Source organism: Hemitrygon akajei, chromosome 11 (assembly GCF_048418815.1).
Source record: "Hemitrygon akajei chromosome 11, sHemAka1.3, whole genome shotgun sequence".
Classification (NCBI taxonomy): domain Eukaryota; kingdom Metazoa; phylum Chordata; class Chondrichthyes; order Myliobatiformes; family Dasyatidae; genus Hemitrygon; species Hemitrygon akajei.
Genome location: NC_133134.1, coordinates 167274869 through 167397165, shown reverse-complemented (window position 1 = coordinate 167397165; position 122297 = coordinate 167274869). Strand labels below are relative to the sequence as shown.

The 122297-nt window shown below is 42.5% G+C and overlaps 2 protein-coding genes and 1 long non-coding RNA gene across 4 annotated transcripts; 1 reads left to right on the top strand and 2 right to left on the bottom strand.

The window, feature by feature from the left end:
* Positions 1–4584: 4584 nt before the first annotated feature.
* On the bottom strand, positions 4585–25323 carry LOC140736253 (peptidyl-prolyl cis-trans isomerase FKBP1A-like). 2 transcript variants are annotated; one of them, XM_073062184.1, is made up of 5 exons: positions 25212–25323; positions 25067–25114; positions 20401–20513; positions 11989–12125; positions 4585–6520 (listed from the first exon to the last, which is right to left on the bottom strand). In XM_073062184.1, exons 1-4 carry the CDS (start codon positions 25246–25248, stop codon positions 11997–11999), a joined length of 327 nt encoding a protein of 108 aa, XP_072918285.1. In that variant the 5' UTR covers positions 25249–25323; the 3' UTR covers positions 4585–6520; positions 11989–11996. The 2 variants fall into 2 exon arrangements, with proteins under 2 accessions (XP_072918285.1, XP_072918284.1); XM_073062183.1 differs by having other exon boundaries at positions 4585–6516.
* A 121-nt stretch (positions 25324–25444) lies between these two features.
* Positions 25445–75876, top strand: LOC140736252 (uncharacterized). The gene is made up of 4 exons (XR_012100912.1): positions 25445–25568; positions 32367–32423; positions 56288–56438; positions 75667–75876. It is a non-coding gene; the product is annotated as an uncharacterized lncRNA (long non-coding RNA).
* Positions 63372–113107, bottom strand: asip1 (agouti signaling protein 1). Its single transcript, XM_073062182.1, has 4 exons — positions 112918–113107; positions 79956–80128; positions 78019–78089; positions 63372–63900 (listed from the first exon to the last, which is right to left on the bottom strand). Exons 2-4 carry the CDS (start codon positions 80110–80112, stop codon positions 63709–63711), a joined length of 420 nt encoding a protein of 139 aa, XP_072918283.1. The 5' UTR covers positions 80113–80128; positions 112918–113107; the 3' UTR covers positions 63372–63708.
* Between the last annotated feature and the right edge of the window lie 9190 nt (positions 113108–122297).

The window sequence follows — 122297 nt, the reverse complement described above, 5'->3', positions numbered from 1 at the left end:
ATCTCAGCAGGTCAGGAGCATTTTGGCCACTGGGCATTTCTGCTTTAATTTAATTTAATCCCCTGTAATTTATTCTGGGGGAAATTCAGAAGGATTGGGACGGGCGGGTTTCTAGCCTACTAAGGGTGGTTCTCCCTCCCTTAGTATAACCAGCATCTTGCAGAATTAACAAACGGATCAAGAGTTGGTCAGAATTCTGAGTTCCAAGGGGCATCTTAAAGGAGAGAGACGGACGATGTGAGGTTTATAAAGAAATCTCTTAGGTTGTAACGTCGGTCGGTCGAGTATTATCGATGTATTATCGAAGTGCGTATGTTACCATATACTGCCATGAGATTCATTTTCTGGCGGGTATTTACAGGAAAATAAAGAAATGCAATAGAATTTACGTAAAGCGATACATTAACAAAGACTGACAGGCAATCAAAGCACCCAAAAAAAAACAAATTGAACAAATAAAAAGTAAATGTAGAGTCCTTGAAAGTTAGTCTGTAGATTGGTAATCAGTTCAGCATCGTAGCAAGTGAAGTTATCCATGCTAGTTCAGGAGCCTGATGTTTGAATGGTTCCTGAACCTGCTGGTGTGGGACCTAAGGCTCCTACACCTCTTGCCCGATGGTATTAGCGAGAAAAGAACATGGTCGAATCGTTTATCAAACAGCTCAAACACTATTGATAAATTTGCGAATGACACAACTATTGTCGGCAGAATTTCAGATGGCGACAAGGAGGCGTATAGGAGCGAGATAGATCAGAAAAGTGTCGCAACAACCACCTTGCACTTAACGTCAGTAAGATCAAGGAATTGATGGTGGGCTTCGGGGGTCGAGGGAACACACCAGTTCTCATTGAGGAATCACCAGTGGAAAGGGTGAGCAGTTTCAAGTTCCTGGGTGTCAGCATCTCTGAACATTTATCCTGAGCACAGCATATGGATTACAATTACAAAGAAGGCAGAACAGTGATTATACTTCATTAGGAGTTTGAGGAGATTTGGCAACGACACTCGTTAATTTCTACAGATGTACTGTGGAGGATATTTCAGCTGGTCGTATCATGTCTGTTATGGAGCGGCCACTACACGGGATTGGAAAAAGCTGCAGAAAATTGTAAGCTCCTCCAGCTCCATCATGGAGACATCTTCAAAATACAATGCCTCAAAAAAGGCGGCATCCATTATTAGGGACCCCCATCACCCAGGACATGCCCTCTACTCATTGCTACTATCGAGGTGAAGGTAAAGGGGCCTGAAGATATACAACCAACGTTTCAGGAACAGTTCTTCCCCTCAGCTATCAGAATTCCGAATTGACAATGAACCCATGAACATTACCTCAATACATTTTTTGCTCTACTTATTTATTTTAGTATATATTTATTGTTGTTTATAGTTTTTATTATGTATTGCAATGTACTGCTGCTGCAATACAACACATTTCACGAGATATGACAGTGATATTAAACCCGATTCTGAAGAACAATGGGAGAAACACACACTGTCAAAGTAGTATATGTCTCATTTCTCTATTGTGGTACATCTAGGATGATCGATCACATAAAATAAATGCTCCTGTTTCTAAAGTGCTTAATTACTGCTAAGGGGTGTGAATGATCTTTATACAGTACAATTGTAGATCTTTAAGGAGTAAGACTATTTTGGAAAATAGAAATGAAAATAACACACACAGTCCCACTCATTATTTACTGAGTAATCCCTGTTTGCTGGTCACCCTTACAATTAAAAACACATTTCCAGCTTGAAACGAGTTCAATTCAGAAAACCAAATAAATTGAGCAAACTGGAGTTTTTTTTTTCTTATTTAGAGTGAAGGGGGATAAGAGGTTACCTAACAGAGATGTACAAGATGATGAGAGGCATAGATAGAGTGGACAGTCAGATACTATTTCCCAGGGTAGATGCAGTTAATAAGAGAGTGCATGATTTTTAGGTGACCAGATGCAAGTTTCTTACACTGAGAGATAGGTGCATGAAACGTCTTGCCAGGAGTGATGGTAGAGGCAGATACATTAGGGATATTTAAGAGACTTGGGAACATGGATGAAAGAAAAATGAAGAGCTATGTGGGAGGGAATGATTAGATTGATCTGAGAGTAGGTTAAAAGGTCAGCACAACATTGTAGGATGAAGGGCCTGTACTGCTCCATGCTCTATAGATGAAGTTACAAAATGAAACTTAAGGACCATAAACTACTCTTCACTAATTTGTAACATCTCTCATGAAAAGGTTTAGTGACATGGTCAATTATCAAACACCACATGCACTACTTGTGTCAGCCATCTTACTGTATGGGTTCTGACGATTAGGATCACCGATTTTTGAATTGAAGAAAAACTAGGCATGTATATAACTTCAACTCACACAAAATGCTGGTGGAACACAGCAGGCCAGGCAGCATCTATAGTGAGAAGCGCTGTCAACGTTTCGGGCCAAGATCCTTCGTCAAGACTGTGCTGACGAAGAGTCTCGGCCCGAAACGTTGACAGCGCTTCACTATAGATGCTGCCTGGCCTGCTGTGTTCCACCAGCATTTTGTGTGTGTGTTGATGTTTGAATTTCCAGCATCTACAGATTTCCTCGTGTTTGCATGTATATAACTGTCCTGAAGAAGGATCTCAGCCTGAAATGTTGTAGGTTTCTTCATTTCTATGGATGCTGCATGACCCTGAATGGGCGGGCTAAGCAAGTGATACTCATTGCCTAAGGATGACCTGCAGGCTAGTGGAGGGAAGGAATGCCTTACGGCTTTTTTGGTAGGTATGTATCTCCGCCTCACATCAACTATGTCAGTGATAACGCTGATTCTGGTTCTATTTGCACTTTCATTTTAGGGTGTTCCAAAGTAATGTAGAACCAAAATACTTTGGAGGAATACAAGCATAAGAGATCAACACACCCAAAGTGCTGGAGAAACTCAACTGGTCAGGTAGCACCTATGGAGGAAAATGTACAGCTGACGTTTTGGGCTGAGACCCTTCACTGTAAGTAGTGCCATTTATTTTGTTTATTGTCGTAATAATCCTAGATGTTCTTTATAAATATGCAAGTGCTTTACAATCTCATTTCATGCAGTCTGAGATATTTGCAGACTACCACTTCTATACGTCTCTTCCAAATGAGGTGTAGGGTGCTCCTTCCCTCCATTAGCCTATAGGTCACCCTTGGGAAAGGTGTAGAACCTGCTAGCCTCATCCCACTCCGATCAGGGCCACGTGAGGGCAAGGGTGAAGGTGATGGATGGTCGTATGAGCAGCTGGTGTATATCACAAGACCTGGGTGTGCAACCACTGACGCCTGGAAATCTCTGAAGAGTATTGATAATGGCTGGTGTCACCCATCTTGTAGAGACACTACCCAGAAAAAGGCAATGGCAAACCACTTCTGTAGAAAAAAATTGCCAAGAACAGTCATGGTGACATAAAGACCTTCATATGACACGACAACTTCTTCCCATTTTACTAGTAGCGTTCAAAACAACACAAATAATTGTATATCTTACACATGCCACAGTGATTTAAAATGGGTACATTTAGAGGAATCTGGATCCAAAATTCACTCAGTAGCGGAAAGTAGTAAGTAATGCAGCATTGGTAAAAATAGTAAGTCAATGTTTTAAATCAACAGGGTCCAGGAACCCAGGTTAACATGTATCAATGAAGTTACATTATTAAACATCACCAGAATGAGAAACCAGCTCTGGTCTTTGAACAATATCATAGAATTATGACCCAACTGAGATTGTGTCTTGGTATAATGTCAATTAAGAGACAGTGTAACATAATTGAACACTGCACTACATTCCACAGATTCAGATATATTGCATCCTACACTGCTTTCAAATTCCTCCAACAAATGAACAATAGAAATTGGACCTCAATATGCCTGTCTTGTATAATGATCCAATTACTGAACCAACTGATGAGCAGTGTCCTCTCATTGCTTGCTTGGATTTTAGTAATGTTTGGTGGATAGGTGAAACCAGAATCAAGTCTCCTGAAGATCTCCTGAAATTTGATTCTGTTGATTTGGTGAGATGTCAAGATCTACTCAATTTGGAGTTGGGAAAACCAAGATTGTTCACCAGTCTGCCCAGCAAACACCGGCAATTCATGATCCTGTAGGGCAAAACTGCTGGTAGTTGAAATATGGAGTTGTGCAGACATGTACCATGTACTGTGAGGCAGCCACATGGTTTGGCAGTTAGCATAATGCTTACAGTGCCATAGATCTTTATAAGATCCAGGTTCAATTGCTGCCGCTCTGTAAGAAGTTTGTTGTTCTCGCTGTGACTGTGTGGGTTCCCTGTCTGCGCTGGTTTCCTCTCACATTCCAAAGCCATACGGGTTCGGGTTAGTGAGTTGTAGACATGCTATGTTGGCATCAGAAGTGTGGCAACACTTGTGGGCTGCCCAGCACAATCCTCGCTGACTGGATTTGATGAGACAATGCATTTCACTGTATTTTTCAATGTACTAGTGACTCAAAAGCTTCACTTTTGAAAATGGCAAGAACCAAATTTACCCCAACTTCTTAAAAAAAACAGTAACATCATATACTGCTGGAATTGGTAGAAAGCATTTTTATTGTAAAAGCATTTTGGAATTACATTGAATTGATTAAAGGGCTACAGCGCAACAGAAGAATCACTAGCCACACTGAAGAGGGGATGACCAGCATAATTTGCTTGCACCTATTTAACTTGTTATGAAGAGATACACTGCTTATTCCATTAAAGGAAATGTGAAACAACAGAAAAACAGCAGTGAATCAGCTAGACCCTTCAGTCCCCATATAGACTGCACCAATCTTACATTAATGCCTTTATAAAACAATGTCTTCACATTTACATCAACTCCCACCAGATTCTACCCACTCACCCAACACCAGGAGTAATTATGGTATTCAATTAACATAACAACCTGCACACTTTCAGGAAGTGGGAACATAACAGAACACCTGGAGGAAATCCAGAGCAGTGGCTCTAGGAAAAGGGTCACTACCCCAACCAGAAACTGGAATGGCTCCAAAACAGGGTTAGTGCAAATACCCCACCATTAATAATGGGGAGACCCCATACAACAGTATAATTTACAGTTTCATAGTTCCTACATTATTAATAAAGACTGAGAGGTCTCTGAATAGTTGTCCTAAAACACTTCACGATTGTGATGATTCATGATTTCTGTAGTGCTACCATTGTATGTTCTCTTAGGGAACTGCCCAAGATGCAAATCATTTTTGTAAAGGTAGAGATGAATATCAGGCCCCCACCACATAACCAATGGTGTTAGTTATTCAGAACGAGCTGCTACATTTTGCCATGTTAAATGTTCCATAAAAGAAAAGCAGCATTCTCCGAATACGATACAGGTTATGGTGAAATGACAACATATAGAGAAAAATGTGAAGCAAAGTATTGGAATTAAAAACTTAGACAAACAATGGGACAACTTAAATTGATCTTTTTTCCTTACCCAGCCAAAATAAAGCCCACATTTCAGCTCGTATCAATTTTCTGCAAATCTTGGATAAATCATCAATACCAAGTGTTAAGATAGATGTGAACTTAAGCAACACATGTAAGCCATAAGCCAACCTTCTCTATTCAATTATGGGTTTAAAAATATGCAATCCACATGCCCTCGTTGTCACTGGATTTCAATACATCAATTCAAGAAGATCATCTTATGTGTGGGGTGTACAGGGAGGAGCTGCATATCTAGTGGAGGGGCTTGTCCAATTCATTCTGGGGCAGCTCACTCACCTTTGGTCCCCACCAGACACCCAGCTCTCATCTGTGGCTCCAAGTAGCAACAGTAGCCAAACCCTGGTACATCACTTCAACAGGCAGACTTAACCAGATGAGTGTAGACAGCGGGTTTCATACTCCGGCGAGATAGGGACATGCCTGTCTTAGCATGTGAAGTCAGCTCTGGCTGGTGAGATCTACAGTGAGATCCTACGGCCAGAAAGGCAGTTTCTTTTGAAGAGCAAAGGGCATTTCAAGGCACAGAAGACATCATGGTCATCTACTGCAACAAAGGAGTTTGAGACGACTACTTGTACAACTGCACCTGGACTTTAAAGGTCGAGAGAATGGAACTGCCACAGTGCAACAGCTTTTCCATTTTCAAAACTCTCCCACACAGGTTTCTGTCATCATTAGATACGATGGACAATTATCTTATGCTTTAACAATTGAATCTTAAAATGATTTGTTTTCCTTTCTACTTACAGGTTCTTTGATTCTTGACCAGACACAATTTAAGTCTTTTAGAAAGCAAAACATGATATATCAAAAGAAAGAGTTCAGTTTCAGATCACCAGATTTTGTTATAGTCCCAAAAGATAAATGATGTGATGAACAGCTTTTTGTTGATGTACAGCAGACTGTAGATGAAAAAAGTAAATGTATTGTTTTTTTGCTGGCTCCCACATTTTCAATGCACAATTTTCCAGGTTCTCCACGTTTCTGTGCCATAAGCAGGATTCAAACCTATCTCAAAAACAGAAACAGAAATCTGATTGTTGCACCTTTCTGTATAAAACACTATAGCATATGACCTAAATAGGTTGTAATGGCAGTATAGCGATTAGTGTGACACTATTACAGCTTGGAGCTGGAGTTTGGAGTTCAATTTAGAATAAAGATGAGGAGGTATTTCTTTAGCCAGAGAGTGGAGAAATCTGTGGAAATCATTGCCATGGGTGGATGTGGAGGCCAAATCCTCGGCTGTATTTAAGGTACAGGCTGATAGATTCTTGATTGGTTGGGGCATGAAGGGATATGGGGAGACGGCAGGAGATTGGGGCTGGGAGGGAAATAGATCAGCCATGATGAAATGGTGGAACAAACTTGATCGGACAAATGGCCTATTTCTGTTCCTATATCTTATAGTCTTAAGACAGATATATCAAAAGAAACAAGTTCGGGTTCAGATCATCAGATTTTGTTACTCTGTTGGTAAAAAATGAAATCAAATCATTAAAAAGAGGTGACACAGGGCTGGAAGGTGTTGAGTCATTGTGGATAGAGCTAAGGAACTGCAAACGTAAAAACACCTTGATGGGAGTTGTACACAGACCCCCAAACAGTAGTAAGGATGTGGCCTACAAATTACAATGGGAGATAGAAAATGCATGTCAAAAGCACAATAGTTATGAAGGATTTCAATAAGTAGCTAGATTGGGAAAAATCAGGTTGATGATTCCAAGAGGGGATATTTCTAGAGTGCATACCAAATGGCTTCTTAGCCCACTACAGGATCAGCTATTCTGGATTGGGTGTTGTCCAATGACCCAGAATTGATTACAGAGCTTAAGGGAAAAGAACCCTTAGGGGCAAGTGATCATAATATGATCAGATTCACCCTGTAATTTGAGAAGGAGAAGCTAAAGTCAGACAAATCAGTACTACAATGGAGTAAAGGGAATAACAGAGGCATGAGAGAGGAGTTGGCCAGAATTCATTGGAAAAGAACATTGGCAGGGATGATAGCACAGCAGCAATGGCTGGAATTTCTGGAAACAATTCGGAAGGCACAGGATATATACATCCCAAAGAGGAAGAAGGATTCTAAAAATGACATAACCGTGGCCAACAAGAAAACTCAAAGCCAAAGAGAGGGTATATAATAGAGCGAAAATTAGTGGGAAGAGGATTGGGAAGCATTTAAAAACCAACAGAAGGCAACTAAAAAAGTCACTAAGAAGGTAAAGATGGAATACAAATGTAAACCAGCCAGTATTATTAAAGAGGATACCAAATGTTTCTTCAGATACACAAAGTGTAAAAGAAACTCAGGAGTGGATATCAGGCCACTGGCAAACGATGCTGGAAAGGTAGTAATAGGGGACAATGAAATGGCAGATGAACTGAATTAATAATATGCATCAGTCTTCATTGCAGAAGACACCAGCAGTTTGGTGGAAGTTCCAGATGTCGGGGTCATGAGTGTGTGAGGTTACCATAACTAGAGAAAAGATTCTTCGGAAACTGAAAGGTCTGAAGACAGATAAGTCACCAGGACCAGATTCAACTCAGGGTTCTAAAAGAGATGGTTGAAGAGTTCATGGAGGCATTAATAATGACCTTGCAAGAATCACTAGATTCTGGAATGGTTCTGGAAAACTGCAAATGTCATTCCACTCTTCAAGAAAGGAGAGAGCGAGAAGAAAGGAAACTATAGGCCAGTTAGTCTGACCTCAGTGGCTGGGAAGATGTTGGAGTTGATTACTAAGGATGAGGTCTCGGGTACTTGGAGGCACATGATAAAATAGGCTGTAGTCAGCATGGTTTCCTCAAGGGAAGGTCTTGCCTGATAAATCTCTTGAAACAATAAAGAGAATCAGTTGAGGTTATGTACTTGGATTTTCAGAAGGCATTGAACAAGGTGCCATACGTGGCTGCTTAACAAGCTATGAGCCCATGGAAAGATCCTAGCATGGAAAAAGCGTGGCTGACTGGTAGGGAGCAAAGAGTGAGAATAAAAGGAGTCTTTTCTGGCTGGCTGCCGGTGACTAATGTTTGTGTTGGAACTGATTCTCTACATTATATGGCAATGATTTTGATGATGGAATTGATGTCTTTGTTGCAAAGTTTGCAGGTGAAATGAAGGTAGGTGGAGGGGCAAGTAGCTTTGAGGAAGTAGAGAGGCTACTGAACGACAAGACAGATTAGGAGCATGGGCAAAGAAAAGGCAGATGAAATAGTATTGGAAAATATATGGTCAAGCACTTTGGTAGAAGAAATGAAAGGGTTGACTATTTTCTAAATAAGACCGTAAGATATAGGAACAGAAGTAGGCCATTCAGCCCATCCAGTCTGCTCCGCTATGGGCTGATCCGATTCTTCCAGTCATCCCCACTCCCCTGCCTTCACTCCATACCCTTTGATGCCCTGGCTAATCAAGAACCTATCTATCTCTGCTCAAGTACAGCCAGTGACATGGCTGCCAAAGCCACTCGTGGCAACAAATTCCACAGATTTTCTACCCTCTGACTAAAGTAATTTCTCTGCAACTCTGTTCTAAATGGACGTCCTTCAATCTGGAAGTCGTGTCCTCTTGCCCTAGAATCCCCTACCATGGGAAATAACTTTGCCATGTCGAATCTGTTCAGACCTTTTAATATTCGGAATGTTTCTATGAGATCCCCCCCTCATTCTCCTGAACTCCAGGGAATACAGCCCAAAAGCTGCCAGACGTTCCTCATACAGTAACCCTTTCATTCCTGAAATCATTCTTGTGAATCTTCTCTGAACCCTCTCCAATGTCAGTATATCCTTTCTAAAATAAGGAGCCCAAAACTGCACACAATACTCCAAGTGTGGTCTCACAAGTACATTATACAGCCTCACCATTACATCCCTGCTCTTATATTAGAAACACAAAACTTAGAAAACCTACAGCACAATACAGGCCCTTCGGCCCACATAGCTGTGCCGAACGTGTCCTTACCTAGGGTTGCCCATAGCCCTCTATTTTTCTGATCTCCATGTACCTATCGAGGAGTCTCTTAAAAGACCCTATCGTATCCACCTCCATCTCCGTAGCTGGCAGCCCATTCCACACACTCACCACTCTCTAAGTAAAACACTTACCCATGACATCTCCTCTCTACCTACTTCTTGCCCTCTTGTGGCAGCCATTTCAGCCCTGGGAAAAAGCCAATGACTATCCACACAATCAATGCATCTCAGCATCTTATCAGGTCACCGCTCATCCTCTGTCACTCCAAACAGAAAAGGCCGAGTTCACTCAACTTCTCATGGGGCATGCTCCCCAATCCAGGCAACATCCTTATAAATCTCCTCTGCACCCTTTCTATGGTTTCCACATCCTTCCTGTAGTAAGGCGACAGTACTCCAAGTGGGGTCTGACCAAGGTCCTAAATAGCTGCAATATTACCCCTTGACTCCTAAACTCAATCCCTATTCTATACTTCTAGAATTGAATGCCAAACTTGCATCCACCTTCTTCACAACTGACTCAACCTGGAGGTTAACCTTTAGGGTATCCTGCACAAGAACTCCCAAGTCCCTTTGCATCTCTGCATTTTGAATTCTCCCCCCATCTAAATAACAGTCTGCCCATTTATTTCTTCCACCAAAGTGCATAACCATACACTTTCCATTCCCCCAACTATCTAAGTCTCTCTGCAGGCTCTCTGTTTCCTCAGCACTACCCGCTCCTCCACCTATCTTTGTATCATTGGCAAACTGAGCCACAAATCCATTAATACCTTAGTCCAAATCATTGACATACATCGTTAAAAGCAGGGGTCCCAACACCAATCCCTATGGAACTCCACTGGTAACCAGCAACTAGACAGAATAGGATCCCTTTATTCCCACTCTGTTTACTGCCGACCAGCCAATGCTCCACCCACTCTAGTATAATGATGATGACGGTGACTCAGGCCTGAGAGGCCAGCATTGGGCATTTTCATGCCTTGCCTTACAAGATAGATTGGTTGGCGTGCCACTCCACACAGATGTTTCGCAGTATTTTTCTTTATTTTACGAGGTCAAGTTGTGAGCTCAACACTCAACCTGGCACGGATGGAAAGCGTACTTGGGAACAGCCCAAGTGTATTCAAACCCAGGAACCTCCATTCCAGAGTCCGGCGCTGATGTCAATGCGCCACCAGCCAACCTCCACTACACTAGTAACTTCCCTGTAATTCCATGGGCTCTTATCTTGCTAAGCAGCCTCATGTGTGGCACCTTGTCAAAGGCCTTCTGAAAATCCAAGTACAGCCCATCTACTGCATCTCTTTTGTCTACCCTGCTTGTAATTTCCTCAAAGAACTGCAGTAGGTTGTCAGGCAAGATTTTCCTTTCAGGAAACCATGCTGGCTTTGGCCTATCTTGTCATGTGCCTCCTCATACTCCGTAATCTCATCCCTAACAATCGATTCCAACAACTTCCCAACCACTGATGTCAGGCTAACAGGTCTATAGTTTCCTTTCTGCTGCCTCCCACTCCTTCTTAAATGGAGAAAAAAATACAAAAAAAAGAGCCACAAAGGGACCTGGGAGTCCTTGTGCAGGATTCCCTAATTTGCAGGTTGAGTCCGTGGTGAAGGCGGCAAATGCAATGTTAGAATTCATTTCAAGAGGACTAAAATATAAAAGCAAGGATGTTGAGACCTTACTAAACACTGGTGAAGCCTCACTTGGAGTATTGAGAGCAGGTTTGGGCCCCTTACCCGAGGATGAGCTGAAACTGGAGAGGATTCAAAGGAAGTTCACAAAAATGATTCCAGGATTGAATGGCTTGTCATATGAAGAGTGTTCGATGGCTCTGGGCCTGTATTCACTGGAATTCAGAAGAATGAGGGGTGACCTCATTGAAAGCTATCAAATGGTGAAAGGCTTGAGAGAGTAGATGTGGAGAGGACGTTTCCTATGGTGAGACAGTCTAAGACCAGAGGATACAACCTCAGAATTGAGGGGTTCCTTTTAGAAAGAAGATGAGGAGGAATCTCTTTAGCCAGAGAGTGGGGAATCTGTGGAATTCTTTGCCACAGGCAGCTGTGGAAGCCAAGTGCTTATGTATATTTAAGGCAGAGGTCGATAGATTCTTGACTGGTCAGGGCATAAAAGGATATGGGAGAAGGCATGAGATTTGGACTGAGAGGAAAATTAGATCAGTCATGATGAAATGGCAGAGCAGATGCAATAGGCCAAATGGCCTAATTCTGCACCTATATCTTATGGTCATATAATTCTGGCGCCACCTGTAATAAGTTTGTATTTTTTTCTCACATGCCTGTGAATTTCCTCTGGGTACCAGTTAGTAGGTTTATTGATCATTGTGAACTGTCCTGTGATTAGGTTAGTATTAAATAGGTGGGTTGCTAGGTGGTGCAGCTGGTTGTACCAGGAGGGCTTGTTCTGTGCTGTATCTCTAAATAAACAATATTTTTGTCAGTGCTATCTGAAATACATTGCAAAGAGACTTACCAAGAGTTTCACTCAATTCCCAAGAGTTCCACATCAAACATCAAAGTAGCATTAGGTGGAATGACGCCAGGATGACCAGAAGCTCCATACGCATAGTCGGGAGTACAGGTAAGCTTTGCTCTCTGCCCAACACTCATCTCATAAAAGAGAGAGCACAAAGGAATAACTTATACAGTTACATACACCATTCTATGCCAACCCATCCCACTTTGAGTACTCAAACCCAGGATCCAAGAACAGAACTGTATTAGCCCAAGTCAAATCCCGTTTATTAAAAAAAAGGAACAGTTCACAAGAATTTCACATAAAGAAGATTTCACAAGAATTTCTGATAGGTATTGAGGCAGGTCAATGTTTAGATCAAAGTTACAGAGCTAACACCGTTTGGAATGGTGGCACCAATGCACAGGATTGGAAAAAGCTGCAGGGGGCTGTGAACTCTGCCAGCTGCATTATGGCCACCACTGAGGACATCTTCAAAGGTTGATGCCTCAAGAAGGCGGCACCATCATTAATGACCTTCACATCCAGGACATGCCCCCTCTCATTACTACCATTAAGGAGGTGGTAGAGGAGCTTCACTTAGTTATTACTTATTTTTTGTTTTCATTATGGTAACAGTCTTAATGTACTGCAGTTCTGCTGCTGCGAAATAACAAATTTCACGACATATGTCAGTGATAATAAACCTGATTCTAATAGTATTCATTTGATTTGTTAGATTAAAATTGATTTTTCATACACAGTGGCCACTTCACTAGGTACACCGTGGAACCTGGTGGGTATTCTGCTGATGCTGTAGCCCATCCACTTCAAGGTTTGAGATGCTCTTCACCACTGTTCTAACGTGCGATTATACAAGTTATCGTCGCCTTCCTTTCAATTTGAACCAGTCTGGCCATTCTCCACCGACCTCTCCCATCAACAAGGCACTTTTGCCCACAGAACTGTTTGTATGTTCGCCTCATGAACCGTGTGGGGCTCCTTCCACAGTCCAAAGTCATATTAGTTAGTAGATTAATTGGTCATTGTAAATTGTCCTGTGAATATGCTACGGGTAACTTTGGCAGCTTGTTGAGCTGGAAGGGTCTGTTCACACTGTGTCTCTAATTAAGAAAATTATATAAAACTGACTCTCACTGGATTTTTTAATTTTATTTTTTTTACACCAGTCTCTACAAACCCTAGAGATTAGTATAACATATAACCATATACCAATTACAGCACGGAAACAAGTCATCTTGGCCCTGCTAGTCCATGCCAAATGCTTACTCTCACCTAGTCCCACTGACCCGCACTCAGCTAATAACCCTCCATTCCTTTCCTGTCCATATACCTATCCAATTTTACTTTAAATGACAATACCGAACCTGCCTCTACCACTTCTACTGGAAGCTCGTTCCACACAGCTACCACTCTCTGAGTAAAGAAATTCCCCCTCGGGTTACCCTTAAACTTCTGCCCCCTAACTCTCAACTCATGTCCTCTTGTTTGAATCTCCCCTACTCTCAATGGAAAAAGCCTATCCACGTCGACTCTGTCTATGCCCCTCATAATTTTAAATACCTCTATCAAGTCCCCCCTCAACCTTCAATAAAGACCTAACTTGTTCAATCTTTCCCTGTAACTTAGGTGCTGAAACCCAGGTAACATTCTAGTAAATCTTCTCTGTACTCTCTCTATTTTGTTGACATTTTTCCTATAATTCGGTGACCAGAACTGTACACAATACTCCATATTCAGCCTTACCAATGCCATGTACAATTTTAACATTACATCCCAACTCCTATACTCAATGCTCTGATTTATAAAGACCAACATACCAAAAGCTTTCTTCACCACCTTATCCACATGAGATTCTACCTTCAGGGAACCATGCACCATTATGCCGAGATCACTCTGTTCTACTGCATTCTTCAATGCCCTACCATTTACCATGTATGTCCTATTTGGATTATTCCTACCAAAATGTAGCACCTCACATTTATCAGCATTAAACTCCATCTGCCATCATTTAGCCACTCTTCTAACTGGCCTAAATCTCTCTGCAAGCTTTGAAAACCTACTTCATTATCCACAATGCCACCTACCTTAGTATCATCTGCATACTTACTAATCCAATTTACCACCCCATCATCCAGATCATTAATGTATATGACAAACAACATTGGACCCTGTACGGATCCCTGAGGCACACCACTAGTCACCGGCCTCCAACCTGACAAACAGTTATCCAGCACTACTCTCTGGCATCTCCCATCCAGCCACCATTGAATCTATTTTACTACTTCAATATTAATACCTAACGATTGAACCTTCCTAACTAACCTTCTGTGCGGAACCTTGTCAAAGGCCTTACTAAAGTCCATATAGACAACATCCACTGCTTTACCCTCGTCAACTTTCCTCATAACCTCTTCAAAAAATTCAATAAGATTTGTCAAACATGACCTTCCACGCACAAATCCATGTTGACTGTTCCTAATCAGACCCTGCCTATCCAGATAATTATATATACCATCTCTAAGAATACTTTCCATTAATTTACCCACCACTGACATCAAACTGACAGGCCTATAATTGCGAGGTTTACTCTTAGAACCCTTTTTAAACAATGGAACCACATGAGCAATACGCCAATCCTCCGGCACCATTCCCGTTTCTAATGACATTTGAAATATTTCTGTCAGAGGCCCTGCTATTTCTACACTAACCTCCCTCAAGGTCCTAGGGAATATCCTGTCAGGACCCGGAGTTTTATCCACTTTTATATTCCTTAAAAGCGCCAGTACTTCCTCCTCTTTAATCATCATAGTTTCCATAACTTCCCTACTTGTTTCCCTTACCTTACACAATTCAATATCCTTCTCCTTAGTGCAATACCGAAGAAAAGAAATTGTTCAATATCTCCCCCATCTCTTTTGGCTCCACACATAGCTGTCCACTCTGATTCTCTAAAGTACTAATTTTATCCCTCACTATCCTTTTGCTATTAATATAACTGTAGAAACCCTTTGGATTTATTTTCACCTTACTTGCCAAAGCAACCTCGTATCTTCTTTTAGCTTTTCTAATTTCTTTCTTAAGATTCTTTTTACATTCTTTATATTCCTCGAGCACCTCATTTACTCCATGTTGCCTATATTTATTGTACAAACGGTAGATATCTTTTTCCAAACCAAGTTTCCAATATCCTTTGAAAACCATGGCTCTCTCAAACTTTTAACCTTTCCTTTCAACCTAACAGGAACATAAAAGATTCTGTACCCTCAAAATTTCACCTTTAAATGACCGCCATTTCTCTATTACATCCTTCCCATAAAACAAATTGTCCCAATCCACTCCTTCTAAATCCTTTCGCATCTCCTCAAAGTTAGCCTTTCTCCAATCAAAAATCTCAACCCTGGGTCCAGTCCTATCCTTCTCCATACTTATATTGAAACTAATGGCATTGTGATCACTGGACCCGAAGTACTCCCCAACACATACCTCCGTCACCTGACCTATTTCATTCCTTAACAGAATATCCAACACTGCCCCTTCTGTAGTCTGTACCTCTGTGCATTGCTGCAAAAAACTATCCTACACACATTTTACAAACTCCAAACCATCCATCCCTTTTACAGTATGGGCTTCCCAGTCTATGTGTGGAAAATTAAAATCTCCCATAATCACAACCCTGTGCTTACTACAAATATCTGCTATCTCCTTGCTAATTTGCTCCTCCAATTCTTGCTCCCCATTAAGTGGTCTATAATATACCCCTATAAATGTTACTACACCTTTCCCATTCCTCAATTCCACCCAAATAGCCTCCCTAGATGAACCCTCTAATCTATCCGGCCAGAGCACCGCTGTAATATTTTCTCTTGACAAGCAACGCAACACCTCCCCCTCTTGTCCCTCCGATTCTATCACACCTGAAGTAACGAAATCCAGGAATATTTAGTTGCCAATCACACCCCTCCTGCAACCATGTTTCACTAATAGCTACAACATCATATTTCCAGGTATCAATCCATGCTCTAAGCTCATCCACCTTTCTTACAATGCCCCTAGCATTAAAATAAATGCATTTAAGAAATTCTCCACCTCTTCCTCTCTGTTTATCTCTAACAGTACAAAAAACTTTACTGCCTTCTTTTTCTTCCTTCTCCCATACATCTGTTCCTACACTCTGGTTCCCCTCCCCCCTCATATCTAGTTTAAAGCCACTGGAGCCTCTCCAGCAAACCTACCTACAAGAATACTTGTCCCCCTCCAGTTCAGATGTAAACCATCCTGCCGGAACAGGTCCCACCTTCCCTGAAAACTGCCCAATTATCTATAAATCTGAAGCCCTCCTTCCTGCAGCATGTTACTATTTCTAAATACACCTGCATGTGGCACTGGTAGCAATCCTGAGATTGCTATCCTGGAGGTCCTGTCCTTTAACTTGGCACCTAGCTCCCTAAACTCACCTTTCAGGACCTCCTCACCCTTCCTATCCACGTCATTGGTCCCTAGATGGACCACGACATCCGGCTGCTCACCCTCCCTCTTGAGAATACTGAGAACTCGATCCGAGATATCGCGGACCCTGGCACCAGGGAGGCAACAGACCATCCGAGATTCTCGATCTCTTCCACAGAACCTCCTATCTGTCCCCCTAACTATCGAATCCCCTATCACTACTGCTCTCTACTGGTGTGCTTGAAAATCCCAGATCAGCAGTTTCTAATACTCAAATCACCCTGCTTGGCACCAGCAATCATTCCATGGTCAAAGTCATTCAGATCACATTTCTTTCCCATTCTGAGGTTTGGTCCAAACAACAACTAAACCTCTTGACCATATCTGAATGCTTTTATGCATTGAGTTGCAGCCACATGATTGGCTGATTAGATATTTGCAGTAATGAGGTGTACAGGTGTACCTAATAAAGTGGCCATTGAGTGTATTCTACCTCCTGGTGGCTAATAAAATTTCTATAATTTTTTTCTATTTAAAAAAATCAGCAATACATAGCAGGTATTATTGATTATTCAATTTGATATTTGGCCATCTACCCATAACTCCAAGTGCCCATTTATGTTCCATGTTTAAAATGAGGAGAAAACAAAGCAGGAAATTACAGGCCAGCTGCCTTCATAGCTATCATAATAAAGATGTCTGAAGCAGTAACAAAGTTATGAGAGCAAGGTACTTAGTTTTTATAAAAGGAAATGTTTGATGAAGAAATAGCATATACTATGCATTAAGGAAATACAGTAGGATGTACAATACTTAAATTTCTAAAAGGGATTTAATAAAGCCATAAGACATGGGAGCAGAATTGGGCCATTCAGCCCATCGAGTCTGCTCGTTCATTTGATCATGGCTAATTTATTATCCCTTTCAACCCTATTCTTCAGCCTTCTCCCCATAACTTTTGATGCCCTGACTAATCATAATGAATTAACAAGGCGTCACATCAAAGACATTGCCAGAAACATGCCCATGTCTGGTTTAATTAACACATTGACATGGATAGAAGGCTACTGGCAAAAAGGAAACAAGAGCATGCACAGATGGTACACTGGTTGACAAGATTTAAGGAGTGGTGTTACCAGGGTTACAATCTGTATAAATGACTTTGATGAAGGCACCAAAGGAAGGGTTACTAAATTTTCTGATGACAAAGAATGTAAACTTGTGGACATAACCTGACTATAAAAGGAGATAGATAGGTGAATAAAGTGAAGATCTGGAAAATGTGAAACCACCCATTTTAGAAGAATAATAAAAACAACAAAGAATGGGAAAGTTATGAGTTACAAAAAAAATGTTAGATTCTATTCTTTGCTGAAGAGTGGAAGAAATATACTTCTTCTGAACTACTCTCACTGCAGTCTGCAGCTTGTAATTTCCATTTAAATAATGAACATTTGAACTGTCTTGATAACTAGTGATTTTCTTCTGAAAGACTCGATGGACTTAACTCTCCAGCATGTAGGTACAGCATCTTTAAACAGATGAAGGTACATCGCCATTGTCAAAAGAGACCGAGGAGGGGAGAACTCCATGCCAGACTAAAACGAAGGGGTATGAAAATTCTTCTACCCAGTATCTTGTTAGCAAACAATGTACAGTCACTGGAGAACAAGACTGAGGACCTCAGGGCAAGATTGCTGTATTGCAAGGAAATGAGGGATTGCTGAGTTCTCTACTTCATCGAGATACTGCCAACTCAAGTCATGCCCAATTTGGCGATCACACCAGATGAATGCGCTGCCGATTCAGAAGGCAAAATATGAGGGTCTGTTTCATGGGAAACTCTTTGTGGTGCTTGGATGCAGTGGTCTTGTCACACTTGATCTTGCCCCGATCTGGAATACCTATTGATTAAAGGCTGACAGTTCTGCTTACTAAGAGAGATCTCCATAATCCTGACCGCAGTTTACATACTTACTCAGGGTACTGAGTGTCGCCATCAGCAAACAAGCAACATCCTCTCCAGACTCCTTTCAAATCATTAAAGATTTCAATCAAGATTGTTTGGAAAAAAATCTTTGCCCAATTATCATCAACATATCACCTGTAGCACCGGGAGTCCCAACATTCTTGACCACTACTATACTACCATATAGAATACCTACTGTTTGATCCCTGGACCATATCTTGGGAAACCTGATCACTTGGCTGACCTCCTCCTACCTGCATACAGAGGGTAAAGAGCAAGACTCCAGAGGCAAGGACAACAAAGAGGTGGTTGCAGGAGGAAGAGGAACAGTTAAGGGGTTGCTTCAAGTCATTGGACTGGGCCCTGCATTCAAGGACTCAGAGGATCTGAACAAATGAACCGCGGTTGTCACGGACTTCATAAAAGTCGCCATAGACATGTGCGTCCATAGAAAGTCATTCAGTCTTCCCCAACCAGAAGCCCTGGATGAACCATAAGATTTGCAATCTGCTAAGGATCAGATCAGTAACATTCAGGTCTGGCGATCAAGTAAGATACAAGAGGTCCAGGTATAATCACGGAAAAGCCATCTCACATGCGAAGAAGTAATCCCAGCCCAAACTTGAACCTTTGAAGGTTCAAGCAGTTGTAGCAGGGCCTGAATGCTATCACCTCCTACAAAGTGAACCCAAGTGACATAGGTGATAAGGTTTCACTCCCAATGCCTTTTATGTTTGCTTTGACCATGTCGCACCTTCACAAACTCACACAGCTCCTTATGACCCTGTGATTTCAGTCTCCTCAGAGGCTGACATGAGAGCATCCTTCATGAGGGTGAACTTACAGAGAGCAGCCAGCCCAGATGGGGTATTAGGTTGAGTACTAAAGGCCTGTGCTGATCAACTGGCTGGAGGGTTCATTGATATCTTTAACATGTTAACTTGGCGGTCTGAGGTACCTATCTGCTTCAATGACTATCATCCAAAAGCACTTACATCCACAGTGATGAAGTGCTTTGAGAGGTTGGTGATGAAACATATCAGCTCCTGTCTGAGAAGCAACTTGAATCCACTCGAATTTGCCTACCATCATAACAGGTCAACAGCGGATGCCATTTCATTGGCTCTTCACTCAATCCTGGAACATCCAGTGAAGATACACACATCAGGATGCTCTTCATGGACTACAACTTGGCATTCAATACAATCATCCGCTCAAAACTAATCAATAAGCTTCAAGAACTTGGCCTCAATACCTCTTTATGCAAATTGATCCTCAATTTCCTCACTTGAACAACCCAATCAATTTGGATTGACAACATCTACTCCACAATCACCATCAGCACAGGTGCACCACAAGGCCGTGTGCTTATCCCCTGCTCTATACTTATGACTGTGAGGCTAAGCACAACTCCAATGCCATATTTAAGTTTTCTAATGACACCACTGTCATTGGCCAAATCAAAGATGGTGATGAATCAGCATATAGGAGGGAGATTGAAAATCTGGCTAAGTGATGCCATAACAACCTCCCACTTAATGTCAGCAAGCCCAAGGAGCAAATGATTGACTTCAGGAGTAGGAAACCAGAGGTCCATGAACCAGTCCACATTGGAGGATCAGAAGTGGAGAGGGTCAGCAACTTAAAATTCCTCACTGTTATCATTTCAATGTCCTGGGTCCAGCATGCAAGGGTTATTTCAAACAAAGCATGGTAGTGCCTCTACTTTCTTAAGTAGCTTACAAAGTTTCAGCATGTCATCTAAAACTTTTGACAAACTTCTGTAGAAGTGCGGTGGAGAATATGGTTGCATCATGGCCTGGTATGGAAACACCAATGCCCTTGAACAGAAAAGCCTACAAAAAGTTGTGGATACAGCCCAGCCCATCACGGGTAAAGCCCACGCCACCATTGAACACAACTGGCTGATTAGATATTTGCACATCTTTAAGCAGGGTTCAGATAATTGAATTTAAGCTTTTTTTAAAAACCTGAGCTAATCCTTCATCCCATCCTCTGATGACCTCATTTTTACCGATCATAAATTTGAATGGCTTGTTTCGGTCGCGGGAAGAATCGAACTTTGTCCCATCCATCAGTGAACCTGTTGGTAATAACAAAATACAAGTGAAATCAATATATAAACATGATGGTAATGTAATACAAACTGTTTCAATTTAGACAACTATGACTTTGAGTCTGATCTCTTCCTGGGTATTCTGGACTACTTTAACCAAGAAACCTTGCTACAATTCACTGAAGAGTCCAGGCCCTTTGAACTGAAAGACCTTGCCTACAGTGAAAAAATTGGTTCTTTCACCTGCTTCCATCAGTTCTGATTATAGGCTTTGCGATAAAGTAGAACTGTTTCCACTTCTCATATTCATAAAAGTGCCAACGTAACAGGACAGCAGGAAAAACTCAAAAGATCAAGTGCAATGATATGTTGGTCTTTCAGCTGTAAAACTGAATTACTTTCAATTCAGATAAATCTCTGGTTGCGCCTGCATCCTCAATTTCATAGAACATAGAACAATACAGCACAGTACAGGCCCTTCAGCCCACAATGTTGTGCTGACCTTTAAACCCTGCCTCCCATATAACCCTCCACCTTAAATTCCTCCATATACCTGTCTAGTAGTCTCTTAAATTTCACTAGTGTATCTGCCTCCACCACTGAATTCCACGCACCAACCACTCTGAGTAAAAAACCTTCCTCTAATATCCCCCTTGAACTTTCCACCCCTTATCTCATGTCATGTCCTCTTGTATTGAGCAGTGGTGCCCTGGGGAAGAGATGCTGGCTGTCCATTCTATCTATTCGTTTTAATATCTTATATACCTTTATCATGTCTCCTCTCGTCCTCCTTCTCTCCAGAGAGTAAAGCCCTAGCTCCCTTAATCTCTGATCATAATGCATACTCTCTAAACCAGGCAGCATCCTGGTAAAACTCCTCTGTACCCTTTCCAATGCTTCCACATCCTTCCTATAGCGAGGCGACCAGAACTGGACACAGTACTCCAAGTGTGGCTTAACTAGAGTTTTATAGAGCTGCATCATTACCCCGCGACTCTTAAACTCTATCCCTTGACTTATGAAAGCTATCACTCCATAAGTTTTCTTAACTACCCTATCTACCTGTGAGGCAACTTTCAGGGATCTGTGGACATGTACCCCCAGATCCCTCTGCTCCTCCATACTCCCAAGTATCCTGCCATTTACTTTGTACTCTGCCTTGGAGTTTGTCCTTCCAAAGTGTACCACCTCACACTTCTCTGGGTTGAAGTTTGTCCCACCATTGAGGGAATCTTCAAATTGTGATGCCTCATAAAGGTTACATCCATCCCTAAAGATTCTCATCAACCAGGACATGCCCTCTTCTCATTGCTATCATCAGGGAGGAGGTACAGGAGCCTGAAGATACACACTCAATGTTTTAGGAACAGATTCTTCTCTTCCACCATCAGATTTCTGAACTGACAATGAACCCATGAACATTCCCTCATTTTTTTTTGCTCTATTTTTGCACAATTTAATTTATTAAAATATTTTCTTATTTTAATTTATAGTTTTTTTATTATAATTGCAGTGTACTGCTACTGCAAAACAATATTGTGACAGAAGCCAGTGATATTAAACCTGATTATGATTTTAAAATTACTAAATGCAAAAAAATGTCAATATACAAAAAATACAAATAAAAAAGGTTGAAGTTATGCACTCATGGCTAACCCAAGATATATCGTCCACCCTGAAGTGCTTTTCACAAGATGGTGGTTAAGGTATTTCCTCAATCTTGTGTTGTTTGAAGTTCCTGACATTTGCCTTAGCAACAATGAACAACGATACATTGCCAAGTCAGGGTAACATCCAACTTGGGGAATTTCTGGATGGTTGTACCTGCTGTTATTCCTTAACACTCCTGATTTATAATGAACATGGCGTGGAATATCCAAATCCCAACCTGAACTTTAAGCCACAGTCCTCTGTTAAAATTATAGATTGTTGATTTTGCAGGATTTGGTCAAAAACCATGAAAATTGAAACAATCAACGAGATTGGCTCCTGTCAGTGGTGCCAAGAACAATTGTGGCACAAATGCGACAGGCCACCTTGCAAACTGAGCATTAATACGTCCAGGTGCTTCATCCTACAAATTCTAAAATAATGAAGTAGTTCAAGGACTACTTTAGTAGCTTAGAAGTTGCAGGATGATAACAGTCAGTGAATATCCCCACTTCTGGCCTCACCATGGTAGCACAGTGGTTCACATGACACTATTATAGAGCACGCCAGAGTTGGAAGTTCAATTGCGGCGACCTCAATGAGGAGTTTGTGGAATGCTTGGGGTTTCCCCAAGGGCTCTGACTTCCTCCTACAGTCCAAAGGTGTACTGGTTAGTATGTTCATTGGTTATTGTAAATTGTCCCCAGAATAGGCTAGGGTCAAACCAGTGAGTTGCTGGCAATGCGGGGCGAAGGGTCTGTTTTGCACTGTATCTCTAAATAAACAAACAATGGAAAATGATTGTGTACAATGTCCTGTGTATCTTACTCAAAATGGCTTCTTTGGTTTGTTAAGAGTAGGAATGCTTCTTTGTCTGATAAGTGTTTCTTTCGCAGTTGTTTAGCTTTAGACTTGCTGATATGGGGATCGTATTCATTTGTTAACCAATGGGGAATGTTATTTTGTCCTGTGAGGCTGGGAACTTGGGGGGGGGGTTTCGCGGTCTTTTGAGGAGAGTCGAGAGGAAGACGCCGAGGAAGGTGCACGTGCACTGCACTGCTTGGTTGACCACCGGGGGTGGTCCCAGGTGCGAAGACGTGGAGGTCGGAGGCAAGCGACGAGGGGTCGAACGGTTCGATGGTTGAGCTCCAACGATGTGCACTAAACTGACTGAACTTTGATAAGTTGGCACCTTTTGTTTTTTTTCTTACCTTTCATATATATTGTATTGCCTAGTACTCTCTTAGTTTTAGTAAACTCTTTAAAGTGTATTTCATAACGGTATCTGGTGTGAATTTGATACTGTGTGCGGGCGCGAGGCATAAACTTGATTCTCACAGCACCTGCGGTTACGGGAGGTGGGGTTGGTGTGTGGCTGGATCTCCTTTTCCCCTAGACATATACCAGCCTGTTGGGTAAGTGTTACATTTGGATACAAGACACTGCCTTGAAGAGCTTCTGTAATGATAATTAAATGAAATTGTAGGCAGCAAAAACCTTGTGTTGGATACTGATTCAAACCTATGGAATTCTCCCACGAGTCATAAACACTCAAGTCCTGTCTTGATCACAAAGGCACACACCTGATGTTTCGGGATCAGTGCTGTTAATTACACTGAGATCAATGTAATGAAATCTCAAACTGGGATTGCAGGGAGTTCCTGCGGGAATACAAACTGAAAACTTTACCATCAGGGAGTCAATGGTATCACCACCCCCAAATCCACAAGACTATTTACACCTCCCTCAACCTCAGCGGTACCCTTCAGCTATCCTCTCTCATCCAGGGTATCCAAACGTCCATTGTCACTCCTCAGTGTTACACCACCTCACTTCACTGTCCTCACCTCATCTTCCCTCCCATCTCATGGCTATTTTCCATACCACCCCACTACCCCAGGGATCTCTATAGTTGGAATGCCCCGACCCAGGGACCATGACAACACCAACACCATGTCCAGGGGATTAGAGAGCTGTTCCCCCCTCCCAGGGATTAAACGGCCACTCCCCCCACAATCCCAGGGATTAAATAGCCGTTCCAACCCCCCCAATCCTGAGGATTAAACAGACGTATCCCACCCCCAAAATCCAATGGATTAGATGGCTGCCCCCCAAACCCAGGGATTTAACTGCTGTCCCTCCACTAAACAGCTGGCTATTCCCCCTGCCATCCCATGGATTAAACGGCTGGCTGTGCCCCCCCAATTTCAGGGATAAACGGCATTCTACCCCCCCTAAATCTCGGGGATTAAACAGATGTTCTCCCTCACAATCCTGGGGATTACACAGGTGTTCCACCCACCCTCTATCCCAGGGATCAAGCGGGCGTTCCGCTCCCCCAATCCCGGGGATCAAACGGGCGTTTCGCTCCCCCAATCCCGGGGATCAAACGGGCGTTTCGCTCCCCCAATCCCGGGGATCAAACGGGCATTCTCCCCCAATCCCAGGGATCAAACAGGCGTTCCCCCCATTCCTGGAAAATCAAACTGGGGTTCCACCCGCCAAGCCCGGGGATCAAACGGGTGTTCTCCTACAATTCCAGCGATCAAATGGGTGTTCTCCCCCAATCCCAGAAAATCAAACGGGGGTTTCACCCCTCCCAATCCCAGGGATCAAACGGGTGTTCCACCCCAATCCCAGGGATCAAACGGGTGTTCCACCCCAATTCCAGGGATCAAACGGATGTTCCCCCCAATCCCGGGGATCAGATTCCCCCCCAGTCTCGGGATTAAAAGGTTTCCCCCACACACAATCCCGGGGATTAAACGGCCATTTCCCCCTCCACAATCCCAGGGATTAAACGGCCATTTCCCCCTCCACAATCCCAGGGATTAAACGGCCGTTCTCCCCCCCCCCCAACAATCCCGGGGATTAAACGGCTGTTTCCCTCCACTTCCCACCTCTCCCCCGTCCACGCCACCTGCACTCACCCACATAGTGCACCACGCAGACTTGCCCCGCTTTGGGAAAGGTACGGCCTGGAAGAGAGAACAACAATCGCGGGTTAAACCAGCCGAGGGACCGACTCGGGGCTCTCTTAGCGACGGGGAATAAAACAACCACCGCCTTCCCTACCGTCGCCCGGGGTGATGGTCTCCAACTCAATGCCCATGGCAGCTCCGCTTCACCTCGCCCTGCACACCGTCCGCCCGGAACAGAGACACAGCGTGAGGGCGGGAACCAGGCACGCAAAGGGTGCGCCACGCGTGACCGCATTGACCAATCGGGGACCACCCGCCGGCGGATGCCGCACCAAATATGGGCAACAAGGCGGGGACCTGGCCTGGCGCGTTCGCCATTGGCCTGGATCGGGGAGGCCGATGGCCGCCGATCTGTTTACGAGCCGAAGTCTGAGGTAAAAGGCGGGCGGCTGGGCGGTGCCCCCGCTGCCCGTCCCAAGTTCAGTGGAGCCCCCGACACCGAGACGTTTAGGTTCGTTTGTTCCTGGCTTTGACGTTTGTAACGAAGCGTGTTGAATAGCCGCTATAGTTAGTTAAATAATAGCGGGCGACAAGGAGATGGCAGATGAACTACACGAGTATTTTGCATCTGTTTTCGCTGTGGAAGACACTAGCAGTGAGCCAGATGATGAAGGGTGTGAGGGAAGATCTCCCTCAATCTTTCAAGTTTGAATTAGATCATCTTTAAATATATAAAGAGTAGAAGAGACCTGAAGGTGGATATTGGACCGCAGGAAAATGATGCTGGAGTGATTTCAATGGCAGAGTTAAGAAAAGGCGGATGAATCAAAATCAGGTTTATTATCACCGGCATGTGGAGTGAAATTTGTTAACTTAGCAGCAGCAGTTCAATGCAATACATAATATAGAAGAAAAAAATAATAAATAAGTAAGTCTATTCCAGTATACATATATTAAATAGATTAAAATTCGTGCAAATAACCAGAAATATATTTAAAAAGTGAGGTCGTGTTCGAAGCTTCAATGTCCATTTAGGAATGGGATGGCAGAGGGGAAGAAGCTGTTACTGAATCGCTGAGTGTGTGTCTTCAGGCTCCTGTATCTCCTTCCTGACAGTGAGAAAAGGGCATGCCCTGGATGCTGGGCGTCCTGCCAGCTGATGCTGCCTTTTGTGTCTTCACTGTGAAAGTATGTCAGAAATTCAAGAGTGTCAGAGGGCAAAAATTGAGTGTAGTTACTATTACTAAGGTAGAGGGTTCCTAACTTTTTTTTAATGCCATGGACCAAGAGGGAACCCCTGAACTAAGGAAGAAGATGAAAGGTCTGAAGATGGGTACCTGACCAGGGTTCTGAAAGAGGTAGTTAGGATTGTGGAGGCATTAGTATTCCTTCAAGAATCATTAGATTCTGGAATGGTTCTGGAGGACTGGCTCTCCATTCTTTTAGAAGAGAGAGAGTCAAAGAAAGAAGGAAACTGCTCAGTTCTGGTTCTCAACTTGGCCTTTTCTCCTTGGGGTGGCGGAGGATGAGAGGTGACCTGACAGAGGTGTATATGATGATGAGAGGCATTGATCATGTGAATAGTCAGGGACTTCTTCCCCAGGGTTGAAATGGCTAGAATGAGAGGGCACAGTTTTAAGGTTCCTGGAACTAGGTTCAGAGGAGATGTCAGGGGTAAGTTTTTTTTTTACGCAGAGAGTGGTGAGTGCGTGGAATGGGCTGTTGGCGAGGGTGGTGGAGGCGGATATGTTAGGATCTTTTAATAGACTCCTGGATAGGTACATGGAGCTAAGAAAAGAGACAGCTATGGGTAACCTTAGGTAATTTCTAAGGTAAGGGCATGTTCGACATAGCATTGTGGGCCGAAGGGCCTGTATTGTGCTGTAGGTTTTCTATATTCTATGAAATTATAGGCCAATTAGTCTGACTTCAGTAGTTGGGAAGATGTTGGAGTCGATTGTTAAGGATGAGGTTTCAGGGTATTTGGAGGCACATGGTAAAATAGGCTGAAGACAGCATGATTTCCTTAAGGGAAAATCTTGCCTGAATAAACTGTTGGAATTCAGGGTACCACACATGAGGCTGCTTAGCAGGATAAGAGCCCCTGGTATTACAGGAACGAGACTAGCATGATACTAGAATATTGAATATTAATATTAAAGATACTAGAATATTGGCTAATTGGCAGGAGGCAAGGAGTGGGAATAAAAGGAGCCTTTTCTGATTAGTTGTCGGTGACTAGTGGTGTTTCACAGGGGTCAGTGTTGGGACCACCTTTTACATTGTATGTCAATGATTTGGATGATGGAATTAATGGCTTTGTGGCCAAGCTTGTGCACTACACAAAGACAGGTGATGGGCAGGTAGTGTTGAGGAAGCAGGAGGACTTAGACAGATTAAGAGAATGGGCAAAGAAGTAGCAGATGAATTACCATGTCAGGAAGTGTATAGTCATGCGCTTTGGTAGAAGGAACAGAAGCATAGACTATTTTCTAAATCAAAGGTTAATTTATTATCAAAGCATTTATCCATATACAGCGTGAAATTTATATTCTCCTGATAGCCATGAACACAAGAAAGAATATGAAAGTCATTTAGAGAGAAACATCAAACCCTCCCCCCCCCCATACAAAAAAGAGTGGCATCCCAATCACCAACTCCTTTCCCCAGAAACCATCTCCCCCACACAAAATGGAACTGGAACATCAACTCCCCCCCAAAAAAAAACTCTCTCCTGCATAACAGAACATCAACCCCCAAGCACCCTCACCTCCACAACAAAATGGAAAAGGAACGGGCAATAAAAACACAGAATATAAAACAATAAGTTTGAAATAGTCCACAGTAAACACAATATTTCAGTCTTGGAACCATGATACTATGCTTCAATATCACCAACATTCATCGGAAGAGAGGGACACCACATGAAGCAGAGAAGCCTACCTGCCTGCCACGGTGATAGGTTGCTCACAGAATCCTTCTCTGGCACTGATCACAAGGCAGGCAGTCAGCGCTGAAACTCTCCACATTTGCCTCGATGTCTCAATTTGCCCCGATGCTTTAATCAGCGATTAATGGCAAAATGGAGTCAAACGTCAGCTCACACCCATCTTGAAGTTTCTTCGCATTAATGCCGTCTGAGTATGTGCTTGCTTCCCAGAAAATTCTTGGAGACAGCAGAGTGCTGTATCATTCTAATGATATCCAAACAGTAAATTGCGGATTCTAACTCTTAACAGTCCCAGAAACACATCTGAGGTGAAAAACAGATGTAAAAGAAGTAAGAAGGATATTTTCATGAGCTATCTGGAAGCTGTGGACCGAGGGAGTGTTGTATACAGGCGCTATAGAACAGAAAACAATACAGCACAGTACAGGCCCTTCAGCCCACAATGCTGTGCCGACCCTTAAACCCTGCCTCCCATATAACCCTCCACCTTAAATTCCTCCATATACCTGTCTAGTAGTCTCTTAAACTTCACTAGTGTATCTGCCTCCACCACTGACTCAGGCAGTGTATTCCACACACCAACCACTCTCTGAGTAAAAAACCTTCCTCTAATATCCCCCTTGAACTTTCCACCCCTTACCTTAAAGCCATGTTTTCTTGTATTGAGTAGTGGTGCCCTGGGGAAGAGGCACTGGCTGTCCACTCTATCTATTCCTCTTAATATCTTGTATACCTCTTGTCATGTCTCCTCTCCAAAGAATAAAGTCCTAGCTCCCTTAATCTCTGATCATAATGCACACCCTCCAAACCAGGCAGCATTCTGGTAAATCGCCTCTGTACCCTTTCCAATGCTTCCACATCCTCCCCATAGTGAGGCGACCAGAACTGGACACAGTACTCCAAGTGTGGTCTAACTAGATGTTTATAGAGCTGCATCATTACCCCGCAACTCTTAAACTCTATCCCTCGACTTATGAAAGCTAACACTCCATAAACTTTCTTAACTACTCTATCTACCTGTGAGACAACTTTAAGGGATCTGTGGACATGTACCCCCAGATCCCTCTGCTCCTCCATACTCCCAAGTATCCTGCCATTTACTTTGTACTCTGCCTTGGAGTTTGTCCTTCCAAAGTGTATCACCTTACACTTCTCTGGGTTGAAGTTTGTCCCACCATTGAGGAAATCTTCAAATTGTGATGCCTCATAAAGGTTGCATCCCTCACTAAAGACTCCCATCAACCAGGACATGCCCTCTTCTCATTGCTATCATCAGGGAGGAGGTACAGGAGCCTGAAGATACACACTCAATGTTTTAGGAACAGATTCTTCTCCTCCACCATCAGATTTCTGAACTGACAATGAACCCATGAATGTTACCTCACATTTTTTTGCTCTATTTTTGCACAATTTAATTTATTAAAATATTTTTCTTAATTTATAGTTTTTTAATTATAATTGCAGTGTACTGCTACCGCAAAACAACAAATACTGTGACACAAGCCCAGTGATATTAAACCTGATTATGATCTTAAGTTACTGAACGCAAAAAAATGTCAATTTACAAATAATACAAATAAAAAGGTTGAAGTTATGCACTCATGGCTAACCCAAGATATATCGTCCACCCTGAAGTGCTTTTCACAAGATGGTGGTTAAGGTATTTCCTCAATCTTGTGTTTGAAGTTCCTGACATTTGCCTTAGCAACAATGAACAACGATACATTGCCAAGTCAGGGTAACATCCAACTTGGGGAATTTCTGGATGGTTGTACCTGCTGTTATTCCTTTACACTCCTGATTTATAATGAACATGGCATGGAATATTCAAATCCCAACCTGAACTTTAAGCCACAGTCCTCTGTTAAAATTATAGATTGTTGATTTTGCAGGATTTGGTCAAAAACCCTGAAAATTGAAACAATCAACGAGATTGGCTCCTGTCAGTGGTGCCAAGAACAATTGTGGCACAAATGTGACAGGCCACCTTGCAAACTGAGCATTAATACGTCGCCTCACCTCGTGGAGCAGCCTGGGGAATATTCCGTCAGGCCCCAGGGACCTATCTGTCCTGATGTATTTTAACAACTCCAACACCTCTTCTGCCTTAATATTAACATGCTCCAGAGCATCAACCTCACTCATATTGTCTTCAGGTTCCCTCTCATTGGTGAATACTGAAGAGAAGTATTCATTGAGGACCTCGCTTACATCCACAGCCTCCAGACACATCTTCCCACCTTTATCTCTAATCGGTCCTATCTTCACTCCTGTCAACCTTTTGTTCTTCACATAATTGAAGAATGCCTTGGGGTTTTTCTTTACTCTACTCACCAAGGCCTTCTCATGCCCCTTTCTTGCTCTCCTCAGCCCCTTCTTAAGCTCCTTTCTTGCTATCCTATATTCCTCAATAGACTTATCTGATCCTTACTTCCTAAGCCTTACATATGCTGCCTTCTTCCATCTGACTAGATTCTCTACCTCACTTGTCACCCATGGTTCCTTCACCCTACCATTCTTTATCTTCCTCACCGGGACAAATTTATCCCTAACATCCTGCAAGAGATCCCTAAACATCAACCACATGTCCATAGTACATTTCCCTGCAAAAACATCATCCCAATTCACATGCACAAGTTCTAGCCTTATAGCCTCATAATTTGCCTTTCCCCAATTAAAAAATTTCCTGTCCTCTCTGATTCTATCCTTTTCCATGATAATGTTAAAGGCCAGGGAGCGGTGGTCACTGTACCCCAGATGCTCACCCTCTGAGAGATCTGTGACCTGACCCGGTTCGTCACCCAATACTAGATCTAGTATGGCATTCCCCCTAGTCGGCCTGTCAACATACTGTGACAGGAATCCATCCTGGATGCACTTAACAAACTCTGCCCTGTCTAAACCATTGGAACTAATCAGGTGCCAATCAATATTAGGGAAGTTAAAGTCACCCATGATAACAACCCTGTTATTTTTTCACCTTTCCAAAATCTGCCTCCCAATCTGCTCCTCAGTATCTCTGCTGCTACCAGGGAGCCTATAGAATACTCCCAATAGAGTAACTGCTCCCTTCCTGTTCCTGACTTCTACCCATACTGACTCAAAAGAGGATCCTGCTACATTACCCACCCTTTCTGTAGCTGTAATAGTATCCCTGACCAGTAATGCCACCCCTCCTCCCCTTTCCCCCCTCTCTATCCCTTTTAAAGCACTGAAATCCAGGAATATTGAGAATCCTTCCTGTCCTGGTGCCAGCCAAGTCTCTGTAATGGCCACCACATCACAATTCCATGTATGTATCCAAGCTCTCAGTTCATCACCTTTGTTCCTGATGCTTCTTGCATTGAAGTACACACACTTTAACCCTTCTATCTTACGCCCTTTATTCTGTTTCTGTTTCCTCAAAGCCTCTTTATATGTTAGATCTGGCTTTACTCCATGTACTGTACTTGCAGCTCTTGCATGACCTTTAGCCTCCTCCACCTCACCATCTGCGCTAACACTCTGGTTCCCCTCCCCCTACAAATCTAGTTTAAACCCCCTGGAACAGCATTAGCTTGACCAGAACTGAAATGGGGAGAAAATTCAAGACTCTGAGGTTCAAAGGGATTTGGGAGTCATTGTGCAGGATTCCCTAAAGGTTAACTTGCAGATTGAGTCAGTGGTAAGGAAGGCAAATGTAATGTTAGCGTTCATTTTGAGAGGACTAGAATATAAACAAAGCTGTAGTGCTGAGGCTTTATAAGACACCAGTGAGGCTTCACTTGGAGTACTGTGAGCAGTTTGGGCCCCTTATCTAAGAAAGGATATGGTGACATGTGAGAGATTTCAAAGAAGATTAATGAAATTAATTCTGGAAGTGAAAGACTTATCATATGAGGAGTGTTTGATAGCTACTGACTGCAATCTGGAAGAACGAAGGCGGATCTATCTCATTGAAACCTAACGAATGTTGAAAGGCCTAGATAGAGAAGATATTTCCTATAGTGGGGGACATAGAACTAGAGGGCACAACCTCAGCATAGAGGGATGTCCATTTAGAATGGAAATGAGGGGGAATTTCTTTAGCCAGAGGTTGGTGAACCTATGGAATTCATTGCCACTGGTGGCTGTGGAGGCCAAGTAATTGGGTGTATTTAAGGTGGTGGTTGATAGATTCTTGATAAGTCAGGGATTGAAGGGTTACGGGTAGAAAGCAGGAGATTGGGGTTGAAAAGGAAATGGATCTGCCTTAATCAAATGGCAGAGCAGACTTGATGGGCTGAGTGGCTTAATTCTACTCCTATGTCTTATGGTCTTATTTCTCAATCTATAAGCCCCAATAATTATGGAGCCAACCTGCACTATGTTCTTTCATAGGTCAGCCATTTTATACCTGGAATCAGCATAGTGAAATCATTTTGCACCTCCTCCATTGTAAGTATATCTTTGCTTTAAATATGCTGATTAATACTAGATTAAATTATTCAAAGATTGTTTAATGTGATTTCCTGTACACACGTGTAAAGAAGAAAGAAATAATTGTTACTCTGGATCCAGTGCAGCACAAAAAATCAGAAGAGGTAAAAAATACAGTAATAATAAAAAAACACAATAATTAAAAATACATGAGTGAGGGCCTTCGTCAGTCAGATTTGGCCATGGACATTGTGTCCTAGCCATCTAGATACGCAAAGCCTGGGCAGTACGATATGGAGAACATGCTGTTGTCCAGGTAGCAAGCTCCCCCTCTCCAGGAATCTGATGAACCCAAAGAAATGGCAGAGGCCAATACAGTTTGGTACCAGCACCGTCGCAGGAGTTACCAGTCAGCATTGAACTGCCTTAGGGACCAGCTCTGGATTTTTCCCTCAAGGTTTACTTCTGAAGCCTTCCCCATGAGTAGGTATAGCTACAAAGCAGCAGAGGTTTGAGAACAGAGTTTTTCTTCTAGATGAGCTGCCAATCACAGCTGACAAGCTCCATCTGCCCAAAGCCACTGGCTTTATGGTGCCAGTAACCGAACTTTGCCCCCTCTCCTGTCAGTAGAAACAGTTCTGCCAGGCTTAGTAGCTAAGCCACATGTGACTTTAGAGGCTATTTGAGGCGCACACCAACGGGAGCATTTAACAGGTAGTGGAAGCTTGTCCCCATTACCACCCCCAGGTATAACAACGTTAAGTTAGTTTATATGCATTGATTGTACAGTATGTCCTTAAAGTGATGCTAGGCTGTACATAAGATGACTCTGACAGAGATCCTGCCTTTAAAAAATAATATCTCCTCCCCCACTCACCCACCCATCTCCTCACCTTGTCTCATCTATCACCAGCCAGTTTGTACTCCTTCCCCTCCCTCCATGATTTGAAAGCAAATCCAGCTATATAGTATTCTGCGTCCCTAAGAAGACAAAAATACTGCAGATTATTCCCGATTGTTATTTAATAACTCTGATTGGGCAGCATGTGTTGAAAGATTTGTGATTCAAGATTGTTTAATGGGATTTCCAGTACACAAGTGTAAAGGAGAATGAAATTGGATAATCATGTGATTGGATTTGATTGTAATGCCCATTGTAGTTAAAAAGCTGCATTCAATTTAGACTCAGTCCTGAAGAATGTAAACAAATTAATTTTATAAGGTGATTTAAGTAATTTCTCACACAATGTCTTTAAAGGAAAAGGATAACTAAATGAAAGAACCTCCAGACCAGGGGTTCCCAACCTGGGGTCCACAGACTCCTTGGTTAATGGTAAGGGTCCAAGGCACAAAAAGGTGGGAACCCCTGCTCCCCAGCATCGAGGACATCTTCAAATGGCGGTGCTTCAAGAAGGTGGCATCCTTCATTAAGGATCCCACCACCTGCAATATGCCCTCTTCTCATTGCTACCATCAGGGAGGAGGTTCAGGAGCCTGAAGACACATTCTCAATATTTTAGGAACAGCTTCTTCCCCTCTGCCATCAGATTTCTGAATGGTCCATGAACACTATTTCAGTATGTAGCTCTCTTTTAGCACTACTTATTTATTTTTCATATTTCTTATTGTAATATATAGTAATTCCTTCTTTCACTGTACTGCTGAATCAATACAGCAAAATTTCATGACATATGTCAGTGAAAATAAACCTGATTCTGATTCCAGTTTGTTTTTAATGCTGAGTACTGTCTTCCATAAACCTGTAATCACTGAAGACTAGCACAAGGTGGTGCAGCTAAACCACAAATATCCTATCAGTCAACTTGATATTGTTACATGAGATTAGACAAGCCACAGTTTGGAAAACCCTACAACAGTAATTATACTTGTGTGCGGTTTACTTATATTGACAGATATATTCATTTAGGTATAGAATGGTTAAAGAATCTTTGAAAGACACAAGAAACATCAGCAGCATGGGCAGAGAGCAGGAAAATGATATTGAGATGGAGCAGGGTTCCCAGCCTCTGGGCCTCCAGTCCCCGGGCTCCAGCCGTCAGTCTTCAACTTTCCGACTTCCGACTGACCCCTGGACTAGCTGGTAATAGGTCCTCAAATTCCAGGCTCGAAAAGGTAGTATTCTACCTTGTATTAAGAACTGGGGCCTGAATGTCTGTGGGGATGTCATGGGGTTTTCTTGCTTTCCTGCTGATAAAGCAGAAATGGATGGACCCTCAGGTAAAGGATTTCTTAGATCATCCACTGAATGGCCCTCTTACTCCCACAGACTTTTCAGGTATTTTCTACTTTGTATTAAGAACTAGGACCAGAATATCTATGAGGTTGTCATGTGGTTTTCTTGCTTTCCTGTTGTTGAAGGGAAAATTGATTGAACCTTTGGGCAAGGAGTTTTTTAGATATTCCACAGAATGGCTCTATCACTCCCCACGCAGAATTTTCAGGTGAGACTTTTAAACCCAGAAATCTCTATTGAAGGAACAAAGAAGAAGCTACTGGAGAAGTCAATGGGTCAGGCAGCACCTGTGGAGTGAAATGGCCAGTAAGATTGCAGCATTGGGATTGAAAGAATAGAGAGGATTTGGCTTGGATAAAGGGGTGAGGAGGAGGGTTGGGTCAAGACCTGCCAAGTAATAAATGAACCCAGGTGAGGATGGGTCGACTAGCAGATAGAGTCAAGCCGGGGGGAAGGAAAGGAGGGAGGGGTGGAGATAGCAACAGAGTCTGGGAGGTGATAAGTGGAAACAACAAAGGGCTGAGGATGATGAAATCTGATACAAAATCAAAAGTGAAGAGTTAAGGGAAGGATTTTGGGTAGATGGGAAGACTGGGAGGAGTGTGTGAGTGATGGGCAAATGGATAGATAGGGGAGGGAAAATAAATGTTCTCCAGTTTCAGAGTGATGTTCACCCCCCTGTCCCTTAGTCTCCTGATCTACTCAGTTTCTGTCAAACACACCCTTCTATTTATTTACTTATTTATTTGTATTTGCACAGTTTGTCTTCTTTTTACATTGTTTGTGTGTAGTTTTTCATTGATTCCTTTGCATTTCTTTGTTCTACTGTGAATGCATGCCGAGAAATGAATCTCAGGGTGATAATTTGATAATACATACTTTGATAATAAATTTAAGAGAAGTTACTTTAAACTTTGACTTATTCTCTCCATTGCTCCAATACCCCCATCACCCTCCACAATCTAGAACAGTACAGCATAGTGACAGGATTTAAGACCCACAATGTCTGTACCAAACACAGCAGCCAATTAAACTATAGCCCTGTTCTCTGCATATTCGTGTGTCATATTTAAAAGACTCTTAAGCACCACTATTTTATCTGCCTCTACCACTACTCTTGCACCCTCTTTAAGTGAACTACTACACTCTATGTACAAATTCTTGCCCTGTACATCTCCTTTAAACTTGCACCCTCATACCTTAAAATCTTGTAATATTATATTTGAATTTTTACTCTGGGAATCATTTAGTCATTGAGGCATAGAATACATAGGTACAGAAACAAGTCCTTCTGCCCATTTAGTCCATGTCAAAATGATCATCTGCCTAGTCCCATCGACCTGCACCTAGACCTTCCATATCCCTCCCATCCGTGTACCTATCCAAACTTCTCTTAAATGTTGAAATTGAGTTCACGTGCACCATTTGTGCTGGCAGCTCGTTCCACACTCTCACAGCCCTCTGAGCAAAGAAATTTTCCCTTATGTTCCCCTTAAGCATTTCACTTTTCACCCTTAACCCATGACCTCTAGTTGTAGTCCCACTCAACCTCAATGGAAAAAGCCTGCTTGCATTTAGCCTATCTGAACCCCTCATAATTTTGCATACCTCTATCAAATCTCCACTCAATCTTCTATGTTCCAAGGAATAAAGTCCTAACCTATTCAATCTTTCTTTATAGCTCAGGTCCTCCAGTCTTGGCAACATCCTTTTAAATTTTATCTGTATTCATTCAACCTTATTTACACCTTTCCTGTAGGTAGGTGACTAAAACAACACACAATACTCCAAATTAGGCCTCACCAATGTCTTAAACAACTTCAACATATCATCCCATCTCCTTTATTCAATACTTTGATTTATGAAAGCCAATGTGCCAAAAGCTTTCTTTTTGACCCTATTTACCTGTGCCACCACTTTCATAGAATTATGGATCTGTGTTCCCAGAACCTTTTAGCCTAGAGCACTCCTCAGTGCCCTACCATTCATTGTGTAAGGCCTACCCTTGTTGGTCCTAAGTGCAACACCTTGTGTTTCTCTGCATTAAATTCCATCTGCTGTTTTTCAACCTATTTTACCAGCTGGTCCACACTCCACTTCAAGCTCTGATATTCTTCCTCGCTGCCCACTACACCCCCAGTCTTGGTGTCATCCGCAAACTTGCTGATCCAGTTAACCACATTATCATCCAGATCAATGATACAAATGAAAGAAAACAACAAACCCAGCACCAATCCTGTGGCACTCCACTAATCACAGGTCTCCAGCCAGAGAGGCAACCATCTACAACCACTCTCTGGCTTCTCCCACAAAACCAATATCTAATCCGAATTACTACTTCATTTTTAATGCCAAGCGACTGAACCTTCCTGACCACCTTACATGTGGGACCTTGTCAAATGTCTTGTAGACATCATCCACTGCCTTGTCTTCATCAACTTTCCTGGTAACTTCCTTGAAAAGCTCTGTAAGATTGGATAGACAAGACCTACCACGCACAAAGCCAAGCTGACTATCCCTGATCAGTTCCTGATCATCCAAATACTTATATATCAAGTCCATAGAATAGCTACCAATAACTTTTCCACTACTGATGTCAAGCTCACTGGCCTATAATTTACTGGTTTATTTTTATAGCATTTCTTAAACAGTGGAACAACATTAACTTTTCACCAATCCTCCACTAAAGGTTATTTAGATATCTCCGCTAGGCCCCTGCAATTCTTGAATTTGCCTCCCACAGGGTCCAAGAGAACACTTGTCAGGCCCTGGGGATATATCCATCCTAATTTGCCTCAAGACAGCAAACATCTCCTCCTCTGTAATCTGTATAGAGTCCACGATGACGATGCTGTTTTGCCTCATCTCTATAGACTGTTTCCATCTCCTGCGTAAATACAGATGCAAAAAAATCAATTTAAGATCTCACCCATCTCTTTTGGTTCCATGCATAGATTATCATTCTGATCTTCCAGAGAACCAATTTTGTCCCTTACAGTCTTTTTTGCTGTTAACTTATTTGTAGAATCCCTTAAGATTCTCCTTCACCTTGTCTGCTAGGGCAACCTCAAGCTTTCTTTTGGCCCTCCTGATTTCTTTCTTAGGTGTTCTTTTGCATTTCTAATACTCCATAAGCACCTCATTTGTTCCTAACTACCTATACATGCTATGTACCTCCTTTTTTTTTTAACCAAGGCCTCAATATCTCTTGAAAACCAAGGTTCCCTAAACTTGTTATGTTTACCTTTTATTCTGACAGGCACGCACATGCTTTGTACTCTCAAATGTTCACTTTTGAATGCCTCCCTCTTACCAAGTACACCTTTGCCAGGAAACAGATGGTCCTAATTCATACTTGCCAGATCCTTTCTGATAACATCAAAATTGGCCTTTCTCCAATTTAGAAACTCAACCTCTGGACCAGACCTACTTCCATATTTACTTTCAAATGATAACATTATGATCACTAGATGTTCCCCTATACAAACTTCTGTCACCTGCCCTGTCTTATTCTCTTATTCAAGATTAAGTATTGAGATTTCTATGCACTGATTCGGGAAGCTTTCCTGAACACATTTGACAAACTCTATCCATCTGGTCCTTTTACAGCATGGAAGTCCCAGTCAATATGTGGAAGGTTAACATCACCTACTGTAACAACCTTATGTTTCTTGCAACAGTCTGCAATTTCTCTACAAATTTGATTTGTGCTTTGGTTAAGAAGACCAAGGTGCTAAAAGCTCTCTTTATGATCCTATCTACCTGTGATGCCATTTTCTAGGAATTATGGATCTGTATTCCCAGATCTCCCTATTCTGTCAGACTTCTCAGTTCCCTGTGTAAGTCCTACCCTGGTTTGTCCTCCCAAAGTGCAGCACCTCACATTTGTATTGCATATGGAGGCAGCAGTCGAGTGCTCCATATGCAGTACGTGGGAAGTCAGGGACAGCACAATTGTCCCTGATGACTACACCTGTAAAAGGTGCATCCAGCTGCAGCTCCTGACAAACCAAGTTAGGGAACTGGAGCTGGAGCTGGATGAACTTCGGATCATTTGTGAGGCAGAGGCAGAAATAGACAGGAGTTTCAAGGAGACAGTCACCCCTAAAGGTCAGGAGGCAGGTAGCTGGGTGACTATCAGGAGAGGGAAGGGGAATAGACAGAAAGAGCAGAGCACCCCTGTGGCCATTCCCATTAACAATAAGTATATTGTTTTGGATACTGTTGGTGCGGATGACCTGCCAGGGACAGGTTGTAGTGGCCGCGTCTCTGGCACCGAGACTGGACCCTCTGCTCAGAAAGGAAGGAGGGAAAAGAGGAGAGCAGTAGTGACGGGGGATTCAATAGTTAGGGGGACAGATAAGAGGTTCTGTGGGAGAGATCGAGAATCCTGGATGGTCTGTTGCCTACCTGGTGCTAGGGTCCACAATATCTCGGATAGAGTTCTCGGTATTCTCAGGAGGGAGGGTGAGCAGCCAGATGTCGTGGTCCATGTAGGGACCAATGATGTGGATAGGAAGGAGGAGGAGGTTCTGCAAAGAGAGTTTAGTGAGTTAGGTGCAAAGTTGAAGGACAGGACCTCCAGGGTTGCAATCTCAGGACTGCTACCCATGCCACGTGCTAGTGAGGCTAGAAATAGGAAGATAGTGCAGCTAAATATGTGGCTAAGGAGTTGGTCCAGGAGGGAGGGCTTCATGTTTCTGAACAATTGGGCTTTGTTCCAGGGAAGGTGGGACCTGGTCCGACGGGAAGGTTTGCACCTGAACTGGTGGGGGACTAACATCCTTGCAGGTAGATTTGCTAGTGCTGCTGCGGGGGGGGGGGGGGGGGGGTTTAAACTAGATTTGCAGGGGGAGGGGAACCAGAGTGTTAGAACAGATAGTGAGATGGAGGAGGATATAGGTCATTCAAGGACTGCATGTATAGACAGAAATCACAGGTTTGTACGTGATAGAAATCTATTTCAATGCAAGGAGTATTGTAGGTAAGGCAGATGAGCTTGGGGCATGGATTGGCACGTGGGATTACAACATTATTGCTATTAGTGAGACTTGGTTGCAGGAGGGGCAGGACTGGCAGCTTAATGTTCTGGGGTTCCATTGTTTCAGACGTGGTAGGGGGGAGGGATGAAAGGGGGAGGAGTGGCATTACTAGTCAGGGAAAACATCACAGCTGTGTGCTGACAGGACAGCCTGGAGGGCTTGTCTACAGAGGCCATATGGGTGGAGCTGAGGAACGGGAAAGGTGTGACCACATTAATAGGGTTGTATTATAGACCACCCAATAGTCAGAGAGAATTGGAGGAGCAAATCTGTAGTGAGATAGCAGACCGATGTAAGAAACAGAAAGTTGTAATAGTAAGGGATTTTAACTTTCCATGTATTGACTGGGACTCCCACACTGTGAAAGGGCTAGATGGCTTGGAGTTTGTCAAATGTGTTCAGGAAAGTTTTCTAAATCAATATATAGAGGTACCTACGAGAGAGGATGCAATACTTGATCTCCTCTTAGGGAACCAGACAGGTCAGGTGACAGAAGTATGTGTAGGCAAACATTTTGGGTTCAGTGACCATAATGTCATTAGTTTTAAGTTAATTATGGATAACGATAGGTCTGGTCCTTGAATTGAGGTTCTAAATTGGAGAAGGGCCAATTTTGTGGAAATGAGAAAGGATCTAGGAAGAGTGGATTGGGATAAGTTGTTTTCTGGCAAGGATGTGTTCAGTAAGTGGAAGGCCTTCAAAGGCGAAATTTTGAGAGTGCAGAGTTTGCATGTTCCTGCCGGGATTAAAGACAAAGTTAACAGGCATAGGGAACCTTGGTTTTCAAGGGATATCGGTGATCTAGTTAAGAAAAAGAGAGAGGTGTATAGTAGGTATAGGCAACAAGGGACAAATGAGGTACTTGAAGAGTATAGAAAATGTAAGAAAATATTAAAGAAGGAAATCAGGAAGGCAAAAAGAAGACATGAGGTTGCTTTGGCAGATAATGTGAAGGTAAACCCGAAGGCTTTCTATAAGTTAATTAAGAGTAAAAGGATAGTAAGGGACAAAATTGGTCCCCTAGAAGATCAGAGTGGTCGTCTATGTGTGGAGCCTCACGAGATGGGGAGATCCTAAACAGCTTTTTTGCATCAGTATTTACTCAGGAAACGGGCATAGTGTATATGGAAGGAAGGGAAACAAGCAGTAGTGTCATGGAACATATAGAGATTAAAGAGGAGAAGATGCTTGCTGCCTTACAGCGAATAAAGGTAGATAAATCCCCCGGGCCTGACATGATATTTCCTCGGACCTTGTGAGAGACTAGTGTAGAAATTGCAGGGGCCCTGACAGAAATATTTAAAATGTCCTTAGCCATGGGTGTGGTGCCGGGGGATTGGAGGGTAGCTCATGTTGTTCCGTTGTTTAAAAAAGGTTCCAAAAGTAAACCAGGTAATTACAGGCCAGTGAGCCTGACATCAGTAGTAGGTAAATTATTGGAAGGTGTTCTGAGAGATTGGATATGCAAGTATTTGAACAGCCAAAGGCTGATTAAAGATAGTCAGCATGGCTTTGTGCATGGTAGATCGTGTTTAATGAATATTGTAGAGTTTTTCGAGGAGGTTACCAAGAAAGTAGATGAAGGAAAGGCTGTGGATGTTGTCTACATGGACTTTAGTAAGGCTTTTGACAAGGTCCCACTTGGGTGGTTAGTTCAGAAGGTTCAGACACTAGGTATCCTTGGAGAGGTTGTAAACTGGATTCGAAATTGGCTGTGTGGGAGAAGACAGAGATGGTAGTGGATGATTGCTTCTCAGATTGGAGGCCTGTGACTAGTGGTGTGCCTCAGGGATCTGTGCTGGGATATTGTTGCTTGATGTCTATATCAATGATCTAGGTGATAACGTGGTAAATTGGATCAGCAAGTTTGCTGATGACACTAAGATGGACACTAAGATTGGAGACATTGTGGACAGCGAGGAAGGCTTTCAAAGCTTGCAGAGGGATCTGGACCAACTGGAAAAATGGGCCAGAAAATGACAGATGGAATTTAATGCAGACAAGTGTGAGGTGTTGCATTTTGGAAGGACAAATCAAGGTAGGACATACACAGTAAATGGTAGGGCACTGAGAAGTGTGGAGGAACAAAGGGATCTGGGAGTTCAGATACATAATTCCCTTAAAGTGGTGTCACAGGTAGACAGGGTTGCAAAGAAGGCTTTTGGCATCTTGGCATTCATAAATCCAAGTATTGCGTATAGGAGTTGGGATGTTATGGTGAGGTTGTATAAGACATTGGTGAGGCTAAATTTGGAGTACTGTGCGCAGTTCTGGTCACCTAACTATAGGAAGGATATCAGTAAGATTGAAAGAGTGCAGAGGAGATTTACTAGGATGTTGCAAGGTCTTCAGGAGTTGAGTTACAGGGAAAGATTGAGCAGGTTAGGGCTTTATTCCTTGGAGCATAGAAGAATGAGGGGGGATTTGATAGAGGTTTACAAAATTATGAGGATTATAGACAGTGTAAATGCGAGTAGGCTCTTTCCACTTAGATTAGGAGAGATAAATATGAGAGGATGTGGCTTTAGGGGGAAAGGTTTAGGGGGAACATTAGTGGGAACTTGTTCACTCAGAGAGTGGTGGGAGTGTGGAATGAGCTGCCATCTGACATGGTAATGTGGGCTCACTCTTAAGTTTTAAGAATAAATTGGATAGATACATGGATGGGAGAGGTCTGGAGGGTTTGACTGACTGGGTCTGACTGGGTGCACGTCAAAGGGACTAGCTGAATAAAGTTTTGGCACAGACTAGAAGGGCCGAATGGGCTGTTTTCTGTGCTATAGTGTTCTATGGTTCTATATGAGTTGCTTTGGGATTCAACATTAAAGTTATTTTGAAAATCATATGTACAAAGATTTTCAAATCAATTTGATTGAATGTTCATTTAATCAATGTTGGGTTGTCTACTAAAATGAAGTAAAAATAGTTGCTATTTAAGCTTTATATTCTTGTATCATACTTTATTATACCTTGAATGTTGTTGTTTTTGTTGCATGTGAAGAGGGTCAGCAACTTTAAGTTCCTCAGTGTTATCATTTCAGAGGACCTGTCCAGGGCCCAGCACATATGTGCAATTATGAAGTAAGGATGGCAGTGCCTCTTCTTCCTTAGGAGTTTGCAAAGATTTAGCAGGTCATTTAAAACATTGACAATTTCTATGGATGTGTAATGGAGTGTTTATTGACTGGCTACATCACAGCCTGGTATGGAAACACTGATGCTCTTGGACAGAAATCTTCCAAAGAGTAATGGATATAGCCCAATCCATCACAGATAAAACCCTCCCCACCATTGAGCACATCCACATGAAATGTTGTCATGAGAATGCAGTATCTATCATCAGGACCCTGCACCCAGGATATGCTCTCTTCTCATTGCTGCCATCAGGAAGAAGATGCAGGAGCCTCAGGACTCGCATTACCTTATTTAGGAATAGTTATTACCCCTCAACCATCAGACTCTTGAACTAAAGGAAATAATTTAATTCAGTTTCACTCACCCTATTATTGAAATGTTCCCACTACCTATGAACTCATTTTAAAGAACTCTTCATCTTATGTTCTTGATATTTATTGTTTATTATTTATTATTATTATTATTATTATTTTGTTTTTGTACAGTTTGTATCTTTTGCACACTGGTTGAATGACCAAGTTTGGTGTGGTCTTTCATAGATTCTATTATGGTTATTATTCTATTATGGATTTATTAAGTATGCCCGCAATAAAATGTATCTCAAGGTCGTATAGGGTGACATAAGATCATAAGACACAGAAGCAGAATTAAGCCATTTAGCCCATCAAGTCTGCTCCACCATTCCATCATGGCTGATCTTGGATCCCACTCAACCTCATACACCTGCCTTCTCGCCATATCTTTTGATGCCCTGAGCAATCAGGAAATGATCAACTTCCATTTTAAATATACCTAGGGCCTTGGCCTCTACTGCAATTTGTGGCAGAGCATTCACAGATTCACTACTCTCTGTCTAAAAAATATCCTTCTTACCTCTGTTCTAAAAGGTCATCTCTCAATTTTGAGATTGTGCCCTCTGGTTCAGGATACCCCCACCATAGGAAACATCCTCTCCACATCCAACTTGTCTAGTCCTTTCAACAATCTGTATGTTTTAATGAGATCTCCCCGCATTCTTCGAAATTCCAGTGAGTACAGGCCCAAAGCTGCCAAACACTCTTCATATGTTAATTCCTTCATTCCTGGAATCATCCTCGTGAACCTCCTCTGGACTCTCTCCCATGACAACACTTCCTCTCTGGGATATGGGGCCCAAAACAATTAACAATACTCCAAGTCTGGCCTGACTAGTGTCTTATAAAGCCTCAGCATTATCTCCTTGCTTTTATATTCTATTCCCCTTGAAATAAATGTCAACATTGCATTTGCCTTCTTTACCACAGACTCAACCTGTAAATTAACCTTCTGGGAGTCTTGCATGAGGACTCCTAAGTCCCTCTGCACCTCTGATGTCTGTATTTTCTCCCCATTTAGATAACAGTCTGTACTATTGTTCCTTTTACCAAAATGGATTATCATACATTTACCAACACTGTATTCCATCTGTGATTTTTTGCACGTTTTTCCAATTTGTCTAAGTCCTGCTGCAGTTGCATTATTTCTTCCACTCCATCTACCTTCACATCACACCACAAAGCCATCAATTCCATTATCTAAATCATTGACAAACAATGTGAAAGTAGTGGTCCCAATAATGATCCCTGAAGAACACCACTAGTCACTGGCAGCCAACCAGAAAAGGCCTCTTTTATTTCCACTCGCTGCCTCCTGCCGGTCAGCCATTCCTCCATCCATGCCAGTATCTTTCCTGTATCACCATAGGAATTTATCTTGTTAATCAGACTCATATGTGGCACCTTATCAAATGCCTTCTGAAAATCCAAGTAAAGGACATCCACTGCCTCTCCTTTGTTCATCCTGCTGGTTATTTCCTCAAAGAACACTAACAGGTTTGTCTGACAAGATTTCAGAAGCCATGCTGACTTTGATATATTTTATCATTAGTCTCCAAGTACCCTGAAACCTTATCCTTAATGATAGACTCCAACACTTTCCCAATCACTGAGGTTAGGCTAACTGGCCTATTTCCTTTCTTTGCCTTCCTCCCTTCTTAAAGAGTGGAGTGACATTTGCAATTTTCCAGTCCTCCGGGACCATGCCAGGATCAAGTGATTCTTGAAAGATCATGACCAATGCATCTGTTATCTCTCCAGCAGCCTCTCTCAGGACTCTGGGATGTTGTCCATCTGGTCCAGGTGACTTAAGACCTTTCACATTTTCCTTTGTAATTGCAATGGCACTCACTGCTGCTCCCTGATATTTATGGACTTCTGCCACACTGCTAGTGTCTTCCACAGTGAAGCCTGATGCAAAGTGCCCATTAAGTTCATCTGCCATTTCTTTGCCCCCCATTACTACCTCACTAACGTCATTTTCCAGTCATTTTCAACACTCACCTCCATTTTACTCTTTATATAACTGAAACTACTTTTAATATTCTGCTTTATATTATTGGCTAGTTTGTCCTTATATTTCATCTTTTCCCTTCTTATAGCTTTTTAGTTGCCTTTTGTTGGATTTTAAAACTTCCCAATCATCCAACTTCCCACTCAATTTTGCTACCTTATATGCCATTACCTTGGCTTTTATGCAGTCCTTAACTTCCTGTATCAGCTACAGTTGCCTACCCCGCCATTTGAGAACTTTTTCTTCTGTGACACATATCTATCCTGCACTTTGTGAACTATTCCCAGAAACTTCAGCCATCTTTGCTCTGCCTTCTTTCCTGCCAATATCCTCCTCCAATCCACTTGGGCAAGCTCCTCTCTCATGCCCCTGTAATTCCTTTTATTCCATTGCAATACTGATACGTGTGACTTATGCTTCTCCCTTTCAAATTTGCAGTATGAATTTGATCATATTATGATCACTGCCTCCTAAGGGTTCCATTATGTTAAGCTCCCAAATAGGTTCTGGTTTATTCCACAATACCCAATCTAAGATAGCCTTTCCCTGAGTAAACTCAAGCACAAGCTGCTCTAAAAAGCCATTTCATAGGCATTCAACAAATTCTCTCTCTTACATTTTGACACCAATCTGATTTTCCCATATTGAAGTCACCCATTGCAACTGTGATATTACCTTATTACATGTCTTTTCCAGCTCCCTTTGCATTCTCAATCTCACATTTTGGCTACTATTTGGAGGCCTATACTTAAGTCCCATAATGATGTTTTTTTACCCTTGCAGTTTCTTAACTCCACCCACAAAGTTTCAATATTCTCTGGCCCTGTGTTACCTCTTTCTAAAGATGTAATTCCATCTCTTACCAACACAGCCACACCACTGCCCATGCCTTCTTGCCTGTTCTTTCGATACATGTATGTATTTTGATGGAGAAGAGGGATGCTTATGTGAGGATGCTGTTCTTAGACTGCTGTTCAGCATTTAATACGTAATTCCTTCCAGGCGTGACAAGAAGCTCAGAGACCTCGGCCCTCATTCTGCCTTGTCTGGATCCTGGACTTCCTGTTAGATTGCCAGCAGGTGGTAAGAGTGGGCTCCCTCACCTCTGCCCCTCTGACCTTCAACACAGGTGCCCCTCTGGGTTGTATACTAAGCCCCCTCCTTTACTCTCTGTATACCCTTGACTGTGTCGCCACCCACAGCTCCAATCTGTTCTTTAAATTTGTTGACGACATCACACTGATTGGCCTAATCTCAGATAATAATGAAACAGTCTACAGTCTGTAGAGAGGAAGTCATCACCTTGACACAGTGTCGTCAAGAAAACAACCTCTCCCTCAATGTCACAAAAACAAAGGAGCTGGTTGTAGACTACAGGAGGAATGGAGACAGGCTAACCCCTATTGACATCAATGGATCTGGGGTTGCGAGGGTGGACAGCTTTAAGATTCTCGGCATGCACATCACCAAGGATATCACGTGGACTTTACATACTGGTTGTGTGATGAAAAAGTCCTCTTTCACCTCATACCATTGAGGAAGTTTGGTATGGGCCCCTAAAGAACTTTCTAAAGGGGCACAATTGAGAGCATCCTGATTGGCTGCATCACTGCCTGGTATGGGAACTGTACTTCCTTCAATCGCAGGACTCTGCAGAGAGTGGTGCAGACAGTCCAGTGCATCTGTACATGTGAACTTCCCACTATTCAGGACATTTACAAAGGCAGGTGGTAAAAGGCACCCAAAGGATCATTGGATACCTGAGTCACCCCAACCATAAACTGTTCCTGCTGCTACCTTCTGGGAAACAGTACTGCAGCATAAAAGCCAGGACCAACAGACTCTGGGACAGCTTCTTCCACCAGGCCATCAGACTGATTAATTCATGCTGAAGCAACTGTATTTCTATGTTATATTGACTATACTGTTTATTATAAGTTACTATAGTTGCACATTGTACATTTGAATGGAGATGTAACAACGATTTTTACTCCTCATGTATATGAAGGATGTAAGTAATAAAGTGAATTCAATTCAATTCAATACTTTGAGCTTTGAACTTGGAATTTGCACCCTGACCAACACACTGCAGCAAATTTCTAATACATGTAAATTTTGATGTTTTAAAATAAAGTTGATCATAATACCATAAGACATACAAGCAGAATCAGCTCATTGAGTCTGCTCCACCATTCAGACATGGCTGAATTTTTATTCCTCTCAACCCCATTCTTCTGCCTTCTCCCCATAGCTTTTAAAGTCCTTGAAGTTGATCACCTTCAGAAACAATTTTGAGTTAACCTGGATAACAAAAATGTAACCTACTTAAGCTCAAAATTGTTTCTGAAACAAAGCTAAAATAAAATGGTCAATGATGAAATGAAATAAAATTCTTAATACTTTAAAGAGGAAATGCAATTTCTTAAAACATACTTCCCTTTTTTGTAATTTATTTTTTATTGAAGTTCATCATCAAACAAACATTTCCATAAGATGTATTATCCATTCATACTCAAATATAATTATACCTCCTTCCTTCTCCCATTTTGTTTTAATGTATGAAGTCAAATGTGTTTTAAGATTTGATAAACCCTTATACATGCTTGAAATGATTCTGCTATCGTTATCTGAATTATATGCTTTTCTAAGTAGCACTATCAAACATGTACTTGCCTTGATTACATTTTAACCCTCCTATTAGCATACTGTCACATCTGTAAATACTGATAGAAGTCTTGTTTTTCTAATGTGTTTCTCTTTAAGCATTTCAAAACTGAACAGTGTTCCTTCTTTCATTATATTACAAAGAACTGTTATTCCTCTAGCTGTCCAGTCCTTAAATCTAGCATCCAGTTTATTCGGCGTAAAATCCAAGTCATATGAACACCATTTAAGAATTGCAATATCTCCCTCTAGTTTATATTCTTTTATAATAGTTTTTCATATTTTAAGAGTCCATTTCACGCATGGGTTATCAATAGTATTTATGTAACTTTGTAGTTTGTTATCAACCAAAATTGCCTGTATGGGGATGGAAAGTACTCTCTCTTCAATGTTTTTCCATTGAGTGTCATATGACAGGTTGCACCAGCATATCACAGCTCTCAACTGTGCTGCAAAATAATGATCTCTAAGAGAAGGTAGGCCCCATCCCCCCTTTTCCTTGGCTAATTGCAAAGTTTTAAGACAAACTCTAGGCCTTTTACCTTGCCATATATATCTTGATAACATTTTGTTCCATTCATTGAATTGACTTTGGTTAATCTCTATTGGTAGGGTCTGAAAGAGATATAATAGTCTGGGCAGTATATTCATTTTATTGGATTCAATCCTTGAACTGAGACAAAAAAAAAGAATTAGGTTCCATCTTGTTATATCTTCCTTAATTATATATATATATATATATATATATATATATATATATATATATATATATATATATATATATATAGGTGAATAATTGCATTCTAATAATTTTGCCAAATCTTTTGGCATAATGATGCCCAAATATTTGAAAGACTCTGTTTGCCATGCCCAGGGATATCTACTTTCAATTTCTCTTGGTGGGCTATAGTTATATGAAAGTAATTAGGTTTTAGCTATGTTGATCTTGTATTCTGATAATTGACCATATTGTTCAAAGGATTGCATCAATTTAGGTAGAGTATGTTGGTTGCCCTAGATAGATCAAAATGTCATCCAAGTAACAGGCCAATTTATGCTCTGTCCCTTTAATAGTAATTCCCCTGATATCTTCATTTTGTCTGATCTATTGAGCTAATGGTTCCAGATATAATGCGAAAAGTTATGCACATATGACCATGCACAGCCCTGTCTCATGCCCCTTTCTTGGGTAAGACAATTTGATAAATATCCATTGATTTTACTCCTAGAAGTAGGATTGTCATATAGTGCCTGTATACTTTTAATAAATTTGTCACGTAACCAAATCTATGTAAAACTATGTAAAGGAAATTCCAATTAACCAAATCAAATGCCTCTTCAGCGTCCACGCTTATCATCATTGCTTCAATTTTATTTTTTTGTATATGATCCATAATGTGAAGCGTCCTTTGTATATTGTCGTGTTTGGCGTTGTTGTATAAAACCTGTCTGATCATTATGCATCAGTATGGGTAGGAACTCTTCTAATCGTTTGGCCATGATGGAGGTAAATAATCTATAATCCACGTTAAGAGCAGACATTGGTCTAAATGATCCACATTCCATTTTATCCTTGCCTTCTTTCGGTATAGCTGAGATTATCGCATCCTTCCAGCTGGGTGGCATTTGCACCTTTTTTAGAGCCCAGTTCAGTGTGGGGAGTAAAACAGGAATTAACTCATTTTTAAATTCTTTATACCACTCTGCCGTATATCCATCTGATCCTGGTGACTTGCTTAATTTAAGTCTACTAATTACAGTTTTTAGTTCAGCTTCAGTTATGTCAGCAGTCATTGTTCCACTTTGTTCTTCGCTTAAAGTGGGTAACTCTAGAGAATTCAGGAAGGTGTCAATTTGAGTTATGCTTCCCCCTGGAACTTCGGAATATAGAGTTTTGTAAAACACTTCAAAAGCTTCTTGAATTTCATTTACGTAAACCTGAGGAAATCTGCAGATGCTGGAAATTCAAGCAACATACACAAAATGCTGGTGGAACGCAGCAGGCCAGGCAGCATCTATTGGAAGAAGCACTGTCGACGTTTTGGGCCGAGACCCTTCATCAGGACTAACTGAAAGAAAAGATAGTAAGAGTTCCACCAGCATTTTGTGTGAGTTTCATTTAGCTTTTTTAAAATCATTTTTGTTCTTGGATTCCTAATTCTATGAATTGTATTTTCTGCTATCCTTTTTTCAGTTTCCACGCCAGTATTTTCATAGATTTAGATCCACTTTCATAGTGTCTCTGCTTCAGAAACATCTAATTTTTCCTGATTTCTTGTGTAACCAAACTATTAATTTCATTCCTAATTTTTAAAATTTCCTCTAATGTAACCAGTGCCAAACTCAATTTGTGTTTTTTTAGTTCCTTTAGCTTATTTTGTAATTCCTCTAATGCTTTATTCCTTATTTTTTTCTTATATGAAGATATCACTATAATTTTCCCTCTTAAGACAGCCTTCAGAGTATCCCATGAAATGGGAAGTGAAACCTCTCCATTATCATTGAATTCTAAGTAAGGACCAATTTCTTTTTTAATTTGTTCCTTAAAATAGGGATCATTGAGTCGGCTTGAATTTAGTTTCTAAATAGTATTCTTTGGTTGTAGGTCAAAATCAACAGATAAATATATAGGTGCATGGTCACTTACATCTATTGTCCCAATTCCACAGGTGTTTATTTTGTCTTTATCTTTTCCAAATGTTATGAAATAGTCTATTCTTGTATATACAGAATGGGGGGCAGGATAATGAGTGTAATCCCTTCTGTCAGGGAAAAGGTCCCTCCATGTGTCAATTAGACCAACATCCTCAAAAAGTGTATTAACTTTCTTATGTAAAGACTTTGTTTGATAGGTTTTTCTATTGGAAGGGTCTAAGTTTGGTTGTAATTGTAAATTTAAGTCTCCCCCACATGTCAGGAGACCTTCTGTTTCCATTACCATAATATTAGTAATTTTCTGGAAGAAACTAATATTACTTCCTGGGGGTGCATATGTATTCAATAGAGTAACTGAGTTTCCGTCTATATTCCCCCTTAACAGAATATATCTGCCCTCTTTATCTGCCATTTCGAATACTTTTTCAAAATTTGGCTTGCTTGAGATGAGAATAGCAACTCCTCTCCTATGTCCTGATTTACATGAGGAGAAAAACAAATTAGTGAAGCCCATTCTCTTTAGTTTTCCATGCTCATTATCACTTAAGTGATTTTCCTGTAAATATACTACATGGGCTTGTTCTTTCTTCATTTTTGATAGAACTTTACTGTGTTTGATTGGATTTAACAGCCCATTGACATTAAAAGAAATGAATTTTACTTTGTCCTTAGCCATGTGTATTTATCTGTCAGTATCTCATTGAAATTAGTAGAATAAAACTTAATTGATCTACTCCCTGAATAAATAAAAACCAAAAAATGCGAACAAAAAGAAAGGTAACAAAGGTGTGATTCCATGGCTGAGGTCTCTAGTAGATGACCCTGGGTTGAGCTGGAGGAAACGTCTAGCCATGGGGGGTAGCCTCTCCTACCTCTGAGTTGAGGGTCCCCACTGCAGTACCCAGAAAAGTAAGTGAAGAAATCTATGTCCATTACTTAGAAAAGATTTCCCTGTGTATTCCTCCCATGTATATATTCTCAATTAAGTAGGGAAAAAGGAGTGAATGAATGAATAAAAAATAAAATAATTGAGTAATATAAAATCCATGTTGTAATATGTATTTCTTGAGATAAGTGTAGCACCGTCTATTTTTGCTTCTATTTAGTTTATCAACACTTTTGAAATTAGTCAGACCATATTGCTCTTCTGAAGGTGAGGGCTGTCTTCTGAAAACTCACAGTCTCTTCCTGATATTCTCCTCTGGCCCACTTCCTTTCTCGATTCTCTCACTATTTCCTAAGCAGAACAGGATAGCTGCTCAGCCAGGCTTTCCCTCCCTCGGTTTGATCTCGCTGACAGGCAAACCTCTGGCCTTCATGTCTGTAGTCACCTCTTCCACTGTCTGATACAGCCACGTCCCATCTTCAAAAAACACTCGCAGTTTAGCAGGATACAGAGTCTGGAAGTTAATCTTTCTTTGCTTTAATACTCACTTCAGAATATTCTTTACCTTTTTGCAGGATCACTGGGGGGTAATCTTGATCATCATATATTAATTTCCCATTTAAAAATACCTCCTTCTTTCCCCAGGTCTTGCGCAGAATCTGTGCTTTGGTTTTGTACTGAAGGAATCTAATCACTATTGATCATGGCTTATCTTCCCTATCTCCAGAAGGCCTCGGGATGAGTGCACAGTGTGCTCTCTCAGTGTTAAGTGCCATGGTCGGGGGAAGCTCCAGTGGTCCCATAGCAGTTTTTCTACAAATTTGGCCATAGACAACCCCTCCACTCCTTCGGGAACATTATATGTCCTGATATTCTTTTGTCGTGACCTTCCTTCTTGGTCGAATAATTTATTTTCTTGTTGATTTAACACTTTTATCATCTTACTTAGCATCCGTTCCACATTTTGAATGCGATCTTCCACCTCTTCAATTCGTGTCTCTGCCACCGCTATTTTTTGATTAACGTTGGTGAGCTCTGACTCAGTATCATTTTGTTGCTGTTTTATGTCTTTTTGGAATTCCCATATCTCTTTCAGAATTTTTATTAAATTTGCTGCTTTGTCTGAACGAGGCCCGGCGTCAGCCTCGCCACCACATGCACGTGTAGGAGAGCCGCTCATTGCTCCTCTCCTCATCCACAGGCTCCGCAGTGATGCTTTTTTTTGTCTCCATTCCTTTTCCCCATTTTCCCCCCTTACCAGTTCAGATGTTTTCAAGAAATCTTGTATTTGGAGGAATAATGGGGCAAAATAAACATTTTTCCGGAGGAGTTATTACTTTAGGCTGCCATTCTGGACGATGATGTCACTGGAACCTTAAAACATATTTTCAACATTCCTGAACTCACTTTGACAATAATATCATTACAGAATTGACTCCATGAGTTTAAAGAAAAGACTGAATTATAATATTTAGTAACGTAATACACTCTTAACATTATATTTTTTCAGCAAGCTTGGAATGTATTTTTTAAACAATAGAAAATACTTCGAGAAAGACGTCATGGGCATATGGATAGACAGTGGCCCAATGTATGTTTCCAACAATTTCTCGATTTACTTTAGTCCAGAAAGTTTTTAACTTCTTCAAGGTTTTTTCCAAATTTGTTTTGAAAATTAAAGAAAAGCTTCTTTGATTTTCGATCAAATTAACACCAGCTAACAATATTAAAGAAATTAATATTTTGCTATTTTTCACTTATTCATTCATGATGTGGATTGTACCTGAACTAAGGAGACAGTTAAGTCAACTATACTGCTATTCATAGAAGCCCATATGAGTTAGATGGGGTGTAAGTAGCTATGCTTTGAAGCCTCTATATGCTAGACGGGGTATAAATTAGCAGATTTCCTTTCTCTATGGTACTGGTCAATCAAATGAGTTTTTTAAAACAATTTGACAGTAATGTGGTTACAATGACAAGTTTGTTTAACATTCCAGGTATGTTTAATTACTAGAAGTTCCGAAGCTGAGTTTATTTATTTATTTATTTAGTGATACAGCGCTGAACAGGACAGGTCCTTCCAGCTCAGTGAGGGGCACTGCCCAGCAAACACTTATTTAACACTAATCCAAACACAGGACAATTTACAATGACCAATTAACCCACTAACTAATTCGTCTTTGGACTGTAGGAAGAAACCAGATCACCCGGAGGAAACCCATGCAGTCACGGGGAGAACGTACAAGCGTTGGAGTTGTTCTCAGAACTCCAGCTGTAATAGCAGAGCGCTAACCCCTACATTACTGTGGCACCCTGAGTGATAGAACTCAGATTTCTGTCCCTCACAGGCTGCAAGAACAGCAACTTAATCACCATTCTATCAAACCACTATGTCGTAAATCGCATTTTGTTATATCTTTAAAATCACTAGTCAGTAATCAAATACTGGAATTCTGGCTAATGTTCCTCTCTGAAGCCCAAGTAGCAAATACTTGGGCATCAGAGAGCAATAATTAACAGAGCAGAGACTGATCATTGCCTTTAGTTCAACCCTCTGAGCTATAATATTCAATGCTTTAGACACTTGGGAAGGTTATTGTCTTCTGAGTTGTCTGAAAATTAGTTATTTTAGAGTTCTTTAGATGTCAGGCTACTTTTACTGAGTCAAAGTTCAAAGTAAATTTATTATCTAAGTACGTATATATTACCATACTCTGCCCTAGGAATCATTTTTCTTGTTGGCATTCACAGTAGAACAGAGAAGTACAATAGAATCAGTGAAAAACTATGCACAGAGAATGACAAACAACCAATGTGCAAATAATAAATATGAGAATCTGAGAACCTGATTTGTAAAGTTATTTTTAAAGTGAATCTGTAGGCTGTGGAGTCAGTTCGGTGTTGAGGTGAGTGAAGTTATCCACACTGGTTCAGGAGCCTGATGGTTGTGGGGTAATAACTGTTCCTGAACCAAAGCTCCTCCACTGCCTGCCTAATGGTTCTAGCAAGAAGAGAGCAAGATCCAGATGGTGTGGGGTGGGGCGTGCAGGGTGGTGCTTGATGTCTTGTGGCAAACTCCTTGGAAATGTGCTTAAATAATTCAAAAACCCTAAAGATATTACTAATTGACATTTTGACAGATTTATACCTATTTGAACATTAAGAACATGTTAAGAATTTCATTTGCTTATTTATCAGCCTTTTAGTATTACCTTAATTGAATAAAATATTTTGCAATTTTGACAAAATTAAGTTGATTTAGTTTGGGTTCTCATTGTAATAGTATAAGTTAAAGAACAACTGGCATCAGCCTTTCATTTAAGCCAAGCTGCACACTCAGTTTTAGTTTTGAGTCACACCCTTCACCAGTTGGATTTTAGCTCAGAGGAAGCTGAGCACCAGTGCTGGTTTGTATCCAGACAGCGCTCAAGAAGGTTTGGAAAATTGTATTTGATCTCATGACATAAAAATTTTAACTGTAAAAGAATTACACACAGATGAGGAATAGCATGTGCAATAATTTATGTTTAATGTTTGTTGTAAAATCTATGTCCATATATCGACGACTAAAAATCAAAGCAAAGTTTTGAAACTGAGGTTTGAAAATTAAAATGCGTTAAAAACACCTGTCACATCTGTACAGGTATCAGCTAGAGATATTTTCCTGCTAAATTATGAGCCATATAAACAATAATTTATTTGTGTGGGAAGTTTTAACAATACAATCCATTGAAGTTGAAGTCCTATTGGCCAGAGTGATTTTTCTTACAGTTTATATGTCCAGTTGGAAACTAAGTTGGACCTATGGGTAACTGACGTGCATATCGGTCCAATCCAGAGAGAAGAAAGGATGCCAAAACTCATGGAGACCTGACATTGTTGCGCTATCAGCCTGGTGCCCTGGTACAATTGGCCATACTGATTCAGGCACAAATGCTTTCAGTGAAGTTTGAGATCGAGTAGTGGGAATCCCAGGATGATTATCAGATTATTTTTGTGGTAGATTTGAAATGTAACTACGCATGCTCCTGTTTGGATATACACTCAGTGGCCACTTTATTAAGTACCTCCTATACACCTCATTAATGCAAATATCTAATCAGCCAATCATGTGGCAGCAACTCAATGCATAAAAGCATGCAGACATGATCAAGAGGTTCAGTTGTTGTTCAGACCAAACATCAGAATGGGTAAGAAATGTGATCTAAGTAACTTTGATCCAGAGTGTTTGTTGGTGCCAGACAGGGTGTTTGAGTATCACAGAAATTGCTCATCGTCTGGGATTTTCATGCACAATAGTCTCTAGAGTTTACAGAGGATAATGCAAAAAACAAAACACATCCAGTGATTGGCAGTTCTGTGGGTGAAAACACCTTGTTAATGAGAGAGGTCAGAGGAGAATGGCCAGATTGGTTCAGACTGACAGGAAAGTGACAGTAACTCAAGTAGCCATGCACTACAACAGAGGTGTGCAAATGAGCACCTCTGAATGCACAACACATTGAAACTTGAAGTGCAAACACGAGGAAATCTGCAGATGCTGGAAATTCAAACAATAACAACACACAAAATGCTGGTAGAACACAGCAGGCTAGGCAGCATCTATAGGGAGAAGCGCTGTCGGCGTTTCGGGCCGAGACCCTTCGTCAGGACTAGCCGACAGCGCTTCTCCCTATAGATGCTGCCTGGCCTGCTGTGTTCTACCAGCATTTTGTGTGTGTTGAAGCTTGAAGTGCATATGTTACAGCTGCAGAAGACACACAGCTGCACTTCAGTACCTAATAAAGAGGCCAGTCAGTGTGTGTCTCTGTGTATGAAAACATTATGAAAATAACATAGTTTTGCAACATATTCATTTCAGATTTGATCCTTACAGGCTGGAGTTCAGAGTCCTGTCATCGGCTGGTCCGGGATCGATTCCAAAGATTGAAACTCGAAGGTGGATTGGGAATCAGGAAGTTGAAGCCAAATGACCAAAGACTGCAGTCCTGGGGCAGGAGGACTGTCCCTGTGTAGGAGGGATGGAGGTAGGGAAGGGGTTGGAGGACTGTCCATGTGTGTATGGGTGGGAGGGAGGAAAGAGATTGGAGGACTGCCCATGTGTGTGTGGGTGAGGTGGAGGAAAGAGGTCGGAGGATTGTTCATGTGTATCAGTGGGAAGTAGAGTGTAAACGGTTTGGTGTACTGTCCGGGTGTATGGTTGGGTCGGAGGGAGGAAAGGGGATGCAGGACTATCCATGTGTGTAGCTGAGAGGGAGGAAGGAGTGCGGTTGGATGAGTGTCTGTGTGTTTTAGTGACTGGGAGGGAGGAAAGGGGTTGGGGGACTGTCAGTGTGTAGGTGGGTGTGGGGGAGGAAAGGGGTTGGGGGGACTGTCAGTGTGTAGGTGGGTGTGGGGGAGGAATGGGGTTGGGGGACTGTCAGTGTGTGTAGGTGGGTGTGGGGGAGGAAAGGGGTTGGGGGACTGTCAGTGTGTGTAGGTGAGTGTGGGGGAGGAAAGGGGTTGGGGGGACTGTCTGTGTGTAGGTGGGTGTGGGAGAGGAAAGGGGTTGGGGGACTGTCAGTGTGTGTACATGGGTGTGGGGGACCATCTGTGTGTAGGTGGGTGTGGGGGAGGAAAGGGGTTGGGGGACTGTCAGTGTGTGTAGTGAGTGTGGGGGAGGAAAGGGGTTGGGGGGACTGTCAGTGTGTGTAGGTGAGTGTGGGGGAGGAAAGGGGTTGGGGGACTGTCAGTGTGTGTAGGTGAGTGTGGGGGAGGAAAGGGGTTGGGGGGACTGTCTGTGTGTAGGTGGGTGTGGGGGAGGAAAGGGGTTGGGGGACTGTCAGTGTGTGTACATGGGTGTGGGGGACCATCTGTGTGTAGGTGGGTGTGGGGGAGGAAAGGGGTTGGGGGACTGTCAGTGTGTGTACGTGGGTGTGGGGGACCATCTGTGTGTAGGTGGGTGTGGGGGAGGAAAGGGGTTGGGGGACTGTCAGTGTGTGTACGTGGGTGTGGGGGACCATCTGTGTGTAGGTGGGTGTGGGGGAGGAAAGGGGTTGGGGGACTGTCAGTGTGTGTACGTGGGTGTGGGGGACCATCTGTGTGTAGGTGGGTGTGGGGGAGGAAAGGGGTTGGGGGGACTGTCAGTGTGTAGGTGGGTGTGGGGGAGGAAAGGGGTTGGGGGACTGTCAGTGTGTGTAGGTGAGTGTGGGGGAGGAAAGGGGTTGGGGGGACTGTCTGTGTGTGTAGGTGGGTGTGGGGGAGGAAAGGGGTTGGGGGACTGTCAGTGTGTAGGTGGGTGTGGGGGAGGAAAGGGGTTGGGGGACTGTCAGTGTGTGTAGGTGGGTGTGGGGGAGGAAAGGGGTTGGGGGACTGTCTGTGTGTGTAGGTGGGTGTGGGGGAGGAAAGGGGTTGGGGGACTGTCAGTGTGTGTAGGTGAGTGTGGGGGAGGAAAGGGGTTGGGGGGACTGTCTGTGTGTAGGTGGGTGTGGGGGAGGAAAGGGGTTGGGGGACTGTCAGTGTGTGTACGTGGGTGTGGGGGACCATCTGTGTGTAGGTGGGTGTGGGGGAGGAAAGGGGTTGGGGGACTGTCAGTGTGTGTACATGGGTGTGGGGGACCATCTGTGTGTAGGTGGGTGTGGGGGAGGAAAGGGGTTGGGGGGACTGTCTGTGTGTAGGTGGGTGTGGGGGAGGAAAGGGGTTGGGGGACTGTCCGTGTGCGTAGGTGGGCATGATGGAGGAAAGGGGTTGGGGGACTGTCCGTGTGCGTAGGTGGGTGTGGGGGAGGAAAGGGGTTGGGGGACTGTCAGTGTGTAGGTGAGTGTGGGGGAGGAAAGGGGTTGGGGGACTGTCTGTGTGTAGGTGGGTGTGGGGGAGGAAAGGGGTTGGGGGACTGTCAGTGTGTGTAGGTGGGTGTGGGGGAGGAAAGGGGTTGGGGGACTGTCTGTGTGTGTAGGTGGGTGTGGGGGAGGAAGGGTTGGGGGACTGTCCGTGTGCGTAGGTGGGTGTGGGGGAGGAAAGGGGTTGGGGGACTGTCAGTGTGTGTAGGTGAGTGTGGGGGAGGAAAGGGGTTGGGGGGACTGTCTGTGTGTAGGTGGGTGTGGGGGAGGAAAGGGGTTGGGGGACTGTCCGTGTGTGTACATGGGTGTGGGGGACCATCTGTGTGTAGGTGGGTGTGGGGGAGGAAAGGGGTTGGGGGGACTGTCTGTGTGTAGGTGGGTGTGGGGGAGGAAAGGGGTTGGGGGACTGTCAGTGTGTGTAGGTGAGTGTGGGGGAGGAAAGGGGTTGGGGGGACTGTCTGTGTGTAGGTGGGTGTGGGGGAGGAAAGGGGTTGGGGGACTGTCCGTGTGTGTACATGGGTGTGGGGGACCATCTGTGTGTAGGTGGGTGTGGGGGAGGAAAGGGGTTGGGGGACTGTCCGTGTGTGTACATGGGTGTGGGGGACCATCTGTGTGTAGGTGGGTGTGAGGGAGGAAAGGGGTTGGGGGACTGTCCGTGTGCGTAGGTGGGTGTGGGGGAGGAAAGGGGTTGGGGGACTGTCAGTGTGTAGGTGAGTGTGGGGGAGGAAAGGGGTTGGGGGGACTGTCCGTGTGCGTAGGTGGGTGTGGGGGAGGAAAGGGGTTGGGGGACTGTCAGTGTGTAGGTGAGTGTGGGGGAGGAAAGGGGTTGGGGGGACTGTCTGTGTGTAGGTGGGTGTGGGGGAGGAAAGGGGTTGGGGGACTGTCCGTGTGCGTAGGTGGGTGTGGGGGAGGAAAGGGGTTGGGGGACTGTCAGTGTGTAAGTGAGTGTGGGGGAGGAAAGGGGTTGGGGGGACTGTCTGTGTGTAGGTGGGTGTGGGGGAGGAAAGGGGTTGGGGGACTGTCCGTGTGCGTAGGTGGGTGTGGGGGAGGAAAGGGGTTGGGGGACTGTCTGTGTGTGTAGGTGAGTGTGGGGGAGGAAAGGGGTTGGGGGGACTGTCTGTGTGTGTAGGTGAGTGTGGGGGAGGAAAGGGGTTGGGGGGACTGTCTGTGTGTGTAGGTGGGTGTGGGGGAGGAAAGGGGTTGGGGGGACTGTCTGTGTGTGTAGGTGGGTGTGGGGGAGGAAAGGGGTTGGGGGACTGTCTGTGTGTGTAGGTGGGTGTGGGGGAGGAAAGGGGTTGGGGGATTGTCAGTGTGTGTACGTACGTGGGTGTGGGGGAGGAAAGGGGTTGGGGGACTGTCCCTGTGTACGTGGGTGTGGGGGAGGAAAGGGGCTGGGGGACCGTCTGTGTGTAGGTGGGTGTGGGGGAGGAAAGGGGTTGGGGGATTGTCAGTGTGTGTACGTACGTGGGTGTGGGGGAGGAAAGGGGTTGGGGGACTGTCCCTGTGTACGTGGGTGTGGGGGAGGAAAGGGGCTGGGGGACCGTCTGTGTGTAGGTGGGTGTGGGGGAGGAAAGGGGTTGGGGGGACTGTCCATGTGTGTAGGTGGAAAGGGGTTTGTTTTGCAGGTTTTTGATTTGCTGTTTGTTGATTTCCATCATTCTGCCTCACTGAGCATCATGGGCCTGCGATGTTGGATTTGTAATGGGTTTCTGGGGTGGTGGTAGAGGCATATTCAGATTTGTTTATTTTCATTGAAATATACAGCGAAGTACGTTGTTTGTGTTAACATCAAGCACAGTCAAGTATGTGCTGGGGGCAGCCCACAAGTGTAGGCACACATTCTGGCCTTACTAATAGAATTGGAATTAACCTGCTACCCCTGAAATTGTGCTTAGTGTGTGGAGCCTCGGACTTGGTGCTGGCTATAGGCAGACAGATGCTGTTGTCATTTCTACTGTTAATTTTGGCCTGACTAATTGATGGATGCAAGCAGTCTAGCAGCAAGGCTATATTTTTGTTTTTGTTTTGTGAGATTTTATTTGAATTCTACTTGGGATCTGCCATCAAAAATTGCAGTGATTGATATTCTTCCTGATATGTTTTGGATAGCCTTAACTAACCCAGAGCAAAATACTAAGTTGGTGTAAGAAATCCCCAAGAGAAATATTAGGATTCATACTCATCATATCTGTGAGAAAACATCATCCTCTTTATGTGCTCTATTGTATGACATGGGCGATCATTGTCTTCGATCTGTCTTTAATCTGTTTACTGAACGAGTGATCGTTGCCTTGGGGAAGTCCCCTTTCAAGCTGTGACTCTATCCATGACCATGATTGTTTTTGACAAATTTTTACTAAGTTGTATTGAGGTTCAAAGTAAATTTATTATCAAAGTACATACAGTATATATCACCATATACTATCTTGAAATTCATTTTCTTACAGAAAAATAAAGAATTACAATAGAATTTATGAAAAACTATAAATAAAAAAGATTGACAAACAACCAATGTGCAAATGAGGACAAATCATGCAATTAATAAATAAAAAATAACATAAATAAGTAATACTGAAAAAGATAATCAAATAATACTAATATTTTAGGAGCATTTGTAAATCCTCATTGAGCGTTTAAGTGCAAATCATATGCTCAACAATTCAGGAACAGCTTCTTCCTCTCTGCATCAGAGTTCTGAATGGACATTGAACCCAAGAACAATACCTCACTATTTTTTTCTCTTTTTTGCGCTATTTATTTTAACACACACACACAAGATCTACCCAAGAAAGACAGCAGAAGGAGCCTGCACTTGAACATGAGGTGCTGGGTAGATCTTGATTAAAGGCACTGGGGTATCTGCACATTTCGGGCCAAATGTTCTTTGGTGGTAGTTTATTTATTATTTTCATACATAAGGAATTATATATAATTAAAAGAATAAAAACCTAATGACAGTTGAGGTTAAATATGTATAAATAAATAAACAGCATTAAAAAACAATGGTTTAAAGTGTTCACAGTGCAGTGCTGTGGCGGGAATAATAGATGGGGGGTGAGGAGGCTAAATAGTTTGGTTGATTAAATTAAGATTGTGTGAAGTTTTTGTTTAAATAGACCTATAGTGTTTTCCAAAAGGAAGCTTTTGGAAAAGGCAGTTATTTTGTAAAGCCTCCCAAACTTCAACCTCTATGACCTAACAGGGCAAGGGCATCTTCAGATGATGTGTACTTTGTTGGAACCAGTTCTGATTAGATACTTCTTCTGCTTTAAATAACATTCTCCTCATGGAAAAGAAACATTACAGAAACACCCAAATAAAATATGAGGTCTTTGATGATGATCTGTAAAGTTTACTTCAAATGATCTTAATCAGTACCAGAAGCATGATTTTTCTTCTGATTCAGTTATATCAGAATGCAAAACATATGTTGAATTTGTTTTTCTGATTACAGAATTACTTCATCTCATCCAGTTAGTCTTTCTCTGAAAATGGAACATGCTTTAATCAAAATTCATTCTCACTTTCAGTTGTTGAACCTGTAATAAAACAAACCACTCTGTCTCCCCTCTTACCTCTTTTCACCTGCCTATCACCTCCCCTTGGACTCTGCTCTTTTGCATTCTCTCATTGTCCACTCTCCTTTCCTCTGATTCCTCTTTCTTCAGTCCTTTTCCACTTATCACCTCCCTACTTCTTACTTTATCTCCCCATTCCCAACAACACCCATCTGGTGTCACCAATCACCTGCCAGCTTGTACACCTTCCCCTCCTCCACCTTCTTATTCTGGCTTCTTCCCCCTTCCTTCCAGTTCTGATGAAGGGCTTTAGCCCAAAATGTCAACAGTTTATTCCTTTCCATTGATGCTACTTGACCTGATGATTTCCTCCAGCATTGTGTGTATATTACTCTGAATTTTCAGCATCTGCAGGATTTCTCACATTTATGATTTTCAGGTAGAAGTTTGTTGCTTTTGAGACCCAGCAGTTTTAGCCTGCACAGTTCAAAACTGGTTTTGCCAATACAAAAAAAAAGTCAGGCTTTTGGGGAGTTGTAGGTAAAAGTTTGCTGCCTTCGGGAAGGAGGTTCAGGAGTCTCCGCTCCTGCACTATGAGGTTCAGCAACAGTTATTACACCTCAACCATCAGGCCCCTGAACCAGAGGAGATAACTTTACTCAATTTCACTTGCCCCACTGTTGAACTGTTCCCACAACCTATGGACTTACTTTCAAAGACTCCACAATTCATGTTCTCAGCATTTATTTATTTATTTGCACAGTTTGTCTTTTGCACATTGCTTGTTTGTCTGTCTTTGTATGTAGTTTTTCATTGATTCGATTGCATTTCTTTGTTCCAATGTGAATGCCTGAAAGAAAATGAATCTTAGGGTTGTATATTGTGACATATATGTACTTTGATAATAAACTTACTATAGATTTTGAAATTCATTTTGTTCTATGTTAATGAGAAAATTTCAAATGTCATCCACCCCACCCCACTCTCTCCATACTCACACCATCTTGTTGATTTTTTTTAAAGGCACCTTTTTTCAAGGTTCCTTAAGGCTGTTATAGCCAAAGGTAGTGAGGATAGGCTCCTACTGCCTATTAACTGATTCAATGACGTGCATCTCAAGTAGTCTCTGACAACCAAGTCCAGTTCCTAGCCTTCACACGTGGTTCAGCTGCTAGGCCCAGTGAACCATTTCTACCGACATGAGAACGATCAAAGGCATGTAACTGGTGCCTTAAAACCAGCCACTTTGGGTAGATGGGATTCGTCACAAATTGTTGGCAGCTCAACTCAGAGAAGGAAAACTCTGATCTCTAACCTCCATTACTTTGCGGCTATACCCTCTCTTGAGGGAGGAGTAAACCCTGAGGAGAAATCCAAAGCTGCAGTCCCTATGGCAATCCTATGTTGAATTCAATGCTGACTGCGACTGTATCGGTTCCTGACGTTCCTTTGGATTCATCAGCTGCATGGAGAAATGGAGTTTGCTGGATGGGCAACAGCTTGCTCTCCATATGGTAATACCCTGGCTTACGTATTATGTCGATAGCTTGGACATAATGTCCATTGTCGACCCCGACCAATGAAGAGCCTGATGATCTTTCTTCAAAATAAAGCATTAAGCAAATCTGTTTGCAAATTTATTGTGTATTCAAGAAAGTCACAAGAAAACTCACCATTGCAGATGAAAGTGATGAAAATATCCTCTGCACACATTCCTCCATGCCTCAGTCTTTAGTTAAATAATACTTTAGCGAACTTCTAATGCCCTACAACTAGCTTATATCAAAGATTGGTGCAAGTCCTATAAGAATTAATTGGTAGATTGTAGAATAATTCTTAATTGGAATCTACTGGTACCCTTAAAATTAAATGCAACAATAACTACAGTGAAGGCATGCATATTATACAGTATACTTCTAAAATTTTTGAAACCTTGTGTTAATTATACATATGTTCACCACCTATGTTCTGTCCATGCATTTGGAATTCAGCTTCCGGCAGTAGCAGATGGTATTGAAGAAACGACAGTGGCAGAAGGCACAGGGATTGCAACATGGTGGAGAAGGTGGAAGGCACACTCCCCAGAGCTGCACACAGTGCCCATTGTACCGTCTTAGTTTCTTGATCTTAGGACCCACTGGAATTCTATTGTCCTGCATTGAGGAAATGAAAAAAAAAATGCTGAGAAGATTATGGTCCAATCACTTTAGTAAATGTTATTTAGAAAAGGCCATCATTTCATTATTGATATGTACTCTCTTCCTAACTAACCATCACCTTTCAACTTCTGAAACTGGGTGAATAACTTCAATTGCCTCAACACTGAGCTGATTCTACAACATACAGCCTCACTATCGAGGACTCTACAACTTCTAGGTATTAATTGTTAATCAATCAATTAATTAATTAATTAATTTTAACAGATTGAACATCTCTTATGCAAAATGGCTGGAAGTGTTTTGGATTTCAGACTTTAGAATATTTGCATCTATATAATGAAATAGCTTGGGGATGGGACCCAATTCTAAACACAAAATCCATTCATATTACATATACAGTACTGTGCAAAGGTCTCAGGCATGTAATATATAACTAGGGTGCCTAAGACTTTTGCACAGTACTGTATTTGCCAACATGAAGCAGAGAGCAAGTTTGTAAATCTAGCGGGAGCAAAGGATGTTGGGAATGGCAAGGATGGAGTGCCATGGGAGGGGTGCAGGAGAGGTACAGGAGGGGTGTGGGAGGGGCGCAGGAGAGGTGGCAGAGAAGGAGTGCCAGGGGCAGGGAGTGCCAGAGATGTAGACGCATCCAGCTTTGAGACACCAGGCAATGTCATTTAGTTCCAAACAGTTGGTTTATTGACCATTACAGAATGTCTGTGTGGTGCTTCACGCTCCTTCTCCTTTTCCCAAGCTTGATTCCCTTCTCCCTACCTCCTTCCCATTCTCAGTCCACAATAGACACCCATATAAGAATCAGGTTTTTCATCACCAACATGTCATGAAATTTGTTTTTTTTTTTGTTGAGGTAGCAGTGCAGTGTAATACATAAAATTACTACTAGCTATATACAGTGCCTATAAAAAGTTTTCATCCCCTTGGAAGTTTTCATATTTTATTGTTTGCAAATATTGAATCACAGTGGATTTAATTTGGCTTTTTTGACGCTGATCAATAGAAAAGACTCTTGTGTCAAAGTGAAAACAAATTTCTACAAATTGGTCTAGATTTATTTTGATTATTAAACACAAAATAATTGATGGCATAATTACTCACAACCTTCAGTATTCAGTAGATGCACCTTTGGCAGCAATTACAGCCTTGAGTCTGTGTGGATTGGTCTCTATCAGCTTTGCATATCTGGACTCTACAATTTTTTCTCATTCTTCTTTACGAAACTGCTCAAGCTCTGTCAGATTGCATGGGAATTGTGAGTAGACAGTCTTTTTCAAGTCCAGCCACAAATTCTCAATTGAATTGAGGTCTGGGCTCTGACTTGTCCTCTCCAGGACATTAACTTGGGTGTTTTCCAGCTGAATGGCTTATGTAACTTTGGCTTTATGCTTGGGGTCATCGTCTTGCTGGAAAACAATTCTTCTCTCAAGTCACAGTTCTCTTGCAGACTGCATCAGGTTTTCCTCCAGGACTTCCTTGTATTTTGCTGCATTAATTATATCCTCTACATTCACAAGCCTTCCAGGGCCTGCTGCAATGAAGCATCTCCACAGACTGATGCAGCCACCACCATGCTTCACCAGTGATGGTGTATTTTTGATGATGTGTAGTGTCTGACTTATGCTAAACATAGCGTTCAGTCTGATGGTGTTACAAGGACATGGCGGTGGAACAAACCCAAGTGCTGAACATGGGTGCGGAGGCCGAGTAGGGAGGCATTATGGTCGTAGCAAGCACAGAATTGGTGCCAAGGGAGTCTTTACTCAGAGTCTTGGTTTTAGTGGAGAATTCAGGAACGATGCTAGACTTAGAACTGATAGTCCTAAGAACCATGGAACGAGATTGCTCGTACATGAGTCAACCAACGAACTGGCAACTCCTTGTTGTGGTCACAGGATTTTTATACTGTATTTGCTGATGGAAAGTAGGTGTTTGTAGTTAGTGGAACCTGTGAATGATTGGGAACTAAATGAGGTGATTGAGGCCCAATTCCTGAGGAGAATAGCCAGGTGGGCGATTGCCAGAAGGGACCGTGACAGATGGTCAGAAAAGCTTAATTTTGGTTTCATCAGACCATAAAACCTTCTTCCAACTGACTTCAGAGTTCCCCACATTCCTTCTGGCAATCTCTAGCTCAGCTTTCATTTGAGGTTTTTTTTCAACAGTGGCTTTTCTTTTTCTCTCTCCCATAAAACTGTGACTAGTGAAGCACCCAGGCGACTTTTGTTATATATACAGTCTCTTCCATCTCAACCACTGAAGCTTGTAACTTCTCCACAGCTGTCATAGGTCTCTTGGTGGTCTCCCTCACTGGTCCCCTTCTTGCACGGTTACTCAGTTTCTGAGGACGGCAGATTTACAACTGTGTCATATTCTTTCCATTTATTGATGATTGATAACTGTACTCCAAGGGATATGAAGTGAAATGGAAATTTTCTCCTGACTCATGCTTTTCAATACCCTTTGCATGGAGTTGCTTGGTGTGTTCTTTTGCCTTCATGGTGTAGTTGGACCTTCCAGATTCAGGTGCATTTTTACTACAATCAATGGAATCACCTTGATGGCACACAGTGATCTCCATTTAACTAATTATGTAACTTCTAAAATCAATTAGCTGCACCAATTATGATTTGGTGTGTCAAATTGGTGTGACATATACAATCAATTATTTTGTGTTTTATATCTGTAATTAATTTAGATCATTTTGTAGATATCTGTTTTCTCTTTGACATGAAAGAGTCTTTCTGTTGATCTGTGTCAAAAAAGCCAAATTAAATCCATTGTGATACAATGTTGCAAAACAATAAACCATGAAAACTTCCAAGGCGGGTGGTGAATACTTCTTATAGACACTGTACATGTGCTTAAGACTTTTGCACAGTGCAGAATAGCTTATACATATAACCGGAAGGTAATTTTATATAATAGTTTTAATAGTCTGTGCATGAAACAATAATATGTACATTGAACCACCAGAAAGATAAGCTATCACAACTTTGACTGCCCAGGTGGACAGTCAATGAATGTTTGACATCATATCATTCCCAATTCTGAATTTATGTGCTACCTGTAAGCAACCTTTGTCTTGCACATCACACATGTACTTAACAGTAAAAATTATTACAATCCATTAATAATTAGCCCACCTGCCCTGCCGCTCACGTTCGTCTAGAGGAATCAGCTTTTGCCCCTGCCAAACAGGGTATTCAAGTTTGGGTGGATGATGTGTAATGTACCCCCAATGCAAAATATCAGACAGTACACATTATGTGATTAAATGATTACACTTTATACCTCTTACTTTGTTAGGTGTGTAACCCCCTGGGTCGCCTCAGGCTCGCTCAGCTCATTCTCGTCTAAGGGGAGCAGCCTTCGGCCCCGCCAAACTGGGTAATCAGCTGGTGTGGATGCTGTGTGATGTCCCCGCCTCACCCAAAAACAGACAGTACACCATATGCGATTAAATGAGTACAATTTATAAAGGTTACTATAACTAAGTGATTAATAACGATACAGTATATATGAAGGAAAAACAATAAAGAAAAGGCGCCAAACTTATCAAAGTCCAAACCACTTCATGCACAACCATTGGAGCTCAATTACTGAAGTCTTCTGGCCACCATTCGATCCCTTCCGAACTCCTCGACTCGCAGCTTAGGACCACCCGAAGTGGTCAACCAAGCACATCTAGCTTTATCTCCTCTCCTCGGAGTACCTCCTGGCCTTGGAACCCCCTTGGGGTCCGTTCCTCGCCCAATTTACAGCATTGCGTCCTCTCTCTCTCAACCCCTCGCGCCGATCTCCCCAAAAGCCCGCCAACAATAGCTTACAGACTCAGAAGAAAGAACAACATTAATCCCAATTGGTTTACAAAGGAATACAATTCTCGTTATCAGTAAATTTTAACCCTAACAAGCTTCCAGCACTCTCTCACAACAAAGAAGCATTCCTGCTTTTAACAAAACAAAGAAGCCATTTTGATTACATACACAGTAACAAAGAAAAAAGAAGAAACCCCCTTTACAGGTGGTTAGTAGAGAAACAAAATATAAAAGAAAAAGCCTCCACTTTTATTAAATAGTTGGTGCACAAAAATCGTTGGAGCACACGCCTTAGGTATTCTTCCATAAATGACCTCTGCCTAAACGTCACCGACCTCTGGACCCTCGAATTCCCATACGCGCCGTCTGGTGATCACCAAGCATTCTTCGCACTCGTCCTTCCTCTTCACTCTCTGCGACCAAAAGCCCGCGAAAAACCCCACTCCCAGACATACAAGAAAGAATAACATCTCTCCCCATTGGTTAGCCACCCGTTATCAGTAGTTATAACCCAGACATCGCTGCTACAGAAAAACCATTATCTCAGCAGTTAACATTACAGAGAAGCCATTACAAATATAATAAAAATATAATGTGTGCAGAGTAAGAAAAGCAGCACAGCAGCATTGGGAGAATACCCGAATCAGCTGTTCAGTCTCCACCTACGATGCTGTGCTTCGAGTAAAAGAACCTTCCCAGTGCCTTGTAGAATTTTCCATTTGTGGGATCATGTCAGCACTCAAAAAAATTCCACATTTTGGAGGTTTTCGGATTTTGGATTTTTGAATAAGAGGTGCTCAACCAGCATTTGTTTTTTGTGTATTTGCATAGTTTGTCTTCTTTTGCACATTGGTTGCTATCAATCTTTGTTTGTCTGTAGTTTTTCATTGATTTTATTGTATTTCATTGTTGGAATATAAAGTGATCCTCCAACCTAAGTGTGGCCTTATCCCAACAGTGGAGGAGGCCATGGGTGGACATAATGGAATGGGAATGGGAAGGGGAATTAAAATGGGTGGCCACTGGGATATTCTGCTTGTTCTGGCAGGGTAGCCTACTGTTTAGCTAGCTTCCAACCTGATGGCATGAACATCGATTTCTCAAACTTCCAGTAATGCCTCCATCCCCCCTTCACCATTTCCCATCCCCTTTCCCTCTCTCATGTTATCGCCTTGCCCGCCCATCGCCTCCCTCTGGTGCTCCTCTTCCCCTCCCTCGCTTTCTTCTTTCTTCCATGGCCTTCTGTCTCTTTCACCAATCAACTTCCTAGCTCTTTGCTTCATCCCTCCCCCTCCAAGTTTCAGCTATTGCCTGGCGTTCCTCTCTTCCCTCCCCCACCTTTCAAATCTCCTCCTCAGCTTTAATCTCCAGTCCTGCCAAAGGGTTTCAGCCCGAAACATGGACTGTACTTTTTTCCATTGATGCTGCCTGGCCTGCTGAGTTCCTCCAGCATTTTGTGTGTGTTACTCCTGTATCAGCATCTGTAGATTTTCTCTTGTTTGTGACTCTGTTTCAGGATGTAGTCACACCCATTAGATTAGCTGACTCAAATTCAGTCTGTGATCAGGGACAAGAGGGTGTGACTGTGGGTGAGGACTCTAATAGACAGTGCTGGATGAGCTTGTCCAACAGGTCTGAGATTCTTGCTCCCTGTGTGGATGAGAGTGAGGGCTGTAGGAAGGATGAGCAGACTAACTGTGGCATGATAGTTCATGAGCGATTGAAGAGGGGGGAGAGAAGAGAAATATAGTGGTAATTGGGGATAGTTTAGTCAGGGGAATATTCAGAGCTCTCAGTCAGAAGGAAAGAGCATCCCGAAGGTTGTGTTGCCTGCCTGGTGCCCGGGTTCAGGACATCTTATCTGATCTGCAGAGGAACTTGCACTGGGAGGAGAACGGTCCCCTTGTTGTGGTCCATGTGCGTAACAATGACATAGGTAGAATGAGCAAAGAGGTTCTGCTGAGGGAATTTGAGCAGCTAGGGACTAAATTAAAAAGCAGAACCAAAAAGGTGGTAATCTCTGGATTGCTACCTGAGCCACATGCAAATTGGCATAGGGTCAAGAAGATTAGAGAGTTAAACATGTGGCTCAAGGGTTGGTGTGAGAGAAGTGGGTTTGAATTCATGGGAAATTGGCACCAGTATTGGAGAAGGAGGGAGCTGCACCAATGGAACGGGCTCCACCTGAACCATGATGAGACCTGGATCCTAGTGAATCACATAACTAGGGCTGTGGATAGGGCACTAAACTGAATAGTAGGGGGGTGGGTTCAACAGATTGGAGAGGTATGGATAAAGTAAAAGAGAAAAATGTGGATAAAGATAAAGAAAAAACAAAAGATAAAAAAGAGAAATGTAGGAGTGGAGTGAGGAAAAGTCAAGTGTAAAAGAGAAAGATTACAAAATTTTAAAAGCACAATGAGTGTAAGGGCACATTATTAGAATGCCTGTAGTATTTGAACCAAGGCCAGTGAACTTGTGGCACAAATCTGTACAAAGGGGTATTATTTAGTGGCAATTACAGAAACATGGTTGTAGGGTGGAGAAGATTGGTAATTAAATGTCCAAGGGTATCAAGTAATGCAGAAGGATAGGCAGGAAGGTAAGAGAGGTGGGGTAGCGCTCTTAATTAAAGATGAGATTAGGGAGATAGTGAGAGATGATATAAGATCTAAGGAGCAGACCGTGGTTAGAGATTCGGAATAGTAAAGGGAAAAAAATCACTGGTGGGAGTTGTCTAATGGCCTCCAAATAATAACATTTCAGTGGCACAGGCAATAAAAAGAGAAATATCTGAAGCATATAAGAATGGAACAGCAGTTATCGTGGGGGCCTTTGACTTGCACATAGATTGGGTGAATCAAGTTGGTCGAAGCAGTCTTGAAGAGGACTTCATAGAATGCATCCATGAAGGCTTTCTTGAACAGCATGTTACTGAACCTACAAGGGAACATGCTACCTTAGATCTGGACCTGTGCAATGAGACAGGTAAAATTCGTGATCTTGTAGTTAGGGATCCTCTTGGAAAAAGTGATCCCTCTATGGTTGAGTTTCTCATACAAATGGAGGGTGCAATAATTCAATCTAAAGCCAGTGTATTATGCCTAAACAATGGAGACTACAATGGAATGAGGGAGAATTTGGCTAGTGCAGACTGGGAACACAGGCTATAGGGTGGGATGGTTGAGGAATAGTAGAAGACTTTCAAAGAGATTTTTCATGGTGCTCAACAAAGTATATTACAGTTAAAAGTAAGGACAGTAAGGGTGGGGATAGCCAGCATTGGATAACTAAAGAAATAATAGAAGGCATCAAACTAAAAGCTCATGTGTACAAAGTCACTGAATAGTGGGAAACTGGAATATTGGGAAAACTTTAAAAAGCAACAAAGAACCGTAAAGCAAGCAATAAAGAGGTAAGATAGATTATGAAAATAAACTAGCACAAAATATAAAAAATAGATAATAAGAGATTTTATTATATATATAGAGGAAAAGGGTAGCTGAAGTGAACGTAGGTCTCTTGGAGAACGAGAAGGGGGAATTGATATTGGGTAATGGGGAAATGGCTGAGGCTTTGAATGACTATTTTGTGTAAGTCTTCACGGTGGAGGACATGTCTAACATGCCAAAGAGAAATGTTATGGATGCGATGGGAGGTGAGGACCTCGATACAATAGTTATCACTAAAAAGGTAGTGTTGGCCTGATGATAGATAAGTCCCCTGGTCCTGATGGAATGCATCCCAGGGTACTGAAAGAAATGGCAGAAGTTATAGTGAAGGCTTTGGTGATGATTTACCAAAATTCTCTGGACTCTGGGCAGGTCCCGATAGATTTGAAGACGGCAAACGTCATGCCACTGTTCAAAAAAGGATGTAGGCAAAAGGCAGGTAACTATAGGCCAGTTAGTTTAACATCTGTAGTTGGGAAAATGCTTGAAGCTAACATTAAAGAAGAAATAGCGAGGCATCTGGAAAGAAATGGATCCATCAGGCAGGTACAGCATGGATTCAGCAAAGGCAGGTCCTGTTTGACAAACTGACTGGAGTTCTTTGAGGATATAATGAGCGCAGTGGATAGAGGGGAACAGATGGACATTATTTACTTGGATTTCCAGAAGGTGTTCGATAAGATGCCGCATAAAAGACTTATCCATAAGATAATGATGCATAGAATTGGAGGTGATAGAGGATTGGTTAACCAATAGAATGCAGAGAGTTGGGAAACATGGGTGTTACTCTGGTTGGCAATCAGTGGTGAGTGGTGTGCCACAGGGGTTGATGTTGGGCCCGAAACTATTCATGATATACATTAACAATCTGAAAGAGGGGACCAAGTATAGCGTATCTAAGTTTGCTGATGACACTAAATTGAGTGCAAAAGCAAATTATGCAGAAGATACAAAGAGTCTGCAGAGAGATATAGATAGGTTATGTGAGAGGCTAAGGGTCTGGCAGATGGAGTACAACATTGGTAAATGTGAGGTCATGCACTTTGAAAGGAAGATTATTATTTAAATGGTAAAAAAATTGCAGCATGCTGCTGTGCAGAGGGATTTGGGAGTGCTTGTGCATGAATTACAAAAGGTGCAGCAAGCTCTCAAGAAGGCATATGGAATGTTGGCCTTCAATGCTAGCGGGATTGACTTTAAGAGCAGGGATGTTATGCTGCAACTATACAGGGTACTGGTGAGGCTGCACCTGGAGTACTGTATGAAGTTCTGGTCTTACTTGAGGAAGAATATACTGGCTTTGGAGGCAGTGCAGAGGAGGTTCACCAGGTTGATTCCAGAGATGAGGGGGCTAGACTATGAAGAGAGATTGAGTTTCGTGGGACTGTACTCACTGGAATTTGCTGGAATATGGAAGAATGAGAGGGGATCTTATAGAAACATATAAAATTATGGAAGAGAGAGAAAAGATAGAGACAGGAAAATTGTTTCCACTGGTAGGCGAGACTAGAACTAGGGGACATAGCCTCAAGATTTGGGGGAGTAGATTTAGGACAGAGATGAGGAGGAACTGATTTTCCCAGAGAGTGGTGAATCTGTGGAATTATCTGCCCAATGAAGCAGTGGAGGCTACCTCAGTAAATATATTTAAAACAAGGTTGGATAGATTTTTGCATAGTAGGGGAATTAAAGGTTATGGGGAAAAGGCAGGTAGGTTGGGATGAGTCCATGGGCAGATCAGCCATGATCATATTGAATGGCCGAGCAGGCTCAATGGGCCAGATAGCCTACTCCTGCTTCTATTTCTTATGTTCTTATGTTAAATGAATCTCAGGGTTGGATGTGGTGGCATATATGTACCTTGATAATAAATTTACTTTGAACTTTGTTGCTGAGAGATGAAGGTCCATAAGATCGTAAGACATAGGAGCTGAATTATGCCATTCAGCCCACTGTGTGCCCCACCATTCCATGGCTGATTTATTTTCTCTCTCCTATTCTCCTGACTTCTCCTGTAACATTTGATGTCATTACTAATTAAGTAACTATGAATTGCTGTTTTAAATACATCCAATGACTTAGCCCCCACAGCCATCTATGACAATGATTTCCACAGATTCACCACCCTCTGGCTAGAGATATTCCTCTTCATCTCTGTTCTAAAGGGATGTCCTATTTTGAGGCTGTGCCTTCTCGACTCTCCCACTATAGGAAACATCCTCCGGACATCCACTCTATCTAGTCTTTTCAATATTCAATGGGATTCAATGAGTTTCCCCCTTATTCTTCTAAACTCCAGCAAACACAGACTTAGAGCCATCAAACACTCCTCATACATTAATCCTTACATTTCTGATATTATTCTTGTAAACTTCCTCTGGTCCAAAGCTCAAGACACCGCTGAAGAGTAAAGATGATGAGACATAAAATTTGGTGAACTACACTAGAATACAGTATAAACCAAATTTAGGTTTTCATTCTTGATAATTTGTAGGAGGAGGCAGGTTTTTTTTTATTTAGAGAGAAATCGCAGAACGGCCCCTTCCAGCCCACCAAGCCATGCCACCATCCCACCAGCAACACTACCCTAACGACAGGTCAACTTACAATGACCAATTAACCTACTAACTGGTAAGTCTTTTGACTGTGGGAGGAAACCGGAGCACTCACGGGAAGGACATTCAAACTTCTTACAGAGGATGCCGGAACTGAACTCCGAGCTTTGATACCTCGAGCTGTTATAGTGTCTCGCTAACTGCTACTCAATTGAGGAATGGAAAGACCTCTACGACTTCTGGGGTTGATTTCAGTACAGACGGGATGTAATTAGGTAGAAGATCGATTTTAACGTTGAATGCCATTTTTTTTAGACAAGCAGAATAAAAATTGTGCAACAAAGGAAGTGACATGAGGAATTGCAATAGTATTCATTTTTACTTTCCTTATTTGTTTCCAGTAAGGTGGCAGCGCACTTGGTCGCAGTGGCCTTTCCGGGCCCAATAAACAGTGCAAGTGTTTGTCTTGAACATTTCTCTTGTGATCCTGTTGAATATTGGTACTGTATTACAAAATATGGCAAATCTGGTGCATTGGCAAGTCTATTGGCAGAGGAGCCGTGTGATCTCAAATTGTTGCATGGACCAGACTTTCACGCATCCACCCAGAGGAGGAGGCACCAGAGGCATTGGGTTGGGGGATGGCCCCTGCAGGCTGGCTCTTTCATAGGGACTGCTCTCCAGAGTTTGCTTCCTGGAAGACAAGCTTGATTGGTTTTTCCCATGGCTACATGAGATGAGGAACTGCTGCGTGCTTGTTCTTGCAGAAACGAGGCTCCAGACCAATATCCCATGCACTATCAATCTTCAGGCCATGCCACTCAGGGACATGTGCTACTATTATTTTGTGACTGTATGTGCTGTTGTAACCATATGTGCTGTGTGTGACTGTATGTTCTGCGTTTTGCAACTTGGCCCCAAAGGAAAGCATGTTTTGGTCAGTTGTATGCATGTGTAGGGTTGAATGACAATGAACTTGAACTATTTCATCAGTTGGTATCACACTATGTGACATTCCTTTGACCGATGGAATTGGAAAGTAATGAGTCACACTTTGCTGTGTTAATCCCAACTTCGTAAATAACTTCAGTAATTGGCTGATATTGGGTGGGAGACGCCTGCTTGCCCCTGTCCAATGCTACTTAAGGTGGATGAGGAGTGGTATTGCAATTTAACTTCCCAAAGACGGTTGATTCAAGTTCAACTTCAAGTTTATTGTCACGCAACTGTGTACAGTGTACACAGTGGCTGTGTACTGTGTACAGCCAAACGAAACAATGCAACACCAGACCAAGGTGCAAAACACAGTGCGTGTAACTAACTCACACACAACATATAAAATAATGTTACCACAAATAAATTAACAGATAATAAAATATATTCCAGAAGATTGACATTTAGCATCAGGTGCATACACAACACAAATTTAAAAGTAAACAGTATAACACTACTGGTGCTCCATACGTGATGAGACCTGGGTGGTGGTAGGGAGTTCAGTAGTCTCATGGCCTGGGGGAAGAAGCTGGTTCCCATCCTAACAGTCCTTGTCCTAATGCTATGGAAACTCTCCCTGATGGTGGGGGGGGGGGGTCAAAAAATTGTGGGATGGATGAGAGGGATCCTTGACAGTGATAAGGGCCCTGCGTATGCAAAAAAAAACTAAAATATTTGTGCACTTGTCAGCAAAATACATGACATTATCAACATGTACAACTGTAACTTTCACAACCTACTAACTGCTGCTACCACAGAGGCAGATGTCATCAAGAGCAGGCAAAGATCCTGCCCACCATGCAATGCTGTGAAAATGCTAATCCGAAATACTATACTACAGAAATGAAAAACATCTGATTCCAATAGCCTGTCAATATTGACATTAATCATGAGCTCTATTTTATAACTGTGTTTTTTTCTCAGATACGTGTAATCTTGTGATAACAAACCACTGGAGATGCCATCAATCGTTGTGGTATAAAGTAAAGGTAACTCCCTCTTTTTGGTTGGGTTGGGGGAGAGTTGCATTCTTAGAAAATTGTTGTAGCTTACCTTAAGGCAGAACCAGAATTAGAATCAGAATCAGGTTTAATATCACCAGCATGTGTTGTGAAATGTGTTGTTATACGGCAGCAGTACGTTGCAATATGTAATAATAAAAACTGTGAATTACAGTAAGAAGTGTATATATTTGTTAAATTAAATAAATAGTGCAAAAAGAGAGAAAAAATGTTGTGAGGTAGTGTTCATGGTTCATTTACCATTCAGAAATCAGATGACAGAGAAGAAGATTCTTTTTCTGATTCATAATCTGATAGCGGTGGGGAAGAAGCTGCTCCTAAAACATTGAGTGTACCTTCAGGCTCCTGAACCTCTTTTCTGCAGATGTTTCTGATTCTGTACAGTGGTGTCTCCATACCAGGTGGTGATGCAACTACTCAGGATTCTCTCCATGGTACATCTGTAGAAATTTGCTCGAGTGTTTGGTGACATACCAAATCTTCTCAAACTCCTTATAAAATATAGCTGCTGACACATTTTGTTCGTAATTGCATTAAGACCATAAGACATAGGAGCAGAATTAGGCCATTTGGCCCATTGAGTCAGCTCCACCATTCAATCATGGCTGATCACTTTCTTTTCTTCTCCTCAAACCCATTTCCTGGCTTTCTCCCTGTAACCTTTAATGCTATGTCCAATCAAGAAACTATCAATCTCTGCCTTAAATACACCCAACGACCTGGCATCCACAGCTGCACATATACTCAAGGTGAGGCCTCACCAGTGCCTTATAAAGCCTCAGCATCACATCCCTGCTCTTGTATTCTAGACCTCCTGAAATTAATGCAAACATTGCATTTGCCTTCCTCACCACGGACGCAACCTGCAAGTTAACCTTTAGGGTATTCTGCACAAGGACTCCCAAGTCCCTCTGCATCTCAGATTTTTGGATTTTCTCCCCAGTTAGAAAATAGTCTGCACATTTATTTCTACTACCAAAGTGCATGACCATGCCTTTTCCAACATTATATTTCATTTGCCACTTTCTTGCCCATTCTCCTAATCTGTCTGTCCCTCTGCATCCTACCTGTTTCCTCAACATTACCTGCCCCTCCACCAATTTTTGTATCATCTGCATACTTGGCAACAAAGCCATCTATTTCATCATCTAAATCATTTATATACAGCATTAAAAGAAGTGGTACTAAAACCGACCCCTGCATAACACCACTGGTCACTGGCAGCCAACCAGACAAGGATCCTTTTTCTCCCCACTTAAGATTGCCTAAGAAGAAGGTAGCTCAATTCTATCCTCACTGCACAAACATGCATTCTAACAGGAATAGGTTGATAGCAATTGGATGCAGGAATCCTGGCTAGTATTTAAACTGCTTTGTTCCATTTAAATTTGTTTCTAATCCTTGTAAGACCATAAAACATAGGAGCAAGATTAAGCTACTTGGCCCATTGAAACTGCTCCACCATTCCATCATGGCTGATTTATTATCCCTTGCAAACCCATTCTCCTGCCTTCTCCCCATAACCTTTGAAGCTCTTATTAATCAAGAACCTGCCTACCTCTACTTTCAATATACCAGATTACTTGCCTTCCACGGTCATCTGTGGCAGTGAATTCCACAGATTCACCACCCCTTGGCTAAATAAATTCCTCCTCATCTCTATTTCTTCTATTCTGAGAATGTGCCCTCTGGTCCTTGTCTCTCCCACTATAGGAAACATCCTCTCCACATCCACTCTATCTAGGTCTTTCAATATTTGATAGATTATAATGAGATCCCCCCTCATTCTTCTAAACTCCAATGAATACAAACCCAGAGCCATCAAACACTCCTCATACATTAACCCTTCCAGTCTCGGAATAATTCTTGTGAATTTCTACTAGACCCTCATCCATGCCAATACATTTTTTCTTACATAAAGAGCCCAAAGCTATTCATAATATTCCAAGTAGGAACACTTATAAAGTGTTGGAGTAACTCAGCAGGTCAGACAGCATCTATGGAAAAGAGTACACAGACAACATTTTGGGCCAAGACCCTTCATCAGGACTAAAGTATTGTAGGTCAGGTTTATGTAGCAAGACTAAATACCGTACCTATTGTAACATAGGTCAGACTATATAGCAAGACTAAAAGCAGGACCATTTACTTCCTGGAAGTATGTTGTCACAGAACAATGGTTAGTGGATAATTTAAAATATAATTAATTCAGACTACTGTTGAAGTCAGCTCACAAAAGGCTGATGTTACTTACTCTTTCTAGTTGATTGGGAAATATTCTTCCACTCTCTCTTCCGAAATGAAATTTTCTGCTACTTGGCAGTTCTACAAGGAACACGAGACAGGGATTTGTAAAATACGAAGTGAAAGTTTCAAGAATCTACCAAATTTCCACTGTTTCTCAATGCCACTGGAGGCAAAACTTTCCAATTTGTTCATAAAAAGTATGGCATGTTGAAAATAAACCAATCTTTCATCTCTCAGGGCTGTACTGTGTGAGACTTATAGTCTGCTAGGTATCTGTCCTGGGCATGCAGATGTGGACATGGAGAAGATGTTTCCTATAGTAGGAGAGTCCAGGACCAGAGGGCACAGTTTTGGAATACAAGGACATCTCTTAGAACAGAAATGAAGCAGAGTTTCTTTAGTCAGATGATCATGAATCTGTGGAATTCATTGCCACAGATAACTCTGGAGGCCAAATCATTTGGTATTTTTAAAGCAGAGGTTAATAGGTTTTTGATTGGAAAGGGCATCAAAGGTTACAGGGAGAAGGCAGGAGAATAAGGTTGAAGGGATAATAAATTAGCTATGCTGGAGCAAGTGGAGCAGGGTCAATGGGACAAATGAGCTAATTCTGCTCCTACACCTTATGGTAATACAGTCTAATTCAACAAGGTTACATCAGCATAATTCTACAAACTTATTACATCAACCACCTAGAAGGACTAGTGCAGGAGGTGTATGGGAAGGTCATTATCTGCAAGTACATCTCCACGTCTTGGAACTTTACTGGCACTGGTTCCTCATATGTTTCCAAGATGGTTCCATCACCATCTTGGAAACATATTCACTACATGGACTACTACAGTTCAGGAAGGCACAGTGCATGGATCTTGCATAATATTCATCACCTACCTGAGCAACAAGTGAACTAAGTCAAACTTGACCTTCAAATATCACCAAAGTAAAAGAAATGCAGGTGCAAAAGAAAAATCTGTTCCAATACTCTTCTACCGCTGAGTGAGATATCCTAGAAACTTGCTGCCAAAGATTTTGCTCACAATGATTTAGGTGAATCAATTTATCCAATTAAATGAGATGCTAATTCTGACACCTCTCTCCACAGCTAACTCTCTGGGAAATGTACTTCCAAGTCCAATAAAAAGTTTATAAGCTTTGTGTCAACTATTTCAATTTTAGGGACTCAACAGATTCTGCAGATGCCAGAAATCTTAAGCAACACAAAATGTTGAAGGAACTCAGCAGGTCAGGCAGCATTATTGATGTCAACTGTTTATTTCCCTCCATAGATGCTGCCTAACTTGCTAAAGGTACTATCAATAAGGGAAGGCAACATCTATCAAGGACACGTCTCTTTAATCATAGACTGGGTTCCGATGCTCTCAGAGATGTTATCAAAATTCTGAGATTTATGGATTGGTTCATATTGGCCTTTTTCTATGTATACTTTTCATGTTCTTGCCCATTCTTTCTTTTGCTGATTGGCAGGCTGGGAGTTAGAGAGATCTGTTGGTTTTGTGTGAGGGAGGGGTTGGGGTTTGCGAGTTTTTGTTTCGTATTGTTTTCATGTAAGGGAGGGAATTGATGACTTTATTGCAACTACTTCTATGGTTTTCTGTACTTTATGGCTGTCTGGAGAAGACAAATCTCAGAGCTGTATTCTGCACTCATACTTTGATAATAAAATGAACCTTTTGAGCCTTTCCCAACCTGGGGTCCACAGACCCTTCGGTTAATGATAGGGCTCCATGGCATAAAAAGGGTTGGGAACCCCTGCCACAGACTATGGTAACAGTAAATGAATTATTCATTCACACCAGAAATAATTTTCAATACTTTCCATTAATTGCTTCACCCACTGAGTAAATGCCAAGCGACATCATTACTAAAATAAAACTTTGTTTGCTATTCAGCACGCAGCCAGATCTCTAATAACTTGTGACTAACCCACTATGGAGATGCCAGTATACTTGGATTGGTGGAGATCAGAAATGTTCTTGTTCTGTGGAGCTTCTGGAAATTTTTCTTCAATAACAAGATGTGAGTAGACAAGAATGCAGCAGGTACATTGTAGAATCCAGTAGTAGTAAACTATTCTGGCCATCTTCAATGTTGAGGAACTAAGGGGCGGGCAAAATAAAACAGGTTATTGTTTGTGCACCAATGACAGCATAACTTAATATTAGAAAGGAAAACTTGACAAATCTATAACTTTGCATGCAGCCTCAAAATGCCCCAAAATGCTTTGTAATACAGAAAATATTTTTAAATGTATTATCATTGATGTAGGTTATCAAATATTGCTGCATTTGGACTATTGTGAGCAGTTTTGGGTCCCTTATCCAAGAAAGTATGTGCTGTCTTTGCAGAAATTTCAGAGGAGGTTCATGAGAATGAAAGGGTTAGTGCATGAGGAACATTTGATAGCTCTGGGCCTGTAATCACTGGAGCATAGAAGAATGAGAGGGGAATTTCATTGAAGCTTATTGAACAGAGATGAAACAGACATGTGGAGGAATTTCTTTAGCCAGATGGTGATGAATCTGTGGAATTCATTGCCTCAGTCGTTGGAGTATATTTAAAGTGGAGACTGATAGGTTCTTGATTATTAAAGGTGTCAAAGGTTATGGGGAGAAGGCAGGAGAGTGAGATTGAACAGGATAATAAATTAGCCAAGGTGGAATGGTGGAGCCAATTTGATGGTCCAAATGGCCTAAGCCTGCTCCTACGTCTTATTGGCGGCATGGTTCATAGAGCCTGAAGGGCCTATTTTGTGCTGTATCTCAATAAATTTTAAAAAAAACAGCTTCACTTCTATGCACTCTGTCTGCTTGTTGCCTCAGTAAAGCAGCCAACACATACCACCCTCACTGGGCATTCCCTTTTCTCCCCTATCCCATCAATATAAGCACCTGAAAGCACATACCACCGGGCACAAGGACAGTTCCTGTCCCGCTGTTATCAGACTCTGAACAGGATATCCTCAGCATTTGTCCCACATTTCCCATGAGCTGCTGGCGACAGTGGTTGTCTAAACAGTCATTCAATGACATCAACTCCTCTCACTCTTCAAGAGGCTTTGATGACATATTGAATCTTCTAAGCTGCTTTATAGAAACATCATCATTGTTATGTGCCTTGTCATATGACGTGGTCAATCATGATCCCATGAATGTTACTGTTTTTGGCAAAGTTTTATACAGAAATGGTTTGCCATTGCCTCCTTCTGGGCAGTCTCTTTACAAGATGGGTGACCAATTAACCTACTAACCTGAACGTCTTTGGAATGTGGGCGGAAACTGGAGCACCAGGAAAATGTACAAACTCCTTACAGGTAGTGGCAGGAATTGAACCCGGGTCACTGGCATTGTAATAGCATTACACTAACCACAACGCTACTGTGCTGCCCAACTATTTGTAAGTCTTGTTGCAATAGTTCTCCAGTGTAGCCTTGTGCAATATTTGTTAATTATGTGTTTTGTATCCTCTTACTTACTGCTCGTTACACCATTTCTGACAGTATTCAGAGCTTCATCACATCAGTAGCTTCCTCTCGGTTTTCACTATCGTCAGCCACGCAAGTCCCAGGTGGAGACTCAGGAATACCACTGCACTCAGATGTTGAAGGACTCTTCATTGCTGTTTCCATAACAATTTTGTTTGTCCAGTCAGAACTGTTCGCCCAGAGCTAAACTCCCAAACCTGGAGGATTGGTGGACCACCCTTAGTCTGGCTTCCATCCTTTGACCTGTTTGGCATGGGTGACCCTACCAAGAGCCAAAGTGTAAAGCCCTGACTCCAGCCAACATAGCTCTCTGGGTCATTGAGACGTGTGAGTCTCCAAACCCAAAGACATAGTTGTGGTCCTCTTGGAGGTTTGTATCCTCTGGTTGTAGGATTATTATCTAGATCTTGTTGAGATTTTAAAGGCCTGAGAACTTGTCTGTCAGCTTTCCAATGACAGTAAACAGAGATTGCAAACTAGATCAGGAAACTTCAATTGAGAAATTTTCCTTGTTTCTTTCCTCTGAACTTTCTTCAGCTAACAAGGTGCCTTTGAAACCAGGATGCACAAACGTACACATATTTTTAAAAATATGTCATCTTGTGATAGAATGTCTTATTTGGATTTCAGCTTAGTTACAGTGAGCTTCATGCTGAAATATTTGATTAACTTAGTTCAGGTCCTGACGAAGGGTCTCAGCCCGAAACGTCGACAGCGCTTCTCCTTATAGATGCTGCCTGGCCTGCTGCATTCCACCAGCATTTTGTGTGTGTTGCTTGAATTTCCAGCATCTGCAGATTTCCTCGTGTCTGGTTTGGGTTAGTAAGTTGTGAATATGCTATGTTAGCGTCAAAAGCATAGGGACACTTCAGAATCAGAATCAGGTTTGTTATCACTGAGATTTCAAGTCAAGTCAAGTCACTTTTATTGTCACTTCGACCATAACTGCTGGTACAGTACATAGTAAAAATGAGACAATGTTTTTCAGGACCATGGTGTTACATGACATTGTACAAAAAATAGACTGAACTACGTAAAAAAAAACAACACAGAGAAAGCTACACTGGACTACAGACCTACACTGGACTGCATAAAGTGCACAAAAACAGTGCAGGCATTCCAATAAATAATAAACAGGGCAATAGGGCAAGGTGTCAGTTCAGGCTTCGGGTATTGAGGAGTCTGATAGCTTTGGGGAAGAAACTGTTACATAGTCTGGTCGTGAGAGCCCGAATGCTTCGGAGCCTTTTCCCAGATGGCAGGAGGGAGAAGAGATTGTATGAGGGGTGCATGGGGTCCTTCATAATGCTGTTTCCTTTGCGGATGCAGCGTGTAGTGTAAATGTCTGTAATGGCGGGAAGAGAGACCCCGATGATCTTCTCAGTGGACCTCACTATCTGCTGCAGGGTCTTGCGATCCGAGGTGGTGCAATTTCCAAACCAGGCAGTGATGCAGCTGCTCAGGATGCTCTCAATACAACCCCTGTAGAATCTGATGTGGATGGGGGGTGGAAGATGGACTTTCCTCAGCCTTCACAGAAAGTAGAGACGCTGCTGGTCTTTCTTTGCTATGGAGCTGGTGTTGAGGGACCAGGTGAGGGACCTTCAGTTGGCACTGGAGATGTTCAGCGGAGAGTGGTCGCTCCATGCCCTCCTGAAGTCAACAACCATCTCTTTTGTTTTGTTCACATTCAGAGGTTGTTGGCTCTGCACCAGTCCGTTAGCCGCTGTACCTCCTCTCTGTAAGCTGAATTTGTCGTGAAATTAGCTGTTTCATGTGCAGGCTGCCCCCAGTGCATCCTCGGCCTGTGTTGGTCTTTGACACAAATGGCGCATTTCACTGTGATAAATAAAGTTTATTTTATCTGCCACCTAACACCTCCGGTTTCTCCTCATCTTGCCAGGCCATAGGAAGTAAGGCTGGGTCCCCATATGCGGCTCCAGCTGGAGACTAATATATGACATCCCTGAACAACACAGAGAGTAGAATCTAATTTTGAAGATCAAAGCGTCACTTTGTACTCAGCTGTGTGTGTCTGACAGGCTGATGTAATTAATTATATTCTCCAGCATATTGAAAAACCCAGACTAACTGAGCTGCCAAGGATTAGCTCTTATCCCCTGCATCCAGATCGCCATCTAGTGGCAACCATACGGTGAGCAGAGTGGACTCCCTCAGTGGCCACTTTATTAGGTACACCCATACATCTGCTTGTTAATGCAAATATCTAAACAGCTAATCACATGGCAGCAACTTGCCAAATTCCTATTCACATAGTGTGTTGAGATAACTATCGAGTTTAGATTTTAAAGTCTCTGAGGTACTACTGTCAACTACACAACCAAGTAGTTTGTTCCATCTGTGTGGTGAACTCTGGCTTGCATGCTTCCAATCATACTTGGAGGAGGTTAGTGCAACTGAACCCGCTGTTATGCACAGAATTCTCCTCTCAAGGGTCACCCCGAAAGTTTACTCACTTATCAGAGACCTGTCGACCTACCAAGGGGCACTGGACGCCCTCAAAAGACAGTACTTGCGGCTGGTGAACACCATCTACGCAAGACATCGCTTAGCTACGCGACGACAGCAGCCTGGAGAGTCGAGCGCCGAGTTTCTCTGAGCCCTACAGACACTCGTGCGAACTTGCGACTGCAAAACTCTCACGGCGGAACAACATGCGGAGCTCCTCGTGCGAGACGCCTTTGTTACAGGGATCAGGTCAGTGTACGTGTGCCAGCGACTGCTGGAAAATGCCCATCTTACCTTACGCTCGGCGATCGAGACGGCCGACACGCTGGAGGCTGCTCTGCACAACGCTGACGCTGTCCAGCCGGTTCCATGGACACCTCAGACCCCGCCGCCGCCGGTTCCCGCGAGCGAATTCGCAATTCCACGAACTCTCTGAACCCGACCATAGCTGCTGCCAGTCGCAAGCCCGCACAGTGTTACTTCTGCGGACTCGAAAAGCACCCCCAAAAACGCTGCCCGGCCCGAGAAGCGACCTGTTCCAGGAAGAAGGGCCATTTCGCCAAGGTCTGTAAGTCTAAACCACGAGCGGGATTGGGCAGCGCTGCGTGTGAGGCATGGGGGCCGCCATCTTGCCTGCCTGCCTCGTGCGAGACATGGGGGCCGCCATCTTGCATGCCCGGATGGGGGCGGCCATCTTTGTCAGCGCCAACATGCCCCGCCCCCTACCCACCAGTGCTTACCGGGCACCAAGACGGCAGTTCAACTCTGGCCTCCGTAACCCTCGACCAAAGCGCCCCACACCAGCTTGCAAGGTCAATGATGGACATCCTGGTGGAGGGGCACAGGACTAGCTGCCTGTTTGACACGGGCAGCACTGAGAGTTTTATTGACCCGGACACAGTGCAACGCTGCGGACTCGTGACACGGCCGGTAAGCCAGAGGGTCACCTTGGCTTCTGGGTCGTATTCCACAGACATCCGGGTGGGTTGTGTAGCGACATTGGTGGTGCAGGGCACAGAATATCGGAACTTTGCGCTACTGGTCATGCCTCAACTGTGCGCGCCTGTGCTATTGGGGCTGGACTTCCAGAGCCACCTCGAAAGTGTGACTATGGCATATGACGGGCCCCTCCCACCATTCACTGTCAGGAATCCTCAGTTTTGTGGGACTTCGCCATATACCCCGCTACTGACCACACACACACACTGAACCACACATCCCACCCAGTACCATGCTGACAGCTGCGCTACTGACACCACTTGCAGCCTCTCCACCCTCAAGATCCCTCCCCCACCGCTGTTCGCCAACCTGACCCCCGACTGTAAACCTGTGGCAACTAAAAGCAGGAGGTACAGCGCGGGGGACAGGGCCTTCATTCAGTCAGAGGTGCAGCGGCTGCTCAGGGAGGGGATCATTGAGCCAAGCACAAGCCTTTGGCGGTCCCAGGTGGTTGTTGTTCGGACTGGGCAGAAAAATAGGATGGTCGTGGACTATAGTCAAACCATCAATAGGTTCACGCAGCTTGAGCGTACCCACTACCCCGCATCGCGGATATGGTCAACCAGATAGCTCAGTACAAGGTGTACTCGACAATAGATCTGAAATCCGCTTATCACCAGCTCCCCATCCGCCCAGAGGACCGCCCCTACACCGCTTTCGAGGCGGGCGGTAGGCTCTATCACTTCCTGTGCGTCCCATTCGGTGTCACAAATGGTGTCTCGGTCTTCCAGAGGGAAATGGACTGGATGGTGGACCAGTGCCAACTGAAGGCCACATTTCCCCATCTGGATAACATCACCATCTGTGGTCACGACTGGCCAGATCACAACGCCAACCTCCAACGATTTTTCCAAGTGGCCAAAGCCCTGAACCTTACTTATAATAGGGACAAGTGTGTGTTCGCAACCACCCGACTCGCTATCCTTGGGTATGTCGTGGAAAACGGGGTCATTGGCCCTGATCCCAACCGTATGCGCCCCCGTTAGAACTCCCTCTTCCCACCACTCTCAAAGCCCTCAGACGGTGCCTGGGCTTCTTTTCCTATTACGCCCAATGGGTCCCCCATTACGCAGACAAGGCCCACCCCCGGTCAAGTCTACCACTTTTCCCCTCTCTGCCGAGGCCTGCGCGGCCTTCAGCTGCATTAAAGGGGACATTGCCAAAGCAACGATGCATGCGGTGGACGAGACCATTCCCTTCCAAGTAGAGAGTGACACCTCCGATTTCGCGCTTGCTGCCACCCTCAATCAGGCAGGCAGGCCAGTAGCATTCTTTTCACATACCTTTCAAGGCTCTGAAATTCGGCACTCTGCGGTGGAGAAAGAAGCCCAGGCCATAGTGGAAGCTATTAGGCACTGGAGGCACTATCTCGCCGGCAAAAGGTTCACCTTGCTGACCGACCAGCACTCAGTTGCGTTCATGTTCAGCAACCAACAGTGGGGCAAAATCAAAAATGATAAAATTTTGCGGTGGAGAATAGAACTCTCCACCTACAACTATGATATCCTGTACTGGCCTGGAAGGCTCAATGAGCCCCCTGATGCCCTATCCCGGGGAGCGTGTGCCAGCGCACAGCTCGACCAACTATACGCCCTCCATGCACATCTTTGCCACCCGGGGGTCACCCGATTTTACCATTTCGTGAAAGCCTGGAACCTGCCGTACTCCCTTGAGGACATCAGGACGATGACCAGGGACTGCCAAGTCTGCGCTGAGTGCAAACTGCACTTCTACCATCCTGAAAAGGCGCAACTTATCAAGGCCACCCGCCCCTTTGAGCGACTGAGTGTTGACTTTAAGGGCCCCCTTCCCTCCACCGACCGCAATGTCTACTTTCTCAACATTATCGACGAGTACTCACGGTTCCCCATTGCCATCCCCTGCCCCAACACCACTACCACGTCCGTCATAAAAGCCCTGCGCCAGCTCTTCACTCTGTTCGGATATCCCTGCTATATCCACAGTGATAGAGGGTCCTCCTTTATGAGTGACGAGCTGCGCCAGTACCTGCTGGCTAGGGGCATTGCTACTAGTCGGACCATGAGTTATAATCCCCGGGGAAATGGACAGGTGGAGAGGGAGAATGCCACAGTGTGGAAGGCCACATTTTTAGCCCTTAAGTCAAAAGGGTTGCTGGTCTCTTGATGGCAGGAGGTCCTCCCTGAGGCACTCCACTCTATCCGCTCCCTGTTATTTACGTCCACCAATGCCACCCCTCACGAGCGCCTATTCTCTTTTCCCAGGAAGTCTGCCACTGGGACCACCCTACCAGCTTGGCTGACATCCCCAGGGTCAGTGCTGCTCCGGAAACATGTGAGGAGCAATAAATACTCCCCGCTGGTCGAGAGGGTTCACCTTCTACATGCGAACTCCCAGTATGCTTACGTGGTCTTACCTGATGGGCGGGAGGACACAGTCTCCATCCGCGACCTGGCACCCGCAGAAGCAGCAGGCCACTACCCCGAACACTCCATGGTAACTATGAACCCTGTACCCGAGGTGACACCGCGCACACCGAGCCCTACACAGACTCCTCACGACATTCCTATACCAGGCGTCTCGCACGCGCATATACCACACGCATGAGGGATCACTGACACCTAGTGGGCTGACACCTCCAGTTAGGCCGGAACCAGCACAACCACCATCTCCGGTGCAATCACCACCGGCACCTGTGCAACCACAGCCGGTGCTACGTAGATCGCAGCGACAGATTCGACCACCTGATAGACTTAACCTGTAAATATACTTGTAAGAAACTTCGCCCCATGGGGACTCTCTTTTAAAACAAAGGGGGGGTGAATGTGGTGAACTACATATACCTGTCTGGACACGCCCCCTGCTGACTGCTCCTGTGGCCCCTCCCACTGACTGTGGCTCCTCCCACAGACCCCGGTATAAAGGCGATTGAGGCCTGAGCCCGGCCCTCAGTCTCCAGGATGTAGTATGATGGTCAACTACTGCTTGTTCTTTCTTCCAGTCAATAAAAGCCGATATCTCGCCTTCACGTCTCAGAAAGAGTTATTGATGGTACATCAATGTGTCCACAACTCACTGTGTAAAGAAATGCTTCCTGATGTTAGTCTGAAATCTCCCCTTAACCAGTCTCCACCTGTGGCCCTGTGTCCTCATTGATCGATTAGTTTTGAAGTAGCAGCTAGTATCCACTTTACTTACACCCTTTATGATTTTGAACACTTCTATCATGTTCCCTCTCATTCTAAAAAGATAAAAAAATTTAAGCTAAAAAGATTTAATTCTTTCAAACGTTCTTCATAGCTCATACCCTACAGACCTGGAATAGTCTCGTTGCCCTTCCTTGAGCTCTCTCCAGTGCCTTCACATCCCTTGCACAATATGGAGACCAAAGTTGTGCAAGGTGTGGCCTCACAAGCACATTATTCAGCTTAAGGAGAATGTCTCTAAACTTGAACTCCACTGAACGCATTATATAGCCCAACATTCTACTAGCCTTGCTGTTCACTTCTGTGAATTGTGTAGATGCTAATAGTGATGAGTCTACCAGGATGCCCAAATCCTTCTCATACAGTCACCACATACAACCTTGAGATTCCTTTTCCAGCCAGCATACTTAGCAAATCTGTAGAACAGTAACTGTAACCTGTAAATATCAGAAACTGTAAACAAACTGTGCAAATGCAGATATAAATAAATAGTTCTTGAGATCCCAAGAGTTTAGCTCCTGGTAGGGTCACCCATGGTGGTAAGGTTACAGGCAAAGAAGATCCAATCATGCGGAGCTGGCAGTAGATGGTGATACATCACAATGGTGATGAAAGCAGAGAAAGACTGCAGCAGTGAAGCATCCCCAGTAGCCTTGCACTCTATGTCACTGAACTCCGATCCTGATTTGTTAAGGACTGTGTGGTGGCTGTCCTTGCAGCAGCCTCGCCTTGTTAAACAAGGTTTCCCATGAAGGGCATAAGCCCTTGGGAGAACATCATATGCAACTCAAGTGATCACAGTACTACTACAGTCAGTCATAACAGATTAGTGGAGATATTTATTGAGGTCCAGGCAAAAAATCTTATATGAAAATCAGACAGCCTTTTGGGGCCATTCATACAATATTACCAGAGGTACATGAGAGAAATCTATGCAGTGCAGTGGAGTTTAGGACCCTGAGGAATAGAAGTTCTTAGAAAAAGAAGGAAAACATATTTTTAAAGGAAGATGTATCTTATTAAGGAACTCTGCCTTGAGTTACCAGTTTATTCTACTGCTGTTAAATAAATGGAAGATGTGGAAAAGTTAACTAAGAACATACCAGAAATGTCCAGGCACAAATCCATAACTGTCAATCAGATCTAATGGAGAAAGACAATGCCAAAAACCTGTTTTTTTTTCCTATTGTTTTATTGAGAATAATACGGAGATGTGGACGTTAACATACATGAGTGGCCACTCTATTGGGTACCTCCCGTACCATATCAAGTGGCCACTGAGTACTTGTGTGTGGTCTTCTGTTGCTGTAGCCCATCCTCTTCAAGTTCCAACAGGTTGTGCATTCTGAGATGCTCTTCTGCAAACCACTCTGTAGAGCTCATATCTTCCAGTCCAGGGAGCATCATGAACAAAGCTGGGTTGTTTTCTCTGGAGAAGCAGAGACTGAGGAGTGATCTGATAGAAGTTTCCAAGATTATAAGAGGCATAGATAGAGTAGAGAGCCGGTATTTTTTTTACCCAGGGTGGAAATGTAAAATACCAGAGGGCATGCATTTAAGGTAAGAAGGGATAAGTTCAAAGGAGAGGTGTGGGATAAGTTGTTTTTACACAGTGTGGGGGTTGTCTGGAATACGCTTCCTGAGTGGTGGTGGAAGCAAATATGACAAAGGCATTTAAGAGGCTTTTAGATGGGCACATTAATGAAAAGCATTGGTGAGTGCAGGTTGAGACTGTATTTCTGTATGCTCATGGTCTTCTGCTACTGTACCCCATCCACTTCAAGTTTCAACATGTTGTGCATTCAGAGATGCTCATGGGTTCATTGTCTATTCCTAAATCTGATGGCAGAGGGGAAGAAGCTGTTTCTGAATCACTGAGTGTGTGTCTTCAGGTTCCTGTACCTTCTCCCTGATGGTAGCAATGAGAAGAGGGCATGTCCTGGGTGATGGAGGTCCTTTATAATGATGCCATCTTCTTGAAACATCGGCTTTTGAAGATGTTATCGATGGTAGGGAGATCAGTGCCCATGGTAGAGCTGGCTAAGTTTACAATCCTCTGCAGCTTTTTCCAATCCTGTGCATTTGCTGCTGATGCAGCCAGTCAGAATACACTTCATGATACATCTGTAGAAATTTGCTAACGTGTTTGGTGATGTACCAATTCTCTTCAAACTTCAAATGAAATGTAACTGTTAGCGTGCCTTCTTAATAATTGTATCAATATATTCGACCCAGGATAGGTCTTCAGAGAGGTTAAAGCTGCTCACCACTGCAGGCCCCTCGATGAGAACTTCTGCGTGTTTTCCCAGTTTCCCCTCGAAGTCCACAATCAAATCCTTGGCCTTACTGACATTGCTGTTGTGACAGTACTCGACCAGCTGATCTATCTCACTCCTGTATGTCTCCTTGTCACCATCTGAGATTCTGTCAACAGCAGAATTTGTAGATTGGGGTATTTATAGATGATGTTTACACTGTGCCTATCCACACAGTCATGGCTGTAGAGCCGAAGTTCTTAACCTTTCTTTATGCCATGGACCCCTTTCGCAGTCCAATGAAGCCTATGGACCCCTTCTAAGAATAATGTATTTAAGTATATCAAATAGGAGTACATAATAAACCAATTGTATTGAAATACAGTTAACATAATGTATTTCCATGTTCTATGTTCTAAATGTACTTTGAACTTTGAACTTCAATTCTGAAACAATGACCCCAAATGTAGGGTCAAAGTAGGCTAATTTTAAAACATGAATTTACTGCTGAGGAACCCTACAGTTTTATGCTCACCCTCTCCCCACAAAAGCCTTAGCCTAGAATTTATGACTGAAATAATACAACTGGGGGTCTACATGTTGGGATGTAAACCTCTGAGAAAGCATTTATCTCACTGGAGTTTTAATTTCTTCTGTCAGCTCAAAAGTAACTTTACTTGTGAAGGGATTGTTTGTATTAAGGCAGAAAGAGAAAAAATACATTTATTTGTCCATGCAGGGGATGTTAACAACAAAGCTGGCATTTATTGTTCATTTCAAATTAACCCTAAACCAGGGAGGCAATTAAGTCTCCAACTTTCTTGGTGGTTTAACATCCACAGGTGCATATACAGCCCAGTCCATTACAGGCAAAGCTCTCCCCACCCTTGAGCATTGCCTCAAGAAAGCAACATCCATCATCAAGGACCCCCACCAGCTGGAACCTGCTCTCTTCTCACTGCTACCATCAGGTGTGAAGCTTTTGGTCCCACACCACTAGGTTCAGAAACAGTTATTATCTCTCAACCATCAATGATTCAATGGTTCCATTTAATATCAGAGAATGTATACAATATACAACCTGAAATTCTCACTCTTCACAGACATCGACAAAACAGAAGAAAAACCCCAAAGAATGAATGACAGGAAAATGCTCCCCCCACACACACACACAAGTAACAGCAAAAGCATTGACCCTCCCCCCACCTGTCTCAGCCCCGACCCACCACCCACCATATAAGGAATAGAAAAGCCCGCAAAGAGACCGTGATCTGCAGTCCATCACCCCCATCAGTTTGACGTGCCACAGGCTCTCTCCCTCTCTTTCCCTGATGAAGGAGAGAGAGGTATCGCTGCTGTCATAGTGAGAGGGAGCCCAACAGCTTGCTGTTTTGAAGTTACAGTTTGCAGCAGCGTACGCTGCTGTCTCAATGTTCTAATCTCTCGTGACATTTCATTCAACAACACCACATGACTGGAAAATTGCAAATGTTACTCCACTATTTCAGAAGGGTGGGAGGCAGCAGAAAGGAAACTTATAGACCTGTTATCCTGACATCAGTGGTTGGGAAGGTGTTGGAATCGATTGTTAGGGATAAGATTATGGAGTACCTGGAGGCACATGACAAGATAGGCCAAAGCCAGCATGGTTTCCTGAAAGGAAAATCCTGCCTGACAAACCTACTGCAGTTCTTTGAAGAAATTACAAGCAGGGTAGACAAAGGAGATGCAGTAGATGGGCTGTACTTGGATATTCAGAAGGCCTTTGACAAGGTGCCACATATGAGGCTGCTTAGCTAGATAAGAGCCCATGGAATTACAGGGAAGTTACTAGCGTGGGCGGAGCATTGGCTGATCGGCAGAAAATAGAGAGTGGGGATAAAGGGATCCTATTCAGGCTGGCTGCCGGTTATCAGTGGAGTTCCACAGGGGTTGGTGTTGGGACAGGTGCTTTTTATGATGTATGTCAATGATTCGGACTACGGTATTAATGGATTTGTGGCTAAATTTGCCAATGATACAAAGATAGGTGGAGGAGCGGGTAGTGTTGTGGAAACAGAGAAGCTGCAGAGAGACTTGGATAGTTTAGGGGAATGGGCAAATGAAATACAATGTTGGAAAGAGTATGGTCATGCACTTTGGTAGAAGAAATAAATGGGCAGACTATTATTTAGATGGGGAGAGAATTCAAAATGTAGAGATGCAAAGGGACTTGGGAGTCCTTGTGCAAAATAGCCCAAAGGTTAACCTCCAGGTTGAGTCGGTTGTGAAGAAGGTGAATGCAATGTTGGCATTCATTTCTAGAGGTATAGAATATAAGAGCAGGGATGTGATGTTGAAGGTCTATAAGGCACTTGTGAGACCACACTTAGAGTATTGTGTACAGTTCTGGCCTCCTTATTTTAGAAAGAATATACTGACAATGGAGACGGTTCAGAGAAGATTCACGAGAATGATTCCAGGAATGAAAGGGTTACCATATGAGGAACATCTGTCAGCTCTTGGACTGTATTCCCTGGAGTTCAGGAGAATGAGGGGATATCTCATAGAAACATTCTGAATACTAAAAGGCCTGAACAGATTAGGTATGGCAAAGTTAATTCCCATGGTAGGGGATTTTAGGACAAAAGGGCACGACTTCAAGATTGAAGGACATCTATTTAGAACAGAGATGTGGAGAAATTACTTTAAATAGAAGGTCGTAAATCTGTGGAATTTGTTGCTGGGGGAGCAGCTGTGGAGGCCAAGTCATTGGGTGTAATTAAGGCAAAGATAGATAGGTTCTTGATTAGCCAGGGCATCAGGTGGTATGGGGAGAAGGCAGGGGAGTGGGGATGACTGGAAGAATTGGATCAGCCCATGATTGAATGATGGGGCAGACTCAATGGGCTGCTGGCCTACTTCTGCTCCTATATCTTATGGTCTTATGGACACTGGCGAGGAATCTGTTCATCCACAGGGCCACACCCAGAAGACACATGTCTTCCAGGCTGTTACTAGTAATATTGAAAACTACATAATGAGCCTTAGGTCCCACACCACCAGGAACCTCTCAGCTATCAGGCTCCTGAACCTGCATGGATAACTTCACTCACCTCAACTGATTCCACAAACTATAGAGCAAACACGAGGAAATCTGCAGATGCTGGAAATTCAAACAACACACACAAAATGCTGGTGAAACACAGCAGGCCAGGTAGCATCTATAAGGAGAAGCACTGTCGACGTTTCGGGCCGAGACCCTTCATCAGGACTAACTGAAAGGAGAGATACTAAGAGATTTGAAAGTAGTGGGTGGAGGGGGAATTGCGAAATGATAGGAGAAGACCGGAGAGGGTGGGATGAAGCTAAGAGCTGGAAAGGTGATTGGCAAAAGGGATACACAGCTGGAGAAGGGAAAGGATCATGGGACGGGAGGCCTCGGGAGAAAGAAAGGGGGGGGGGAAGCACCAGAGGGAGATGGAGAACAGGCAGAGTGATGGGCAGAGAGAGAGAAAAAAAAACTAAATATGTCAGGGATGGGGTAAGGGGAGGAGGTCTTCTCCTAGCATTTCACATTTCCCCCTCCCCCCACTACTTTCAAATCTCTTACTATCTCTCCTTTCAGTTAGTCCTGACGAAGGGTCTCGGCCCGAAACGTCGGCAGTGCTTCTCCCCATAGATGCTGCCTGGCCTGCTGTGTTTCACCAGCATTTTGTGTGTGTTGTCCACAAACTACAGACTCACTTTCAAGGACTATATAGCACAGTATTACTTATTTACTTTTTTGTTATTTATACGATTTGTCTTCCTTTGCACATCAGTTGTTTGTCAGTCTTTTTGTATAAATTTTCCTATTTCTTTATTTTCCTTAAATGTCTGCAAGAATTGGATTGGCAACTCTGTGGATGACACCAAGACTGGGGGTGTATTGGACAGTGAGTAAGGCTATGGTGGCTTGCAGAGGGATCTGGATCAGCTGGAAAAAATGGCTGAGAAATGACAGATGGAATTTAATTCAGACAAGTGCGAGGTTTTGCACTTTAGTTGGACCAAACAAGGTAGGTCTTACACAGTGAGCAGCCGGACACGGAGGATTGTGATAGAACAGAGGGATTTGGGAATACAGTATATAATTTATTGAAAGTGGCGTCACAGATAGATAGGGTCATAAAGAAAGCCTTTGACATATTGGCCTTTATAAATCAATGTATTGAGTACAGGAAATGGGATGTTATTTTGAAGTTGTATAATATGCTGGTGAAGCCTAATTTGCAGTATTGTGTGAAGTTTTAATCACCTACCTACAGGAAAGATGTAAATAAGGTTGAAAGAGTGCAAAGAAACTTTACAAGAATGTTGCCAGGTCTGGAGGACCTGAGTTATAAGGAAGGATTGAATAGGTTAGAACTGTATTCTTTAGAAAGTAGAAGATTGAGAGGAGATTTGATAGAGGTGTACAAAATTATGACAGGTATAGATAGGGTAAATGCAAGCAGGCTTTTTCCACTGAGGTTGGGTGGCACTACAACCAGAGGTCATGGCTTAAGGGTGAAAGATGAGAAATTTAAGGGGAACATGAAGGAAAACATCTTCATTCAGAGGGTCGTAAGAGTATGGAATGAACTGCCAACACAAGTGGTGCATGAGAGCTCAATTTCAGATTTTTCAATAGGCACGTGAATCGTAGGGATATAGAAGGTTATGGTCCCAGTACCGGCAGGTCAAGAGACTCGTCAGTTTAAATGGTTTTGGCATGGAATAGAAGGGTCAAATGTTCTGTTTCTGTGCTTTACTTCTTTATAACTGTCTATGAATCTAAGAACATGAATCTCAGGGTAGTATGTGGTGACATATACATACTTGGATAATAAATGTACTATGAAGGTAAATCTAGACTGGATAAAGCTGCTAGATTTCCTCATGTAATGGACATTAGGGAATTGAGCAACACACACAGGAACACAGCAGGCCAGGCAGCATCTATAGGGAGAAACGCTGTCGACGTTTCGGGCCGAGACCCTTCATCAGGACTAACTGAAAGGAAAAAGGGAATTGATACGTTTTTTTAAAATGGCAGTCCAGTGGTTACGCCAGTTTTATTTATTAGAGCTACAGCACAGAACAGACCCTTCTGGTCCAACAACTCACCTATTTAACACTAATCTAATGACAGGACAATTTACAATGACCAATTAACCTACCAACTGGTATTTCTCTGGAATGTGAGAGGAAACCAGAGCACATGGAGGAAACCCACACAGTCGGGGGGGAGAATGTACAAGCTCCTTTCAGATGGCGCAGGTGATGAACTCTGAAGTCTGCAACACCTCCACCTGCACTAGTGTCATGCTAACTGCTACACTACCATGGCACTCAAAAAAAAGAAGAAACTCAGTATAAACTGTAGGGCTTGAGCTGCGACAGTGTCTGTGGAGGGGAATCATCAGGACTGGAAAGGAAGGGGGAAGACCCAGAATAAGAAATTGGTGAGGGGAGGGGAAGGAGTACAAGCTGGGAGGTGATAGATGGAAAAGGCAAAGGACTGAAGAAGAAGGAATCTGATAGGAGAGCAAAGAGGACCATGGGGGAAAGGGAAGGAGAAGGGGCATCGGAGGGAGGTGATGGGCAGATGAGAAGAAGGGCTGAGAGGAGAATGGAAACGGGGGTGAGGGGTAGAAATTACCTGAAGTTAGGGAAGTTAATGTTCATGTTTATGCCATCAGGTTGGAGGCTGCCCTGAGGGAATATGAGGTGTTGTTTCTCCAACCCGTATGTCTTTGCAACGTGGGTAGAAACTGGAGCATCTGGAGGAAACTCCTGTGGTCACGGGGAGAACTAACAACCCCCTACAGACAGCAGGGGAACTGAAGCAGGTCGCTGACTACAACATTACACTAACCACTAGGCTACATTGCCATCACTTACAACAATGGCCAAACCTAATCAAATGCAGGCCCTCTACTCATTGCTGCCATTAGGCAAGAAGTACCTCCTGTGCGTCCTGAATTCCTGCAGCAGATTATTGCTCCAGATTCCAGCATCCGCAACCTCTGGTGTCCCAATAAATTTTGATTCCCTTTTATATCAGAATCAGGTTTAATATCACCAGCATATATGGTGAAATTTATTGTCTTTTGCGGCAACAGAACATTACAATAATAGAGGGAAAAAGCTATCATTTACAGTAAATATATATATATAATAGTTAAATTAAATTAGTAGTGCAAAGTTTAAAACAGTCATGAGGTAGTGGTCATGGGTTTATCATCTATTCAGAAATCTGATGGCGGAAGGGAAGAAGCTGTTTCTGAATCACTGAGTGAGTGTCTTCAGGCTCCTGTACCTCCTCCCTGATGGTACCAATGAGAAAAGGGCAGTTCCTGGCTGATGGGGGTTCTTAATGATGGACACTGCCTTTTTTGGTGCATCACCTTTTGAAGATATCCTAGATACTACAAAGGCTAGTGCCCATAGTGGAGCTGACTAATTTTACGACTCTCTGCTCTCAATAACTTAAAATTATTACTATGTTATTAACAAAATTACAGAGGAAGAGGAATATTAATGTAGTGAAGAGAGTGTTTATTACATTGAGTTTCGGAATACTGTTTGATGAAATATAACTGATCAGCCATGGAATGATCTAAGGATTCTACTTTGCTGTTGATTCTGTGGATAATCGGTGCCCATTGATGCGCAATAAAATACCCAGGCCTAGTTTAAGCTTCAAAACTGACAGCTTTGTATTGAAAATGGTGCAGTCACGGTCCTTTGCATAACGCATTGACTTTCTTTAGACATCTCAAACGTTAACATGGAACAATTTGTGGGGTGGATGTCATATGGACGGTGCTCCCAAGAACCACGCAATGATCTTCGAAACCACAAAATGACCGCGTCTCATCCCGCTGCCCAAGTTGGCTCCAAGTACAACTCTTCCCAAAAACACTGCAAGTACAGAGTTGTGACACAGTCACTTTCAAGTCGTCTCAGCTGTGCTGTTGTGGGGCTCTGCTGCTGGGAATAGTTATGGTTTCACAATCAGTGTCACGTGGCAACAAGTTAATTTTGTGAAGGTTCCAGTGTTGCAATAAAGCAACAGAATTCATGCATTTCCTCCGTAACTAATGGCCCCCTAACTGACCGCAGGCATGTCATACTTCACATTGCAACATCCAATTCATGTAGAAGGACTTGGACAGATTAGAATAATAGCCCAAGATGTGGCAGATGAGTCAGCACGGTAGCGTAGTGGTTAGCACAGCACTTTACAGTACAAGACCTTAAGACATAGGAGCAGAATCAGGTCATCTGGCCATCAAGTCTGTTCCGCCATTCAATCATGGCTGATCCTTTTTTTCTCTCCTCCTGAACCTCAGTTCCCGGCCTTCTCCTCGTAACCTTTGATGCCGTGTCCAATCAAGAACCTATCAATCTCTGCCTTAAATACACCCAATGACCTGGCCTCCACAGCTGCATGTGGCAACAAATTCCACAAATTCACCATCCCCTGGCTAAACAAATTTCTCCGCATCTCTGATTTGAAAGGGTGCCCCTCTATTCTGAGGCTGTGCCTTCTTGCCCTAGACTCTCCCACTATGGGAAACATCCTTTCCACATCTACTCTGTCTAGGCCTATCAATATTTGAAAGTTCTCAATGAGATCCTCTCTCACACTTCTGAATTCCAGTGAGAACAGACCCAACGCCATTAAACATTCCTGGTATGGATAACCCTTTCATTCCTGGAATCATCCTTATGAACCTCCTTTGGACCCTCTCCAATGCCAGCACATCTTTTCTAAGATGAGGGGCCCAAAACTGTTCACAATACTCAAGATAAGGCCTCACCAGTGCCTTATAAAGCCTCAGCATCACATCCCTGCTCTTGTATTCTAGACCTCTTGAATTGAATGCTAACATGGCATTTGCCTTCCTCACCACTGACTCAACCTGCAAGTTAACCTTCAGGGTGTTCTGCACAAGGACGCCCAAGTCCCTCTGCATTTCAGATTCCTGGAATTTTTTCCCTGTTTAGAAAATAGTTCACACATTTATTTCTACTACCAAAGTGCATGACCATGTATTTCCCACCATTGAATTTCATTTGCCACTTTCTTGCCCATTCTCCTAATCTGTCTGTCCTTCTGCATCCTACCTGTTTCCTCAACACTACCTGCCCCTCCATCTTCAAACTTGGCAACAAAGCCATCTATTCCATCATCTAAATCATTTATGTACATACAGCATAAAAAGAAGTGGTCGCCAACACTGAACCCTGTGTCACTGGCAGCCAACCAGAAAAGGATCCTTTTATTCCCACTCACTGCCTCCTACCTATCAGCCAATGCTCTAACCTTGTTAGTAACTTTCCTGTAAAACCATGGGCTCTTAACTTGGTAAGCAGCCTCATGTGTGGCACCATGTCAAAGGCCTTCTGAAAGTCCAAATATACAACATCCACTGCATCCCCTTTATCTATCCTACTTGTAATCTCCTCAAAGAATTCCAACAGGTTCGTCAGGCAGGATTTTCCATGAAGTAAACCATGCTGACTTTGTACTACCTTGTCCTGTGTCACCAAGTACTCCATCACCTCATCCTTAACAATTGACTCTAACATCTTCCCAACCACTGAGGTCAGGCTAACTGGTCTATAATTTACTTTCTGCTTCCTTCCTCCTTTCTTAAAGAGTGGAGTAACATTTGCAATTTTCCAGTCCTCTGTCCAATGATTTTTGAAAGATCATTTGTAATGCCACCTCTAACACTACCTCTTTCAGAACCCTAGGGTGCAGTTCCTCTAGTCCAGGTGAGTTACGTACATTTAGGTCTTTCAGCTTTTTTGAACATCTCCTCTCTTGTAACAGTAACTGCACCCACTTCTCTTCCTTCATACACTGCAACATTAGCCAAACTGTTAGTGTCTTCCACAGTGAAGACTGTCACATTAGCCATCTCCTTGTCCCCATTATTATTTCTCCTGCCTCACTTTCTAGCAGTCCTATATCCAATCTCATCTCTCTTTTATTTTTAACATACTTGAAAAAACTTTTTTTACTTTGATATTATTTGCTAGTTTGCCTTCATATTTTATCTTTTCCCTTCTAATGATTTTTAGTTGCTCTCTGTAGGTTTTTTAAAACTTCCCAATCCTCTATCTTCTCACTAATTTTTGCTTTGTTGTATGCCCTTCTTTTTGCTTTTACAATAGCCTTGACTTCCCTTGTCAGCCATAGTTGTACTATTTTACCATTTAAGTATTTCTTCATTTTTTGGAATACACATGTCCTGCACCTTCCTCATTTTCTGCAGAAATGCATGCCATTGCTGCTCTGCTGACATCCCTGCCAGCAGCTCCTTCCAATTTACTTTGGCCAACTCCTCTCTCATATCACTGTAATTTTCCTTACTCCACTGAAATACTGCTACATCAGACCTTACTTTCTTCCTATCAAATTTCAAGTTGAACTCAATCATATTGTGAGCACTGCCTCCTAAGGGTTCTTTTACCATAAGCTCTCTAATCACCTCTGGTACATTACATAACATCCAATCCAGTATAGCTGATCCCCAGTAGGCTAAATTAATGACTGCTCTAAAAAGCTATTTCTTGGGCTCTTAAGCTATCTCAACAAATTCACTCTCTTGAGATCCATTACCAACCTGATTTTCCCAATTGAACTGCATGTTAAAATCTCCCATGACTACAAGTGACCCAAGTTGCCTGTACCAGGTGGGGTTTCCTCCCACAGTTACCAGTTGGTAGGTTAATTGGTCATTCTCAATTGTCTCGTCATTATGCTCGGATTACAAGGATTAAATTGGGGGGGGGGGGGGAGTGGAGAGTTGCTGGGCGGCATAGCTCAAAGGCTTGGGAGGGCTTGATCTGTGCTGTATCTTAATCAATCAATCAATCAATAAAGACAATTAATTATAAGAGTGGGCAAAGAACTGGCAGATGAAATGCAATGCAGGAAAGTGTATGTTAGGGAAATGTATGTTCTTGCATTTTGGTAGAAGGAACAAAGACAAAGACTATTATTCTAGGAATATAGACATAGTTTCTTGATTAGTCAGGACTTCAAAGGTTGCGGGGAGAAGGCAGGAGAATGGAGCCGAGATGGAATAAAATCAGCCGTGATGGAATAGCAGAACAGATCTGATGAGCTGAATGACCTGATTCTGTTCCTATGTCTTATGGTCTGAAGGTGTTCTCAGTATCTGATGGGGAAACTTTGACCCCTCAGGAAGGAATTGCACCCACATGGAGGGCTAACAAACGAGACAATTGGTTTGCACTTGCAATACCCAAATTGGCCAGAATCTATGGATCACTGCTGAAGTCTGGGCAATAAGCAAAATATTATCCATTACCAAACTTGTACACTATAGCCTCTTGCTCTAACTTCTCATCTTTTTCCAGTCCTGATGAAGGATCTCGGCCTGAAACACAGACTGACTGTACTCTTTTCCTATAGACGCTGCCGGGCCTGCTGAGCTCCTCCAGCATTTTATGTGTGTTGCTTGGATTAACAGCTTCTGCATTCTTTCTCTTGTTTGTAATCCTTCTGGGCTGCTGTGCATCTCTGATCTCTTTTCCTGTGCATTCCAGATTTTAATTGTTTATATAGTATTTTTACATAAATTGTGTTGCATTTATTTTCCTGTAAATGCCTGCAAGAAAAATCAATCATTCTAGTTAGCCCCCCCCACCACTCTCTATTTAGTACCCCATTACTGCACTGTAAACACTGTTTATAATGAAGTTTACATTGAAAATACATGATGGTATTTATGTATTCATGCACATATTTCTACATTTATATCTCTACTTTAACATCTAACTTTATTTTTTATATCATTGTTGAATGTTGGTTAGGTTAAGATTATGCGGGCAGTGGGCAAATGCGCCCTCTTGTGCTTTTTGATCTCGTCACTTGAGATTCAGTTTCACGCGACCCTGCAACTTTGAACTGGCCCACGCCTTCATTAACCAGGTCCAACACTTGCCTTTGTTGAATCTTGCCCCTCTTGACATAGGATGTCCAGTTTGTGGGGGTTTAGCAAGGGTTAATCGGGGTGTGCTTAGGGTTTGTGGGGCCGAAGCCAGGGTTAATCGGGGAGTGCCTAGGGTTTGTGGGGGTGTGTGTCCCTTTTGGACTTTAGGATTAGGTTTGAGTGTTGGGCTGGTGGATGTATATACCGGGTTTGTGGGGGTTTAGCAAGGGTTAATCGGGGTGTGCTTAGGGTTTGTGGGGCTGAAGCCAGGGCTAATCGGGAAGTTGCCTAGGGTTTGTGGGGGTGTGTGCCCCTTTTGGACTTTAGGATTAGGTTAGGTTGAGATTATGCGGGCAGTGGGCGAATTAGTCCCCTTGTGTTTTCTGATCTCGTCTGGTGTTCTTTGTTGCATGTCACATCCTGACCAATGCAATACAACAAATCCTTAAAGCACGTAAATGAAGAGTAACACACAGAAGGTGCTGGAGGAACTCAGCAGGCCAGGCAGCATTGATGGAAAGAATGAGCAGTCAGTGTTTCTGGCCTTTTCATCGGGATATGTAAATGTATATGGCGAATAAAGTTAATCCTTGATCCTTGAAAGTGAATCTCAGGGTAGTCCATGGTAACATACAGATACTTTGATCATGAATTTACTTTTTTTTGATCAAAGTATTTTTTATTAACAAAGAAAAATAGCAGAGCGTATGTTATAATACAACCAACCATTTTATACCAGTTACAAAAGGAACCCCCCCCACCCCTCAGTAAACAAGAATAGAACCAGCCAGACCAGTCAAAGACATACAAAGGCCTAGTGTACCTATAAAGATAGAGCACCCTACACATTCAAGTAATTTTTTCAGCATCCATATTTTTGACAAAACTTAAAAAAGGTTGCCAAATGGTGTTAAATCTCGCAGACTGCTCCCTGACCGAATAGCGGATCTTCTCAAATTTTATAAAGTACATGATATCTTTGATCCAATGTCCATATGTTGGAGGGGAAGAGTCTTTCCATTTGCACAAAATGAGCCTTCCGGCAAGAAGTGAACCAAAATTGATGAGATAGGTTTGGAATTTGCTGAGTTTAATATTCTGAGAAGGCATTCCAAATAGTGCTATTGACCAAGATGGCTTAATTAATTGTCAAAAGATTTTTGAAAAAGTTTCAAAAATCAAACCCTAAAAATTTACTGATTTTGGACATGACCAAAACATATGGCAGAGTGTAGCCAGGAATTGTTTACATGTGCCATACATTGGGTCCAAGATCTTTATTAACCTTAGCCAATCTAACTTTAGACCAATGACAACGGTGCACAATTTTAAACTGAAAAATAACATGTCTAAGATGAATAACATGTCACAGAAGATGAATAAATTCTATGAATTGTTTTTGCCATATGTCATCTGGAATTTTTTCCTTAATATCCTCTTCCCATTTATGTTTTAATAAATCAAAATTCTCTGGATTAACTACATTAAGTAGCTCATAGATTTTGCTTACAGATTGTTTCACATCAATTTTGCACAAGGACTGAATCTAAGAGCAATGAAGGGGGCAGTAGGGAAAGATAAGAGGCCATAAAGCTTCTGAGTTGTAAATATCTATGGAAGTGTGTCCTAGGGATATCAAATTTCTTAACTAGCTGTTCAAAAGAGGCAAAATTGCTGTCAATGTGGAGATTATCCAACGAAGTGATACTATGTTTAGACCAAAAATCACACATTATTGCTGGGGTGAACATGTAATTTTTTTGCTACTGGTGCAGTGAGTGAGAGGTTATTAAGTGCAAAATAACATCTAAATTGGAACTAAATTTTGATGGAATACATTGCAACTGGATTCAGTGTGAAACTAGATACAGGTTGTGACAGTGGTAGTCTAGCATTGTAAGGATGACTTTTCCATAATCACCCAGCTAGGAGCAGCAATATCATCTCTTGTCCAATATATAAAATTGCTCTTATGTTAGCTGACCAGTAGTAATATAGAAAATTTGGAAGTGCCAAATCACCCCCCCCCCCCACCCCATCTGTAGTATTTTTTCCTTTACTCTGGGCTGTTTTATATTCCAAATAAAACTTGAAATTTGACTATTTAGGTTATTGAAGAAAGTCTGTTAGAAAAATTAAAAGGTTTTGGAACGTGTAAGAATCTGGGCAGGACAGTCATTTTAATTCTATTAATCCTCCCGCTAAGGGAAAGAGATAAAGAATTCCAATGTTCAAATTCCTGTTTAAGATTGGAAAGGAAATGTTGATAGCTGGCTTTATAAATGTCCTTGTAATTATGTGTTATCCAGACCCCCAAGTATTTAAATTTCCTATAGCTTATTCTAAAGGGGGTCACGGAAAAAGAAATGTCCAAACATGTGGTCCCAATTGGCATTAGCTTACTCTTTTGAAAGTTAACTTTATAACCAGATATTTGACTGAATTTAGTGAGCAATATTGATAGATTTGGGAAACTTTGAGTTAGATTTGAGATATACAATAGCATATCATCAGCGTACAGTGACACTCTATGGTCCAAAGCTCCCCTCTGGATGCCTTTGATACTAACTGCAAAACACAGCAAAAAGGAGTGGAGATAAAGGGCATCCCTGTCTTGTGCCACGTTGCAGTTCAAAAATCTCTGGGGTACTAGATGCAGAGGAATCATATAGTATACTGTATTTAGAAGATGTCCTATATTTTAAAAAGAGTACCGATTTCTTATGAAACCTGTTTGATCGGGTGAGATAATTAATGGTAGAATCTTCTCCATTTGGTGTGTCAGGACTTTTGCAAGGATTTTGGTATCTGTATTTAAAAGGGAGATTGGTCCGTATGAACTACATTCAAGGGGGTCTTTACCGTTTTTCAAAATTAATGAAGTAACTGCTTGACTCATTGTGGGAGGTAGGGAGTGGGATAAAAAAAGACTCTTCAAAAACAGATAATAGTAATGGGGAAAGTTGAGTGGAAAACTTTTTTTTAATTCAGAAGGATATCCATCTGGGCCTGGAGATTTTCCACTCTGCATGGGCCTAATTGCTGAGTCTGTCCTGATTGTCCTCTCCAGATCAGCAGCTCATGCCAATGCTTAGCTTTTTAAAGAAATCATCCAGATCTGATGGGGTGGTGGATGAATCTGAGGAGTGCAGTGATTGGTAAAAGTTATGGCCGCATGAGTTAATTTCTACATTATCTGTTTTATGCCCTGTGCATCCCTTATATCAGGTATACCATGACTAGCCGTTTTCTGACGCAGTTGATGGGCTAGCGGCCTCCCTGCTTTTTCTCACATTGCAACTTGGAGATAAGATATTCAGCTTCATGAATTGTTAATAGATTGTGTTCGGTCTGAAGTAATAAAGGCTGTTTGAGCAAAGCCGATGAGGGCGCTTGTCTATGGAAGAGGTCTAATTCCAGCTTCTGATCTGTCAGTTGTTTAGTAGGTTCAGTCCTTATTTTTCTCCCATGCGCGCAGAATGAGATTATCTGGCCTCTTAAATATGCCTCCCACACAATTGATGGAGACATCCCTGGTGTTTGATCAATTCTCAGAAAAGATTCTATTTCGGAATAACTATACTTCACAAAACATTCATCTGAAAGGAGAGTTGGATTTAGCCTCCAAGGACGGTAACTCGGTTGTGTAGTAGGAATACGTAATATTAAAGTCAGCGGACTATGATCGGATCTAACTATGGCTTCATAATCACATTCTGTTACAGAAGAGAGAAAGCTGGTGTCCATAAAAAAATATCTATACGCGAATAGGACCCTTGTACTGAGGAGAAAAAAAGCGTAACTCCGAGAGGCAAGGTTACAAAACCGCCATACATCAGCCCCTCCGTATGTTTTAAGAAAATGTCTGATAGACTGTGCTGACCTAGAGATTGGGACATTCCTCGCCGCACTGCGGTCCAAAATTGGAGAGAGGACACAATCAAAATGGCCTCCGAGGGTGAGCTTATGTGTTACCACGTTTGGCAACTTGGAGAAGAAATCACTAGAAAATATAATGGTCATTCCAATTCGGTGCATTAACGTTGGCAAAAATAACGGGCAGCCCATATAGCCAACCAGTTACAATTAAAAACTGTCCAGCTGGATCAGATTCAACACTCGCGAACTGCGTATTTTTACTAATTATTAGATCTGCTCCTCTGGCCTTTGAATTAAAATTAGACTGAAATACTTGGCCGACCCATCCCCCTCTTAGTCGACAATGATCAGAGATATGCAAGTGGGTCTCCTGTAGGAATGCTATAGGTGTTTCAAATGAGTAAATACCTTTTTACGTTTTACAGGGTGATTAAGAGATTTAACATCCCAACTCACCAATTTAACAGAACAACCGTTTGTCTGAGATGAAATATTATTATTAACCATATGGAACTGAAGGAAGTAGAATATCACATAGGTATCTCCCAATATACATCGATAGAAACGATAGGCCTAAATATTAAATAAAAAGAAATATTCTGGTAATTCCCTACCCTCGTCACCTATACAAACACACACTCACTTACAGCTGGTATTATGAATTTGCTAATTAACGAGAGATGGATCCAATTTGGTTTAAGCATATTGAAGGATTCAAAATTAAAGATCCCCCCTCCCAAATAAAAGCTTTAACATCTCAACAACAGTGACCACAAAGAAAACATATTTCCACGTCAAAAGACTAGGATAATCATAAGACTTTTCCTGGGCACTGCAGAAAGTTATCGATTCTGCAACTGTTTATGAACAGCCCACCCGAGTCCCACATGTGAAAACTGGTCCGTGATCATGTTCTGTGTTTTGCTGCCGTGACGATATGCTCTGTTACGTAGGCCATGGCTTTCTCCGGGTCCAGAAGTTCTTTCTCCGTCCCGTTGAGTGTAATGCTGAAGTTGAGCAGGGAACAGTATACCCCTATCGGATATTCGGCTGGTCACGCAGCAGTTTCCCGACGTCCGTGACCGCAGCTCGAGTTTTGGCGACCCCCGTGGTGTCTGGAAAAAAAGTAGTTAAACGGAGCCTGGTTCCGAGCTCGACGAAAAACATTGACACAGTCCTGATAATAATGTAGTTTAACTCCAATTGCACCGCTGTTTTTTTGGTGTGAGACTCCGATGCGAGCGGTCGATGAGAATGTCTTTGTCCAGTTTAGGCACCTCTGTCAGTAATTTAGAAATGGAACTTGACCCGAGCCCTTCAGCGACCCCCAAAATACGGATATCGCACCTCGGCATTCTTCCCTCCAAGTCTTCACATTTATCACTTAAGTCCTTCAGCTCCGACTTCAGGGCGTTTACGATGGTTTGAAACGATACCATTTCATCTGACCACGATGATATGCCGTCTTCCATGTCTTTAACATTAGCCTCTACATGGTCAATCTCAACTTGGGTCCGTGCCGCGTTGTTTGCTAGCTCGGTTCTTACTACCTGCAACTCGTTTTTCAGGTAGTTTAAAATTTCGGCTAGGGCTTTTTTCAACTCTGCGCTTGTCACCGCAGAGATGTCCGTTTTTAGCCCCGAGAGGAGCTGAATCTTCAGGTCTTCCGTGTCCATTTCGCCTGAGTTCTTGCGGGGTGACGGTCAGCACTTAAACTCTGCGCCGGGGAGTCGGTCGTCTTGGTGTTAGTGGGCTCAGTGTATTTATATTTTGAAGCTTAGATGCCAGAGAACAAAGTAACTCTTGCTATATGTACTTAGACGACTTACTTACTTTGATAAGATTTGAAAGAAAGCGCTATTCTAAATATACAATAAAGTAAAGGTTAGGCAGGAGCCCAGCCAAACACGTCTTACGCCATTGCTTGCTCACGTGGTCCCCCGTCATAAATTTACTTTGACTTGAATTCTACTTTCTCCATTGTTTATAGGTTGTTTAAAATGCATATTCCCTCACCTTCTCAAATTTCTACAGATGGACTGAGAGCATTATAACTGGTTGCATCGCCGTCTGGTATGGAATCAATTGCACAGGATGGGAAAAAGCTGCAGAAAGTTGTTGAGTCAGCCAGCTCCATCACGAGCACAACCCTCCCCAGCACTAAGGACACCTTCATAGGGCGATGCTTCAAAGGGTGGCATTTTTCCATTAAGGACCCTCATCACCCAGGACATGCCCTCTTTTCGTTGTTACAAAACAACAAATTTCATGACATTTGCTGGTGATATTAAAGGTGATTCCGTTTCTGAACATACTCTGTCTGCCCTTTTTAAGATGCTGCTTAAATCCAACCTCTTTTACCAAGCTTTGGAACAATCTGAATACAAATCTAACAATGTTGTTTAGTAATGCTCGTGAAGTGCTATGGACATCAACATGGGTGATGCCAACAGGCTCAATAAACTGATTAGAAAGGCTGGCTCTGTTATAGGAGTCAAACTGGACACACCGGAGGCTGTGGTAGAATAAAAGACACTACAGAAAATCCTGGCAATTATGGACAATGTTTCTCACCCTCTGCGTACCACCTTGGCTGAACAGAGGAACACTTTTATAGACCAAGACAACTGCGCTGCTCCAAAGAGTGCTATATGAGGTAATATGATCAGGGACCTTGAGGTAAAGGAACCATTAGGAGGTAGTGACCATAATATGATATGTTTTAACCTACAATTTGAGAAGGAGAAGGGAAAATCGGATGTGTCAGTATTACAGTTGAACAAAGGGAACTATGGAGCTATGAGGGAGGAGCTGGCCAAAGTTCAATGGAACAATACCCTAGCAGGGAAGACAGTGGAACAACAATGGCAGGTATTTCTGGGAATAATGCAGAAGGTGCAGGATCGGTTCATTCCAAAGAGGAAGAAAGAACCGAAGGGGAGTAAAGGGCGGCCTTGGCAGACGAGGGAAGTAAAGGGCAGTATAAAAATAAAAGAGAAGAAGTATAACATAGCAAAGATGAGCGGGAAACCGGAGGACTGGGAAGCTTTTAAAGAGCAACAGAAGATAACAAAAAAGGCAATACGCCAAGAAAAAATGAGGTACGAAGGTAAACTAGCCAAGAATATAAAGAAGGATAGTAAAAGCTTCTTTAGGTATGTGAATAGCAAAAAAATAGTTAAGACCAAAATTGGACCATTGAAGACAGAAACGGGTGAATTTATTATGGGGAACAAGGAAATGGCAGATGAGTTGAACAGGTACTTTGGATCTGTCTTCACTAGGGAAGACACAAACAATCTCCCAGATGTAATAGTGGCCAAAGGAACTAGGGTAAAGGATGAACTGAAGGAAATTTATATTAGGCAAGAAATGGTGTTGGATAGACTGTTGAGTCTGAAGGCTGATACGTCTGTTACCAGGGTTTCAGCACTTAAGTTACAGAGAAAGGTTGAACAAGTTAGGTCTCTATTCATTGGAGCGTAGAAGGTTGAGGGGGGATTTGATCGAGGTATTTAAAATGTTGAGAGGGATAGATAGAGTTGACGTGAATAGGCTGTTTCCATTGAGAGTAGGGGAGATTCAAACGAGAGGACATGATTTGAGAGTTAGGGGGCAAAAGTTTAAGGGAAACACGAGGGGGTATTTCTTTACTCAGAGAGTGATAGCTGTGTGGAATGAGCTTCCTGTAGAAGTAGTAGAGGCCAGATCAGTTGTGTCATTTAAGGTAAAATTGGATAGGTATATGGATAGGAAAGGAGTGGAGGGTTATGGGCTGAGTGCGGGTAGGTGGGACTAGGTGAGATTAAGAGTTCGGCACGGACTAGGAGGGCCGGAATGGCCTGTTTCCGTGCTGTGATTGTTATATGGTTATATGGTTATATGGTCTGCAGGACCTGATGGTCTGCATCCCAGGGTACTTAAAGAGGTGGCTCTAGAAATCGTGGATGCATTGGTAATCATTTTCCAATGTTCTATAGATTCAGGAAACGTTCCTGCTGATTGGAGGGTGGCTAATGTTGTCCCACTTTTCAAGAAAGGAGGGAGAGAGAAAACAGGGAATTATAGACCGGTTAGCCTGACATCAGTGGTGGGAAAGATGCTGGATTCAATTATAAAAGAGGAAATTACGACACATTTGGATAGCAGTAGAAGGATCAGTCCGAGTCAGCATGGATTTATGAAGGGAAAATCATGCTTGACTAATCTTCGGGAGTTTTTTGAGGATGTAACTATGAAAATGGACAAGGGAGAGCCAGTGGATGTAGTGTACCTGGACTTCCAGAAAGCTTTTGATAAAGTCCCACATAGAAGATTAGTGGGCAAAATTAAGGCACATGGTATTGGGGGCAAAGTACTGACATGGATTGAAAATTGGCTGGCTGACAGGAAACAAAGAGTAGCGATTAATGGGTCCCTTTCGGAATGGCAGGCTGTGACCAGTGGGGTACCACAAGGTTCAGTGCTGGGACCGCAGCTGTTTACAATATACATTAATGATTTAGATGAAGGGATTAAAAGTAACATTAGCAAATTTGCTGATGACACAAAGCTGGGTGGCAGTGTGAAATGTCAGGAGGATGTTATGAGAATGCAGGGTGACTTGGACAGGCTGGGTGAGTGGGCAAATGTATGGCAGATGCAGTTTAATGTGGATAAATGTGAGGTTATCCACTTTGGTGGCAAGAACAGGAAGGCAGATCTAAATGGAGTCAAGTTAGGAAAAGGGGAAGTACAACGAGATCTAGGTGTTCTTGTACATCAGTCAATGAAAGCAAGCATGCAGGTACAGCAGGCAATGAAGAAAGCTAATGGCATGCTGGCCTTTATAACAAGAGGAATTGAGTATAGGAGTAAAGAGGTCCTTCTGCAGCTGTACAGGGCCCTGGTGAGACCCCACCTGGAGTATTGTGTGCAGTTTTGGTCTCCAAATTTGAGGAAGGACATTCTTGCTATTGAGGGAGTGCAGCGTAGGTTCACAAGGTTAATTCCCGGAATGGCGGGACTGTCATATGTTGAAAGATTGGAGCGACTGGGCTTGTATGCACTAGAATTTAGAAGGATGAGAGGGGATCTGATTGAAACATATAAGATTATTATGGGATTGGACACGCTGGAGGCAGGAAGCATGTTCCTGCTGATGGGTGAGTCCAGAACTAGAGGCCACAGTTTAAGAATAAGGGGTAGGCCATTTAGAACAGAGATGCGGAAAAACTTTTTCACCCAGAGAGTGGTGGATATGTGGAATGCTCTGCCTCAGAAGGCAGTGGAGGCCAAGTCTCTGGATGCATTCAAGAGAGAGTTAGATAGAGCTCTTATAGATAGCGGGGTCAAGAGATATGGAGAGAGGGCAGGAACAGGGTACTGATTGTGTATGATCAGCCATGATCACAGTGAATGGTGGTGCTGGCTAGAAGGGCCGAATGGCCTACTCCTGCACCTACTGTCTATTGTCTAATTCTTACCCTCGGCCATCGGGCTCTATAGTGAGCCAACCTATAGCTGGGGAAGTGATGACCTCCCTCCTGTTAGACTATTTGTGGTAACTTTTTTTATTCTTTCTTATTTTTCTTCTAATATTTGTATATCTGTGCACTTGTAATGCTACTGTGACACTGGAATTTCCTTTGGGATCAATGAAGTTTCTATCTATCTATCTATTTTATTATGGCGCAAAAGGAAGTCATACACACACGATTCTGCAGATGCTGGAAATCGAGAGTAACACACACAAAATGCTGGAGGAAATCAGAGGTCAGGCAGCATCTATAGAGAGGAATAAACAGTCAGTGCTTCAGGCTGATACCCTTCATCAGGAGTGGAAAGGAAGGGAGAAGCCTCCCTTCCTTTCCATAGTTGCTGCCTGACCTGCTGAGGTCCTCCGGCATTTTGAGCGTGTGTGTTAATAAAGGAAGTTGTTGTCAATTACATTTCAACTGTAATTGTTGTTCTGACCGAAGTGAAAAATAGCAGACATCCTTGCCTGAAGCCACGGCATTTACACTCTCACAAACACAATACACGCACATACACAACACACTCACACAGACACAATCACAAACGCATTCACACATAAATATACACACAAACACACACACACAACACGCTCACACACACACACACACAACACACTCACATATACACACATAAACACACTCACACACACACAACACACTCACATATACACACATAAACACACACACACAACACACTCACACACACACAACACACACACACACACACACAAACACTCGCACACACGAACACACACACACACACACACACACACACACACACACACACACACACACACACACACACACACACACACACACACACACACACACACAACGTTGTTGAAGGATGCGGTACTTGTCAAGGCAGGGAAGCCCTCTAGCCCTCTCCGTTCTCGCAACAGAGCAACTGAATATTTTATGGGACTGAAGCATTTGAAAATACATCGTTTATTGCCTCGTTAAGTGTATGTCATATTAGATAACAGTTTACGCAGTTTTGCAGTGAAAAGTGGCTACACAGTAGGCTAAAATATTTTTTATATTATATCCTGGATATGGGAACTAGCGCCTCGTCATTTTGCAGATATTTTTATAAATACTTTTCACGTTCCTATTTTGCGATATTCGGGGATCTTTATTTACTCGGGATGGAACATTGCTTCCTGAATAGGGCAATGATTCTGGGCGGTTACAGGAACCGCTGAAGTTCCCGAATGCTCAATTAGTCGGAGCGAGCACACATCGCTGTTACGTGAAATAAATGTAGATGCTGGAAATCCAGAAGAACACACACTAAATGCTGGAGGAACTCAGCAGGCCAGGCAGAATCTATGGAAGTGAATAAGGAGTCGACGTTTCGGGCCGAGACCCTTCATTAGGAAAGAAATAACACCGTATTTTGTCGTCTGTTAGGCGCACGCATTAGGGTAGCGGGCAGAATTGTTTTTCGATAACCGCACATTCTTGCCTTTATCCTTCGGTTGAGAATGCCGCAGATTTGTTTGCCTCCCAAAACCTTGGAATTAAACACGTTTATATATGACAGAGCTAAGAAAGCAAACATCACGGGTTCACACTTGTCAATTTATTTCTGGTCAAAGGCCGCCCGTGCTCTAATACGCACCCCCAATACATATACTAAACACCGGCCCAATTGTCCTCAAAGCTTTCAAAGTTTAGAACGATAATCGATTTTACTCCGTTTCTCTACAAAGAAAACTTCTAATGTAATGTTCGTGAAAAGAATTATGGCGATAGTAAATTTCTGAAGTATTTTACCCATAATCCAGTATTGTTATTTCATATGTGTAGGAAAAGTGTACACTTTTATAAAAGAAATTCAAGTTTATTTTCATCTGACAACTGAACGAAGCAAAGTTCCTCCAGACCATAGTGCACTCTCAAGACATGTATCATTCAGAGCACATAAACCAAAATATTACCACAAATATGTTAGTAAAAATAATGACATTTATTCCAATTAAACTCACATTCTTGCAAGCTCTTGGAAAAAATACACTTAAACAAATATATGCTACTTCCCTTAAAAGCGAGTCGATTGAGCTGTTGTTTGTAAAGACCCAGATCGATTGGAGGTTGCTTGAATAGATTCACCTACCCGTTCAGACCGTTTCGCTGTTCAGTGGATATTGCCTCTTGAGTTCTGCAAATGTACAGCCCAGGTTTTCTGAGGACCACTTAAATAAACACTTTTTTTTTCGTTTCACTCACCCCTCCCCTTTCAAAATAACCTGAAGAGAGTTTATTGCTTCCTTTCTTCCCACCCCTCCTCGCGTTCCCGGCCAGCGGAGTGGTGATGTTGGGGAAGGGGTGGGAATGGAGGGTAGCGAGCTGCCAAGGGTGGCAGAACTCTAGCTGACAAGCATTTGGGATCCGCGCGTCAACGCTCAAGTAGGGATGTATTTACAAACAAGCCATGCGCGGAAAAGCGAGGTGTGTGCGTGTCATTCCCAACCGGTTCACAGCATTAAAATATCGGCGTCAAAGATAATCGGAGACATTTTAAACGTAAAGATAACGGAGTTCTTTTTAACGTTAAAAAAGGTAATCAGAGATTGATTTAAAGTAAAGATAATCAGAGCTATTTTAAAAGTAAAAAACAATGGGAGATCTTTGTTGTGATCATTTTAAAAATCAGGGATTTTCTTTTGAAGTAAAAACTTACAAATAATGATAGGGAAAACATTTTAAAAAGGAAGTATGACAAAGGAATTGTGATATCCTGTTTATTTTCTTCATATTCGTTTTTAAACGAATGTAAATGGTGCAGGCTTGGCCGTTGTGCCTACGTGGTTTCAATGTTATTTTAACATTTCGTGTGCAAGAGAGGGAGAAGCAGTTACTACTAAATTTGCATATTTAATCTCAGGATTGCAGTAAAGTATATTTCTTTTCCATCCAGTAATCAGTTGGGGGTTATTCCAGGATCTTGGTTCTCTCCGACTTTAAAAGAGGTACCTTGTCAATTCATCTGGGTTCCTCATTCTATATAAACACGGTGCTAATTGTCTTGAATAACGCCCTTAATTGAATGTATAATCACAGTGCGTGATCAAAGCCTCCGCACATTTTGATGTGATAGTGGGACAAAAGTTCGTAATGTACCATCATTTGTTACACTCGAGAAGTGGTAAATCGAAATATTTTAAAACGCAGCTCAGATGCAATGCTAGAAAGCATTTTTTGCATTAAAATTGTTTGAATTCGGAATTTACAATCATTATGTATGCAGAGCGACGAGTACGTAACAAAAAATCTCGGGTGCATTCGCAAGTTATTAGGAACATCTCTCGTAAATATTAGAATCAGAATCTGAATCACCAGCATGTGACGTGAAATTTGTTAATTTAGCAGCAGCAGTTCAATGCAATACATAATCTAGCAGAGAGAAAAAAAATAAATAAAATAAAACATAAGAAATAAACAAGTAAATCAATTACGTATATTGAATAGATTATTTAAAATGTGCAAAAACAGAAATACTGTATATTTTAAAAAGTGAGGTGGTGTCCAAAGCTTCAATGTTCATTTAGGAATCGGATGGCAGAGGGGAAGAAGATGTTCCTGAATCGCTGAGTGTGTGTCTTCAGGCTTCTGTACCTCCTACCTGATGGTAACAGTGAGAAAAGGGCATGCCCTGGGTGCTGGAGATCCTTAATAATGGACGCTACCTTTCTGAAACACCGCTCCCTAAAGATTATTCATCAATCTAAACTGTAAGGGACGCAGAGTCAGTTAACACTTAAACACCAGCTCAAAACCTATTCATTCAACCTGGCTTTCGCTAAATTCTTTTTGTCTTTTATTTTCATGTTTATTTTTATTTTTTAATTTTATTTTCATTGTTGCACTTTATCCCACTGTAAATCAGCTTGAGCTACATCCTCTGTATGAAAGTGCTCTACAAGTAAATTATTATTATTATTATTATTATTATTATTATTATTATTATTATTATTATTATTATTATTATAAGAGATCACAGCGCATGCCGACCTTAAATTAGATCGTAACGATGAGAGCATTAGTTGTTTTACACTTATCAGAAAATATTTTAATATATTTTCTGGATTGGGGAGCATGCCCTATGAGAATAGGTAGAGTGAACTTGGCCTTTTCTCCTTGGAGCGGCGGAGGATGCGGGGTGACCTGATAGAGGTGTATAAGATGATGAGAGGCATTGATCGTGTGGGTAGTCAGAGACTTTTTCTCAGGGTTGAAATGGCTAACACGATTGGGCATAGTTTTAAGGTGCTTGGGAATAGGTACAGAGGAGATATCAGGGGTAAGATTTTACGCAGAAGGTGATGAGTGCGTGGAATGGGCTGTCAGCAACAGTGGTGGAGGCAGATACGATAGGGTCTTTTAAGAGACTCCTGGATAGGTACATGGAGCTTAGAAAAATAGAGGACTATGGGTAACCCTGGGTAATTTCTAAAGTAAGTACATGTTCGGCACAGCATCGTGGGCCGAAGGGCCTGTATTGTGCTGTAGGTTTTTTTTCTATACTTCTATATTTCTTATTATAATTTATGTATATTTTAAGTATTGCACTACACTGCTGCCATTTCACGACATCTATCAGTGATATTTAACCTGATTCTGATTTTATTTCTGATATCAAACAGGGTTAATATCACAATAAATAAACAAATAAATAAAATTACTGGTCGCTTTCCTTCGCAAACAAAAATCCTGTAAACAATAAGCAAAATCTAAAAAGAATTTTAAAGACGTCTCCGAATTTAATTGCTTGTTAGAACAGCTGGCCTGTTTCTCGTCTCGTCATTTAAAAACTTAGATTTTTCTCTCTCATTGCACCGTCCCTTGCTGGGAACATTTTTTTTCTGTGTATTTTATTTATATTTATACATTCTACGTACGTACGAAGCAGGTAATTATAGAGCTAAATATTTATAGTCTTAATAACGTTACTGTATCAATAAATTATTTTAGAATAACATTATATAATTTGAAAGTTTCGTTATGTTTCATTTGACATCCCACGTGAGTGTCAGAATATCCGTGTTTATTTAATCGGAATATCATCCACGGCGAATTTGATCTCAACAAACAACCCTAAACACATAGGTATCCTCCGTCGATTTCTACGTCTCAATCGCTGCTGTACACAAAAACTGCTGATTAAAAACACGATGGAAGTAATTTCAGAGAAACTTACATTTGGCACAGTCTCGAAACAAAGATTAGTTAATCCTTTTGATATAACTTGAAAGAATAGATCGGAAAACTGCGTTAGATAGTTTTCAAATGGTCTTTGCTGAAATCAAAAGTCTTGCTGACGCTCATCAACTTCAATACCTTGTCTTTCATCTACAACTACATTTGTTTGAAAAACTATTTACCCATCTTTGGGACAGTATTGAATGCCCTGAGAGTCCCGTGATAATTTTAAAGACTGGGTTTAAAGTTCAAAGTTTGAAGTAAATGTATTATCAAATAGATATATGTCACCATATACTGTACAGCCCTGAGGTTTGTTTCCTTGTGGGTATTCACAGTTCACAACAAAAACAAACAACCAGCCTGCAAAAGGCAACAAACTGAGCAAATAGGAAAGAAACCCAAAATAATAATAGATAAATAAGCATATCAAGAAGAGTCCTTGAAATTGAGTCCATAGATTGTGGGAACAGTCCAGTGAAGGGCGAGTGAAGTTTAGTGAAATTATCCTTTCTGATTCAAGAGCCTGATGGTTGAGGAGTAATAACTGTTCCTGAACCTGGTGGGGTGAGTCCTGAGGCTCTTGGACCTTCTCCCTGATAGCAGCAGCATTGCCTGGAATGTGGGGGTCCCTGATGGTTTGGTTGCAAAACTGATGTTTAAGGTTGTAATTTAAATCCAGCAAACACTGCAGATGACTGATAGGAGAGAAAGGGAGAAAATCTTTATAGGGTGAAATTTATAATTTCCTGTCAGGCACCTTACGTACAGACACTCTTGTGCCTAGCATCACTTTATGGACATAAAATCAATCTATGTATATAAACTATCTAATGTACTTATATTTATTGTGTTTTTCTATTATTGTATTCTTTATCTTAATTTTTTTTTGGTGTTGCATCAGATCTGGAGTAGCAATTATTTCATTCTCCTTTACATTTATATACTGGAAATGATGTTAAACAAATTGAAGAATTGCATTTTTATTTAAATTAATGATAAGCGATATTTTTCATTTTGAAAGACAAAACTATGGTTATACTAGTAATGGATTCACACGATATCATAGCAAAGCCATTCCACCCACCAGTAAAATGTGCTGATAGTTATCATTCTCAGCTATAAGGCACCATGGTAGTGTATTGGTTAGTGCGACACTATTATAGCTCAGGGTGTTTTAGAGATCAGAGTTCAATTCCGGCGCCGTCTGTAAGGAGCTTGTACATTCTCCCTGTGACCAGATGGGCTTCCTCAGGGTGTTTCAGTTTCTTCCCATGTCCAAATACATAACAGTTAGTAGGTTGATGGATCATTGTAAATTGTCCTGTTATTAGGCTAGGGTTAAGCAAGTGGTTTGCTGGGCCTGTTCTATGCTGTATATCAAAACAAATGTATAAAATAAAAATGTTTATACTTAAAAATGAAACTCAACTTATACTCAAAAATGAAAAAGCAATGTGAAAACTGTCTTAATTTAAATACTAATTCCAGATTAGTATTCATGGTAAATTGTTATTGTAATGTGAGATTATTGTATGTGTAGAAATATTATTTCTTCAGATGTGATATTTATACACTCAGTTGTAATGCTGTGTTTGTTACATTCACTGAAATGTGAAAAGTAGAATTTGACATGTTTAATGTGATAATGGTGTTCAGTAACATACTGTAACATATAACAGGGCAACATACTGTAGCTCCTTCGTATACATCATATTGTTAATTCAATGTCAGTGTTCACTGGAATGTGTTGTCCAATCTTCTTTGCACACATTGTAAAGTGTAATATGTATGCTGTAGTATTTACGGCACAAATTGTAAAACATAATTTACCAACTGTTTTATTCCGCACACTATCAGTATCCAGTGAATTCTGGAATGTTTAATGCACTGCCTTTTGTACATATTGTGGGTCAGTACTTATTGGACCAAGGGAAATGTTTTATGTGGTGTGAGCGAAAGCAGCGAAAGGCTATCGAATGAGAAACGTTTGATGGCTCTGGTCCTTTACTCGCTGGAATTTAGAAGAATGAAGAGGATCTCATTGAAATCTGTTGAATGTCGAAGGGCCTTGATAGAATGGACATAGAGAGGATGTTTCTTATGGTGGGGGAGTCCACGACCAGAGAACCCAGACTCTGCAGCAGAATCGGTGGTTGTGACTGGGCCATCTAGGTGATTTATTGTCACTGTCAATGGTCCCAGATTCCGGGTCTGAATTTAAACTTATCCGTTCCAATGATAGAATTTAATTTCTTGTCTCTGGACCAATAGTTCAAATCTGTAAGTATTTGTCTAGTAACTTGAACCATATTTTATTGTGTCACTAAGTACCATTTACTGTGTAGCAAGGTCACACCATCCAGAACATACACTCTAACTAACGGAGATGGGAGTAGACTCTCACATGGTGGATTGGATAGTGGACTACTTGACAGATAGACCTCAGTATGTGCGGTTGGGAGACTGTAGGTCTGACACGGTGGTCAGCAGCACAGGAGCGCCGCAGGGAACCGTACTCTCTCCGGTCCTGTTCACCCTGTACACATCAGACTTCCAATATAACTCGGAGTCCTGCCATGTGCAGAAGTTCGCTGATGACACGGCCATAGTGGGGTGTGTCAGGAATGGACAGGAGGAGGAGTATAGGAAACTGATACAGGACTTTGTGATATGGTGCAACTCAAACTACCTGCGTCTCAATATCACCAAGACCAAGGAGATGGTGGTGGACTTTAGGAGATCTAGGCCTCATATGGAGCCAGTGATCATTAATGGAGAATGTGTGGAGCAGGTTAAGACCTACAAGTATCTGGGAGTACAGTTAGACGAGAAGCTAGACTGGACTGCCAACACAGATGCCTTGTGCAGGAAGGCACAGAGTCGACTGTACTTCCTTAGAAGGTTGGCGTCATTCAATGTCTGTAGTGAGATGCTGAAGATGTTCTATAGGTCAGTTGTGGAGAGCGCCCTCTTCTTTGTGGTGGCGTGTTGGGGAGGAAGCATTAAGAAGAGGGACGCCCAGAGACAGAGAAGCAGTTTCAGCGACAGGTTACTATCGATGCAATGCTCCTCAGACAGGATGAAGAGGTCAATACTCCCCAATGCCATTAGGCTTTACAATTCAACCGCCAGGACTTAAGAACTTTTTAAAAGCTATTATTAATGCTTTTTGAGATAGTGATTTAGATGCATATCATATTTTTTACTGAGTTAAGTATTGTATGTAAATAGTTTTGCTACAACAAGTGTATGGGACATTGGAAAAAAGTTGAATTTCCCCATGGGGATGAATAAAGTATCTATCTATCTCTTCTCATTGCTAACATCAGGGAGGATGTACTGGAACCTGAAGACCCACATTCGATGTTTTAGGAACAGCATTTTTCCCTTTGCCATCACATTTCTGAATGGACCATGAACACTACCTCACTATTTTGCAAACAAGAGAAAATCTGCAGATGCTAGAAATCTGAGAAACACACACAAAATGCTGGAGGAACTCAGCAGGCCAGGCAACATCTATGGAAAAAAAAGTACAGTCAACATTTCGGGCCAAAACAGGACTCTGCCAAGCATGTGATGCAGCCAAAGGGTTTCAGGCTGAAATGTCGACTGTACTTTTTTCCATAGATGCTGCCTGGCCTGCTGAGTTCCTCCAGCATTTTGTGTGTGTTGCTCACTATTTTTCTCCTCTTTTACACTGCTTGTCTATATTTTATATTTATATATATATATATCTTATTGTAACTTACAGTAATATTTTAGTATAGCACTGTACTGCTGCTGCAAAATAAATTTCATGATAATATATGTTAGTGATAATAAACTTGACAAAATAATAATAATGTGGTATTTATTATGCCTGATATTTTATTTATTTATTTAAAGATCGGGCGTGGAACTGGTCCTTCTGGCCCAGTGAGCCGCACCACCGAGCAACGCACTGATTTCACCCAAGCATAATGGCAGGACAATTTACAATGAACAATTAACTTACTAATTGGTGTGCCTTTGGCCTGTGGGAGGCAACCACAGCACCCAGAACAAATCCACACAGTCCTGGGGAGAATGTACAGACTCCTTACACACAGGCACTGAAATTGAACTCCGAACTCTGATGCCCCGCGCTGTTAACTGCTACTCTACCATGGTGTCTCAAATATAATTCAGAATTTATTGCACTCAATGTTATGTGTAACTGAGCCTATACTACCAGAGTCCAAAACTCACTTTTAAGGACCCTTCATCACACGTTTTCGACATTGATCGATTTATTTATCTGTCTAGGGACATTGAGGAGCAGATAGGGAGACAGATCCTGGAAGGTGTAATAATAACAGGGTTATCATGGTGGGAGATTTTAATTTCCCAGATATTGATTGGCATCTCTCTAGAGCAAGGGGTTTAGATGGGATGGAGTTTCCTGACACAATATGTAGATAAGCCTACAAAAGGAGAGGCTGTACTTGATCTGGTATTGGGAAATGAACCTGGTCGGGTGTCAGGTCTTTCAGTGGGAGAGCATCTTGGAGACAGTGATCACAATTCTATCTCTTTTACCATAGTGTTGGAGAGGGATAGGAACAGACAAGTAAGGAAAGCATTTAATTGGAGTAAGGGGAAATATGAAGCTATCAGGCAGGAATTTCGAAGTATAAATTGGGAACAGATGTTCTCAGGAAAATATACAACAGAAATGTGGCAAATGTTCAGGGGATATTTGCGTGATGTTCTCCATAGGTACGTTCCAATGAGACAGGGAAAGGATGGTAGGGTACAGGAACCATGGTGTACAAAGGCTGTTGAAAATCTAGTCAAGAAGAAAAGAAAGGCTTATGAAAGGTTCAAAAAACTAGGTAATGATAGAGATCCAGAAGATTATAAGGCTAGCAGGAGCTTAAGAATTAAGAATTAGATTAGGAGAGCCAAAAAGGGCCATAAGAATGCCTTGGCAAGCAGGATTAAAGTGAATCCCAAGGCATTCTACAAGTATGTGATGAGCAAGAGGATAAGACATGAGAGAATAGGACCAAACAAGTGTGACAGTGGAAAAGTGTGTTTGGAACCCGAGGAGATCGCAGAGGTACTTAATGAATACTTTGCTTCAGTATTCACTACGAAAAAAGATCTTGGTGATTGTAGGGATGACTTGCAGTATACTGAAAAGCGTGAGCATATAGAAATTAAGAAAGAGGATGTGCTGGAGCTTTTGGAAAGCATCCAGTTGGATAAGTCACCAGGACCAGATGAGATAATACCCCAGGCTATTGTGGGAGGCAAGGGAGGAGATTGCTGACCACCCCCCGCCTCCCGGCAATGATCTTTGCATCATCAATGGGGATGGGAGAAGCTCCGGAGGATTGGAGTGTTGCAGATGTTGTTCCCTTATTCAAGAAAGAGAGTAGAGATAGCCCAAGAAATATTGACTAGTGAGTCTTAACTCAGTGGTTGGTAAGCTGATGGAAAAGATCCTGAGAGGCAGGATTTATGAATATTTGGAGAGGCATAATATGATTAGGAATAATCAACATGACTTTTTCAAAGGCAGGTCGTGCCTTATGAGCCTGATTGAAATTTTTGAGGATGTAGCTAAACAGATTGATGAAGGAAGAGCAGTAAATGTAGTGTATATGGATTTCAGCAAGGCATTTGGTAAGGTACCCCATGCAATGCTTATTGAGAAAGTAAGGAGGCAAGGGATCCAAGGGGACATTGCTTTGTGGATTCAGAACTGGCTTGCCCACAGAAGGCAAAGAGTGATTGTAGACAGGTCATATTCTGCGTGGAGGTCAGTCACCAATGGAGTGCCTCAGGGATCTGTTCTGGGACCCCTTTTCTTCGTGATTTTTATAAATGACCTGGATGAAGAAGTGGGGGATGGGTTAGTAAATTTGCTGATGACACAAAGGTTGGGGGTGTTATGGATAGTGTGGAGGGCTGTCAGACGTTACAGCGGGACATCGATAGGATGTAAAACTGGGCTGAGAAGTGGAAGATGGAGTTCAACCCAGATAAATGTGAGGTGGTTCATTTTGGTAGGTCAAATATGAAGACAGAATATAGTATTAATGGTAAAACTCTTGGCAGTGTGGAGGATCAGAGGGATCTTGGGGTCCGAGTCCATAGGACACTCAAAACTGCTGTGCTGGTTTGTGGTTAAGAAGGTGTATTAGCCTTCATCAACCATGGTATTGAGTTTAAAAGCCCAGAGGTAATGTTACAGCTTTATAGGACCCTGGTCAGACCCCACTTGGAGTGCTGTGCTCAGTTCTGGTCACCTCACTACAGGAA

Excerpts from the sequence above, each read along its gene's own strand:
- LOC140736253 (XM_073062184.1), bottom strand. The coding sequence starts at position 25,248 with ATGGGCATTGAGTTGGAGACCATCACCCCGGGCGACG. Across the intron at positions 20,514-25,066 it reads CTGCGTGGTGCACTATGTGG|GTTCACTGATGGATGGGACA; the intron begins GTGAGTGCAGGT and ends TATTACCAACAG. Across the intron at positions 12,126-20,400 it reads GGGATGAAGGATTAGCTCAG|ATGAGTGTTGGGCAGAGAGC; the intron begins GTTTTTAAAAAA and ends CTCTTTTATGAG.
- asip1 (XM_073062182.1), bottom strand. The coding sequence starts at position 80,112 with ATGGCCAGAATAGTTTACTACTACTGGATTCTACAATGTACCTGCTGC. Across the intron at positions 78,090-79,955 it reads TACTGGCATCTCCATAGTGG|AACTGCCAAGTAGCAGAAAA; the intron begins GTTAGTCACAAG and ends TGTTCCTTGTAG. Across the intron at positions 63,901-78,018 it reads TTCCCAATCAACTAGAAAGA|GACAATAGAATTCCAGTGGG; the intron begins GTAAGTAACATC and ends TCCTCAATGCAG.